Source organism: Lissotriton helveticus, chromosome 4_1 (assembly GCF_964261635.1).
Source record: "Lissotriton helveticus chromosome 4_1, aLisHel1.1, whole genome shotgun sequence".
Classification (NCBI taxonomy): domain Eukaryota; kingdom Metazoa; phylum Chordata; class Amphibia; order Caudata; family Salamandridae; genus Lissotriton; species Lissotriton helveticus.
This window is the reverse complement of record NC_136063.1, coordinates 915,783,789-915,927,967: the sequence shown is the minus strand read 5'-3', so window position 1 is coordinate 915,927,967 and position 144,179 is coordinate 915,783,789.

The following is a 144,179-nucleotide window of genomic DNA, read 5'->3' as shown; positions in this document are numbered from 1 at the left end:
TTTAGACCTTGCCCTGTCTATAACGTACACAATTAACTTGAAATTCTCTTAGCCCATGACATGCAGACAGCATCACATGGAGAGGAAATCGAAGCATTCTGTTTCTGAGCTGTGACATTTGTAGCTCATGAACTAATTTGGAGAATTTCCATGATTAGTTTAACTTAAGTTTTGGTCTTAAATCTAATTGAGATAAAACGTAAGTTAAACTAAGACAAAAGTCTATCTTTACTACTCGTAAATGCACTTTGTGAATTCCGAAAGTCGCAAAGTTAGACTTTTGTCTCAGTTTACCTCTGTGAATCGGGCCCTTCGTTTAACACTTCCGATTTTTGTTACCATTTGTTTCAGCATGTTTTAGCTTCTTTGATGGGGTCAAAACAAAAAGAAGCAAAAAGAAAGCTAAATAATTGCTCCTGTAAAGTCACTCTGCTGTTTAGAGCAAATACCAGATTTCAAAGAGGTGAGTCTTCAGACTTTCTAAATTGGAGCAGAGTTGGGGCAGTTCTGATAGACAGGGGACATAGTTCCTGTCATACATGCATAGATGGAGAAGGTTGGCTGTTTTAATTTTTTTTGCACTACTTTTACTCAGTCCGATTGTGTCCTTGCTGTAGATTAGCTGAGAACAATTGTTGATGGTAAGTTTGTCAGCCAGGGAGGCAGGAGTGGAGGTTTTAGTTTGTAAATGACGTGGCTGGGTTTGATGATGGTGCAGGCTAGCCAGCGGAGTTCCATTATGGTATTGGGTGGGGGTGATGAGGTTATATAACTTCAGGCCATAAATGTGAAATGTTACATCTTGGAAGATGCCCCTTAAAGGGAGGGAGGGGGCAATATGGATTCTGGAAAGCCATTGTCACCTTCCAGATGTAAAATTACAAGGGCTTGAATAGCAACTCTGAAGTCGCTTTCTGGGAGAGATTATTATACTTTAGTAAATGAAAGGAGGATGTAGGAATCCAAATGTCTGTGAAGTTGATGAAAGCTGGTGTTCAACTTCATACAGGTTTGTGTTGTTGAGCCACATTCTAGAGGTTGCTTGTTGTTCTTGGTGAGTAGCTGGTATTCTTTTTCGATGGGGTTAAGCTTCATGTAGGTTATGGACACCCAGATCTGGATTAGGTGGAGACACTGGTTGAAATATAAAACAAGTCCTGGGCACACGTTAGCAAGGTGTCAATCAAGTGATGTTATTTAGAAAGTTCCAAAAAATTCCAATGTTCTTCTCCAGTATGTTGAATCTTGTTTTTTTTTTTCAAACGAACAAGCAAAAACCAGCCTAAACATGTTCCGTCGCCATGGGTGTAATCCCGCGACTTCCTCAGGGATGAGGAAGATACAATTAACACTATAAGTATTGACTAATGAACTGGAGATTTATATACATGTTCAACAATTAGTGACTTATCCCTTATATGGTGGAAATCCTGGTGGAGCATGTGACAGTTTGAGACATATATAACCTAGTCATGAAGATTCACTAATTCCAAGCAAAACATTAAAATACAATATTTGAAAAAAGAGATGTATCCACTGGTGACAACCTGGTACTGAACATAGTGAAAAATGTGACTTTCTACAAGATTATAAATATATTATGTAGTGACAACGTGAAAATGCAAAATTCTGTGTTTTTAGTTAAAAACCTCACACACTAGAATTCTCCTGTGAGATACAGGGAAGGTGGACAAAAAGAAAGTATTATAAGCAGGTATGAAAAAATGGTAAAGTATATTGTAAAATACAGACAGAGTCTCGCTAAGTCTAAACGGCGCACAAATACCTGTAGGATAGCAGTAGTGAAGATTGAACAAACTATATAGAAAAGAAGACATAGTAATAAAAATAATAATTTATGAATGTTCTGTTAGAATGATACAAGAGGACAGAATCACTATAAAAATTCAAGAGTGCTTACTGCTCTGCCGGTGATAATTCCAACCCGGCTGATGAGGGTATTTCAAGTATACAATATGACCGACTCTGCATCGAGTACTCCGGGAGTCGTCACGATAACTTCATGACATCCAAGAAGCACGGATGAAGATTATTACAAGCAAACCCAAATACGTGAGAAGCCAGATTACAAATCAAAGACTTTTCCATTTGAACCCCTATGCGGGTTGGAATTATCACCGCATAAGAAAACTACCTTGCCCAACAGGAATTAGCCTTGAGAAAGTCGTGGGACGATTTTCCTTAAACGACAAAACACGTGTTGGCTGTGGAAAACTTCCTGAAAAATCACAAAGAAATAAAGTGATCGACAAAGAAGAAAAAATACTAATTTCTTGTACCTTATTGCATTTAACTCTGTGGAAACACCTTAACTACTTGTGTCAAACTACATTGTTACGTGTGCTAAGGAGTGTTTTGGGGCAATGCCCTAAAGCCTTAATGAAATGGGACCCTCCAGGTCTTATGCAGGACCAGCTGGGTGTAGCGGGCAGGAACTACAGTCCCGCTTTCAGACTGCAGCACGGCAGCAATCACAGAGAAGCAAAAACAGGTCCCCACCCAAATGAGCATTGGTAACAGATAAAGTGAAAAAGATATCCTCTTTACACTCCTCACTATTAAGCATCCTCCTAACCTCAATTTCAGTTCTCAACAGGCAATCAGACTATCTGGACCTCCAGATTGATCTCATGAAAATTATGGTTACACATATTGCCGGTACCAACAGCAAAATAGAAATATTAACTCATTTAATCACTACTGGTCAGGCAATACCCCCCCCCTCGGGCCCAACAAGAAGTCTGTAGGTGTGGCCCAATTATCGACAAGCTAAGTGCCCTACCAGCTAATTTAACTGACATTTTAAATGAAATAAAAAATTGTGAGAAGGCAACCACATTGACCAGGCACATCTTAGTGGGGAACATTGGTCTTCAAGCGCCAATAACAGACAATGAGCAAAAAATAGAAGCTAAAATAGAACCAAAAATATATCTACCATATCTTCCTTGACACCTGCCAAGACTAAGGACCAGGCTTCATCACACCCAGACTCACTTGTGTCTAAGACATCTGAACTTGGCAAACTCATGTCCCTTGCACAAACCAAAAGACAAAAGAAATGTACAAGGAAGGCAAGAAAAAATCATCAGCGCATGGGGAAGAGTGTAACACACAGTAACAATGTATACCAAATTTTTACTGTAAAGCAGAAACGCCAAGACTCCTCAGCAACCAATTCCCCAATAATTCCGCTAAAAGAGACCCAACTTGAGCTACCCAAAAAACTAGACACAAAAGTGACCTCTCCAGCCATACATAACATATCACAAACAACCCTTTGGAGTCCAGGTACTGTCCAGGAGGCCGAGTCAGCAAATGCTGATCAACCTGGCTGTAGCGAGCAAATTCATAATACCAATAAACGTTTCTATTTTCACGCGAAAACTAATGACACAGATGGGCTCATGCCTGCAAATGGTAATGTAGGGCCTACGGTAAGGATGTAAACGGACCGTGCCCCCCTCGAGAAAGTGAACTGTCGGTTACTCCTCGGTGGCTGATGGAGGAGGTGTTTATAATAAATGTCTAATTCGAATAGACCTGACTTCGGGTCGCTCCCCACGCCGCACGTCTCCCCCCAGGTGCCCGTGTCTCGTATCCCTCCCGCTTCTGCTGCCGAGGGTACGCCGCCCCTGGTGACTGCCTGGCTGCATAACTAACCTTTTTCTTTTTCTGCCTCAGTTTTTCTCCCACGAGTGTATTTTTCATTTAGTATTGTATTGTTGCCCTGTTGCCTTATTTGTTGATTCTGGTATCTCTGCCCAGGTGCTCCTTCTCGCGCCACTGCCCCTTAGCCCCCCCTCGCCCCCCGCTTCCCGCCGCTGCTCCCCTTCGGCCCCCGCCCCCATTTTTGCCTTCTGTCTCCCTGCCTTCGCCCATTGGCCGCCCCGCTCCCGCCTCCCAGCTGCTCCTCCCTCCCACTTGTCCTCTTATGGAGGGCGCCGCGCAGATGCACAGCGGATGCGTGCAGCAGGCGCGCCAATGGCAAGCCCATCTGCGCCTGGACCGCGCCCGGCACCAGGACCCCTGGGTTCTGCACACCCCGCAACGCCAGACTGCTCTACGACTCCAGCACTCTCCACGCACTCAGCACCGGACGAGACCACCCCTGCCACCGGGCCACTGTGGTAAATAAATAATTAATTACCGGATCTATTTTTCAGAATAATCAATAAACGGGTAGCTCAATAAATAAGAGTCAAGATTCGAGGTAGCTGGAGTTTACATGCTTTAATCAGGCATAAAGGACAGGAACAGGACAGCCTGCATGGGAATGGGATGGCAGCTGCCGGGGGCAGGATCTGGGAGCATAAGGGTAACTTTTAATAACAGTGCACAATATTTATAGTTAAACAAATACATTACATTCAATACAGTAGGCGTAGCAGTAGGCGTGGTTTGTAGCAGTCGCGAAAGATAAGGCATAAAGTGGGTGTAACAAGAGGCGTGTACAGGGCGTATACATAGACATGTGATGTAAACGTAACAGAATATGTCATAAACGGGGCGGAAACATGGAGGGGGCTACCTGAGCAGCTGGGACCTCTAACCTAGTGGTGCGCGCAAACTGGCAATGACGTATTACCAGGGAGAACTGGGGGCTATGACTTCTGCGCTAGAAGAGGAGACTAAAGTCTGGAGTGTCAGAGCGACATGTACCCAGGCATATCTAGTATCTGATGTTTAGAGAACATGTTGATAGAATCCAAAAGTTATCAGGGCAAAGGCTACTTGACTCTAAGACTGGTGCATGCATTATTCTACATGTATTGCGGGTGCTAGGAATATTCTATGAATATTAATACAGTATTTCTCTTACATGGAGACATAAAGGCTAGACCATGACGAAAACTATTGATGCGATTCAGTAGCTTAGGAATGCAGAGAAGGAGGGCTGGACTGATAACTAGAAACATAACATGCTCTTGGCAGACTGGGAGGCAGAGCCAGGCCGGGCCGGGCACTGCGAGGCAAGAAATAAGTGAAGGGTCAGGGATACAGGTGGGGGCTGTATCGCTCCTCGGAGAGGGTTCAGGAGACAGGAGCTGAATCGGAGTCCGGGCCCTTTTGAGGCCTAGAAACGGGGACAATTCAATGAATTTATGTGCACACTGTAAAATGTGGCAACGTAGGTTTACATAGGCCTGATACTCGTAGCTATCACGAAAACTGGAAACTAGCATACTAGAGATGGACACAACTGTAATTGCATCTTTAATCGATCAGAAGGGAATACATGCATATCGATCATGCACATATAACATAAGATGGGGAACACGTAGGCACATACAACATGGCAAAATTTACTTTTCCACATTCCCTCCTTGTGCCCTACGTTTCCATCAGGAAACATCTATATTCATGATACCATCTATCATTTCATATAGCTTCATTTGCTCGTCTCGAATTGTCTTGGAACGGGATCTAGGACTAGGAATACAAGAGGTAGCACAAATGCCGCAAATCGCAGGGCCACATTGTATACAGAGGCAGCAACTGAATATGATCATTACTGCAATACCTAGGAATGACAATACTTTCCATCCCCATGCAGATATAATACTCCAGAGCCAACCGGACCATGTCCAGGTGCCTGGATTCTGGTGTAACTGATGGGCAATTTCATGAAGTCTGGTTATAGCTGAATAAACAGACGGCGCGTTATTAGGAATGAAAATGCAACAACTAGATCCGATGACTCTACAGGCTCCTCCTCTATCGGCCAGTATGACGTCAAGAACGAGACGATTTTGGAGCACGACAAATCTCATAGCAGATTGCTCTTCAGTTAAGTTACCTAGAGCAGAAGTAGTCTCATTCACTACTGCTTCAAGGGTTCTGGTTAATCTACGTATTAACTTACTATTCTGGACAGGTCCTATAAAGAAGAAGAAACCTTTATTAAAGTCTTGATATTGTTCTAGGGTAGTTTCAGTTTGATCGACAATCGGGGACTCGATCTCCCTTCTATGTCTGACGTGTAATAGATGTGTGTTTCTGTGATAATCAGATGGGGCTAGAAAAACTGGTGGCAGTAGGAAGGCAATATAACATGTTCCATCCCAATCGAGGGGCAGACGAACATATGCGGTCTGACCACAAACAAAATAAGAATGACGTGAGGCTTTGAAAATAGATTTCCCACTGTCACTGTACTCGACAGTAGTAGTACAATCACTATGTCCTACATGTGCGGAACCATTCTTTCTGACACATAATTCGCCTTTGACTGGTAGTACTGAAATAGCAGGCAAATCTGGAGTAGTATCAGACTGAACATTCAAGACCATAAAATTCGAAGAATAATTACCTAAATTATATACTTCATTTTCTAGGTCTAACCCTGTTCTATGGGAAAGACCTTGCTTGTCTGGAAAACATGTTCTATTCAGAAGGGACATATCATTTGAGGATGACGTTAACGTGGACCATGCTCCACACGAACCATTATGGGGAAACGGATAAGGAAAGAGTGGCAGAACTACCTTCGGTGTCTGGAAAGGGGGGAGTCGACCACACACCCAACAATTAGTGGCATTGCTGGTCTGGTGTGAATAGTGTAACATTCTAATGAATGTATTATTTCTCATAGCAAGACGATAGGATAGCTCGTGAGGAGGCAGATCACTAAATGTGTGCTCTACTGTAGCATTAGAAAACTTATTTTCATGAGAAATTGGAAAACATAAATGTAATGCATAACTTGTGCAGGTAACCATTAAACTCACATATAATAGAAAACTTAGAACAATGATAAATTTGATAGAGTTTTGACTAACTCTCTCACTATGGGGGTCTATCTCATACATGTCAGGGACCTGTCTAACCGCTTCACCCGAGAGGGACTTAGACAATTAAACTGGCTGACTTATTTTACTAGACCTCAACTTCAATTTGTACTCCTGTTGCGGAGTTTTCACTAACAGAGGAACTTTCAGTTCCGAATCAAGTTCAGAGTCTGGTTTCAGGCAGTCTTTAGAAATGTCCTTAGAAAATGTTTTTTCACGAACTCCATGGAACTTCTTTACATGGGACAGATGGACCCACCCCTTGCGGCCCTCCAACTTCACGGCCGTGCGGGTGGTCAGAAGGACAAGTCGTGGCTCCTTCCAACGGGGCTCCAGTGGACTTGAACGATCAAAGTTCCTGACGAGGACAAGGTAATACTGCGGGGTCTAGGTGTACCCCACATGTTTGGGGGGCGGCCGAATACGACCTCGTACGGGGACAGACCTGATCTGGAATGTGCTACCATTCGCATATAAAATAATGCAACTGGCAGGGCAACTAGCCAGTCTACACCTTTCTCTTTACATGTCTTAGCAATACGGATTTTCAGGGTTTGATTATGTCTCTCCACGAGACCGGCTGCTTCAGGATGGCGCACACAATGGAACTTCCACTGGTACCCTAACAAAAGGGAAACATGTTTCATTAACTCGGATGAGAATGGCTGGCCGTTATCAGAATACACGACCCTAGGGAGTCCATAGCGGGGAAAGAATTCACGAACCAACTGCTTGGCAGTGGTCGCGGCTGTGTAATCTGGAACTGGATATGCTTCTGTCCACCTGGACAAAGCGCATACAACTACGAGGACATACTTGAAACCTCGACATCGCTCCATCTGAATATAATCCATCTGGAGGACTTCAAAAGGGTGGTCAGGAGGTTGGAATCCTCCTTGCTCCACCGGGACACTTTTACCTGGATTGAACTGGCAACATATCATACAAGTACGGACTTTCTGCTTGGCTGCAGCTCGTAAATGCTTGTTGAACCAAAGGTTCTGAATACTGTCTAACATAGCTTTTTCTCCTAGATGTGCTGGACTATGTGCGGTATTGATAATGACTTGAACCATAGAGTCGGGGAGAAACCATGTGGCTTTTCCCTTCGTCACCCATCCTTGATCTGTCTGGACCCCTCCTTGTTCGGACCATTTCTTGATTTCTTCGGAAGTGGCATGTAACTGTATATCTATGACATCTTGTGTAAGGTCCTTAACTGTCATACAAGTAGTCTGTTCTGGAGTGGATGTCTGTGTCGTGTTAACTGGAATGTCTGGTGTCTGAGCTGTAAGCTTGGCTGTTCGATCTGCTAGATCGTTACCTTGGGAAATGATGTCAGTAACTTTCGTATGTGCTTTGCACTTCATGATAGCGATAGCTGTCGGTAAATGTATTGCATCTAACAGAGCTTGAATGAGGAGACCATGCTGAATCTTGGTTCCATGAGAAGTCATAAAACCTCTTTCTTGCCAGAGCACTCCAAAGTCGTGTACGACTCCGAATGCATAACGTGAATCTGTGTAAATGTTAACTTTCAGGTTCTTGGCACGTATGCAGGCTTGGGTCAGAGCGACTAGCTCTGCTGCTTGAGCAGACAGAGTGTCAATACGGTGTGTCTCTATAACTTCAGTTTCAGTAGTCACTGCATACGCGGCTACTAGTTCTCCTGTACTTGTTCTCATACATGAACCATCCACATAAAGTGTCAGGTCGGGATCTGGTAATGGAATATCTGTCAGGTCTTGTCTTGGCTTTGTCATGGTGTTAACAACTTCCACACAGTCATGTGTGGCAGGATTTGAAGTAACTGACGGTAACAGTGTTGCAGGATTTAGAACGTTGCAGCGTCTGATTTCTATGTGTGGCTGGAACAGGGGTAATCCTTAGCAGCTGGAGAGGGTCAATAATAAATCCAATTTACAAAGGAAGGGGCGATCAAACCTAGTAAACTATAGATTCATTGTGCTCATTGACTATGAAGACAAGTACTACACTAAATTAATTCTGGAAGAAATAGTCGAATGGTCCAACAATCTGGTTCCCCAAAACCAAACAGGGTTCCAGAAAGGTTACTGAACCACTGTAATATGTTAGTGGTTACAACAATTGCTAACAAATGCAAGAGCCTAAAGAATTAACGACATATATGTTCCATAGATGTTAAAGCTGTGTTTCATTGGGGGGACAGAGCTCTCCTATGTGGAAAACTAAGGAGGAGGGCCCTCCACAACAAAACGTTTCAAGCCATTTGAGCAACTGTATACAAATACTTGGAAATCAAGGTGGGAGATGGGCCAAGACTGTCCAGAAGAATACCTACAGCCATAGGCTAAAACAAGGCTGTGTTCTGGCCCCTCACCTCTTTAACATTTTAATGGCTGATTTGTCCCCCAGGCTCAATCAGGTTAATTCACAGCCCCTGAAATTAGGACCACTAACCTTCACCCACCTTTCCAACACATATGATATCCTCTTACAGAGTAATACGATGGTAGACCCACAGAGATCTCTTACAGAACTATCAGAATTTGCCGCAGCTAACAAACTAGAGACAAACACAGCAAAGACAAAACAAATGTCCTTTTGCAATGGTCCTGACCCCCCTTAAAATCAAGTGAGATGATGCATGTCTAGAAGAATTCAGCAAATACAAACATCTGGATCTGTACACCGATAAGAAATTTACTTTCCTGGTCATAAACATTTCATGGCCAAGAAATGCATAACGCTGACCTACTCTTTTTGTGCTCTCACCAAGAACTGAATTGTCCCTCTTTCAAACCATTACTGGATGTTATCATCATGAAATTGCTCTCCATGGTAACTCATGCAAGTGCTTTCATCCATGGGAAAGACGCCCGAATTTGGATAAATTGCAAACAATTTATTTTAGCAATATTTTGTGTTACCACGGAGTGCCTCTCCCACACAAGTCCGACTGCAATTCATGCTCAAGTAGCAAACCATAGGGAGAAGACATCACACCATCAAAATACGTACAAATAAAGTTAGACCCTTGGTCAGCGCTCTATGGCAGTCCTTGGAAAATTATCCCCTCTAAACTTATAGTAAATACAAGAAACAAATACAACAGACAGATTGCATCAAAAATGACCCTACACAGCGTTCTGCTGTGCTAGATTTTACTTGTTTATTGATGATGAGCATACATTCACTTCTACCCTTTTAAGATTTCCCAGTTTTTTATGGCTAAACATTGTATTAGAATGTATATTATGAATCTTTGTAATGTGGTTAAAATACATTTTAGCACTGAAAAGTGTAGGAACAATTGTATTACAATCTGCAGGCACGATAAGCACTTCATCAACAGGAATAAAGGCATGTGGTCTTCGGGGGACAAAGTGCTAAGGGACCCTAACAAAGCTGGTTTCTGTAAACTTTTACTACTTAACCTGTCTAATTTGACTGCATAAGCAGATATTTTACCAGGAGCATGGCAGGTAATAGACTGCATGATGAGTTCAAGCACAGTAAGCATTTTTTCTATAGGTACAAAGACGTGTGGTCCTCGGGAGATAAAGCACAATGGGACTCCAACCAAGCCGGCTACTGTGGATTTTATATATATTTTTTATTATTATTACTGCTGAGCACCTCTCGGAATTGTACAGTTTTAAACGTTAGACAAAATTTGTCAAATTGACACAGAATTGAATTGTATATTATTCGGTACTGTTTTAATGGGATGTATGTCATTACATCGCATACCGATACCACGCGTGCCATTACAACGCAGGTATTACTACGCGATGTAATGACAAGGACATAGCGATACCAAAGGGGATGTTGGACGGAGCGTTTGAGCAAATCAAACATTCACCCCCAGTCAACTGATCTGGTTTTTAATCCATCACCATTCTTTAGCTCACTCCACCACCCCAGTTCAGACATGGCCATATGCAAATCAGTCTGGCCCTGTGCCTCATGGGAACAGTCCAGCCCGAACTGCCAAGCCATGTCTTCCCTGGACCGGAAACAAGCATCCTGGGACTGGTTTTGGATTCATAATCCTCATCAGCCAGGCTACCTTGAATCCAGTGGTAGAGTGAGAAAGGGACCCACTTCTGGGCATACCCTGCCAACTTAGGGTGAACAAGGCGATATCAAAGGGGATGATGGAAGGAGCGTTTGAGCAAATCAAACACTCACCCCCAGTCAACTGATCTGGGCTTAATCCATCACCATTCTTTAGCTCACTCCACCACCCCAGTTCAGACATGGCCATATGCAAATCAGTCTGGCCCTGTGCCTCATGGGAACAGTCCAGCCCGAACTGCCAAGCCATGTCTTCCCTGGACCGGAAACAAGCATCCTGGGACTGGTTTTGGATTCATAATCCTCATCAGCCAGGCTATCTTGAATCCAGTGGTAGAGTGAGCAAGGGAGCCGCGTCTGGGCATACGCTGCCAACTTAGGGCGAACAAAGCGATACCAAAGGGGATGATGGACGGAGCGTTTGAGCAAATCAAACACTCACCCCCAGTCAACTAATCTGGGTTTAATCCATCACCATACTTTAGCTCACTCCACCACCCCAGTTCAGACATGGCCATATGCAAATCAGTCTGACCCTGTGCCTCATGGGAACAGTCCAGCCCGAACTGCCAAGCCATGTCTTCCCTGGACCGGAAACAAGCATCCTGGCACCGATTTTGGATTCATAATCCTCATCAGCCAGGCTATCTTGAATCCAGTGGTAGAGTGAGCAAGGGACCCATGTCTGGGCATACCCTGCCAACTTAGGACGAACAAAGCGATACCAAAGGGGATGATGGACGGAAAAGGACATGCCATTTCATCGCATACTTTTACCACGACTATGCTTTTACCACGCATGCCATTACAACGCAAAGGCATGCGTGGTAAAGCTATAGTTGTGGTAAAAGTTTGCAAGGTAAGTGACTCTACTCTACCCTACCCTACACACTAATATAGTACCCCTAAACAACCCTCCCCCACCCGACCTCTCCCTACAATAACACTACACTACCCTACATGACCCCGACACTACCCTAAAACACTACACTACACACATACACTACAACACTACCCTAAACCCTAATGCACTACACTACACAAACTCTACAACAGTACCCTAAACCCTAAAATACTACAACACTACCCCAAACCCTAAAAAAACTACCCTACTCCAACACTACAACACTACCCTAAACCCCAAAACACTACACTACACAAACTCTACAACATTACCCTAAACCTTAAAACACTACCACACTACCCTAAACACTAAACTACACTACACAAACACTACTATACTTCACTAAAACCTAAAACACTACAATACCCTAAACCCTAAAACACTACACTACACAAACACTACTACACTACCCTAAACCCGAAAACACTACACAAACACTACTACACTACCCTAAACCCTAAAATACTACACTGCACAAACTCTTCAGCATAACCCACATAAATACTACAACACTACCCTAAACCCTAAAACACTACACCACACAAACACTACTACACCACCCTAAGCCCTAAAACACTACACTACCCTAAAGCCTAAAACACTACACTACACAAACACTACAACACTACCTTAAACCCTAAAACATGATGGCCTTCAGCTCACTCAAAGTTCAAAGTTTATTTATTATGTTTTGGCTCTCAATTGAGGGCCACATAAAGTTATACACACAATTGTACATCACAGATACATTAATAACGACACAATACCGGAAAAAACACTAGTTATCGACAAGATAAGCAATCAACATTTCCCTATATTTCATTAATAAATATCTAAAATGGCTTTAAAAAATTTAAAAATTCTAGAACAGAACATTTCATTAGGGGGGCAATAAAGTGCATGGAAGAACATTTTTACATTTACAATTCCCAATTGTAAACAAATTGGCTTTAACCATTTGAGGCGCAGTGGGCGCAATGCCGGACAAATAAGCAAAACATGATTAACATCCTGTACTTCATTACTACAGAAATTACATACAGGAGATACCCCGTACCATTTCGCTAAAAGTATGTTAAGAGGGAGCAAGTTATGTCTTAGCAGGTACCATAATCTACGGACAGTATGAGGAATATTCCAAATAAGATATTGTTGGGGTAATTTAGGAGTATATGTTTTTATCAGGGCTTCCCTTTCTTTATGTTTAAGATGGGCAAGTATATCTGACTTATAACAGAATTCCCAGGATGAACTTTTTAGTTTAAGCTTGAGTTCAGATGGAGAGAGTAAGAATAACGTACTTTCATCCAATTCAAGCAGAGATACCGCTTTTCTAAAGTTTTTTACTAACTGTGAGTACTCTTTAAAGTTGCCCAGGAGTTCTTTTTTAATAATTTCTCTCAGGGTACCTAATTTACCTCTAGCCAAGCAGGCTACCCATCTTACAAGGGCAACTAACCCCTGTGCCCAACAACTTCGAAGTCCGAATTCCAACCTGCATGAAGATGTAGAACATGCAGTGTTAAGAGAAGAAATTTTTCTTAGTACCTTTCCTTCTATTTTATGCATAAAACCCCATTGATTCAACTCCACTAATTCCATTCCATATAAGAGTGTTGCTGGAATTTTTGCTCTAAATACATCCAGAAAGAGGGAAAAATGCCTCTTCCCAGTAGAATTGTATAAGGCACCTAGCCCCGAACCGTGAGCCAGCGCTTTACGTGAGTTATGGTCAATATGGGGCTTATCACTAAGATTAGCAGAAATTAATTTACCTAAGAAGGTATAGGTTTTAACCACCTCAAGCTTTTGTCCATTAATAGACCAGTTATAATTGCTGGACCTGCATTTCTTTTTACCAAAGATGCACATAATTTTGCTTTTTGAACTGTTAATTTTCATAAAGTGAGCTTCAGCGAATTGATTCAGTGCATGCAGGCGATTAGATAGGCCCTTAGGTGTCAGATCTAGTACAAGTATATCGTCCGCATACATTAGAATCGATATTGTTGACCCTCCGATTAAGGGAGCTATTCCTTCACAAACTGCTATAGACGATGGTAGGTCAACCATATACAAGGAGAACAATATGGGCGCCAATATGCATCCTTGTTTTAATCCGTTCAGAGAGGGGATAGATTGAGAAAGACCCCTCTCTCCACCTTGTAATACCCTACACCATGTATTCGAGTGTAAGGACTTAACTAGTTCAAGCAAATATCCTGGCATCCCTAGTGCTGCCAACTTTTTCCAGAGTGTTGGACGGTCTACCTTGTCAAACGCCGTGGAAAAATCTAAAAATGCTAGGTATACGCCACCACCTCGAACACGAGCATATTTATCCATTATCACTTGTAAAATTGTAAGGTTATCTAATGTTCCATGCTCTTTTCAAAATCCTGTCTGTTCCATAGGTAAAATATTATTGGAATCTGCCCATTCCATTATTAACATTAAAAGAAGTTTAGCGAAAATTTTTCCTATAGAGTCCAAAAGAGCTATTAGACGATAATTAGAAGGATTATCCCGTTCACCCTTTTTGAAAATAGGGATTAATATACTTCCCCTCCAAGAGTGGGGGACTGAACGTAATTTAAAACATGCTAGAAATACTGGAAGGAGAATTCGACTCCAGGCGATATCATCCTGCTTAATTATAGACATGGGGAGTTCGTCAGGACCCATAGCTCCTGAAGAGCGCATACTCTTTATCACAGCAGCTATGGATTTCTCCGTAGGGAGTTCCATTCCGTGGTCACTGTTTGAGTCTGGGACCCAGGTATCCCCCCCTTTCCCATTCGGTGCATATAGAGAGGACACAAATAATGTCCAGACATCTTCAGAGATAGCAATAGGAGTGGAAGTTGTTATTGAACCACATCCTTTCCTTATTATGGACCAGAAATCTCGAGAATTTTTATAAATAGAAGCCTCTCTTAGCTTGATCCATAGAGAGTCTTCTTTTTCTCTTTTTATCTTGGATTTCAATCTTACCCTCCTTCTTTTTAGCACCGCTAAATAATGCTCATTTTCCCCGGTTCTATTACAATATTGTTTCCTAACAATTTTATTTAGCTCCTTATTTAGTATTAATAATTGACTAGGAACGAAATATGTCTTTTTAGGATTACCTGTAATCTTAGCCATGGCAGTGACTTTTTTGAGGAATTTTTCCAAATAAAGGAATTCTTCACCTTGCCAATGAACTAGTTCTAACAGCGTTTGGGCAAGAATGTTTTGTATATCTTCCCTCTTGGTAGAACCCCAATAACATCTACCTGAATTACACTTTATAGAAAGACCTCTATTCTTTAGAGTCCAGGCATTAGTTTCAGGGGGAAATAATGAGACAGTTATATTAATAATTTTATGGTCACTCAAGGGAGAGTGAGAGATCTCCATATCTTTAATAAAAGAGAACGTGTCATAGTCCGTTATTGCATAATCTAGAATGGATTCACCCTTAGCGGATCTATGTGTACAGTTAGCAGGAGTATCAGAAGGCATCCTGCCATTTAGGATAAGACCCTCCACGTAACTAAGTTCCTCTAGGAGAATCCTACCTCTTTTATTAGTTTTTATTTTAGTGGGCAGGAGTGCTTGAGGTATATAATATGCCTCTTCCTTGGGTTTATTTCTATACATGTCCAAAGAAAAGTTAGATACTTTGCTATTTAGGTCCCCCACCAATAAAATATATGGGGGGTGATCTGCCTCTAATTTTTGTTTGACATAAGAAAATATACGCTTTAAGACTGTGTTAAACTTATCTTCTGGTGGAATATAAGCATTTAAAATTATAAAAGAGGACCGATTTCCTGTGGAGGCTAGATTAGAGATGGTTATGGATTGGAAAAGATTACTAACGTCCGTATAGTGGGAGAATTGCCATTGTAAGGTGTTAGATAACAGACAGGCAATTCCGCCTTTTGCGTGACCTTTTTTAGAGGGAATTGCAGGGGCCTCCAGGACATAGTAATCTTTCCCTGCATATAGAAGATTTTGACACCATGTTTCCTGGATACATAACACGTCTGCATTTAAGGAAAGTAGAAACTCGAATTTCTCTGGGCAATTATACAAGCCTGCGGCGTTCCATGAGACTATTTTTAAATGGGTGTTAAAGATGTGAAAATAGTCGTGGATTATTCGTTGTGGTTTTAGATAACACTCCTGGTAACCAGTTCCACATCTGCTTGTCATCTGCTAAAGGAATCTCTATGTTAACAGGTGGTGGTAGGACCTGAGAGACCATTCGTTTACCTTTAGAGACCCATATTTTTAGGTCTTTGTTGCTTGTAAGATAGCTATCCTGCCCCAAGGGCAACTTTGCAGGTCTTTCATTAGAGGAAAAACAATGGTCATTATTAACATAGGGTAATAAATCGATTGCTCTACATTGGAACACTTCGGCTTGCTGAAGAACAAGATTGGCAATTATTTTAGAATAAAACTTTACCCTTGTTCGTTGCCCATTTATTGTTTTTATTGGTAGAACTAAATCAATGTCATTTGTTAAAATTAATTTTAAACCATCTATTTCCTTAAAGCATTTAAGCAGCCATGATCTGTTTAGCTTTAAATCTAGATCAAATAGGGGAAGAAAATCCAGTGACAGAGTATCAACATCCAAGCTGGGACTCTTTTCAGGCTGCATGCCTGAGCTCCTCGTTACTTCAGTATGTGGTCGAAAAATGGGTGCCAATGTATTAAGGCCCCTTGCACATAGCGGCGTATTACCTACATCTTCAATAACTAAAGGTAGTGGATCAGAGACCTTTAGGGCTGCGCAGGGAACCATCTCCCCCATGGAAGGTTCAACCGGGGTACCCACACATACATCATTAATAATACTCTCTTCTCCCACATTATTAGACATAACCGTAAGTGAATTATGTTCACTTTCGAGAGTGTTAGGCACCTCAAGTTTTAGATGTTTGGGAAAAATTATTTGCCTTGGTCTTTTCTTTTTATATTTGCGTAGCTGCTTCTTGTTTTTCCCTCTAGATTTAACTTTTAAGGCTCTAAGAGTCGTCAATGATCCTTCTGGTTCTTTTTTGTCCTGCATAAAGATGGGAAAAAGTTCATTACCCACTGATTGAGACACTTCTAACGTACTATTTTCCTTCTCCATCAACACTAAATCTTTTCTCTGTAAGCGAGATGATGAGGGTAAGGGCGCAGGGGGGTTATGAACATCAACTTTTATAGGTAATTCAGAGGATACATTTCCCCCTACCACATTAGTGTTATCGCTAACTTTTTGAATCACAGGAACAATAGAGTCAATAGGTGAAGTAGTCACATTCTCGCCTTTTTTAGCAAGCAATACTTGTAGTATCTCAGTTACAGAGGCCATAATACAATCAGAACTCACGGCAAATTTACCCAACAAAAGTAATATAGGGGACAATATTTGCTCCAGAACTATAAGTGACTCAGAGATAGGTTTCTCATTTTTTGGGTAGCTAGATGACGTAAAAGCACAAATCCCCGATAAATTGAGTTGTGGGGATTTCAAATCGCTCTGTATTGAGAGATTGTCATTGGAGTTAATAGAAGGGGTGCTGCTATACAGCAGCAATCCTGACGGGGTTACTCCAGCTGGTGTTTTACAGTCAGCAAAATGAGTCGTGGGTCTATTGTCCACATATCGACCACAAAGTTCCATATCAATACTAGTTGCAATGGAAACATCACCCATATTCTCTTCTTCGTTGTCTTTTCCCATAGGAGTATTATAATGCATAGATTGTGATTTTACTAACAAGGGATCTACGCCAGCTCCATTTGATATGCATAATGGGAGAATTACTTCATCTTGTTGATTGTACAAAGGTATTTTTGTTTCCCTCATAGGATCTGGTTGAGAAGCTTTCTCTGTATTAGTTTGTAGTTCCGATTGTAATATAGAAATTTTATCAGTATTTGTTGGTACTTCTAGTGATTTATTCATGCTTTTTTCCCAGATTTGGACCAGTTGCATCTGGCCTTTCAAAAGGGCACTATTTTCGTTCTTTCTCCTCAGGGGAACAGAAACTGGATTAGTACAAAGATTTTCCACTAAAACTTTCCCAGAACGTAGTTTCTTTGCATCCATGTTACCAAAGAAAAAATCTGGTCCTCCAACAGGTATGCACAGTCACAGAATAAAAACTAATAAATGAGAATAAAATAATATGAATCACAGGGAAAGAGGGTGACGCCTATACAAGTAGGTAACGTGCTTTATAACCGTCAGCCAGTCTACGAGTTTCCATACACAATAGTGCCGGTTGCTCGCTAGTACATACAACAGCTATAGTTATTCCAAAACAAAATAATAAAAATTAAAGAAAGAAAATATAAAGGTCAGGGCCCAGCCCGGCCTACCTCGGCCACTGAGGGCCACAGAGGGCCCGCCCTTTGCCCGGGCTTAGCCCGGCGTCGCCCGCGCGCGTCCCGCGATGCGCGGTGCCTCAGCGCAATTTGTTCCAGCTGAGGGGGGCGTGGCGGGGAGGTTCTCTAAGCCCAGCTGGCTTGTGGGCGCTGATGTTCCCTGGCCTCCTTGACGGCCAACAAGCCCCCAACAGCGAGTGTTTCCCGCGAAGCGGGAAACGCGAGCAGTAGATCACCAGCGCTGCCAGATAGCGCTGCAGATATCACTTGAGCACAAGCGCTGACAGAGTAGCGCTTCAGGATTCACAGGAGCCTTTCAAATTCAGGCGGCACAGCGTAGGGTTCAGCTTTTCACAGGATTAACAGCCGGCTTCAGAAGCTAACAAAAACGAACTCCGCTCTTCAGCGCTGCCTCAGCGCAATTTGTTCCAGCTGAGGGGGGCGTGGCGGGGAGGTTCTCTAAGCCCAGCTGGCTTGTGGGCGCTGATGTTCCCTGGCCTCCTTGACGGCCAACAAGCCCCCAACAGCGAGTGTTTCCCGCGAAGCGGGAAACGCGAGCAGTAGATCACCAGCGCTGCCAGATAGCGCTGCAGATATCACTTGAGCACAAGCGCTGACAGAGTAGCGCTTCAGGATTCACAGGAGCCTTTCAAATTCAGGCGGCACAGCGTAGGGTTCAGCTTTTCACAGGATTAACAGCCGGCTTCAGAAGCTAACAAAAACGAACTCCGCTCTTCAGCGCTGCCTCAGCGCAATTTGTTCCAGCTGAGGGGGGCGTGGCGGGGAGGTTCTCTAAGCCCAGCTGGCTTGTGGGCGCTGATGTTCCCTGGCCTCCTTGACGGCCAACAAGCCCCCAACAGCGAGTGTTTCCCGCGAAGCGGGAAACGCGAGCAGTAGATCACCAGCGCTGCCAGATAGCGCTGCAGATATCACTTGAGCACAAGCGCTGACAGAGTAGCGCTTCAGGATTCACAGGAGCCTTTCAAATTCAGGCGGCACAGCGTAGGGTTCAGCTTTTCACAGGATTAACAGCCGGCTTCAGAAGCTAACAAAAACGAACTCCGCTCTTCAGCGCTGCCTCAGCGCAATTTGTTCCAGCTGAGGGGGGCGTGGCGGGGAGGTTCTCTAAGCCCAGCTGGCTTGTGGGCGCTGATGTTCCCTGGCCTCCTTGACGGCCAACAAGCCCCCAACAGCGAGTGTTTCCCGCGAAGCGGGAAACGCGAGCAGTAGATCACCAGCGCTGCCAGATAGCGCTGCAGATATCACTTGAGCACAAGCGCTGACAGAGTAGCGCTTCAGGATTCACAGGAGCCTTTCAAATTCAGGCGGCACAGCGTAGGGTTCAGCTTTTCACAGGATTAACAGCCGGCTTCAGAAGCTAACAAAAACGAACTCCCCTTCAGCTCACCATCCAAGTTGGAATAGACCACTGCCCAGACTGCCCCACATCATAGGGGTCAGCACCGCCACAGCCGCTTTTTTTGCAGTGACCTTCCAAACTGGTTTAAAGCGATGAGGTGGTGCACTGCAGAAAGCCCTCACATCATTTCCTGCAGTGGATGTTGCCCTGTCTGCCGAGCATTGGCCTGCCAAATGGTTGTCTGTTAATGAGGGCTGACCTTTAAAAAAGCTGTGATACTATCATTAGATTGCAGCAATAAACAGCTTCATAGCTTCGTCACATAGGGTATACTTCACGAACTTCTGAAAAGTGAACCTTGCGTTTCTGCTTATATACAAGGACAAACACTTGTTTGGTGGGGCACCTCCAACCAAAGATACTCATCCAAATGTCACCCAGAGCTTTAATCGGGTCATGTAAAGTCACCACAAAGGATCGAGTAACACATTAAAATAATGTCAAAATATGTAGTGCAAGTGCAAGAAACACAGCGGGGCTAACACCTCCGAATCAATTTCAAAATTGCGTTGGCGCCGAAATGGTCACCCCTCGCTAATTTGTCACATATGAAGCGAGCAACGTCTCAAGCGCCCCAACCAAGCGTTTTCAGTAAAACATGATACTACACAAACACTACTACACTACCCTAAACCCTAAAACACTACACTACCCTAAACCCTCAAACATTACACTACACAAACACTACTACACCACCCTAAACCCTAATACACTACACTACTCTAAAACCTATAACACTACACTACACAAACACAAAAACACTATGTTAAACCCTAAAACACTAAACTACACAAACACTACTACACTACCCTAAACCCTAAAACACTACATTACCCTAAACCCTAAAACACTCCACTCCACAAACACTACTAAACTACCCTAAACCCTAAAACACTACACTACCCTATACCCTAAACCATTACACTACACAAACACTAATACACCACCCTAAAACCTAAATCACGACAACAGCCCTAAACCCTAATACACTACACTACACAAACACTACTAAACTACCCTAAACCCTAAAACACTACACTACCCTATACCCTAAACCATTACACTGCACAAACACTAATACAGTACCCTAAAACCTAAATCACTACAACAACCCTAAACCCTAAAACACTACACTAAACAAACACTACAAAACTACACTACATTACAAAAAAACACACTAAAACGTAAAAAAAAACACAACACAAACATTACCACACTACTTTTACACTACCCTAAACCCCACAAAAGTAACCCCCACCCCAAGCTCAAACCCCTTACCTCTCTCCTCTCCAGCGTCACCGTCTCTGCTCTCGGTTCCTGCTTCCTCCTTCCTGCTTGGTGCACGTAGTTGTGAGGAAACAGCCTTACTAAAACAAAAGTCCAAAACGATAAAACACCTTAATATAGTACTAAAAAAATAATTCTTTAAAGGTAGAAACACTTCTGTTCCAAGAAAATGTTGGGTGCAACACTTTTACACAAAGTACCTTGGAAGCGTTGATAAATGCAAGCAAAAAGGGTTACAGGTAACGTGATGCGTTTGTTCCTTACTCTCAGGAAAGGTGATGCTTCGGCTCCTTGCTCTGGGGGAGGTGATGCATCGGTTTGTTTCTGCTGTGTAGGGGAGGTGAAGCATCGGTTCCTTACCAGAGAGGAGGTGATGCATTAGTGTCTTACGTTAACAACAACAAGGGACCCCAAATCAGTCAGCAGGGACCTCGGGGAACATACTTTGTATATGCAACAATGGTCCCATGCATTCAAGAAATACGAACAGAAAATGAATATAGACAGAGTCAATCTATATTATGAGCGACATGTCCAGCCGGACAGCGGTCTTCCAAGTTTACTCAATAAACACTTAGTTAAATCACAAGGAATACCTTCCACAATTCAACCAGTGTGGTACACAAGCCTGTGCCCAGCACTAACAGATCGGGTACAAAAGGTAGATATAGAAAGCGAAGAAGGGCTTTTTAAGGCAAAATACGTTTTTCTGTTTTCAATTCAGTTGTACAGAATTTTTAAAAGAAGCACCATTACATTAAATAGTAATCACGTTTTGTATTAGGTGCTAAATGGGTCGACGGCGTTTCGGACCCCCTATTAAGTCACGGGGACCATCATCAGGACATTTCAATGAAAGCCTTAACAATAATTAGCCTCTAGTTGCCTAGAAAAGGAAGAAGGAAATATACACATTTAGGCACATAAACTACAAAAATATATATACAAGTGACTTGTAGTGGCAAGTGAAGCACTCATCTCCAAGGCGGGTGGAATTCATAACAAGTGCATTTACGTGGTGGCGCGAACGGTCATGCTGAAGTATACTACCCGGTGTTAAAATTGCATGCACATTCGGTCAGCTATGTAGATATCCGATAGACGTGATCAGATATTGCCGGCACGGTGTGTTTGAAGTAAACAGGTGTTGGCCGTGACGCATGCACGGTTGTGGAATTGCCGGTGGTTCGCGGTAGAGGCGACTAATGGGGTATGCAATTAACGTGACTCTGAAGGCGTGAGCAATTGGGCAAGTAAGGTAATCGGGTGATTATCAAGTGAGGAGCCTCCGAACTACTAAGAGCATAGCTGGTGGCGCTAGCGGGAGTTAACCAGGCTTACCAGTAATGCCCAATCGGGAATGGCCGATGGAAGGTTAAATTGTGAACGCTCTAAAAGAGGAGGAAAGCGTAATTACTTCAAACACACCGTGCCGGCAATATCTGATCACGTCTATCGGATATCTACATAGCTGACCAAATGTGCATGCAATTTTAACACCGGGTAGTATACTTCAGCATGACCGTTCGCGCCACCACGTAAATGCACTTGTTATGAATTCCACCCGCCTTGGAGATGAGTGCTTCACTTGCCACTACAAGTCACTTGTATATATATTTTTGTAGTTTATGTGCCTAAATGTATATATTTCCTTCTTCCTTTTCTAGGCAACTAGAGGCTAATTATTGTTAAGGCTTTCATTGAAATGTCCTGATGATGGTCCCCGTGATTTAATAGGGGGTCCGAAACGCCGTCGTCCCATTTAGCACCTAATACAAAACGTGATTACTATGTAATGTAATGGTGCTTCTTTTACAAATTCTGTACAACTGAATTGAAAACAGAAAAACGTCTTTTGCCTTAAAAAGCCATTCTTCGCTTTCTATAGCTACCTTTTGTACCCGATCTGTTAGTGCTGGGCACAGGCTTGTGTACCACACTGGTTGAATTGTGGAAGGTATTCCTTGTGATTTAACTAAGTGTTTATTGAGTAAACTTGAAAGACCGCTGTCCGGCTGGACATGTCGCTCATAATATAGATTGACTCTGTCTATATTAATTTTTTGTTCGTATTTCTTGAATGCATGGGACCATTGTTGCATATACAGTGTTAGTGTCTTACTGCATAGGAAGGTGATGTGTCGGTTTCTCACTGTGTCCCCCAATGATGTGACAGACTTGACGCTTCGATGCAATGCTTGACAATCCGGTACGATGCAATGCGTGAAGATCTGGGATGCCTCTGAGTATTTCAGCGACATCCCCTCGATGCGCCAGTTCTTTCACAACAGGGCCTGCATCAGAATCGGTGCAGTGATCTCAGACTTCTGAGATTGGTGTACAGGATTAGTCAAAGGGTAGACACTTTAGCCGCAAGCAGGCGCTGCGTTGATTCTTTGGCGGCGGCGATGCATAGTAAAATTCTTCTTGCACCGCTGCGATGTGTCGGAAACAGGCGATGCAACGATGTTCACAGTTCTTGCAGTTTCCAGTCCTAAAACAACCTCCAGATGTCCCAAACACTGGTAGGCACCTCTCAGCAAGTTAGAACTATCAGCAAACGAGTTCAGGGGGGACTGGGGTGAAGTCTTTGTGTCCCTGAGACTTCAGAACAGGAGGCAATCTCTATTTCAAGCCCTTGGAGTTCTTCCTCAAGCAGGGGACACAGCCCACAGCAAAGTCCTGCTCCTTTTCTTGGCAGAAAGTAGCCACTGCAGGCCAGCCCCAGACAGCAAACAACAAAAGGGCAGTACTCCTCCTCAGTTTCTCCAGCTCTTCTCCTTTAGCAAAGGTTCCTCTTGATTTCCCAGACATTATCTTTGAAGTCTTTTCTATCCCTCAGACTTCCAACAGGTGGCAAGCTCTACTTCAAGCCCTTGGAGAAACCTCTAACAGAAGGATGATGAAAGCACAATCCAGTCCTTTCCCTGCCCAAGATAGAAGCAACCACTACAGGCCAACCCCAACAGCACACAGCACAGAGGCGGAACACCTCCTCCATCTTTCCTAGTTCTTCTTCCTGGCATGTTCCTTAGTTCAGCAGTAATCTAAAGTTCTGGAGTATGGGCCCCAATATTTATACAGCAATTCACTTAGGGCCAGATGTAGGTGGCCCATTACCGGTCAGTGAACCCGAAATTCGGTAAATTTCAGGCTTACCGACCAGTATTGGGCCATTTCCTATGTAGGGGATGATTGGGTAATTACCAAATCGGTATTTACCGGTTCGGTATTTACCGAATCATTATTTACCGATTCGGTATTTACCTAATCGGTAAATGACATGTAGGAAGCACTTTAAAGAGTGCTCATGTGCTTTAAAGATTCGTTATTTACCATCAACTATTAGTTGGTGGTAAATAATGAATACCTTTGAAAATGCAAATTTGTGCATTTTCAACTGTGCCATGTGACAGACATGCATGCATGCCCTTAGTGCATGTATGTGTGCCATATGTGCGCACAATCACTATTCAGGAGTGCAACAGGGTGTCAATGTGACACCCTGCCACCCTTGAATGTTTCCCAATTTTACTGAATCGGCGTTTACCGATTCAGTAATTTACATTCATTGCTATGGGCCTCCAGGCCCATAGGAAAGAATGGGAATTACCAAATCGGTAAATACCGATTCGTAGGATTCGGTAATACTTGCCGAATATTTACCTACATTGCATTTGCCGATTCTAAAATACCGAATCGGTAAAATTCGGCATTTTAGAATCTGTAAATTTCAAATAGTTACATCTAGCCCTTAGTTCTCTGGTGTCAGGGAAGCCCTGTGCTCAGTCAAAACCAGTACTGTCCTCTCTGGTGCAGCTTCCCAGCAGGAGGTGGATACAGCAATGTGTAAGGCAGACCAGGCCTATTTAGGTGCAACAAAATCTCCTTGCTAAATGCAGCCCAGGTCTGTTCAGCCCAGCCATGACACATTCAGGAAAGGCAGGACACACATCAACCTCCCCCGGAGAATGCACATCCCCAGCACCTGTCACTCCAAAGCCAGACAGCCAATACACAAACCAGAAGAGGCCCACAGGATGGCTAAGAAAGAACATACCCACTTTCTAAAAATGGTATTTTCAACACACAATATAAAAATCATCTTTACTAAAGGATGCATTTTTTTATTCTGAGATTAGGCATACTAAAATCAAATGTTCTATCTTGTCAAAATGTGAAGTTATATTTATAAGATGTATCCTATGGGCCAGATATCCTTTCAATCGTGAAAAACCAAATTGGCACTGTTTCACTATCAGGACATGCCACACACACACACTGCACCCTGCCCACGGGGTTACTTTGGCCCTACCTTAGGTGTGGCTAACATGTTAAAAAAGGGAAGGTTAGGACTTGGCAAGTGGGTGCACTTACCAGGTTGACATGACGGTACCAAACTGCCCACAGACACTGCAGTTGCAGGTCTGAGATCCCTTTGAAAGGCTGCTTGAGTGGGTGGCACAATTAGTGCTGCAGTCCAACTAGCAGCATTTGATTTACAGGCCCTGGGAACCTACAGTGCACTGTACTAGGGATTTAGTAGTAAATCAAATAACCAATTATGGAAACACCAATCCATCATAACAATTTACAGGGGGAGCATATGCACTTTAGCACTGATCAGCAGTGGAAAAGTGCCAGAGTCATAAAAAAAACAGGTCTGAAACAGAAGGCCAAAAAGTAAAAGGTCTGGGGATAAATCCGCTGGACAAGCCAAGTTTAACAACTATTAAATAATTCTGTTATAATTTCATAATGTAATAATAAAAGCAATTTAAAATTAATCCTACATTTAACTTTCAACCATCTATAATACATTTATTGAGCTAATATGTTAGAAAATATGTTTTTTAGATATTGTTTAATAAAAAATATTTTAAACACATTTCCCATTCTATATTACATTAAAAGAGTTGTAAGATTTTTTATTTCAGGAAAAAAAACTTCCTCATATTTTCCCAAAGTAAGATCTCCACCACTGGGGCAAATATCTCCACCTGTGTGTGAAATGATACTACTAGTAACTTCACACTCATAAATTAATTTTTGGATGTCTGCGTTCCCTGATCTGAGGGATCAGAGACATGTTAGTCTACAGTTGGTGTAAATCTAAACTCTGAAATAGTGAACAACAAAATAAATGTATATTTTCCAAAGTTTCTTTGTATGGTTGATATTTTCTGATGGAGTAGTTGCTCTAGTCCCCTGGCTGTACTTAAGTTTGCACAGTTTTCATGTAACCTGGTGTGCATTCATTTTATATTCCCCTTCCAGGTCGGTAAAAAACCCAACACGTCCAACTGCTTCTCCTTGTCTCCTTCCTCTCTAACACACTGCACATTTTCTGTGCAGCAGAAGACAATGGCCCTGAAAGATTAGTCTCTCCAGATTGTGCCATGGTTTGTTTAAATGAAGCAGCAGACGCTAGGAACACTTTGACATGACTCATGTTTCTCACAAAATGCTGGATGTGCCTCTTGTTGCCATTGAAATGGCTCTTTTTCATGTGGACGAACGATAATTGGGCTGACAGACAATAAGAAACGCAGAATAAAAAAAAAAGTAAAGTAGTCGCGGCAGGAAGCCTCGCTCTATTTGTTAGGTGTGTCCACCACCTCATGAGAGATACCAGTCGTATCACAAAAAAAAGTATGGTGGGATGGTGGAGATGGACTTTTATTAATCAGCAACAGAAACACTTTACAAAAATCAGTGGGTAAAGCGTTGGGAGTTTTGGAAGAATACTTCTAATTATACTGGCATAAGGTGGGAAGACCATTGCATGGTTGTTTTTTTACTGTGGTTGTGAGGTGTGTACATTAATATATTGTTTGCATTAATGCTATTTATTTCAACAATCTGGGAGTTATGATTGTGTTGTGCTCGCACTGATCCTTTTCGTTACCTAGGGGTCCAGGTTTATCGGGCCAAGGCTGACCTCTTTGACGGAAACGTTGTCCGAGCTACCACGGGGAATCGGTCTCAGATGGGGTTCTGGGAGACCATCCCGTTGCCAATTTCTGGCAAAATCGCCTTGGTTAAGATGGTGGTCCTCCCCCGCCTCCTCTATTATTTTTCCACCCTGCCCTTCATCATCTATCTCGCCCCCCTTCTTTAAGCAATGGGAAAATGTACTGCAGGATTTTATATTGGGAACCTCACGCCATAGAGTATCCATGGGAAAACTTTACCTGCCTACTGAGTTGGGTGGACTTGCGTTGCCCAATTCTGAACACTACTACCTGGCCTCCCAGCTGCAATGGATGTCCTCTGGTTGCCTACTAGATACGGCCTCTATGCAACTACCGCTATCACTGAAAACCCTCCTCTAGATTTTTCTTCCTTGCTCCACCCTTAGGCCCCCTGATACTTTTCTCCTCACTGTAGCGCACAAACGTTTCCGTAGGTGTCTTTTCCTCACTAGGAGCACCATCCCATACGCACCTGCCATCCCGCTATTGGGAAACCCACAGTAGAACACCTGCACAACGGCATCTGAGCTACATCACTGGATCTCGGAGGGGATACAGAATGTGGGGGACCACTTTCAAGAAGGCGCACTCATTCCATTCCAGAAACTCGTAGCGGTGGAGAATATGTATCCTGGGCAGTTCTTGCTACACAGAACACTTATAGCTGTGTTAACGTCCAAATGGGGTGAGCTGGCTCAGGAACCTCTCATACATCACACCCTGCAGTATCTTCATGTAATGGGAAGGGGGAAACATCTTAGGTGCTGGTTCGCATCTTCACTTTGCCAACACACGGAAGCAGATCTCACCCGGCTTCAGCTTCTCGGGGAGGGGGCATTGGGTAGGGTGTTTACAGATCGGGAATAGCTGGCTGCTCGTGGCAGTCCAACCCGCTTCCCTCGGAATCAAAGATTTCGACAGATACAATTTTTCATACTCCATCAGGCGTACCTTACCCCAGCCAGCATCAACAGGTATTTCCTTCGCACGGATACAGCTTATCCCAGCTGCCGGCAAGCAGATGCTGACCTAGTACATATGCATTGGGGGTGCCCAGTCCTGACTGACTATTGGAATACTGTGTCCACTACTCTCATCAGCTGCACCTGCCGCACCATTTCCCTGACCTGGGAAGCCCAACTGTTACATCTCTTCAGCAGAAACAAGAAATAGAGAGCAGCAACACGGTTTTAAGACCTTGGTCTGATAACGGCCAAACGCTTGCTTCCCTGGCGGTGGAAGTCCCCCCCTGCCACTCCATCCCCTTTATTTATTTATTTGCGGGTTTATAACGCGCTTGAATACACTCCCGAAGGAGTATCTCTGCACCCAGAAAAACACCAGTAGCAATGGGGGAGAGCTGCCAATCCAATAAAGAGATCCGAATTCAAAACAGGGCTAAGCCTGGAATAAGAAGGTTTTCAACCTCTTTCTAAATGTCAGATGATCTAAACACTGCCTTAGCAGAAGAGGGAGCTTATTCCATAGTGTAGGGTCAACTGCTAACAGGGCTTTACCACCCTGCCTAACCTTTCTGATTGTGGGCACACGAAGAAGCAACTGGTTACTTGACCTAAGGGTACGGGCAGGAGCATACGGGACCAATTTATCTGCCAGATAAGAGGGTCCGAGTCCATGTAGACCCTAATGGACCACACAACAGATCTTAAACTTCACTCTTTGGCGGACAGACAGCCAATAGAGTTTTTTCAAAAGGGGTTTGGAGAGAGATATGGGCGGTGCATTGAGGACTAATCTAGCAGCGGTGTTCTGCACCACTTGAAGTTTGTCCAATACTTCTTCATTGGCTGATGCCAATAGTCCATTGCAATAGTCAAGCCGACTAAGCACCAAAGCCTGCACCAATGTTTTTCTGGTGGAGTCAGGGAGTAGTGGGAATACCTTACGGAGGAGCCCTATCACATGGAAACAGGATCCTACTATAACATTTGCATGCTGTTTTAAAGATAATTCCTGATCCAGGCGAACCCCAAGATTCTTCACCACTTGTTTTGGTTTGGGAACCAGACCTAGGTCTGACGGCCACCAGTCTGGTGCCCATAACATCTTTGCCTCACCAAAAAACATGACCTCTGTCTTACCAACATTGCATTGAAGAAAATTAGAGGATATCCACTGGGAGACCGCCTTCATACCTTCGGAGAAAGATAGTTTAACCTCCGAAGTAAGAGATTTGAACGGAAAAAGAAGCTGAGTATCGTCAACATATGACACTGGGCTGAAACCGAAAGCTCTCAAGATCCTGGCCAAGGGGGCCACATAGATGTTAAAAAGGGTAGGGCTCAGACATGAGCCCTGTGGTACCCCCTTGGTGATCTTAACCTCTGCTGATCGATACGGCCCCATGTTTACACATTGTGTGCGTTCAGAAAGAAAGCTCCTCAGCCACGCCAGTGCCATATTCTTCAGTCCAATCTCTGCTAAGTGTCCGAGCAAGATGTTATGTGATATAGTATCGAACGCTGCCGATAAATCCAACAGCACCAGGACTACAGAAACACCCTTGTCCTAGTACATGCGGAGATCATCCGTTACCGACAGCAGGGCCGGTTCAGTACTATAGTTTGGCCTAAAACCGGACTGAGAATAGTCGAGGCTCCCAGATTGTTCAATGAAATTTGAAAAATGTTTATTCACATGCTTTTCGGTGAGTTTGCTCAAAAAGGGGAGCAGGGAAATAGGTCTAGGATTAGACAGATCCGTCCATGGGACGGAGGTATTTTTCCGGATAGGTCTCACCAGAGCCTTTTTCCATTCACATGGGACACAGCCCTTTGCAAGCGAGAGGTTGACAGGGCCCTGGATCTCAGGACCGAGCACCTTGTCCACCACTGGCATGATTCTGGCTGGAATCTGGTCCGACGGACATCCACTTTTAATATGGCTAACCATGTCCTCCACCTCCTTCAGGGAAATATCAGGAAACTTAAAAAGCGTGCCAGTGTTTGCTCCTTCCATAGCCTGGGAAGATGCTATGGACACATCTATAGGCAAATTGGAAGCCATCATTTTTTCGTAGATTTTATCAATTTTCTCAGTAAAAAAACATGAGATATCGTCGCATAATTGTTGAGACGATATGTCCGTGCTCTCACAGGCAACTGGTTTAATAAAATTCTGTAGGATCTGATATAATACTTTAGGAGAATCGCCTGCAGCCGAATGTTGTAAGGCAATATGATTCTTGTGGGCTGCTCTAATAGCTTTATGATAGAAGCTCAGCGCAATCTGGTAGCGAGTTCCATCCACTTCCAGATGCGACGATCTCCAGGCCTTCTCGAGCTTCCTAGCGCCTCGTTTAAGAGACCGCATATCATCTGAAAATCAAACGTCCTGTTTTCTAGCTGGCCGAGATCTAAACGATTTAATAGGGACAATTTGTTCCACAGCTATGTGGATGGCCCGCCCATATTTGGATAAAGCCACCTCAATATTTTCGGTGGGCGAAAAATTGGGTGCTACAAAAGTTTCCTTAAAAACCTCCTGAGATATTTTGTGCCATTGTCTCCGCTTCACTGGTAACGGCACTGGATGACTAAGGAGTTTACCCAGATTAGGCATAGTAAATTTCAGGATAAAGTGATCTGTCCAATTAACCTGTTTCGGCGGGTGACACACAATCGCAGGTGAGTTGGAGAGAACTAGGTCCAGGGTAAGTCCCCCCTGGTGGGTAGGCCCGATGTTATGCTGTATTAGACCTAATGGTGAGAGATCTGTCAGTATGGACTGAGTATCTACATTGTCCTTCAACTCACTATGGATGGTAAAGTCCCCTAACAATAGAAAGTCTCTGCCCGTGTTGACATGTGGGGCCAGTGCTTCCACCAGAGAACTCGAGAATTTTGCACAAGGGACTGGAGGACGATACACTAGAGCCCCTTTCCAGCTATTCTTAGCTGAAATGCCAATTTTAAAGATCATCATTTCTAGATCCGTAGTACAGCACTGATCAATAATGGAAATAGCTATGCTACTATTGTGGACTATAGCTATACCACCTCCCACCTTAGTGGGGCGATCTAGTCTGACTATTTTGTATCCCTCCGGGATCCCAAGGATATTGGCGGGAACCGAGTGAGGTTTCAGCCAGGTCTCTGTAAGAAAACAGAGATCAGGTTGGTAGGCTGAAATGAGGTCCCAGACCTTAATATGATGTTTGGGCAGTGATCTAACGTTACACAGCAAGTTCCTCCATCCCATTTGCACCTTACAAGTTACCCCAGATAGCGTTGGTTGATGGAAGGCTACATTGTAAATATTGGAATCATATTGTGCCTGGAATCGGCAATGCCGACATGAAAACGGCCCATCTGGGGAGATCCCCCTTCCCTCACACATCCATCCAGAGAAGTACCCCGTATGTCTAAAAGAGCTCGGGAAGAGTAAATCACCCTTTCCGAACAGAAACGAGCTCTAGTTGAGGAGGTTAAAGTCATGGCCCCTGGCCCCGTCCAGTCGCGGACAGGTGCAGACGTGCTTCTCTTTGGCTTGTGTAGGCGCGTCCTTAGGCGCTCTCCTGCGGGGGATCGCTGCGCGCTCGTCATGACGAGAGGGCTAAATAGCCCTTACTGTCGTAGAGCTAGATCGCTAACCGCTCGTGTGGTGTGATGTCCCTGGCTCTTCCTGTCCCGCCCTCCGCTCAACGGTACTGGTTACCGAGTCGGACCGGGGCGGGCAGGCTGTAAGATCGAGCACAGGCTTCCCCAGGTGAGTATGAACCCGGGTTACCACAATGACACCCCAATGTTAGATGTCCAAGTTTTAAACAGGCTTTGCACACAGTTAAAATGAATGCAGCGAATATTTAAAATCAGAAACTTCGTATTTTTTAAAATATAATCAGGACTCAAATTATTCCAAGAAGCATCAATCATTAGATAGCGCTCAGACAATTGCTTGCTGGACTCAAAGCGGGTCGGGAGAGACTCTGCCACCGTCCTCCCTACGGCGCTGGGCCCGCAGCTCCTCGCCGCCTAAATATCCCTTCCTGTCGGAGAGCTAGAGCGCTAACCGCTCGTGTGGTGTGAAGTCCCTGGCTCTTCCTGTCCCGCCCTCCGCTCAACGGTACTGGTTACCGAGTCGGGCCGCGGCGGGCAGGCTGTAAGATCGAGCATAGGCTTCCCCAGGTGAGTATGAACCCCCGATTACCACAATGACACCCCAATGTTAGATGTCCAAGTTTTAAACAGGCTTTGCACACAGTTAAAATGAATGCGGCGAATATTTAAAATCAGAAACTTCGTATTTTGTAAAATATAATCAGGACTCAAATTATTCCAAGAAGCATCAATCATTAGATAGCGCTCAGACAATTGCTTGCTGGACTCAAAGCGGGTCGGGGAGACTCTGCCACCGTCCTCCCTACCGCCCTTGCTTGGCGTAGGTCTCTGCTCAACTGGGATGAGGGCGGAGGGTGCGGTACTGCGCAGTGAGGACTTGCTTGTCATTCGTATGTTTGCCCTGATGCCTCAATGGGATGTGATGGTTTCCAAACTTTTGGGGGCAGACACAGGCACAAGATCTCCAATTGTGTCACAGAGGAGCATCGCACAGAGTAATAACCCCCCCTTTTTTCCCACTCCCCCCACTGATGTTAATATGGAATAACACTGACATTCGGACAGTCACCGCCTATGGGCCATGGATCCCTGCTACTACTATGTCTTGGAGGTGTCTGAGGCCCCTAGCGAATTTAGATATGGTGGCAGGTCTTACGCAACTCTTCCCTACCCTTCCTTTGCATTTTTTTGTCCTCATTTTGTTGTACCCTATGTCTCAGGTTATGTTTGAATTGCACTGTTCCTGTGCTACTCATGTACCACCTGATGGATAGAATTAGCAGCATCACTTTATCCTTTCTCAAGAGATTGCCATAAGTTTGGTTGGATTAACACACCCAGAATTTGCATTGTCATGCCATTACTAGCCAAAGTGTACCCTACTACTGGCGAATAATTCTCTCCACCCCCCTCCTTTTCTTTTCCGTTTATTACATGAGTGCTGCTTTGACTGTAATGTTTACTGATTGATGTGCAAAACTAACACAAAAAAATAACAAAAACGATTTAAACAAAAAAAACGATTGCGTTGTGCTCTTGCCACGCACCCATTGTGCACTTCTTGTGACCCGCTGCGGTGGAGTCGCGATTCCAGCGTGGTTTTGAAAGAACTGAAACAAAAATATACACACTTTAAAGGATTTGTTTAAGGTAAGTGGAGTACTAAAAAAGTAATTAAAGTAGTATAATTTTAAAGTAAAAACATTTTATGGAGGAGTGTGGCTCACTGCTTAGAGTGGCAGTCCCTGGTACAGAGGTCTGGCCGGGACCGGGGTTCAAATCCCGCCTCGGCTGATCTCGGCAGATTTGGCTGTTTGTTGGTTTTTGAGTTTTTGTATAGATGATTGCCTGGGTATGTGAGTAACAGTATGGGTGAATTAGAGTATGTGTGATGGCTGTATAGGTGACTGGGTGGATATGTGAGCCATGTATGAGTCAGTGAGTGGGTGTGTGAGTAATTGCATGAGTGAATGAGTGGGTGTTTGAGTGGATGTATAGGTGAGTGAGTGGATCTGTCAGTGGTAGTATGGTTCTGTCAGTGTCTTTCTGAGTGTCTGTATGGGTGAGTGAATGCAAAGACGAAAAAGACGTGTTCCACCGAGTGGAGTCACGGAGAAACAAGCTCGGCTCGGTGGAACACGTCTTTTTTGTCTTTGACTGACATACTAACAAACTTCTCTGTTGACAAAGGTGATTTGAAGACCATACTACGGTGATTTGATGACCATATATCTTTATTCAGTAAAGCTTTTCAGGGAGAAACCCGCTATATATGAAATTTTCCAGTGTACCAGTTGGTTAAGGCGGGCCCACTTTCTTGTTCAAAGGGTCATCGGCTTATATTTTAAACTACTTGTCCTGATGATGGTCTTGTGAATCAGTCTGTGAAGACCGAAACGTCGACTTTCACGCCCACTTCTGCCACTATTGACATCTAGCGTCCAGTGACTCACTCTGAGTTTATAAGGAGTTACTGTAATATATGCAATGGCTTGGGCGTATTCTATTGTACTTTTGGATTAATTGACATATTCCTTGTACTTTAGAATTGTTAATTATTTTATCTCAATCACTGATGAAGATCCCTTACAATTGTTTCTAAATAATAACAATTTTTGATACTTAGCTCTCTTGTGTTGCCTTTCTTTATTTCAATTTGTTGGCTAGTGTGGTAGCCATTTTTTGTATATCACAACAATCTAGTCTAACACAGCAACTGATGTTTACAGTTAGGATCTTAATTAATCGTTCTTCAATAGAGATCCTTGATGCTGTTCAAACGAGTGTTAAATAAATCCCTTGCTGGCACCTACCATTTATATCCAAGAACTAAGCCTGTCTTCTGATCTTTACTGTTTTATTTCTTGCTATTGTAGCTATTCACGTCCAATTTAGTTTTACCTGGAAATACAAAACAACCTATTTATCGTGTGTTTATTTTAATCAAACCTTTTTCTGTATTCCTATTACTATAAACTACTTAATTCACTATTTAGACGTATTGCTATTTTTTTCTGTTTTTCCTTTTCTTAGTTGTTCTACTCTACTTTTGTGAATAACTCCTAATCCAAAAAACACAATTTAGTTGTGAAATTTCTTATCTAGTCTTATCTATGTACTATCTATTCCTACTTAACTTTACTTACTTCTTATTGAACTGTTGGAGACTTGTCTTGTATCGTCCTGCTTCTAATATCCTATTTGTAACTTTGTACCTATGTATTTACATTCATTGATTTTTCCATTTATATATCTTTTAGGTTCAAGAAGATAACAATATGCACATTAGTCTTGGCGGTAAGTGTTTGCTATATTAACATTCTAGCATGACTTGTGTCCTTCAATACTAGATTTTAAACTATTATGTCACTTAGCTTCCATTTTCATTCTCTGCTTTCTCTCTCCCTACTCAGGTCGACGAATTCTGCACGTAGGAACGTCGGCTTCAGTCACCTCGGCGGATTCTGTGGAACCGGAGCGTCAGTGTACAATGGAGGACTTCCAGGTTGCTGCTGACTCACTTCGAGGACAACTTTCCTCTTTCGACGGTGGTCTTTCTCTAAATAGACTAGAATTACCTAATTAATACTCTCAGTATCTTTATTCATGCGTTTTGACTAAAATCTAAGAGCTCTCATGTAACGCTACTTCCTCGGGCGAAATCTCTGGTGAAGTGCGCAGTTTCAATTACGCTCGCGCTTCACCTGAACTACCCGGCTGCTGCTCGATATATGGAAACTAGACCGCTGACTCAATCTCGGAATCAGCGGCCATCTTAGTATGTCGATTTCGAATCAAGCCAGACCAAGAGTTGTTTAGAGGCAGAACCTTGCCCGTTGGCTTCCTTCCAGGACCAATTACTGCCACAATTGATCTTGGGGTTCTGACAGTACCCCCCAACAAAATAGGTTCTCTCCCTCTTGGTTTTGCAGGGAATCGCTTATGAAAGGACTTAACCAACCTTGGAGCATGAATATCAATGTCCCGCTCCCAAGATCGTTCCTCCGGTCCATATTCTTTCCAATCCACCAAGTAGTACAGTTGTCCTTTAGATCTCTTTGAGTCCAAAATTTCCTTGACCTCACATTCTGTTCCAGTCTCTAAGTGAATGGGTTTCGGAGGCAATTTTATTCGCAAATCAGTAGGAGCCTTCTTCAACAATGAAACATGAAAGACAGGATGAATTTTCAATTTGGCAGGCAATGTAACTCGATAAGTGACTTGGTTGATTCTTTCCTCAATTTGATATGGCCCAATAAACCTGGGCTGAAATTTCCTGTTTCCTCTCAACCTCAGGCTCTTAGTGCTTAACCAAACATGATCTCCTATTTCTAAAGGAGGGCCCTGTCGTCTCTTTAAATCTGCATAGCCCTCATACCTTTTCTTTGCTAGTTCTAGATTCTCAAATGCACTGTGATGGACTTGTTCTAAATGGGAGACTACCTCTTTGACTGCTGGGACAGAGATTTCAGTTTGTCTGATTGTTGAATTTGGATGTCTACCATAGTTGATATAAAATGGGGAATAACCAGTAGAAACATTTTTAGGATTATTGTGGGCAAATTCAGCTGCCCACAGATAATCTGACCAATTTCCATCTTGTTTTAAAAGAAACAATCTTAAGTATTGTTCTAGCTCCTGGTTGACCCTCTCTGTCTGATCATCTGTCTCTGGAAGATAACTGGTGGATAACCTGACCTCTGTCCCTAGACCTTCCATAAAGGACTTCCAGAAATGGGATATGAATTGTGAGTCTCTGTCAGAAATTACTATCTTGGGAATTCAATGAATCTTCACAATTTGTGTTCTGAATTGAGTAGCCAATTGTTTTGCAGTGGGAACTCCTTTTAAAGCTGTGAAATGTGCCATCTTCGAAAATGTGTCCACTACCACTAAAATGGTGTTAAAACCCTGACTAAGATGCAAATATGTAATGAGATCTAGGGTGACTGTGTGCCATGGATAAGGTGGAGTTGGTAGAGGTTGGAGTAAACCTTTTCGGAGCCTGCCGTTCAGATTTTCCCTGAGCGCAAATCTCACAGGTTTTCACGTACTTCTCAATATCCTTGGTCATATTTGGCCAACAATAATGTCTTTTGATTATTTCTTCTGTTTTAGCGTCTTCCTTGTGCCCTGCTAACATGCCATCATGACATTCATGCATCACTTGCTGTTGTAGCTCCTTGGTGGGTATATTCAAGGTTTCCTAAAAATAAGGTAGTTGACGGATGATTTTCCTACCATCTTCTTCTTTGACCAAATATTGCATAGCCTCTGGACTCATGACTTCAGAAATGTGTGTTTCTAGATTGACCGAAGTTGTGACACCAATAATCTGCGTACTTGGAATAATTGACTGATTTTCCATGTGGGTTTTCTGATTTTCTGTGCCTATTCTGGATAGAGCATCAGCTTTTCCGTTTTGCGCTCCTGGCCGATAAGTGATCACAAAGTCGTAATCGGCAAAGTACAATGACCACCGCAATTGTCTTGGCGTTAGCGTTCTGGCTTTCTTTAAGATTTTTAAATTGCGATGGTCAGTGTGCACAGTTACTTGGTGTTGAGCTCCCATAAGATGGTGTCGCCACTCCTTGAATGCATCCTTTATGGCCAACAATTCTTTTCCGGGATTGTATAATTCACTTCAGCAGGCGTCAGCTTCCTTGATCTGAAAGCGACTGGATGTAACTAACAAGTTACCTTATTTCGTTGAGATAGTACCCCTCCTACCGCTTGATCCAAAGCATCCGCCTCTACATAAAATGGTTCTGAAGGATCCGCATGTTGAAGAGTGGGTGCTGAGGTGAAATCTCGCTTCAAGGATTTGAAAGCTTCCTCAGATTCACCTGACCACTCAAATCGAATTCCATTCTTGAGCAGTCGTGTGAGTGGAAGGATCTTCCCTGAGAATTCACTGATAAACCTTCGAAAAAAAATTGCGAATCCAATGAAGCTTTGGACTTCCTTGACACTTGTAGGGGATTTCCAGTCAATTACTGCTTCAATTTTCCACTTATCCATGAGTATTCCAGTTGGGGAAAGAACGAACCCCAAAAACTCCACCTGGGAAACATTGAATGCACATTTTTCCAGTTTCACAAATAGCTTATTGTCTCTTAGTTTCTGTAAAACCCCTCTAACTTGTTCTTGATGTTTTTCTCTTATCGGAGGAGTAAATAAGAATATCATCAATGTACACAATTGCACACTGATCTATGAATTCTTTCAAGATGTTGTTGATGAAATGCTGGAAGGCAGCGGGGTGTTACATAATCCGTAAGGCATGACTTGGTATTCAAATAACCCGAATCTCGTTCTGAAAGCTGTTTTCCATTCATCGCCCTCACGCATCCTAACCAAGTGATTTGTCCCTCTTAAATTTAGTTTGCTGTATATTTGTGCTCCTTTTATTTGATCCAAAAGGACCGAAATAAGGGGTAGCGGATACCGGTTCTTCTTGGTGATCTTATTAATTGCACTGCAGTCGATACAAGGCCGCAAATCTCCTTCCTTTTTTGACACAAAGAACAGAGGCGAGGATACCGGGGACTGCGAGGGCCGAATGACACCATTGGCCAAGTATATCTCCAAATACTCCTTCAAATGATGGTGCTCCTTTTCCGTTAAGGCATAAACTCGACTGCATGTTAAATTTGAGACAGGATCTATCTCAATTTTGCAATCATATACTCGATGAGGAGGGAGTTGTTCAGCTTCCACCTCGTTGAACACATCTTCAAAATCTCTGTAATCTTCGGGTATTTCTTGGGCATTGATGACGCATATTGAAACTCCAGACGAACACAAAGAATGAGCTGGGTTTAACTCTTGAGTCTTTTCCTTTTTTCCGAAGCAGTTTTCTTGACAGTAATTGGAATCCATTACTATAGTTCTGGAACTCCAATTAATCGTTGGATTGTGCTCTGTGAGCCATGGAAGACCTAGTATTAACTGAAACTGGGGAACATCAATTAAATTGAACTGAACCTTTTCTTCATGCCCATCATTAGAGATTAAATGTATTTGTTCTGTATGACTCACAATAGGGCCAGAAGATAGGTTTGTTCCATCCACGGCCCGAACTGGCTCACTCTTAAATTTCTTTATTGCTTGTATTCCCACTTTATCCGTGAATTTCAAATCGCAAAAGGTTCCTGTGGCTCCTGAGTCTATCATTACTGAAACCTCTGTCAGTGTAATGTGCCGAAACTTGACTATCATGGACAAAATTAAATGTGGAGCCAAAGACTGTAAAGTGTTGGCCACTCTATGTTCTCCTGGAGTTGTCTTTTGATTTGCACCCACCTGTTCAACTCCTTCAACAGGTGGTGCAATTAGTTTTCTTTCGGCTTGAAAGCTGTCTTCGGTTTCTTCGGACAATTCCTAACAAAATGTCCTCCTGAACCACAGTACATGCACAAATAGCTAGTTCTTCTTTTCTCTTTTTCTTCTTTCGACAAGGGGCCTTTTATCGTCCCTATCTGCATCGGCTCCGCACCTTGTTGTCCATCTTTACTTCTACTACTATCGGGTCGAACTTTATCAAATCTTGGGACTACTGGTCTAAATTATTTTCTTTTTTCACCTTTCCTTTCTCCTTGTCGAAAATCTATCTCCAGTACTAAATCCACCAACGCCGAGATCTCTGTGGGTCTATTCGGTATCTGGGCCAGCACATCCTTAAGTTCATCTCTCAATCCGCGATAAAAAACTGCAGCTCTCTTACTCTCGGGCCAGTCCGTTTCCACCACCAGTTTATTGAACTGGGGCAAGTAAGACACTAGATCTCAATTTCCTTGCCTTAAATCAAGTAATTTGTTGTTGACTGCTTGAAAGACTCTTCGCCGATCAAAAATTTGAAGAAATTCCTGTTTAAACTTCATAATTTCGCAACAGAGGATCATCCCTGGTAACCAGAGGCAGAGGCCACAACGCTGTGTCCCCACTCAAATATGACAAATCGAAGGCCACTCTAGATTGCGCGTCAGGGAAAATTGAAGGGCGGCTCATGAAATGTAAGGAACATTTTGCGGGTCTCCACTAAATCGTTCTGGGGCAGCTAACGGGATAACTGGGGACAAGGAATGGATTACCTGAGTGGTCATTCTATTTGTACCTTCCAATGTGGGGTCTAAGGTATTTTGTCCTGAACTAAATGGCTGTCTTAACCTCTGTGCTAGTTCTGCGGTTTCTTTTCTTGAATTCACTATTTCTTGTCTAAGACTCTCATTCTCCTCTCTGACTGCGACCAACTCTTTTTGTATGGTTTCAAAAACTGTTCGTAAGGTCGGTAAATGTATTTCTTCCGCCATCTCTGTTCGGGTGCAAAATGGAACTTGGGCACTTCACTCTGTCAGACTCTATTATCTTGTCTGATGAATATATAATTCCTTATCAATAACCTGCACGGGAACAGAGATGCTTGGTCCCAAATCCCACTAGGCAATACTCCAGAGCTCAACTGTCTCTATATCATTTCCATGGGGGAAGGGAGAAATTGGATAAAATAACAAAAGAGAAGAGACTGGTCCTGGCTGGTTCCTCTTGTCCTTGTCCGTCCTGCAGACCTCTATTAGTGCATGGAACCTGAGGAAAGGGTAACACAATTAAAACCATATCCTCGCTATCCTTTTCCTACTCTTTCTCTAACAATTGTCACCTACCATTTATATCCAAGAACTAAGCCTCTCTTCTGGTCTTTACTGTTTTATTTCTTGCTATTGTAGCTAGTCACGTCCAATTTAGTTTTACCTGGATATACAAAACAGCCTATTTATCGTGTATTCATTTTTATCAAACCTTTTTCTGTATTCCTATTACTATAAACTACTTACTTCACTATTTAGACGTCTTCCTATTTTTTTCTGTTTTTCCTTTTCTTAGTTGTTCTCCTCTACTTTTGTGAATAACTTCTAATCCAAAAAACACAATTTAGTTGTGAAATTTCTTATCTAGTCTTATCTATGTACTATCTATTCCTACTTAACTTTACTTACTTCTTATTCAACTGTTGGAAACTTGTCTTGTATCTTACTGCTTCTAATGTCCTATTTGTAATGTCGTACCTATGTATTTACATTCATTGATTTTTCCTTTTATATATCTTTTAGGATCACGAAGAAAACGATATGCACATTACTCTTGGCGGTAAGTATTTGCTATATTAACATTCTAGCATGACTTGTATCCTTCAATACTAGATTTTAAACCATTATGTCACTTAGCTTCCGTTTTCGTTCTCTGCTTTCTCTCTCCCTACTCAGATCAACGAATTCTGTGCGTAGGAACGCCGTCTTCAGTCACCTCAGCGGATTCTGTGGAACCGGAGCGTCAGTGTACAATGGAAGACTTCCAGGTTGCTGCTGACTCATTTCGAGGACAACTTTCCTCTTCCGATGGTGGTCTTTCTCTAAATAAACTTAAAGACCTAATTAATACTCTCAGTATCTTTCTTCATGCATTTTGACTAAAATCTAAGAACTCTCATGTAATGCTACTTCCTACTTCCTCGGGTAAAATCTCGGGTGAAGTGGGCAGTTTCAATCACGCTCGCGCTTCACCTGGACTACCCGGATGCTACTCGATATGGAAACTAGACCGCTGACTCAAACTCGGATTCGGCGGCCATCTTGGTACGTCGATTTCTAATCAAGCCAGACCAAGAGTTGTTTAGAGGCAGAACCTTGCCCATTGGCTTCCTTCCAGGACCAATTACTGCCACAATCGGTCTTGGGGTTCTGACAAAATTCTTGATCTTAAATACATAAAAATCAATATTATTTTTATAAATTGGCCACATATTTATTCTTGAGTATTTGTCTTATCTATTGCTTCTGTGAGTACCACAAATAATTAGCACTACCCTCTGATAAGCCAAACTGCTTGCCCACATGACCACAAAAAGAGCACTAGTATTTTCTACTTAAACCTCTGTTTACCAGTAAGGGATCCACTTGACTCTCTGCCCAGTGTACTTCATTTTAGTATACTATATAGAGAGTCAGCTTCCTACAGAGGGTAGGCTAACTGGCTCAATGGGTGATTGAGCGGCTGTCAACGTATATGCATGGTTGAGTGAGTAGGTGTCTGAGTGGATGTACGGGTGAGTGAGCAAGTGCTTGAGAGGTTGTATGGGTTAGTGAGAGGGTGCATGGGTGGCCGTATGGGTGACTAAATGGGCATGTGAGTGGCTGTATGGGTATATGAGAAGGGGTATGAGTGACTGTCTGGGTGAATTAGTGGCTGTATGACTAGCTATTTTAGTGAGGGAGAGGGGGCATGAGTGCCTCTATGGGTTAGTGAGTGTGTGCATGTGTGGCTACATGTGTGAGTGAAAAAATGCATGAGTGGCTGCATGGGTGAGTGTGTGATTAACACAATAGATGAGTGAGTGACTGTGTGAGTGAGTTAGTGGATATGAGTGACTATATGGATGAGTGAGGAGCTCTATGAGGGCCCATTTGGGTGAGTAAGAGGGTCCATGAGTAGCTGTATAGGTGAATGAGTAGGTTTTTGAGTAGCTCTATGGGTGTGCAAGTGGTTATATGGGTAAGTGAGTGAGTGGGAGTCTGAGTGGCAGTATGAGTGAGTGAAAGGGTACGTGAATGATTGGATGGGTGAGTGAGAGGGTGCATGAAGGACTGTATGGGTGAGTGAGTGTGTCTGTGACTGACTGTATGGGTAAGTGCATGAGTAGATGGGTGGTTGCATGAGTGAATGAGTGGTTGGTCAGTGAGTGTTAGCAGGCATGGCCATAGTTTGCGTAGTTTCACTATGCAGACCTCCGCGAAGAGACAAAAAAACTCTGCAGAGTTTCTCAAGTGACAGAGTTGTTTGCCCTGATCTTCCTGCCACTCACGTAAAAATTCTAGCCTAGAGGCAGCTTGCGCTCACCAATTTACCATTCATGAGCGGGGGAAAAACTCAGCTGCCCTACGTGAAATGGAGTTTTCTGCACTCTGTGAGCTCCGCGGAGTGCAGAAAACTTGCAAACTCCACAAATGGAGCAGAGTTCACTGCCCAGGCCTACTGTATTGGTGAATGAGTGCATGTCTTAGTGCATATGAGTAAGTGAGTGGGTGTCTGAGTATCCATATGGGTGACTGAGTGGGTGTGTGAGTGGCTGTATGGGTGAGTTAGTGAGGTGGTATGGGTCCGTGACAGGATGCATGAGTGGCTATATGGATGGCTGAGTGGGTGTGTGAGTGGCCTTTGGGTGAGAGGGTGTATGAATAGCTGTATGTGTGAGTGAGTGGCTGAATGACTTGCTTGATAAATGGCTGTATGGGTGGTTGAGTGGGTATGTGAATGGTTGCATCAATGAATTACAGGGTACATGAGTCAGTGTATAGGTATGTGAGTGGGCACATGAGTAGCTATATGGGTGAGTGAGAGGGTGTGTGAGTGGCTACATGGGAGATTGAGTATGTGAATAACTCAATGGGTGAGTGAGGAGCTGTGTGAGTTGCTGCATGTCGGAGTAGGTATGTGCATGAGTAACTGTTTGGGAGAGTAAGAGGCTGCAGGAGTGACTATATGGGTGAGTAAAAGGGTGAACAAGTGGGTTTTTTGGGTAAATGAATGTCTGTGTAGGAAGCTATATCAGTGAGTGAGTAGCTACATAATGGACTATATGGGTGAGTGAGTAGCTGTGTAAGTGACTGTATGGGTGAGTGAGGGGGTGCCTGAATGATTGTTTGAGTGAATGAATGGATGTGTGAGTAGCTGTATGAGTGAGTAAATGTTTGAGTGCTTTTATGAGTGGGCGAGAAGGTGCATGAGTGCCTGCATGGGTGATCATGTGGGTATGTGAGTGATTGGATGGGTTAGTGAATGTGGATATGAGTGGCTATATGTGTGAGTGGTAGGGTACATGAGTGACTGCATGGGTGAATGAGTGGGTAAGTAATTCAACATGTGAGTTGGTGACTGAGTGAGTAGCTGGATGAGTGAGTGAATGGGTGCATGAGTGACTATATGGGCGAGTGAGTAGCTGTCTGAATGACTGTATGACTGAGTGAGTGGGTGTGGTAATGGTTAAATGAGTGAGTGACAGAGTATGTGAGTAGCAGCATGGGAGAGTGAGTACTTAGGAGATAGCATGTATCAGTACATTAGTGTGTCTGTGAGTGACTGTGCAGGTGAGTGAGTAGCTAGGTGAGTGGTTATATGAGCAAGTGAAAGGTACATTAATAGCGGTATGGGTGAGTGAATGGGTATGTGAGTAGATGTGACAGTAGTTGTATATGTGAGTGGGTGTGTGAGGGGCTGTATGAATGAATAAAAGAGTATATGAATGGCTGTATGGATAGGGAAGTGAGTGGGTATATCAGTGGCCATATGGGTGAGTAAGTGTCTATGTAAGTGGTATATGGATGAGTGAGTAGATGCATGAGTACAGTATGGGCAAGTGAGTAAGTATGCAAGTTGCTATCTGGATAAGTGAGCAGATATGTGAGTTACTATATGGGTGAATTAGAATCAGTTGCCAGAGCTCTGTAAAGTGATCATCAATTGCATGAGAGCTTTCTAGTATCCCCTCCTGGTAAGAAAACTAGCGGGAAAGGATACAAAGTGATCTTAGCATACAAAGATCCTCTTCACGATTATGTTAAAAAAAAATTCTGAGGCACTAGATGTATCTTGATACATCTAAACATGTAACACTTCAAAACCTGTAAAAGAAAAAGAATAGCAATATAAGTTAGTTTTCGGAGATACAACATTCAAGAAACATAACAGTACACATTGCTCATGTTGTAACAGCATATCACTATATAGCAAAAACATTTCATTTTCCCTTTATACTATTCTCAACTTTGCTACTTTTACACAATAAATAAGTACTATCTGAAGCTTCATAATTGAACAGTGGTGGAAAAATAATTGTATGGATCGTAGGAAAAAAACTGTACAGTACATCACTGTAAATACTTACTAGACACTCATGTAAACAAACCTACCTTAAAATGTTTTACTTTATTATTCTACCTGGTACAGTACTACTAATAAATGTAAATCACACTCAAATTTTGGAGATCCTTTTGAAAACATCACCTTTAGAAGGATGAATGATGTTCAAATTGCAGATGATCCACGTAGACGAAATACAATTCATCACATTTTTCCAGAAACAATGCATAGAAGTTTGGTTGAAGATACAAAAGCTGGCAATTTTGTAGTTTGAAAGGTGTTTTTCTTTTCGATTGATGGTTGCTGTGATTCCATTGTGTCCATTTAGTTATAGTCTTTAATTAGAGAGTGCAGTATCCACATGCTATATTAACTCCTTTGTGAAAGACAAAAGGACTGTTGAATTTTGGAGAACTTTTTTAAGACATCACCCCTGATAAGGCTGAACGATGTCTAAAACATTGACAATCCATGTACAAGAAACACTGGGGCATATCATCAAGGGGGTTTTTCTCCGCTTTTTTGGCTTTAAAAGCCAAGAAAGCGGAGATAAAATTATCTCCCTATTACCTAGCTGTCGCTAACACCAGTTAGCGACAGCTAGTAGGAGATAGCGAACATCTTGGGCCCTGCTTTGCATGTCAGTGATATTTATCACTAATGACATGCAAAGTGGGCGTGCCAAGATGTTAGCGACTGGAAACAGTCGCTAACATCGCTATCTCCTATTACCAACTTTTGGAGATATTCGCGCTAAGCGCGAATATCTCCAAAAGCTAACACCTGCCCTGAGCAGTTCTTAGCCATGTTATCCAATGGGAGGTGGGTAACATGGCTAAGAGCATTAGCTCGGTAATGCATGAATATCGTTGACTTTTCAGCGATATTCATGCATTGCGGCCGTTTTTTATAGCATTTGCGATAAACCTTGGTAATACCAAGGTTTATCTGCGATAAAAATCGCCGCAGCACAGCGGTAAAATTTTGTCTCTAACCAAGCAATAGCGATAATTATCGCTATTGCTTGGTAATATGCCCCAGAGTGTATTACTTTTTGCCAAAATACTCCATAGAACTTTGGTTAAAGAGAGAAGAAGTAAGACTTTGGGAGTTTGAAACACAGTCTTTGTTTAAATTTGAGGTTACTGCCATTGCAATCCGTCCATCCAGGTTTACTCTTTGAATAGACAATTTACAGCCTGATTCATCAAGGGGCCGTTTTGCGTGGCCCTAATAGCGAATCATAGCGACTCGCTATTGAGGACACGCAAAACGGTATTCATGTAGGAATTGCTAAATAAATAGCGATTCCTACATGTTCTCTATTTGCGAGTAGCAATTTGCTACTCGCAAAAAAAGGAATAACTCCCCATTCATTCCTATGGGCCAAAAGGCCCATAGGAATGAATGGGGAGTATCCCTTATTTGCGAGTAGCAATTTGCTACTCGCAAATCAGATAGCGATTTTAAGGGTGCCAGGGGTGTCCAAAGGACACCCTGTAGCACCCCTAAAATGCACATTTGAACAGGTGTTGCGCACACACATGTCCAAAGGACATATGTGTGTGTAACATGCAAAAGAAAAAAATGCACTAAAGTGCTTTTTACACTATTTCCGCAATTTACCACCAAGTCAGACCTGGTGGTAAATTGAGACCAAATATAGCGATTTCGCTATTTCTATTTGGTTGATGAATTGCATTTAAGGAATCTCTATTAGAGATTCCTCAAATCCAATTCCTCGCCAATATGCGATTTCGCTTATAGTGATTTTTGCATTTGGTATGATGAATACCAAATGCAAAAATCGCACTCGCAAAGGGCCAGATTCTCAGAATCTGGCCCTTTGCGAGCGCAAATCAGCTTGATGAATCAGGCTGTTAGTGTCCAGATGTTACCTTAACTTGTTTATGAAAAATAATAGCTATATTAGTATAAGTTTCCAGAAATTGACATTTGTTCAGCTTTAAAGTTTTAATTTCAGTTTGCAGTTTAGAATACACTGCTCTGCATCGTTGTAACATTATTATAAGATATTTCCCAGTTATTTGCAGATGCAACATAGACATAACACCTGATCTAGAATTTGGGCAGGAAATGTTTAGGTTTGCATTATTAATCAATCTGTTAAAAGGCACAGTTTTGCTATCTGGAAGTGTTAAGTACAGAAATCACTCAGAATGTATTTGAGTGGTGGATGTAAATGAGCATCCTTCACAGTCATGTTTCCATTTGTAAGTCAATCCAAATAAGTAATCAATATCTATTTCTTCTTTTTCTAAAACTCCAAGCATGAACATTATAAATTATTGCACATCTTGTTGAGTTTTAAGAGTAAATAATAATGATCCACTACATATATCTAAAAGATCTCGAATGCCTGAAGCAGAATGTATTACAGATCTGACATTGAGTAAAAGTTGAAGGGAATGATACAGTGCAGAACACAATTTCTTAACTGATTTTTGTTCAATTTGATTTACAAGATGTGGTAAATGAAACAGTACATAAAGAACAACATTTGCACAGCAGTTAACACCTGACCTGTTTTCCAACAAGTATCCCACAATCTCTCCCTAATTTTCCAGTCTCTTCTTCTTGCCGCCTTCTAATTAGTGCTGTTTTTTTCTTAAACATCAGTTCACTCTTTTGTAAGCTTCATTTTTAGAAAGTTTACCCATTTCTCATAAATAGGGTGCTGACCTAAATGAGGAGTCTACAGATTTCTTAACTGAGTGTACTCTCTTACACAGCTTGCATCAGCACTAACTTTCATATCAATGAATTCAACTAAAAAACAACCAGACAATGTTCTAATACTCTTCTTCCAATATTAATAAAAGCTGTGTTCATACTTAATCCTTGACATTCATGGATAGTTACAGCATATGCTAGACACACTGGAACCTTTGCCACCACACATATGTTATTTACGAGCAAAAAATACATCTGCCAATCTGCTTCACACCATCAATCTGATCAAATTGTATAGCTAAATACTCAACTTCATCACTATTTGGAAAATTAATTAAATCAATAACTTTACCCATGGCGCCGTTTTCTAACCCTTCCTCCACATTTAAATTGTTCCGCAAAATTACTCAACACATTTTGCACACTCATAAACACTTTTCTAATCCTGCCACCCTCGACACAGACTTCTCCAAATAATTCAGTTTTGCTTGTAGTTTTACAGTTATTAATATCGCTACTCCCTGGTGTTCCACTTTATAGATAGCTGTAATTTCCCAAATATCTTCTTTTTCCAGCTTCAGAAATTTTTCGTTAAAGTTGAAGTATTCTTGAACTGTAGGCATTAAACAAACTATAGATTTATATTTTTCAATGACATTTAACATTTGTTGTTCTGCTGTGCTTTCAGAAGTAGTTTCCTTGAAAGCTAACTTTTTAAAGCACCCTCCTTTGTCAGAACTCCTACTCTAATGTCCTTCAGGATTTCTTTATATTCCGCATCGGATACTTGACACATATTCTTTGATAGTTCCTTGTACTCAACATTTAGCCAAATTTTTACATTGTCATTACTTCCCAAAGAATTTCTTGTTTCATTATGAAAAAGTGTCTTGAAAACAGGCTGTCCATTCATGTGGATGAGCTGCAGTAGGTCATTAAAAACGTGTAAATGCTTTCCTCCAAATAGCACTTCATACTCTTTTTAAAAAAATCTTCTGCATTCAAGTGTATGTAGGCAAGCATTAAGTTCGAAACCATGCTCACTTTCTTGATTATTGAAGGATGTAGTTTCTTCAAAACTCATGACACCTCATTACAAGCTTCACCAGATAACTTCTAGTATTACAGTTTATTGTCATGTCAACAGGAAGCATAAGCAGACAGTGTAAAATTATTCCTTGAATGTTGATTGCAACTAATCCATTTGGTTCTGTTACTACACATGATCAATTTGATCCTGTTGTCCTTTGTAAGTAAGCGGTGAAAACATTAATTAGAAAATGTTCTCCAGTGTCAGCTTGACCACTGATATATAGTAGAATTAGCTTTAATGAAGAGCATTCACACTCTTTCTTTTCCTGATGGAATCCATGCTCTATTTTATCTTTTACTTCAATATAAATGTATTTCTGTTTGTTGTTTAGATGTGCTACTAAGTGTACAAAATCAACCCTTTCCTCTCTTGCTAATTGCATTGCATTGCCTACCTCACTCATGGCTATGGGGGCTTCATTTTGAATAACTGATTGTCCAAGTGGAAATTGATGAGGTGGTCAGGAACTTTGGTTGCTTTGTCAACTCTTCTTAGCTACCTCAGCAGCAATTTTTTCTTCCTGTTCCAGCTCATATTTTATTTTATTTTGTGATGTTCCTAAGTGCGCCTTAAGTGGCTACGGGTATGTCCAGATGTGGGTCCCTAGCTGGCTGCACCACTGGATTCACGCTAGCGTGGCTAATGAGGAGTGATACCCAAATACCGTCCCAGGATGCTTGTTTCTGATCCAGGGAGTACCTGGTTTGGAACTTCTGGCTGGACTGGTACCATGGGGATCAGGGTCAAGACTAATTTGCAAATAATGGGGTCCACACTGGGGTGACGGAGTGAGCAAAATAACAATGCATTAAACCCAGATCATTGACTGGTGGAGAGTATTTGAAAAGTTTCAACATTCCGTCCATAATATTAATTTGTGATGTTGGTATGTGCACCCTAAATGGCTAAGAGAATGCCCAAGCATTGGTCCCTTGCTCGCTGCACCACTGGATTCAAGCTAGCCTGACTGATGAGGGGTGATACCCTGAAACCAGACCCCGGAGGCTTGTTTTCGTTCGAGAGAGGACATGGCTTGGCAGTTCGGGCCAGACTGTCACCATGGGCATCAGGGCCAAGACTGATTTGCATATGGCTGGGTACAAACTGGGGAGATGTGGCAAGCAAACTAACACTGGACTAAACCCAGATCTGTGACTGGAGTGAGTGTTTGAAAACTTTCAACACTCCACCCGTCATTTTATTTTGTAATGGTGCAATTTCATCTTTCAATATTTGCAAGTAGTTTGAACAGACTGGACACTAAATGCTATCTTTTACAGCATTGAAAGAGTCTTCATAGCATTCATAGTTTCCAACTAGTTTTCATTCAGCACGCCAAGCCTCAAACAGTTGCAGTAGAGCCAAATAGAAAAACTCTCTTTTATCTGCAGTTTGACAACTCCCTTTTCTGTGGTTAATTAAATTTCCTTTGATTTGTCCCATCAAACAACCATCAAATCCAACTACTGCATAGTTCCCTCCTTCTATTTTTCCATTACAATACTTTTTACAGCTGTAGTATTGAAGTACTTCATAAGGGCACGTGTTCTCTAGGTGTATACTCCTTCCTGGATAGTACGTATCCAACATAAGTGACTTCACAAAATCTCTGTTTACTGGATCTAACTCTGCTATAACACTCTATTTCCCATGCTTGCAATGCCTAGATTTACCCAAACAATTTCCCTTGACTTAGAGAACAAATTGGCCGAGCTCAATCGATCCGAGCACTCATAGGACCATATCTCTCTATGGGAAGGCATTTTCAAGCTGAAGCTGCACAATTTTTTAGTAAGACTCTTTCCTGCAGAAATCTCCTCCCAAAGCTCCTTCATCTCTAACTTCTTAGATTTTGTAATATATGAAGCGACATAACAAGCAACAGCAATGGAGTTTGTCCGCAACAAACTGTATAACTACGTTCACATTCCACATTTTCAGAATGACTGGATTATAGACATCAACATACTACAAGGCTTCTGTTCTTGCCAGGTTGTATGTGTTTATTGATTTTCAGTTAGTGTATTTCTTACTGTAGACTAAAATCTGTTTACTCTTCCTTGTTAAATGACACCTCAGGGGAATCCAAAACAGCATCTTGTATAAAATGTACATTTGCATCTGTATTTTTGATAACAGCAATTCCCACATCTATAACTTTGAAAGTGCAGAACTTGTTGTCTCAAGCTCTGTTTGCCACTGTCTTTTGGAATGGCATATCACATACTGTTCGATGAATGACAAGAAAGACTCATTACTGCCAGTTCCAAATTTTGGTGCATCATTTATCCATAACTGCATGTGAATAAGAGGAGCACCTCTTGCTTGGTACTCTTTATGCCAAAAGAAATCAGTTATTTGGCCTAGAGAAGGTTTTGTTTTGTTGAAGATGAAAGACAACATAGCTTGAAACCTGTGGTTAAAAATAGCTGCAAACAATAGCGGGATCCAAGAAGCAAAGTTCTTTGGATGTCTTCACTTTGATATCTTTAATGTTCACTTCTCTCCAAAATTCAAGCTTGTCATACCCGGCGTACTAAGTACAACTGAGACTCAGAGACCAAGTAGGGCATCTCTATTTCTCAACATATATTACAGTTCTCAATGAAGGCGATACCAATACTCCTTGGTGCCATGTTGGCGTGCCATCAAATTAATTAATCTGTATTCTAAGTTTTCATCCCTTCTGTGAACTTTGTCAATAAATTCCTTTGCAAAGAAAGTTTGAAGATTAACTCCTGTCTTCATTATGTGTTTAATAGCATATGAAAGTCCAGACAAGTCACTCTCAAACAGAAGAGGAAATATGTTAGGGAATGTGCTGCCAAAATCTTGGATCCTCTGAGTATAATCTGGTTGACCGGTATTCAGCTGCAGGGCGATCATCAGAGCGGCCAAATTCTCCAGTAGGAAACAGTTGTGGAAAATAGTGAGCTTCCAAACTTTTCTCTCAGACACTCATCGGAGCTTGGGCTGCTTGCTTCATGTGATAGAGATCAATGGCATGCAAAGGATGGATGCTGTAGAGTTCGTAAATCTCTTCTGATCTGGATCGATCCACATTTTCTCAATCTTACCACTTGATGGTGATGTTTCATCCACTTCAGGTGTCACATCTTGAACATAACATCAACATTTTCATAATAAACATTATTTTGTACCAGATATAATGTTGCTTTTTTACCTCACTATTATCCACTAACTCTTGTCAAATTGTTTTAATTCTTTGTTGGCAGACCATTTATTAGAATGATAACTGGTTCATGATCCCCTCTGTGTACACCAGCAGTTACAGTTTTCAGTTTTTAACGTCTTTATTTCGATTTTTCATCATAAAAGACACATATATACAAAAAATTTACATAGTCTACAATAGATACAGCATAGTCATAACAATATAAATATCCAAATACATACAATAACCAAATCAGAAAACAAATGAGGTTAAGATCTCAATTAAACATACATATAAAGACGTCAAGGGAAATGGTAAAATCATTAGAGCATATATAAAAGTAGCAGATCATCAATACTATTAAATTCATAGACCAATGAAACAGTCAGGGAACATGATATACAGGTTGTTTAGATCGTGAGTTATGAACTAATTGACTTAGACCTTATCAACCAAGCCCACCCGAGGAATTTCGCCAATCCTATAGTTAGCCATTCAGAAGTGTTCGTTTTCAAGGTGTACAATGCTTCACTACTCACTCGGGTGTTTAGTCTAGTACATACAGGTTTCAGCCACTTTTTACGAGGTTGGTGATAGGCAGTACAGACAAATAAAAAATGGCCTAGTGTTTCTTCACAAACGGCACAACAGGGACAGAAGCTCGACTCCGGCCCCTGCCAGCCGCTAGTAAAGGCCCTCAGGGGCAATGTGCCCACACGGAACTGATGATATAGTTTCCTATCCAATGTTTTAAGGATTACATCCCAATATGCTTCTTTGTTAGGAATTACTTTGTGGAGCAAAAACTGGCCTGTCAAGTTTGCTTTCTCAGAAAGTAAAACATGTTCCGTTTTTACCATGGACCAGAAAAAAACTTTAAATTCATCCTTAGTAGGAAAGGTTTGGGAGCCCGGCTCTGACCATAGCAAAGGAAGGCCCATTTCAATTAAGGTGTTCTTGACTTGCTTTAGCCACGGTATATTGCCTGCCCCTTGTTGCAGTCTCACATCTTGAAGCTCACGGGCAAACATGGCCAGTTCCGGGGTGGACCATATGCGTCTCCATAGAGCCACCATCCTGTACTGGGCCTGCTGTTTAATGGTATGCATGCCCATGTCCATCAGAAGTGGAAGGACTGGTGTTGATGGGGGGAGACTAACTAAATTACGAAGAAATTTATTCTGTATCCTTTCCAGGACAGCCAAGTCCACACAACCCCAAATGTCTGCCCCATACAATATCGCTGAGCTAATTTTAGCACTGTAGATTTTGAGCGCGGGCAGTACTCTTTTAGTCAGGGAGCGCCGCTGCTCTTTTACTAGGCAGCCAGTCAAGCGGGCAAATTTCAGACAGAGTGCCTCTACTTGCTCTTTCCATTTTAACCTGTAATCCAAGGTAACACCAAGATAAGTCATTACATCAACCTGTTCCAGTCTGGACCCATTCATTATAACATTGCCCCTCAATGGCTTTTTCTTGGTCAAGACCATAAACTTGGTTTTATTAATATTAATCTCAAGATCATTCATATTGCAAAAATCCATAAATTTGTTTATTGCAACCTGTAAACCCTTCTGCGTTTTGGCCAATATGAGGGTATCGTCTGCAAAAATTAAAAGGGGGAATTTTGTCCCACCCAGTGAAGGAGCATCAGTGGGGGTATCTGAAAGGAACTTAACCACCTGATTAATAAAAAGCACAAATAGGGTGGGGCCCAGGACACAACCCTGCCTCACACCACGGGTCACGGGGAAGGGTTCGGTAACCTGGCCCTGACGACCCCATCTGACTCTTGCGAAATTACCCTCGTGCATCCTAATAGTAAGATCTAAAAGTGCAGGAGGAACCCCCATCCTTCTCAGTGCAGCCCACATCTTCCCTCTAGGGACCAGATCAAACGCTGATTTGAGGTCCACAAATGCAGCGAAGATCTTCCCATCTCTCAGTAGCACAGTTTTCCAATAGATCATGACAAGTCTTAGAATCTGATCAACTGTGCTAATGTGTGCCCTAAACCCAGCCTGCATTGGGGACAGGATATCTACTTCTATCATCCACAAATGAATCTTCCCCAACAACATTCTGGCTATTACTTTTTGAAGGGCGTCGATGAGGCTGATGGGGCGGTAATTTCCCGCATCAGATCTATCCCCTTTTTTATGCACTGGCAAAATCTCAGCCCCTTTCCAGGAGTTAGGGATCCTAGTGCCCCTGGCTATAGCATTTGCTAAGGTTAATATATACGGGACCCAGTGTTTTTGGTCATATTTGAAGAGGTCTGCGGGGATACAATCTATGCCGGGGGCTTTGCCATTCTGCACCTGTTTAAGAGCAGAAATTGCTTCGGTTTCGGTAAAAACAACGTGATCAAATGAGGACAATTCAGGCTGCACAATGGCATCTTCCCTAATGGTAGTGAGGGAGATCCGTTCCGTGTGGCTGAACTGCACCTCATAATGTTTGACCCATTGCTCTGCTGGAACGTAGTTTACCGGACTATGTAGTTCCCCAGATTCTCCCCATTTCACAACCTCCCAAAATCTTTGTTGGTTGGATGAGGTACTTGCCTGGTATAAATCCAACCAACGCTGGTCGTCCCATTTAGTTTTTGCCTCTTTTAATGCCTTCTTGTAATTCACCCTCGCTATCCTTATGTCCACACATGATTTAGATTTAATGGCACTTAGCAGAGAGCTATGGGCAATACTACAGGTCTTATCGTACCATTTCAGCCTAGGATGTGCTTGGGCTTTATTGCTTCCTCCCTTAACAGGTTTGATAAAAAAAGACTTAATTTTATTAAAAAGAGTCTCATGTATAGTTCCAATTTGGTCGAGTGGAGTACCAACCTCAAGTATGGGAACCATCTGCTTTGTGGCCGCTAAGACCTCCATGGCAATCCTGCTAATAATAGCAGTGTTGTCTTGAAGCCCAGCCCATTTTACTCTTCTGCAGTCATTTGTAAGGCCAGCATCTGCAGTTTCAATGTTTGTAGCAGGGTTCATACAGAGACCCCCAGATACTAATAATGATATCACCAGGGGATTATGGTCACTCTCAGTTCTACTGACTACTTCCATATCCACCAACATTTTCCAAAACTCTATCTTAAGTAAAAAGTAATCAATACGACTTGAGTTTATGGAGTTATCAAATGTAACTTTTCCCATCGGGTCTGATTTAGTCCTACCATTCACTGCGCGTAAGTCCCATTCAAGACAAAAACCTAACCATTGCATAACTGCCTCCGTGACTTTTTTGATAGGGGCAACAGACAAAGGGGGAATATTCCAAATCTGATCAATTTCCCCATATCCCCCACTATCAAGGTTGGGAAATGGTTCGAAGCAACAGTTGAAATCGCCTGCCACCATGACACAGCTATCCCTGCTAATGTTATTCAATAGAAAGTCGAGTTCAGCTACCACTCCCGCAGTCTTCCCACCCGGTATCCCTCTAGCATAAATGTTAAACAGAAAAAGGACCTGATTATTGTTGTCTGTTAATTTCAGTGCTAGAATATCATTACCCAAGGTAGGGAGTTCAGTGATGGTAATGGCTAAGGATTGTCTGATCCAAATGACTAAACCCCCTGACGGGCGGCCCTTCGGTCCTTTGCTGGCTGGTTTATAGTAATTAAGAAAGCCAACCCGATAGATAGCTTCTGTTGACCAACTTTCCTGCAGGATAATTACATCATGTAGATCCACAAAAGAACCCCAAGCGGCCTCTGACATTTTCCCTTTCAATCCCGCTATATTCCAAGACAAGACTGCAAGGGTGTATGTTGATTTCTCTGCCATATTGGCAGATGGGTTAACAGTGGCCTTATTGTTTTTCTGTCTGGGATTACCTGACAAGAATGTTTCCCTTTTTTTCACCCTCTTAGGGTTTGTACCAGATATGGAGACAGTTTCTACCCCTGAAACATACACATTTTTTGGAGAGCAAGTTAGTACAGCGCTAATACTCCCAGTATTCAGGTGTTCTACATCAAGTCAATCCACTCCTTCTAGACCGGTGAGGGGGGCAAACCGGTTCGCAAGGTGAGGATAGAACATTGGATAGTGCGGGGTATCGAAATGAAATCTCCCTCTGGGCCTGTCCCTTCTTGAGTGTTGGAAAGGAGTGTGGGATCTATTAGCATGTAAAGCTGGATAAAAGTAATGCAATAGTAAGGTTTGTACGTCCCCAACTCTACCAAATCTTGGTTCTCTGCCGATGTATTCGGCAACCCAGGGCTCTCTGAAACTAACCACCACACAATCCCCCTCAAGATCTTTCTTACCATAACCTATCCAGTCCACCCTCCTAACGTTAAGTATTTCAGGATTTAAATTGGGTGGAAGTGGCCGGTTTTTATTAAGCCAAAATGTGACCTTATTATAAAGATCCTTGTGTGTTTCCCTCTTGCCGTGTACAAGTGGAGCCACGCCAGTTAAGACGATTGTGTAGGGCACTGACTCCGGTGGAAGGTTCACACACTGTTTCTTTGGGATGGGTTTGGCAATGGGCTGATGAGTGGTGTTTTGGCCCCTGGATGGTGTTGGATTATTCTGTACCTGCTGGTTTTTGGTGGGCTTAGGCCTTGCAGGATTCTCTGTAGGGGCAATTTTTATTTGAGCGGGTCCTGTTTTTGGCGGGGCCTTTGATTTAGAAGCTCCTACTTGTGTGTTGTTACCCCCTACTTTATTATTTGTCACAATCAAGGACTTCGGATTGGACGGGACAGGAGGGGACAAACCAGCTTTTGCTAGGCTGGAAAGAATTCTATCAGAAGTCGCTATACTATCCTTCACCAACAGATCTAAGGTGTCCATTTTTGTGTTTAACAACCTTGTCCTTTCAAAAAGAGGTAAAAGAAGGGATTTAAGTAGCAACTCAATTTTAGCCAAGAATATTTCTTCTGTGATGCTAATCATTGTCATAGTCTCACCCCCCCCTTGTTGAGTAGAAGCGTTAGTGTTAGGTGGCTGTGAGGGCGAAGCTGAAACATTTACCACCCCCTCTGTTTGTTCCACCGAATCTGGTGAGGCAACCCTCTTACGTTTCCCAGGATTCTGGGTCGGTGTCTGCTCTGATAGAGAGGGAAAGTCCATTAGATCATTACTAATGTTAAGTTTTGGTGAGTCTGAGAGACCAGAATTATCCCCGGACTGATCTAAACAAATAGTCCCACTATCGGGTAGATTCTCATGTGCAGTATTAAAAGCATTTTCCTGGTTGGTGTTCGTAATCTCCCCGATGTGAATCTCAGGAACAGGTGCCAACATTACATCTACATTGATATCCGCATTCAACGTAGAAAGTAGGACAGGAGAGACAGCCTCACTTATTTTACCAAGTGAGGAGCGCTTGCCAGTTATGATATCAAGCGATAGGCGTTTTTCAACTAAGGCGATCTCCTTCTCTAATATAGCAGTTGAGCGTTTAAAAAATTGATCAATTGTACCAGTAAAGGTACCATTAGAGGTGGAGACCTGAACCTGCCTCTCCTTGCCAGATCTTAGGGTCATTTTTGTTAATCTTTTTTGAAGTATAGCAAGCAAAAATATGACCAACCTAAATAGGTGGCAGAGCTACTCAAGACACAAAGTTAATCTGACCAGCTAAGGGGACTTTAACAACACTGCTTACACAAGATATGACCATATAAAAATAACCAAGGTGCAATTAAGAATATTTAAAAGGTCAGGAAGGAAAATATTAGTAATGGGGCCCAGCCCAGCCTCCTCCGGCCCCGGACGGCCACAGACGGTCCCGCCCTTGTCCCGGGCTTCTCCCGGCGCCCTCCCGCGCGCTCCCGCGCCGCGGGAGTGTTAGTTCCTATATATAGGTGTCCAAATAGCTATCAAGAGTGAGGGCGGGGCCGGCAGGGAGAGCAGCCCAGCTGGAGAAGGGCTCGCGGGGACTCCTGGTCCTCGGAGTCCACCGCTGTGCTCGCAGCCCTGCCGGTTGCTGGAAAGTAAGCCCCTTCACAAGGGCAGAGAGAAGAAGAAAACGGCTGCTACCGCGATGCGGGACCCGCGCAGCGGGTCCGGCGAGGGGTGGCGGCGTGCAGCAGAGCACTGGCTTCCTCGGTTCCTCCCTCGGGTGTGGTGTCCGTCGGCAACGAAATCCGCCGAGTCCAGGTGAGGCAGCAATTTAAAGTGGTCAAGAGTGAGGGCGGGGCCGGCAGGGAGAGCAGCCCAGCTGGAGAAGGGCTCGCGGGGACTCCTGGTCCTCGGAGTCCACCGCTGTGCTCGCAGCCCTGCCGGTTGCTGGAAAGTAAGCCCCTTCACAAGGGCAGAGAGAAGAAGAAAACGGCTGCTACCGCGATGCGGGACCCGCGCAGCGGGTCCGGCGAGGGGTGGCGGCGTGCAGCAGAGCACTGGCTTCCTCGGTTCCTCCCTCGGGTGTGGTGTCCGTCGGCAACGAAATCCGCCGAGTCCAGGTGAGGCAGCAATTTAAAGTGGTCAAGAGTGAGGGCGGGGCCGGCAGGGAGAGCAGCCCAGCTGGAGAAGGGCTCGCGGGGACTCCTGGTCCTCGGAGTCCACCGCTGTGCTCGCAGCCCTGCCGGTTGCTGGAAAGTAAGCCCCTTCACAAGGGCAGAAAGAAGAAGAAAACGGCTGCTACCGCGATGCGGGACCCGCGCAGCGGGTCCGGCGAGGGGTGGCGGCGTGCAGCAGAGCACTGGCTTCCTCGGTTCCTCCCTCGGGTGTGGTGTCCGTCGGCAACGAAATCACCAGCAGTTACAATATCCTTTTTAAAATCTATAGGCAATCAGAAAATTGGAAGGCTGGGAACTCCATTCAAAACAATGGAGTGCTCCAGGCTTCTAATGGACAGTAGAAGCCTGGAGCATCATCATTCCAATATATAACAAAGGCTTCACGTAGCCTGAGGGGATTTCAACCCCGACGGCTTCATGAGGCCTTTTATTTAAAAATTAGAACATTCTGCCCTCTAGGGGCAGAATGTTCTAATATCCTTACAGCCCTATGTAGTGGGCTCTACTGACCATTAAAGGCCAGCTCCCTTGCTAAAGGCCCTTGCCTTCTGTTCAGCCCTTTAATGCTGAAGCAGGCCTTTAATGGTTGGTGGAGCATGCTACTATGGGCTCTAAGGCTATAGTAAGCAACTCATCCTTTAAGACCATTCTTAAGTTCAGTTAGTGGCAGCTTCCCTCTCTTTGGCTCCATGAGAGCTATAGCCTGAAATGGCTGTACACAATGCATTAGAATGGATTCATAAACATTTAAATCTAAAAGTTCTTGTGGAATTGAAATTAATTCTTGTTATGTTTTTCTGCAGCTGGCATTTTAATATCCTCTATCTTATCATAGTAGTACTTTACATATAATTTGTAGTGTTAACACACCAAAGCGCTCTTCTAGAAGTAACTAAAAAGCAAATTGTTGACACGCGTTCGTTTAAATCTTTTTTTGACTATCAGAAGAGGTAGCCATAAATGTACAATTATAATGCATTTAAAAAAGACACGTTAAAGAGGCAGATACAATCACATTTACTAAAAACATTTAATTTCTTCTATTATATCAAGACATATTTTCACATTAAATAGGCATCAAAATAGACATGACGTTATTATTGCTTAGAGAAAAATCAACAACGGAATCAATAAAATCAATTCAGGTCTTTTCTACTATATTCTGATATTTTTCCTCAAGTTAATTGATTTCAGTATGAACAGGGCAATGCTGTAACATATCAGAGGGTCACCTAGTGTCTCCCGGAATTTCATTGCTAGTTTGTGTGACCTAATAACATGGGTGTCAAACAATGGTTTGAGATAAAACATCTAATATTCTGATAAAAGTTGCAAAACAGCATAATGTGCATAATGCCCTGGTTACTTTTATTATCGCACAGACAAGGTACCTCATTAGGTGGATCGATCCTCATTTTAGGGAATGCTACAAGGTGATGAATGATGCCACATCTCAATCTTAAAAGCACAAAGCGGCGCTGGGCATAGGTCACATATGTCAAATAATTATTGGCACCCGCCTCTAAATTGTATGATATGTACAAAGCAACGGTAGATTTATTCCTCTCAGCCTTAGATCTCAGATCTGACCTATATTGGAAATATTTTGGATGTATCTGATCATACTGACTTTTTGTAAAACATTTCTAGAGAGGAATTGATTTATAGTAACCACGGAATATTTAATACATTGTTCAATTTTAGACAATCTAATATAATCAATTTAGTAAAAGAAGTTTCTTCCCTTTTCCATCACTCATCATAGTTCAGTTTTTGAGTACAAAGCAACATTATGACTTTGTTAAGTGTGTCAACAACAAATACAAACACATTCTGATTTCCCTGAAGAAACGGCAACATTTTGTAGTCTCTTCTATAAAGTTATCAGTACTAATTCCTGTCTCCTGTTCCTTTACACCTCCAAGAACCAACTCCTCATTTTGCCTAGACTCCTGTTCAGGACCAAAGAAACAAACTACACAACTGCACAAACCTTTTCTACATCTGCTACCTTACCATGCAAAGGAGCTTCATTCATTTCTCTTAAACAATGGGCAGGAGTGTTGACATAATAAAGCCTCTTAACTAAGTTTCCTATTTCAAAATCATGAACAGCTAACATTCTTAAGTGATGAAAAGTGCTTGTACACACTTTCTTTGAAAGACATGCTAGTGGATGCCCTCATAAATTACTATAATTCCTTACATTGCATGGATCTAATCTCCATATTATATATAATAGCATTCCTATGAGATCACAACATGGACTCCATCTATAAAAACAACTTGCGCTTTGTCATGGACCATATATATAGAAATGATGGAGTACATTTCTCTGACAAAATCAGCACGAATGTTCCTTAACAACTTGAATGACCACATCCCATTGTATATGTAGTTATTATCTACACACAATAAACCCAAAGGTTCTTCTAAGAGACACCCTTATACCAATCATTAAATAACTTTTGTTTTAAATCCTTTAAAAGAAATATCGGAGTTCAAATCAAATGTCTTTATTCGGCACTTAAAAAGATACCAAAAAAGTACATGCATAAAAGGTACAATTAAAAAAACACATTAAAATGATTAAAAAGGAGAAGAAAGGCTTTGAATTCATGTCAAAAGATTTTCTACTGTCAGTCTCTAATTACAGGGTATTGCAATCATTTACTTCTCTTGTGTTCCTTAACCTCATAGCCACCTTAATACAACTTATTATACAAAGCAATGTGTGGGTATCTGAGGCTTCCTGTAAAAACAGTAAAGCTGCTTTTGCCTGTTTAAATTTAGCTTTTTTAGGAATCCCCACTAAAAACTTACGTCTGGGGGCTGAGTAGAATGAGCATAAAAGTACAAAGTGAAGGGTATCCTGCGGAGACCTACTGTCACAGCCGCAGGTACCCTTCAACTCCAGTGATAGTGTAAATCCAGAGGGGACAGAGAGTAGGTGATGTAGCATATTGAGTCTAAAACGAGTCCTATAAAATCTGTCCTGTGCGTTGAACATCACAGCTAGATATGGTTCCATACCATGTTCCTTTTTCAATAAGCTGTAGGACAGAACTGTAGGTTTACGTTTTTCCGTGACAGCCCTTCTCGTAGATGTCCATTCACCGAACAGTTTTTTGACCAGCGTCTTGTGCATCTAGGGTTTCGGGTGCGGTAAAAAAGTTTTTGCAACTGATTGCCTCCAAGGAATCTTTTACATACTTTATCCAGGGGATATGGCCCCCTCTGTCACGATTCAGACAGTCTTTAATGATTTGCCTGATGAGGCCAGCCACTGGATTAGTCCAGATTTTGATCCAAGCCAGGAGCGGTCTGATCTTTATTCGGTCTTCAATGTAGGGCTCTCCCAGTTCTTCATGTAAAATATAAAATGGAGTACTCTGTGGCACTTTCAGAATCCTTTTAAAAAACGTATTTTCCTCCACCTGAATCTGGTGCAAATACTGATTTGTGAAACCCTACACTTCTGACCCATAGGCTGCTTTAGCGCAGCATATTGACCTGTACAAGTTAAGTACTTGCTCAGGCGACCATCTGCCCAGTCTTCTCCCGTAACCCATTATGGCCCCTGATGACGCCACCAGTTTTGCCGCGTGTTTTTCAAACAGGGATTTAAAATGTAATTGCTCATCAAATAAAACGCCTAAGTAGGAAAAAGACTGGACCTGGACTATTTTGTGAGAGCCTATCCTATATACAAATACAAATTTCCTTTTTGGTCTTGCCCCAACTGACATAACGTAGGATTTTTCCAAATTGGCTGACAGATCAAGTGTAGCCATGAAGTTGACAAATCCATCGATCAGCTTCTGGAGCCCCAGCGGTGTTCGAGCTAACAACACCGCATCGTCCGCATAGAGCAGGACGGGCACTGGGCGATGGCCTATTTGAGGGGAATCCACGCTCAGTTTGGATAGTTCCTTGTCCAGGTTATTGATGTATAAGGAAAATAAGAATGGCGCTAAGATGCAGCCCTGCCACACTCCGCTCGTACATAGGAATGGTTCTGTCTTACTTCCATCTTGGTTTTTAGCGGACCGTTGCTGATGTATTCCAATGTAGGGCCTTCAGGGTGTCAACTAGCTCTTGTTCCACCCCCAGGCTTATCATCAATACCCATAATTTTTCTCTGTTTACGTGGTCAAAAGCCGCAGAAAGGTCCATAAACCCCAGGTAGATAGTCCCCTTACTGGCAATAGCGTACTTGGCCGTCAAGAGGTATAAGTTCAGACACTGATCGGTAGTTGTTCTTCCCTCCCTGAACCCATATTGTATATCTGTAAGTATTTGGTTATCCTCTGCCCATTCTTGTAGACGGTTTAAAATGGCACGGCCCAACACCTTCGCCGTCACGTCAATTAATGATATGGGGCGATAACATTGGGGGTCATCCCGATTCCCTTTTTTGTAGATTGGTACAATTGTCGCCGAGTACCATGAGCGAGGCAGCCCTGCCACAACTGCCTCGTTCAAGACCCTCATGAGAATGGGAGCCCACAGCTCAATATTACTCAGATAAAAGTCAGGGGGTATACCGTCAGGTCCGGGTGCTTTATTTTTGGTTAACCCTAAGATAGCCAATTCCACTTCTGCCATAGAGAAATCTAGCCGTGCAGTTAATTTTGGCCTCTGCCCTTCATCATAAGTTGTTTCCCCTGTATGGTTATACAAACTCTGGAAGTGGGTATGCCATTGTTCTGGTAAGATGGTATTCAGTATTTGTGGTGTGCTTGGGTCCTGGAAGCACGGTTTGTTTATGACTTTCCAGAACCCAGCCATATCTCCTCTTTCTGCCGTCTCCCTTAGGTCCTCCCAGGTTTGTATTTGAAGGCTTTCTTTACGGGATTTCAGGGCCTTTTTATATTTCGATCTACAATGGGCTATTCTGGAATTATCCCTAGGGCACTGTTTTAGACTATATTTAAGATCTTTATGTGCCTTGATGCAGTCTTGGTCAACCCAACGAGATGTGGTGACTCTATTACTTCTTTTAGAGGTCTTTAATAGACCGTCGACACGACGTGCTATTTCTTCAAATGCGCTGACCACCATCACTCCCTCGTTGTTTTGATCCAGGCATACATTTATAGCATTTAGCTCTGCTGTTACAAGACTCTTGTAGAATTTATCTCCGTCTGTCTTTGCCCACCTAAGCCTCCTCCCCTGATCTACCACCTTTTCTGTTGCATCTACTCTGCTCAATGATTTCTTGCAGTTTAGACATTTTAGTTCCACCACCAAGGGGTTGTGATCACTGAAAATGCTAATTTCAATTACCATACTGCTGATCCACTTTCTAAGTATGGGAGAAACCATAATAAAATCTATGTATGAGTGGCAGCCTCTGCCCTTAAAAGTTGGGTTAGGTTCCCCACCACTGTCTAATTCGATTAAGTCCATTGTGTGCACCAAATTGTGCCTTTTAGTCACTCTATCTATTTCCCCCCCTCTACGGAGTGTGCAAAGTGTGGTCCTTTTGCCACTGAACACCACGACCAATCCTTATTTATTGGTCTCAAATTCTCACAGAGGTGACAATTAAAATCCCCTGTGAGAATGATACGCGGGGCCTGCTACCTTAGTTGATGATAACTGAGCATCTAGGCGGGAATCCAATTCTTTTATTACGTTTCCTCTACTATTTCTGCCTACCGCATTATACCAATTTACCAATAAAATATTGGTCCCTTTGGAGTGGGAGCCTATTGCCTGCATGTTTTTTTAATTCCAGTTGTGGTTAAACCATACCCTTTGTATGCGGAGGTCTACATATATTAGTAGTCCTCCAATCGCTCTCCCTGATGAGGACCTTACAGCATGAACTGGAAAGCATTTAAATCCCTCTATGATGTACTGACTGGGGTCAATCACCCAAGTCTCCTGCAGACATATAATGTGGAAGCTGGTAATGTACTGTCTCCATTCCTGGCAATCATATTTGGCCGCCAAACCTGCTATGTTCCAGGATATAACTCTGAGACCATCCTGACTGACCGACATATTTGCTCCGTCCCCTAGTGAGCGAGTTTTCCTATCCACCCCAGCCAATATTGGGGCAACTATATTTTCTGCATTTGGCCTTTCTAGTAACTCTGTGAGTGATGTAACCCTCTTAGCTTTTTTGCATGCCTTAAGCTCTGTGCAATGTGTCCCCCCCTTGTTGCTCTGGGACATCCTTCTTACTGACTCCCCTTCTGCTGCCTCCTTCTAAGGTGGTAGATGTTATATTTCCCAACCCTGTAGACCCTTCACCAACTAATCCCCTAACAGATTGTGGTGTACGAGTTACGTCCCAGGCGAGTCAGTCCACCTCGTCCAATACACAGAACCTATTCCAATGGGCGTTCAGTGGAAAAGTAGGATCGTATGCCGGTATCCCCTGCCAAGGTGCTTGCCACTGTTGCACTCTATTCTGGGGGTCATGATGATAAACCCTACTGGCATGAACTCCATTTGTATACACTGGTCTCTGAGGTGTCGTGGAATAGAAATAGGATAGATGCAGCGGGAATATTTGAGTGTTTGTACTGTTAGAAGGGACATTGCATATGTAATTCACTGCAGAGGTGTCCCTAAAGTTTATTGTTATAATATCACCTGCTATCATTTTTACTCCTTTCCTAATCCACTCCCCTCTTCTGACCGCAAGTATTTCCCTAGAAATATTTGGAGGTAGCGGCCTATTCGCCCTTAGCCATTGCACACACATATTTTTTTGTGTGTGTTAATTGGTGTAACCCTTTCCTGCTCAGCCGAAACTGGAGTTCCCGCTGGAACCGCCGGCTTTGACATTCCTACCCCCCTATTGTTTATTATGGAGGTTAGTCTGTCCATCTTTGACATCAAGTGTTTGATGTGAGTAATGAGAATTTCTTCCAATCCCGCCTTTAAGTCGGCTACCATATTTGCTACCCAACAGGGTATACCTGGTGTGGTGTTAGGTATTGGTGTCACCAGGTTATGATTTACAATATGATGTTTCCCCTTTTTTTTGTTATTTACTGAGGTTTCTTTAAGCCTACTCGGGCCTCTATTGTTTGATCTCGGCTTTTCCATAGCGGGCGGGGGATTGAAATCTACCAGAATGTCCTCAGCCACTCTAGGAGACCCTGTGGGTGCCTGTGCGCAGGGGAGATCCGCGTAAGAAGAGGTAAAGCAGAAACTTATGTCCGGGACATCTGTTACAGCGGCTGAAAGATCCTCTCCTACATCTTGGATAATTATAGTTGGTGGTAGTGAAAACCTTCTTTCTGTGTTGACAATTGCCGTGGCAACTACCCCTATGGTTTGTTGCAACATCTTATCTATTGCTGTGAGTGTGGGCAGGGGCTGTGGTATGGCGGTCTTCTGTCTGGTATTAGAACGAAGCGTAGGCATCTTAGCAATTTTGGGCACCTTTCTCATTATTTAATGATCAGTGCTTGTCTGATTTAAAGGATTTCCTTGCCAACTAGAGAGAGTATCTTTCTGTCTTAAAAAGCCAACAATATCTCCGAAAAACGTTTAGGGGCGCGGAATACTTATACAAATATCAGTAATTACTTGCCATAAGGTGTGTTGTCCTCCCAGAAGTCCGTAGGCAAAAAGTTAAGTGGGTGGCCCAGCCCAGCCTCCTCTGGCCTCGGAGTGCCGTAGAGGGCCTGCCCTTTGCCGGGGCTTCGCCCGGCGCTCCCGCATCGCGGGTGTGGAGCCTGGATTAAATGCACCGCCTGGCGCGCTGCTTCGCGATGTCACTTCCAGTCCATGGGCAAGGGCAGCTGGGAAGGGTAGTTCTTTTGAGCCCTCTCGCTCTCCCCTGCTCAGCGGCTGCTGTTGGCCTGCAGCGGCGAGGGGAGAGCGGAACACCAGCACTGGTCCTGATTCAGGTAATCTGTAACGCTGGGTCAGCAACGCGGTATCAGCAAGCAAAAGCCGATTTGGTGTGTCCCCCGCTCCACCGATGTGGAGCCTGGATTAAATGCGCCGCCTGGCGCGCTGCTTAGTGATGTCACTTCCAGTCCTGGGGCAAGGGCAGCTGGGAAGGGTAGTTCTTTTGAGCCCTCTCGCTCTCCCCTGCTCAGCGGCTGCTGTTGGACTGCAGCGGCGAGGGGAGAGTGGAACACCAGCACTGGTCCTGATTCAGGTAATCTGTAACGCTGGGTCAGCTACGCGGTATAAGCAAGCAAAAGCCGATTTGGTGTGTCGGAGTTACGATTCCATTTCAGATTCGCAAAGCAAAAGCAAAAATTCAATGTACAACAGCACATTTAAGATTTATAACTCTCATTTTGACTTTATGCACATCTCAATGGCTTTGTGAGTGTTTAAGTGTGTGTGTAAGTGGGTGTATATGTCTCCTAGTTGGTCTGGGAGTACATACATCACTTTCAGAGTGGGAGTAGGCGCATGAGTGTCTCTGTGGGTCTGTGAGTGGGTGCATCAGTGTCTGAGTGGATGTGTTAGTGTGTGCATGAGTGGGTTTGTGAGTGGGTGCTAAGTGTCTTAGTGGGTCTCAGAGTGGGGGTGTGAGTGTCTACGTAGGCCTCTGAGTAGGTGCATGAGTGTCTGAGTGAGTCTGTGAGTGGGTGCATGAGTCTCTCAGTTCATCTCTGAGTGGGTGAGTGAGTGTCTGAGTGGGTTAGTAAGTGGGTGTATGAGTCTCAGACTAGACAAGTGGATGCATACATCTATTAGTAGGTCTGTGAATGGGAGTATGAGTGTCTGATTGGGTCACTGAGTGGGTACATGAGTGTCTGAGTGTCTGAGTGACTTTGTGAGTGGCTGTATGAGTCTGTGAGTGGGTCTGTGAGTGGGTACATGAGTGAGCAAGTAGGTGTATGAGAGGGGGCATGTGTGTGTGCTGGATCTATGAGTGGGTGCATAAGTGTCTGAATAGGTCTGTGATTGGGTGCATTAGTGCCTGAGTGGATCTGTGAGTGGGTGCATGAGTCTGTGAGTGGGTCTGTGAGTGGGTATACGACTGTCTGAGTGGGTCTGTGAATGGGTGTGTGAGCCTCTGTGTGGGTCTTTGAGTGGGTGCAACAGTCCAGAAGTAGGCCTGTAAGTGGGTGTGTGAGTCTCTGTGTGGGCCTGTTTGTGGGTACGTGAGTGTCTTGATATGGCTCTGTGAGTGGGTGCATACATCTCTGTGTGGATCTTTGAGTGAGTGCATGAGTGGGCCTGTAAGTGCCTGTCTGAGTGCCTGAATGGGTCTATGAGAGGGTGCATCAGTGTCTGAGGGGGGTTGGGAATGGGTGTGCGACGCTCTGTGTGGGTCTGTGAATGGATGAGTGAGTGTCTGAGTGGGTCTGTGAGGAGGTTTGTGAATGTTTGAGTGGGTCTGTGAATGCATGCATCAGTGTTTGAGTAGGTTTGCGATTGGGTGTGTGAGTCTCTAAGTGGGTCTGTGAGTGAGTGTGTGACTGCATGAGTGGCTCTGTGAGTGGGTGCATGAGTATCTAAGTGGGTTTGGGAGTGGTTGCATGAGTGTCTGAGTGTGTTTGTAAGGGAGTGCATGAGTGTCTGAGTGGGCTAGTGAATGGGTATGTGAGTGTCAGAGTGAGTCTGTGAGTGGGTGTATGAGTCTCTGAGTAGGGCTGTGAGTGGGTGTGTGAGTCTCTGAGTAAGATTGTGAGAATTTGAATGGGTCTGCGAGTGAGTGCATTTGTGTCTGAGTAGGTCTGTGAGTGGGTACATGAATCTCTGAATGGGTCTGTGAGTGGATGTGTGAGTCTATGACTAAGTCTGTGAGTGCATGCATTAATGTGTAAGTTAGTGTGTGAATACATTAATTTTAATATTTTTCAGCAAGGTTCGCAACTCCAATGCAACACTACATGGGTGGTCTTGCTGAGCATCGAAATGGTTAAATGACTCCAACCACATGAAAATAAAAACAGTTGCTGGCATTTTAAAAGTCAGAATGGGTCCCTTAAACACCACTACAATACACTTATGGTGTCAGGGTATCACTACTCTGACCCCTTCTACACTTTTTAAGCTTTATTTCCATCCCCCAGGACCATGTCCCACTTTATAAAATGGTGGCTGTAACTTTTTATACAGGTTGTGGCCTGCCAATAACAGCACAGCTGCTGGTGTGTGGACTCATGAAGCACCACATAGGGTTTATGCCTCTAAATGTACAAATTTACATTTCCTTTAATATTTCCAAAACTGCTGAATGGATTTACACCAAATAACAGCATGCATTGGCATAGTCAATAGGTCTCGCCTTTGGGGTTAATAAGTGCTTAGCCATGCAGTACATTATCCATCAGATTAGTCATTAAAGACATCAAAGTATCAGGCATTAATTAAAGTCCTTTGATTTAAGCTGGGTTGGGAGTTATGAGATGTGTGGCAATGAATTCTCACCTATAATTTGCTCTAATATATAAGAAACGTTGGTCGCTTAAATTTAAAACTGAAGAAATGAGGCAGACTATATTAGATAAAAATGTAAACAGAAATGGCTACACCACGTAAACTGCAACACAAGTCATGAAAGAAATTCAAAATAGGCTCTAAAAACGTTGGCCAACCAAAAGAAACCATTGTTGAAATTGCCTTAGGGTGAGAGCACACACTCAATGGACGGAGCAACATGGACATACGCCATTAAAAGGCCAGCATTTCTGAACAGATAACAACCAGTGGCGATTGGTGGGTGTTATAAAAGCCACCAGAAGAGATTACAACAAGTCTTGCAAAGGCTCGACCTAGAAATGAGTACATTGACTGTCAGACTCGGCTTTTCAAGTACCGCCCCTCATGACTTCATCCCTTTACTCTGCCACACCTGGACCCTCAATGCATGCCTTCCTGGAATATTTTTTTCCAGTCCAACACTGCCCACTTGCTAGACTGGCTAGCAGGTTTTGGTATACAGGTGGGAGGATTTTTACACCTGATTAGCAACAAGTCCGTGAGTTTATTTACCCTTGACAGCGTGCGAGTAGTCGTTTGGGGAAAACAGCCTTAAGATTTGCCTCAAGGTGCCTGCTTTTGGCAATGCCATAAAAGAGAACTCTAAAAAGGAATACCTTGATATATCTGCACTAAAACTCACTACCAAATTAAACAGGTAGGCATCACACACTATAAATTGAGACATAGGTAAAATGAACTGCACCTGATTTTTACATAAATACATTTAAGCATCTCGTTTAAAATTGTAACTATTATTAGCGCCTGCTTGAAAAATCATGCACATTAATGAATAGATGAAACTCACCTTTAATAATTAATAGTTGTTTCTGTTTGAAAACATTTTGTTCTTTCCGTACCGAGGAAGAGTTGCATGGTAGACAAAATAAATATATATAATTTAATTTGTAAGAAACAACGTTTTTCATTGCCAGTCTGCCTTGTGATATATTCATGGCCTTTACAATAATTTCTGTAGAAACAGGTGCTGTTCACATTTCAGTGAATTTTGAAAGCCTGCAACACACCCCAACAGCTCAACCCACTCTCACACTCAGATGGCGCATTCTCACTGTATTTCTTTCTAAATGTAAAACTTCTCCTATGTCTAATATCGTGGCGAAGAGGTTGGGGTTCCTTGTATATAAGTCTACTCTCAAATCAAAGCAAAGCGAGGCCTCTCCTGGAAATACAACCGTGGCATTTTATTGGGAACCTTTGTTGCACAAGAAAAAAAAAACACCAACAGAACGATTAACATGTTCATCAAGAATAGTATTTTCAAGCTAAACGCGGCCAGCATGTTGCTTATCACATCACTTTTGGTAACATGTGGCCAAACCACCCACACACTAATATGAGGCAGAGCTGCTGTTAGTTGGACAGAGAGACAGCAAAGGCCCCGGAGCAGCGCAGGAGCAAGGTAAGCAACACCACCCTGCATTTCACGCCTGTGACACATCATGATGTGGGGTGCTGTACTAAAATGTGAACACCGACGGAGCAAGCGGTAACTACTGCGCAAGCGCCGACCTTCACCTGCTTCCACCATCAGGTATAGTATACACATCACTCTGCATACCTCTCATTTTCGTTCACGCAATAACCACTCCACGCATGACTTAGTGTAAAAGGCCATTTATTAGGACAGGTATGACAACCAAATTTCAACATCACCTCAATAACAGTTAACAATCCCCCCTACACCCTGACCTCCAAACATCATCCATTCACATATTCCACTACTCACTCCAATTCACACCACAACCTCTTCATGCATACCATTCACTTTCCCCTTTCACCTTCATACTCCTCCAGCATCTCCCGCCATCTCACCTCCGTCTACCACACCCCCCATCCTGCCCCTGTAACCCCCTCCCCGGAAGGGTGATTCTGCCCGTCATGGACTCCTCACCCCTCCCAAGTCCTGCATGCACCCTCCCTGTGTCAACCCGTCCTAAACTGGCACGCCAAACAGCTTTTTAGCAGACCAACAAGTAGCCCATACCCCACTCCCGAAACTCTGTAGCGTGGGAGGGCGGACAAACTAACTTCACCCTGCGGCACCGGGGACAGGAAAAGGAAGGACTGCCTCCCCTGTCCCGTTAAGTACCCTCCCTAGCTCCCCACACCTAAGCCCACCCCCTAGCCTATCCTAGCCTACCTAGCCTGCCTGTCCCTAACCTCGTGCGAACACCCCAGGGGAAGACTGGTCTGTCGACCTCACTTCCCCTGGGGGCCGCATCGCGCAATAACCACTCCACGCATGACTTAGCGTAAAAGGCCATTTATTAGGACAGGTATGACAACCAAATTTCAAAATAACCTCAATAACAGTTAACAATCCCCCCAACATCCTGACCTCCAAACATCATCCATTCACATACTCCACTACTGACTCCAATTCACACCACAACCTCTTCATGCATACCATTCACTTTCCCCTTTCACCTTCATACTCCTCCAGCATCTCCCGCCATCTCACCTCCGTCTACCACACCCCCCATCCTGCCCCTGTAACCCCCTCCCCGGAAGGGTGATTCTGCCCGTCATGGACTCCCCACCCCTCCCAAGTCCTGCCACCCAGGGAACCCCTGGACGGCGGTTACCTGCCCCACCAATCATGCACCTTTTGCACTCAATCTCGCCTACACCAGATAGACTCGTTCCACGACAAGCTGATGATATCCCGCATTTCCATTAGATAGTAAGCATTTCCCATGTGCGAAAGGTGCACACCGTCGTCGCGGAAGAGAAGGGGCTCCTCAAGCCGGAGCACCACATGCGCCAGTACTTTGATTCTGTGGGCATCACAAAAAAGTCTCATTGCCCTATTCAATTTCCACCTCGCCCTTTCAATGGCTGCAGGCTTAAGTGTCCCCCTCCAGATTCTTCGTGGTACAAACTCTCTCCAAACAATACAGGCGCCAGCCAGATTGCTCCTCATTGCCTCCAGATCCCTCTGCATCAAATGTAACAAGGACACTCCTGATAGTTTAACCAAGTCATATTCTCCCAGGTGGATAACCAGCATGTCCGGGTAACCCAGCTGAGACACCTTCTTCGTCAGCCAAGGCAATAATTCGCCCCATCGTATCCCGCTCTTACTCCGCAGGCCCAGGCTACGACCGTACACCTGCCTGTCCACATATTTTGAGGCCCAGTGTATAAAGGAGTGTCCAACAATCCAGGTAACCGTCTTGGTCCCTGGCCCCCGAACGCAACCTACAAAGAGAAAGAGATTAACACCACAGCAAAGTACAGATCTGCAGCACAACCGCAGCAGCCCCCCCTTCTACCCTTACTCTGACCCCCTTCATTTACGCACATAGCGTTCGCAGCAGCGGGACCTCCAGCTTCCAATTCTTCGAATCTCCTCCCATGACCAACCCAAACCGGCCACCACCGTAGCCGCACCAATCCGAAACGAGTGAGTGCCAAAACACGCTGGATCCCTGCCAATCCTCCGCAAAGCCATTCGCAACACAGCCGATAACTGAAAGGATGTCAAGCGCCTCAAAGAAGCATGTACAAAAATCTCTCCATCCAACTTCTGCACTCGTCCCAAAAAAGCCGTCCACTCACGCACCGGGCACACGCCCGGACACCCACTCTCCTTCAACCACACCCATTTGCCTCGACCAGTCTGGTCCGTCTTTGAACGACCCAACCATGTACCCAGCCGGGCCCCATCCACCCTCACATCCTCAAACAACCGTCCCGGAGCCCCACGCACTCCCAACAATTCCGACACCCGAAATGCTCCGAAGAACATCCAGACCATGCACAATCGGAACAACGCCACCTCCCCATCGTCATAACAGCAGTGGGGCAACTCCCCCAGCACTCTTGTCAACAACTCAAACGTGATCGCCTCACGTGGCAACTCCCCCCTCCCCCCTCTGACCTCATGCGACCCCAGCCTTTCAACATTCGACTCAACAAATCCGCCCTGTCCGGATCAAAACCCAAGTAAACCATGCTGTAAAACGAGATGCCAGCCAGCTTGCCAGCTATCGTAGTCTGCGACAATCCTCTGTCCATGCAATCAGGAACAAAACGCACCACCCCCCGTTCACAGTCACTCTGGGGCATCCCCCACGCAGCCCTGCTCCAACCCAAAAAGGCACCAAACTCAGACCATGCCAACCTGTACGATCGCCTTGTGGATTCAGCTATAGATTTCTCGACCAAACCCACCACTCTCACTCCCCCCAGGCCCAGATACCCTCCGGCACCTTGGTCTTGCAAGCCTCTGCTCCCGGCGCCAGCCTCCTGAAACGCTGCCACTGCGAACGAGATATCGCATCTGCAATTTCATTACTCGCCCCAGGCACATGTTGCACGCGGAAAAGCACATTAAAACGCAAGCAGAGCAGCATGAAACTTCGCAGCAGGCGCAGCACTCGTAGGTCCTTCGCTTTTTGATTGTTCACCAGGTCCACCACCGTCATGTTGTCAACAATGAACAAAACCGACCGGTTCCGGAACTCCGGCCCCCACACCAACAACGCCACCAACAAGGGGAAGAACTCAAGAAAAGCAATGCTCCTGCCCTGTCGCAGCCAATGAGACGGCCACTGCTCTGCACACCAACGCCCTTCCCAGAAAACTCCGAAACCTGCTGCACCCGCCGCATCAGAGTAAAGCTGCACCTGCCAGACCATCTTGTCATGCGCTAAATCCAGGGACACTCCATTGAATTCCTCCAGGAACACCAGCCACACACTCAAATCCAACCGGACTGCCATCGTGACCCTGACCCTGTGGTGAGGAAGCACCGCCCCCGACATGGCCATGCCGAGGCGCCTACAGAACATTCCCCCTGCCCTCACCACCAGGCACGCAAAATTCAGCAAACCAAGAAGGCGCTGCACAGACCTCAAATCAATCTTGCGGACACCTGTCACCTGCGTCAGAACAGCCTGCATCTCTGCCACCTTCTGCGCCGGCAGCCACGCCTGCCAAGCCACCGAATCCAACTCAATGCCCAAAAACGTCAAACAACAACTAGGTCCCGCCGTCTTCTCCGGTGCCAATTGAACCCCAAACTCCTGCGCCAATAACTGGAACTGTCCCAGAGCCACACCACACTCTCCCGTCAGCCCCCTCCCGACGAACAAGAAATCATCCAGGTAGTGCGACACCAGCCGGTGCCCACTCCTCTCCACGAAGGCCCACTGCAAAAAGGAACTGAAGGTCTCAAAAAGCGCACAAGAAATCGCACAACCCATCGGCAACACCATATCCACAAAGATGGCCCCTTCGAACTACATGCCCAACAAGGAAAAATCCACCAGGTGAATGGGGAGGAGGCGAAAGTCCGACTTGATATCACATTTGGCCAACTCTGCCCCCCTCCCGCAAGCCCTCACCAAACCAACGGCATCATCCACCGACGCATACAACACCCTGGAATCCTCCTCCGCGATGAAGTCATTCACCGAACTCCCTTCCGTCCACGACAAATGGTGAATCAGTCTGAACTCCCCCTGCTCCTTGTTGGGAACCACCCCCAGTGGTGAGATGATAAGGTCTGACATCGGCCACGTGTCAAACGGGCCAGCAATCCTACCCTCCAACACCTCCTTCCGCAACTTGCTCGCCACCACCTCTAGCAACTCATTCACCGAATGCAGATTCTCCGCCCAACGCCTCTCCCAGGGACCCTGATAGCCAATCCGAAATCCTTCCACGAACCCCCAGTGAATTTTCAAAGCAGCCTCTCTATCAGGGTACCTAGAGAGCCATGGACCCATGGCCTCCACCTTAACCGGAGTAGGGGCCCTTTGGCCCAGATTGTCCCCTACCTTTAGTAATTTTCCACTGTTGTGAAGGTGTGGCAAGCATAAGGCATTGTGTGACCGGGTGACGTCCCCCGCACTTGGAACACTCGTGTTTAAACTTACATGGGTGTCTCGTGCAGAAACCTTTATTAAAGTTCCAGCAGGCCCCAGTGTTTCCAGGTTTGTATTGCTGACCAGCTGCACCCGTCCACGTTCCCTGACTCCCTGACCCCCCGCCCCAGACTGGGCTCGACGAGGCTGAAAATGCAGGTAAGCAATCGGGAGACCACTCGCCGTATGAGTAGATGCTTCCGCCTGCGTAGAAGACATCCAATGCACCCAAAGCTCCGGATCGATGTTACCCCATGGCTTATCCGGGTTCACACTAATCCTGGCCCTAAACTCCTCATCATAGCTCAACCAGGCGAAACCCCAAAAATGCAATTGGGCCTTCCGTATCACATCCATATACTTAAACAATGCTATCGCCCTGTCCGCATGCTTTTCGCAATAGATACTCACGTAGATCAAGAACGCCGATGTCCAATTCTCCATCGTCACGGGCACCCTCGGCCGCCTGGTCAACACCCACTCTTCCTCCTTAGACCCCTTCTTCGCCTGAATCTCTCTATGTAAAAGTTTGAAAACATCCACATACTCATGCTTCCAAATCCTGGCCTTTGTCTTTTCCGACAAATGCGACCCGAGTGGCATCGCCAAGCCCATGTAAGGCAACTTTTTCCTCAACTTGTCCGATACATCCTCCTTTCCACCCTGATCCTCCGTCGCTTCTGTCTGCGCGCTGGCCGTCACGACCTGCTTCTTACCATCCTGTGGAGCGGGCCCGTCTCCCCAAGGGCCCCCCGTCCTGCACAGAGCCATCCCCCCACACCCATCGACTGGCAGGCCTTCTTGCGCCCCCCTCTAGGACCTTCATCCCAAGCATCCCACCATGCGCCCTCACCTGCAAAAGTCGTTGGAGCTCCGCGCTCCGTCCTCCGGGCATCCACCGGTTTCTGACTCCCTTTGGTCGTCCGACCAGTTCCATCCTGTGCCACCTGGAAAACACCAAATCTTCCTGATGTCGCTCCACCCTTCCCCCAACTCTCATCATCACGCACCTCACCTTCTTCCAACTCCTCATCCTCGTCCTCGTAGTCCAAACGTTCCTCATCCACTTCCACTGGTGCCACTCTCCGCACCTCACTCACCACTCTTTTCGCACCTTTCCCTCTCACTCCAGGCACAAACTCGCACTCCAACGTTGCAGTTGCGCGCTCGCTCGGAGGAGGGCAGGCCGCCGCGGACCCCCCTGCTGCTTTGTCCTGCCGTTTGGAGACCGTTTTGCGCCCCGCCGGCCCACCCTTGCCTCTATAAACAAAGTTCAGTATTGCACTCACTTGTTCAAAATTGTCTATTCAAGTTGATCAAGTTTTCTATATGTCGTCGGTGCATAGGTAGGTACCCTACTGAGCGTTTAGGGTATATGATATAACACTGGACATGCGTGTTCTGTGACTACAGGACACCCTCCTACTTTGCACTCCTTTTTACTTTTTAGGCATGATTACTCCAATCGTGTGAATATCAAATCATAAAGTTTATTTAAACATTCTTTTGTAGCGAGTTTTCTTTTTTATCAGGATTGTATTTCATTCATACAAATTTACATGTTCATCTTGTCATCCCAATGCATTTCAAGCATAATGCTCTTCTTCAGGGGATTTATTTAATCTGAAATTATAATACATGAAGTAAGTACCTGAATTTGTTTTACCCATCAGTTTTAAGCAGTTCCCAAATTATACAATCTTCACATTATATGCATGTTCTATGATTCTAAACAATGTGCGTTCCTCTGTACCTTATAGCCCCTACTCAGCTGATCGTTTGTATCGTCACTCATATAACCTCGTGCTCTTAGCCCTTATATATCTGTGCCACAACTTATTTTAGTGATCGGAACTCCACCCGGTTACCCTTGTTTATACCTAGATTACTCACAAGCCTTCATTTCCAAGGTCATTCGCACTCTGTAAATTAATAAATGAATAATCCGGTATAAGGTTCAATTCTCCGTGTCCTAATACAGATGCATAGCGCACTTGTAGGTATCATTTTTCGAAGCGCTGCTCTTACCCGATGCGTCTTGTTGCCTCTCTCCCCTCGCTACTCTGGCGTGCGTCGCTCTAGCCCTGTCTCCCTGTGCACCTCTATGACCTGGTTCCGATCACGTGACCGCATCAGCGTTCATGTTTACCTTCCCGTCCCTAATATTTCGGGCAAGTGTTATATTGGTGTATCAACAGCGAATAGTGTATATATCAGTAAAAAAGGCTTTTACATATCTAATGAAAACGACATTATCGGAATTTCACAGTACAAATACATTATGCAATATTCATCATTTTGAGGATACCTATACATATCAAAAAATCATTGTGTCCAAAAACGTTTATAATTGTCTATAAAAAGCAATTCAGATCTAATCTTTCATTGAGCCCCTTTGGCTGTGTGGTACACAAGAAATTAATCCAAAACGCTTCTCTCCTCAGTAACTGATTATCAATGTCCCTTCCTGGAATGATTTTCACAGTCTCCAATATACAAAATTTGAGTTGACTCACATTGTGGTTTGCTTGGTTAAAATGAGTAGCCACAGAGGATTTAATGTTTTTCAAGCGTATATTGCTTTTGTGCTCTATTATGCGGGTTTTTATTTTCCTTTGAGTTTTTCCCACATAGGATAATCCACAAGGGCATCGCAATAGATATATCACGTTCTCTGTGTTACATGTTCCAGATACTTTCAACTGTATAGGAGTGCCTTTGGTTGGATGGTTGATAACGTTCCCTTTAATAATCGCTGAACAGTTTCCGCAATTATGGCAAGGAAGTGTTCCATTGTATTTCACGGCTTCTTGTTTCGGTTGATTTAATAGTTCTTTGAGATTCCCTTGCCTCTGCCAGTGCTTACAGCTGGCCTGCTCCTGCCCCCCCGAGCCGTCTGCGCCCGGGGAGGCCCCGGTGCCACCAGGTCTCTGTGCCGCCAAAGCAGTCCCTGACCCCTCTACCCAAACCCACTCGCCACGTGACCCGGGGGTCCCCCCGCAACGACCCCTGCCAGATCCCGCCCCGCGCGCAGGTGCCGGGGCCCCATTGCCCCTGTGCACCCCACTCGCCTGCGCCCCCTGGCAGCGCACTTCCGCTACCATGTCTGCTCCGTCTCCTCAATGATGCAACGCTGGTCGCGAATCCTCTCCTCCTCGGTCATGTGTGCCCACCTGGCAAACCATGCATCCTGCCCAGGTGGCTCCCCTACAAGCGCCTTCCCCCGAGGTGGGGCCGGGGGGCCCCCATTGGGTGATCCCCCCCCCTTGCTGGCAGTACTGTGCTTTATCCGGGCCCTTCCCCTTGGGACAAGGCGCCCTCACTACCCCCTTTCTCCCACTGGACAAATCCACTGGCTGCTCCCCCGACGGGCCACACCCATCTTCAAGCCCAGACTCCCCCTCAGACAGCACCAGGGTGAAATCTTCCCCTGCTGACACCTCGGAGCCCACCTCCCCTTCCTCCCCGCTGGCCTCACTGACCTCTCTCAAGCCTTCTCCACTGGCCCCTTGCTCCTGCTCATCTCCCTCCGGCTCTGAATGCGCTGGGCTGCCCACGTGCATGACTGGTGACAAGTGGCCTGTGGCCCCGCCCCCTGGCGCAATCTCTAGGCCCCCCCTGGCCCCACAGACACCTCCACAAACTGCGCGGGGAGGCTCTGACGCCATCCTCTGCTGCCTCTTGCCCCTGCCCCTCCCAGATACAACTGAACGGGCCGGTAGCTGCTCGTCCATGCAAGCCGCCACTACCGCAGCCACACCCGTCGACGCGGACCTCGGCGTCCGGGTCATGCCGACCCACGCCTGGTCGAGGACACCTGGATGCAGGAGGTCCGCCCTCCCAGCCCTCCCCAACACTATCAGAGCCTCACGTACCGCCTTTGAGTCCGGTGTCGCCATGGCCCCCCTTCCTGGAGCACCTCTCACAGTGTAAGCACCTCGGGAGCCTAACTCACCCTCAAGATGCGTGCAATTCGGCAGCCCGGTCGCGCCTGCGAGATGCGTGAGGTTTGGCAGCCTAAGCACGCCGGCGAGATGCGTGTATTTCGGGCGCCTGTACGCGCTCCGCTGCACCTGCTAACGCACACCGCTCAGGACCACACTGGGGCACCAGAGCGTCCTGGTACAATCCCTGCCCTAAAACCCTCTCTCCTACCCCTACCACTAAGGCCCTGACCCGCTAACCTCCTGCAAACTAACTTCACCCTGCAGCACCGGGGACAGGAAGAGGAAGGACTTCCTCCCCTTTATTTTTTTATTTATTTATTTATTGCAGGTTTGTATAGCGCTATGAATCGACTCCCGTAGGAGTATCTCCGTGCTTATAACATCCAATCTGATGGAGCTGTAGCAGTAGCAGTGAAACGTAAAAATTTGATTCTACAGGACACAATAAAAGAAGGGACAATTAGCTAGATTAGACTAAACAGGAACGTTTTCAAGTTCTTTCTAAAGCACAGATGGTTAGAACATTGTCTCAATGACAGAGGGAGCATGTTCCAATATGTGGGACCCACTACCGACAAGGCCCTGCCGCCAAGTCTGGTCCTGTTGATTTTAGGTACATTTAACAACAGCTGTTGACTGGATCTAAGGGTACGAATAGGGTTGTACGGAACAAATTTAGTAGACAAGTATTCAGGTCCTAAATCATGGAGACTTTTATGAATGATACAGCAGGTCTTAAATTTAACTCGTAAACGTATGGGCAGCCAATGAAGTTTACGTAATAGAGGTTTAGATGGGGATCTGGGGGGTGCATTAAGCACCAACCTGGCCGCAGTATTCTGTATTACCTGCAGACGATCTAGAACCTCTTCATTAGCTCCTGCTAAAAGACCGTTGCAGTAATCTAGACGGCTGATCACCAAAGCCTGAACTAGGGTTCTTCTGTAAGAGTCAGGAAGAAAAGGAAATATCCTGCGGAGGAGACCTATCACGTGGAAACAAGATCCCACTGTGACATTAACATGCTGTTTCATGGTCAGCTCCGGTTCCAGCCGTACCCCCAGATTCTTAATTATTGATTTGGGTTCAGGGACTGGGCCTAAGTCTAGAGGCCACCAATCAGGAGACCATTGGATCCTGGCTTTACCAAAGAGCATCACCTCTGTCTTCTCAACATTACATTGGAGAAAATTGCAGGACATCCATTGCGCTACTGCCTTCATCCCATCAGAGAAAGATTGTATAATCTCAGGGGTAAGATGTTTAAAAGGGAAGAGTAGCTGCGTATCATCAGCGTAGGACACTGGGCAGAAACCAAAGGCTCTAGTTATTTCTGCCAAGGGGGCCACGTAGGTATTAAATAGGGTCGGACTTAAACACGATCCTTGCGGGACCCCCTTGGTGATTTCAACCTCTTCAGATCTAAAGTCACCCATGGTGACACGTTGGGTGCGATTAGAGAGGAAGCTTTTGATCCAGTCCAGTGCCCTACCACCGATTCCACTCACAGACAGGCGTTCGATCAGGATGTTATGAGAAATGGTATCGAACGCTGCCGATAAGTCAAGTAGCACCAGGACAACTGAAAAACCATTGTCCTGGTACATACGTAGATCGTCCGTTATCGACAGCAAGGCCGTTTCAGTACTATCTTTTGGCCTAAAACCTGACTGTGATGGATCAAGGCTGTTAGAATGCTCCAGGTAGTTTGAGAGATGTTTGTTGGTATGTTTCTCAATAATTTTCCCTAAAAAAGGTAGCAAGGAAATTGGTCTCAGGTTGGACATATTGGTCCAAGGAAGCGATGTATTTTTCCGAATAGGTCTAACTAAGCCATTTTCCATTCCTGAGGGACCTTAGCTGTGTTAAGTGAGAGATTCACAAGTTTCTGGATATCAGGACCGAGAGTTGTCCCCAGAAGACCCATGAGCCTGGCTGGGAGTAGATCTACCGGACTCCCACTTTTGATATCCATAGACAGCTTCTGAACCTCTTGTAAGGTAATTTCAGGGAAATCATTAAATGAATGCAAATTGGTAAGCGCAATAGGCACCGAAGTTATATTTTCTGGGCCAGTCATGACAGGAATGAGTGCCTCTATTTTATCATAAATGGCATCAATTTTTTCAGTAAAAAAGTGTGATATACTATCACAAAGATGTTGTGACGCCATATCTATACTTTCACATGCTGAAGGTTTTAAGAAAGTATTAACGATCTGATATAGAACTTTAGAGTCGTTACCAGCTGCCTCCAACTGAGTGGTAACATGGTTCTTACGTGCAGATCGTATAGCTTTATGATATACACTCAAGGCCTTATGATAGTTGGTTTTATCATCGTCCAAATGAGATTTCCTCCATGTTTTTTCTGTCTTTCGAGCCCTCTGTTTGAGGCTACGTAGTTCTTCCGAGAACCAGACCTCTTGTTTTCTCGCTAAACACTTTTTAAAAGTTTTTAACGGGGAAATTAGTTGTACCGCAGTATTAATGGCTGAATTCCATTTTATAAGAGCAGAGTTTATATCATCTGTGGGCTGAATAAGAGGGGGGAGGTATTCCCGTTCAAAATTGGTATTAGAGATTTTATGCCATTGCCTCCGTTTGGATGGAATTTGCACCGGGGGAATGGAACAGACATCCCTCTCAGGCATAGAGAATTCTAGCACAAAGTGATCTGTCCAAAGGCACTGCATGGGAGCCTGACATTCGATCCCAGGAAAATTAGATATAATCATATCTAAAGTATGTCCTGCTTGGTGAGTCGGGCCAGAATTACACTGTTTTAGTCCCATTAGGGATAGATCGGCCAAAAAGGATTGTACCTCACTATTATTAGTTTCTTCACTATGGATGTTAAAGTCTCCAACCAGCAAAAAATCTTTGTCTGGACATACATGAGGAGCCAGTGCTTCCAATAACTGTTTAGATATGTTTTTCATAGGGCCTGGGGGGCGATAGACCAGAGCACCTTTCCCCTGTCCCCTTAAGTACCCTCCCTAGCTCCCCAGTCCTAAGCCCAACCCCCAGCCTATCCTAGCCTACCTAGCATGCCTGTCCCTAGCCTCGTGCAAACACCCCAGGGGAAGACTGGTCTGTCGACCTCACTTCCCCTGGGGGCCACACTCTCAACACCGGTGCAAAGCGCTGATTCCGGAGCGTCTTAAAGGGCCAGGGAGCCGAAAACAAATACCACATTCAGAAACTCGACCAGAGTCCAATATAAGATTTATTTGCTTTTTATCTTGATTTTATCCAAACACTCACTGTCAACATGAAGGTATTTCAAACATTGTATGCCATTATTCTTTGTTATGGCTTGCAGTTTCAGAATATTTCATCTTTGTTTGCAGCTAGGTTATTTTGCATCAAAGTTTTAATGATCTCTTCTTGCTTTCTAACTTTTAATAGTGAAAGGAGACTTTTAGGGCCAGAAGTACGACCCTTGTAAATTGAACCTCACAATTTGCGCTCGATTGTGAGTCGCAAATTGCGAGCCACAATTTACAATTTACTACAGTGTCAGAGACACTGATTGTGATTCCCAATGGGGTCACAAAATGCGAAGCTCATGAATAATAATGAGACACTCGCAATTTGTGACCCCATTGGGAATGGCTGGCCCTTCCAGGGATGGTGGCCTGCTGGGCACAGCAAGCAGACCACCATGTCTAGGAGTGCTTTTCAATAAAGCAGGTTTCCTTTTTTTAAATGCAGCCTGTTTTCCTTAAAGGAAAACGGGATGCATTTAAAAAAAAAATTAACGTTTAATTATTAAGGGACCACTGCCTGCCCCGAAAAAATAATTTCCCCTGCTTTTCCAAAGGGAAAGGGGTCCCCTGGGGACCCCTTCCCTTTTGCAAGTACATTACCACCCTCTTGAAGAGGGTGGTAATTTGTGAGTGTTTTGAGACCGCAATTGCGGGTCGCAAAACGTTCATACATGGCCTTGGGGTTGCTATTAGGAAGAGAAAACACCTTCCTAATAGCGACTCTCAATTCCTAAATAGCAAGTCACAAATAAAGTGAAAGTGGTTATTTAGGAATTGAACATGGCCCTGTGACATTTTGCATGCGCAAACAGGTTGCAAACCTGTTTGTGCATGCAAAATAGGGTCGTACATCTGGCCCTTAGTTTAGTCACTTACCGCTATATGTATCAAGCTATTTAGCATTCGCAAAGGCCGAAATTCTGCGAATTTCGGCCTTTGCGAATGCTAAATAGACAAATGGTATGTATCACACAAGTTTGATGCAAAATAAGGAATAGCAAAATTTGCTAATCCTTATTTTGCGATTGCACTTAAGGAATTGCAAATTTTGCGATTCCTTAAATGCAATGTATCAAACAAATAATATGCAAAAAATGGCATTAAGGATTAGCAAATTACCACCAACTTCTAGTTGGTGGTAATTTGCGAATTCTTATCAAAAAGCTTTTTTGAAAAAAACCAAAGGTGCCATATGACGCCCATACATGCCCTTAGGGCATGTATGTGCGCCATATGCCCCCAAATGTCTTTTTCAGGGGTGCAGCAGGGTGTTCTTGAGACACCCCTGCACCCTTGGAAAAATCCCTAATTTGCGATCAGCAAATTGCTAATTGCAAATTGCACTTTCATTCCTATGGGCCTCCTGGCCCATGGAAATGAAGGGGTAATTTGCGATTAACAATTTGCTAATCTCAAATTAGGAATGCTAAGGAATCGCTATTGGAAAGCGATTTTGTACATACATACCGTTTTGCATTTCCTAAATAGCGATTCCTTAAAATTCGCTATTTAGGAAATGCATAATGGTTTGTTGATACATATAGCGGATAGAAACACGCAGCATAGTGGTTGTTTTACTACACCTGCCTTTGTGCAAACCTCCTGCTTTGCTTATTAATATTGAAGTTTTTTACTCATTTGGATTGTGCAGTCCATCTTTTTGGAGGAGCAAAAATTGCCAAGTACAACATGTTTTTCCGAGTTGAAAATGACGCAGATTGCATTTTATGTTAGTCATTTGGACGAATGCCGTGACCATAACAACATCAGGGCGTCACATGACCAGAAAGGAATGCAAACAATGCCGTGACTGTTTCAGCTCCGTTCTGTAGTGTGGAGCTGATGGGCTTTTATACTAGCTATTGGCTGTGCAAACATTTTACTACAACGGTTTTTGATGGGACCATGTTAGCACCTTTCAGCATTTCTGCCATTAATGTTGGAAAATGAACCAGTGCCATCAATCCTTTGCAGATATTGCATATAGATCATCTTTGTAGCACTTGGAATGACTAAAAAATAAACTGGTATTACAATTGTTTACAAGTTATCTATAAACGATTTAAATATGAGAGCAGTATATGTATTGTTAACAGCACAATTCTTCACAACTGATGTGTCTGCTAAGAAGTAGCAACATACAGAAACTGTGAACCTGGCCACAATCTCCTTTCTTCTTTCACTCCCCATTAACTCTAGAGAACCCAAACTAGTACTATCAAACAGTTAAACTTGCAAAGCGCAGTGAATAGTATCCAGTACAACAAACAGAGATCATGAACATAACTTTCAAATTAAGACACTACTGTTAGTTTAAGTACAAATAACATTTTCACATGCGTTTGTATTTCTAACTCTTAGCTTCATGTCAAATTCCCAGCAGGTGAAGGGAGGGAGATGACCCCCAGCAGCATGTAGTTGCTCGCCACTCATGATTCGTGACAGTGCACAGTTGGGGAAAAATAATATTTCACCCATTTTCCTACCATCACTTACATGGTTAAGCCCCATTCCTCGCTGGTTTTGAATATTTTCTTTTCAGGTGATGGACCTTTTGCCATCGTGTTTTGAGTTAGGAGCTATTGCATCAAAACAAGTTAAATCATAATTACAATTTTAAATCCAGTCAATGATTAGAGTTTAACTTTATTTTGCATTAAGAAACTAGTAAAATGTGTTCTATTCTTTTTATTCAAGTTAATTGATCAGTTCAAGTAAGTTTACAGAACTCTCATAAAGGTATGGTTAGACCAACTTTTCAAATATTGCATCAAGTGCATTCCATAAAGAAAGAATTAGCTGTAGGCGGTGAACTCTACTCCGCCAGCGGAGTGTGCAGAATTTTTCCAACTCCGCGCTCCACTGGGAGCATGGAGTTTATTCTTAGATTCCGCAACATGGCAGAGTTTGCCCCCGCCACCAAAACCTACTTCTCACATATGACTGGGCAAGAGTAGTTTACTTTGCCCATAATAGACCGGTTAAGTTAAAAAGGCATCTTATTCTTTCGAAGTGCTGTATCACGTGATTTTGTGTGAGGCGTGTCTACCCCTGACATCATCATCAAGTAGGGTCCTGGGAAATGTAGTTGGAGTGCTCGGTTTATATTCTGTTCATCTTCACTGCATTAAGCATGTTCCTGATGTTGGAGCGAGTCGGGCTTCTGGAAATTTTAGTTGCAGCCCCACTCATATGATGATTCCCAGCAGCCCCACTCGCTCCAACATCAGGAACATGCTTAATGGAGGGCTCCAACTATTATATTGTCTTCAGCCGGCATTACCCCGTCACTGTCACAGTCTCTAGGGAGACACTGGCACTGGCCTGAGTGCCCTTGAGGAATGAGTGTGCATTCATGCATGCTGCAGAGCAGAGTGCAGATGATTGTAATGCAAAGCTCCTAGTTTGCGGCCTGACTCAGGCGACCCCTAATTCACCCTCTAGGCACTTTTTCTAGGGGGTAAGTGAGCGAAATCCTGCTTCTGCCATGGGCACGGAGGATGTCTCTGATGGTCCGGTGTGTATGTATGTTAAATCACAGTACCTACCAGTGACTCTTGAGGTCCCTGCGGATAGCTCTAATGATAACTTCTGTTGTGTTGTGGAGTCACTGCAGACTCCCTCATTGAACCTGTATCTCGTCAGCAGTTTGATTAGAGCTAAAATATAGTGGATGTCTAATGAAAACTGTTTTTCTTAAATGGTCTACAGGGAGTCTCGGATCTTGCCAATGGGATTCTCGATTAAGAGCAAAATGGCCCACACTTACCTGCAAACCTACCTGAGTTGAGGGGCCAATCACAGAAGCATTTTTTATCCGGGCCGAGCAGAACTCCGTGGAATTCCTCAGAGGTTTTATGCAACTCATCGGAATTGTGCATAGTGCCCCTCCGTGATCCCCACCCACCCCTAGAAAGAATACCCTTTTCTAAAGAACAGTACCAGAATTGGTGTTAGCAAAACTCATGAAGAATTTCAAGTTCAAAGGAAAAGAGTGAGATAAAGAGAGCAGAAAGCTCAATATTCAATCAGAGCAGCAGAACTTCCCATAAAGAGTAGTTCATGAAACTCAATAAAGTCCCAGCAATTAGACAAATATGCATATTTGCAGTACCAAGATGTATTTCAAAATCAAGCATTGATAGCAAAATAACAAGATGAACAGCAGTGGTGGTAGCCTCAGCCATCAGTCGAGGACAAGGGAATGGCTGTCTGGGAATAGCTAAGAATGCGTTGCATAAAATAATATAAAAAGGCAAGAAGAATGTTACAAAATGTGCAGCAGGCTTCTGTTCCCTGGATAAAATCATTCAGCAGCCTTGTCTGAGAGTGAGGTCAACTTTTTGTTTTCCACGAAATAACATTAAGCTTGCAAAGTTTGATCATAAAGGTTGTTACAAAAACTCTACACCTGAGACCTTTGTTTTATAAACTTATTTTCCCACAACCAACAATCACATTCAAACCTTCTAATGTATTTAAACTTTCATTGCATTGACAATGTACTATGAAAAGAAGAAACATCAGCTTGCACTATATAGTTTTGCACAAAGAGATACAGGTGGTAGTGTTCCCAAAAGGGAAACGTCCGCACAACACTCTATACAGCAAAAATAATGTCTCCAAATTCAGTACAAATCCAACAATGTATGTTATATAGAAACAGTAATCACAAAAGGGTGCTAAGGAATCTCAAGGCACCTACCACCTCGAGGTGCCGTTAGTGAACACAAAAGTGATACACATACAATCAAGCAAAGTTTTGAGAAACTATTGACAGCACTCCTGTAAACAAGTAATCATAACCGTTAGGGCATAAATAATGGGCCCTGATTTCCAATGTTACAAGCTCTGTTGGTTATAGAGTTATACAAAAGTTATTTAAATTAATGACACAATAAAAATAAATCTTAGTCAACACAGGGGGTTCAAAAATATAGTCCACTTATTTCTCTTTCTTCAATCTTTATTCTTTCATTTTTCATAAAACAGGTATTCCCAGCAATAAGTAAAGATCACCAACACGTGTTTCGTCCTACACAAGGACTTTTTCAAGGCATAAGTAGGATAACCTGAGATGAATTAGTGGCATCAGAGTGTAGCAGAACCAATCATCGTAAGTTAATGAAGCTTAGTATCTAAAATTGAAATAAGTGTGGCACGGTGAAAAATGCAGCACGTAGTGGGCATGGGGGGGTTCTCCCGGTATGTGGCACCCTTCCCTGAGGTGAAAGGACGTCTCAGAAAAATACGCTAGTTGCAAAATATGTAGTTCAAATAAGAAGGGTAATAGCTACAAACGAGTTCCAAATACGAACACTCGATAAGTCGCGACTTTGAGACGTTTTGGATAAAGAAATGTGACGTTAGTTCTCACGCTTCTAAACTTACCATGGTTGTTACTTGACTTTGTGGACCACTTTATCGAGTGTTCGTATTTGGAACTCGTTTGTAGCTATTACCCTTCTTATTTGAACTACATATTTTGCAACTAGCGTATTTTTCTGAGACGTCCTTTCACCTCAGGGAAGGGTGCCACATACCGGGAGAACCCCCCCATGCCCACTACGTGCTGCATTTTTCACCGTGCCACACTTATTTCAATTTTAGATACTAAGCTTCATTAACTTACGATGATTGGTTCTGCTACACTCTGATGCCACTAATTCATCTCAGGTTATCCTACTTATGCCTTGAAAAAGTCCTTGTGTAGGACGAAACACGTGTTGGTGATCTTTACTTATTGCTGGGAATACCTGTTTTATGAAAAATGAAAGAATAAAGATTGAAGAAAGAGAAATAAGTGGACTATATTTTTGAACCCCCTGTGTTGACTAAGATTTATTTTTATTGTGTCATTAATTTAAATAACTTTTGTATAACTCTATAACCAACAGAGCTTGTAACATTGGAAATCAGGGCCCATTATTTATGCCCTAACGGTTATGATTACTTGTTTACAGGAGTGCTGTCAATAGTTTCTCAAAACTTTGCTTGATTGCACTATATAGTTTAGTAATGCATTTCATTAATACGAACAAGAAATAATGTTTTATTATAAAAAACTTTGATTCAGAGCATTAAATATGGTGCATGAGAAATAGGAAGTCTTGTTATGATAATAAATGCCTCTTTAGCAAAGCATTCAACATTTGCTTAATGGGAACATTCTGTGATTTGGCAAACATTTCTAAACATGTAAGAAGAATAAGGTCAAGCTTTGAAATCTATTGTGCACATGCCAGCATCCCAAGTCTGTTTCTAATGAAATGAACTCATGCATTTAAGCATTTCTGTGGCCTGTATTAATAGGTATGTTGGCTTAATGTTTTGCACATTTAAACAGCGCATTATATCATTTTCAATTGCAGGTTAATCATTGCGCATATAGCTGTTATTTATTAAATTCAATTTTAATGAAATATCTCCTTCAATTTCCCCTCTGTGATTATCTTAACCATCACACTGTCATCGTTTCACATGTGAGTTTTGCTCAAAGGGTACATTCATCATTAGTTGAACCCTGTTGTTTGCATTTCAGACTTTTGAATTTTAATGACTTTCTGTACTCATAATTCATGTAATTATTTAATTCTAATTCTTTTTCACATCTTTTACATCCTTCTCTGCCCTCTCTTTTGTGTAAGTAATTACTTCAGCCATTGAATAATGCAAATAAAAGTAGCAAACAAAGTCTTATGATTAGTATTGGCATATATATAGCTTTCAAAATATGACCTCCTGCTGTTGTAATCCAATTTGCAATTGTTTGAATCCTTTTCCAAACTTTTCTTTTTTTCTGAAGGGCTTATTGTCGTGCATCACTTTTGCACGACATAAAGTGGTACATGTATTATGCAGGGGTCTCATAAAGATTTATGAAGCCATGCAAAGCCCCTCTGCATGGCTTTGAGAAGCAAAATAAATCTTAAATTAGGCAACGCAGTGCAAATCACCGTGTTGCCTTACTCTGCACCCGGTAGGCGTGCCATTGGGTTTTCCCACACAACACTTACGGAATTTGATGCTGCCCCAGATTTATAAAATAATGTAATCCTGGGAAAGAAAGTTTACTTTCCTGTTTTTTTCTTCATCTTTTTGTTTGTGCTGCATTCTGCAGCACAAATAGAAAACAAAAAATGGCTCTTAGTTTATTTTTATGCAGGAAGTTTGCCCATTCCTTCACAAAAACTATCCTGTATACAACGGAGACTCACTTGCACCATGCAAGCTTGCCAACGTTGATGCTAGGCTGTCGCAATGGCACCAGTGCAGGAAGAAAGGACAGGAATGCACCGTATTGCATAAATATGGTTTATTCCTTTACACTTTGGCAAAGGGCAGAACAGAAAAGTGCCTTGCTACTCTGCCCTATGCCAAAATCCCATAAATGAGGCCCTAACTGTTTCCAACTCTTCTAATTCAGGTTTTAAGCCTGAAATTTTCTTTGAAAAATCTTTTATTTTCTTACTTTCTTCAAGAATATATGAATAGCAATGGGTTAATTTGAGTATCTTGCAGGCTCCACCTTTCTCTGCAAGTAAAATGTCTAATGCTAGTCAGTCTTGCAAAACCATGGATCTAATTGCTGTTAATTCACTGTTTACTGCTAGAAAAGCACCAGAAGTGCTAGTTGCCAGCTTCTCGACCACAGCTGACAGTTTTCTAATCTTTTCATAATTTATTATGATGCCTATAGGTGAAATTATTGCAACAAATAAGTGTGTTCTTCTTTTGCAAACAAAGATTTTCCTTTTTTACTGACTATCTAATTTCAACTTTGGGTGAAGCATTTTCTCTTTAAATTAATCGTCTTTCTTCCAAACATTTTTCAAAACATCACTAAGTCTATCTTTGCTATGTGATATGTTAGGGCCTGATTATGGCTTTGGGGGTGCAGCGCCGGGTCCGCCCTGCCGCCACAATGCCAAAGCCATTGTCAGGCTGCCTGCCATATTGTGACCTCCTGACCGCCGCAACACCACCATGGAATGGCGGTTCCCTGGCAGCTGCGGGGGGGGCGATGGCCGTCCGACCATCCTAATTGTAATAGGGTGTTCCGCAGACCGCCACACCCCCATGAGTCTGGCAGGCCATGGACCACCAAACTTGTACTAGAGCCGTTAGTGTTTCTTTCCTCTAGAGACACCCCCATGAGTCTGGCAGGTCATGGACCACCAAACTTGTACTAGAGCCGTTAGTGTTTCTTTCCTCTAGAGCCATAATAAAAACGTTCTCTAGTGGTCTCATTAAGCAGGTTAAATTGTTTTGATAAGCCTTAACACTATCTATAGTTCTGGATGGCAGAAATGAATACCAAACTGTGCCCATTTCTTTTGCTTGGGGGTATAAATTCATGATTTCTATTAAAGGCTCTCTAGAAAGTATTAGATCATAGTAAGAGTAGAAATATTCATAATGTTCTCGGCTATATATATAAGTTAAAAGAATTATACTACATGAAATTGCATATGATAATGGTATGTGATAATATGTGGCTTCTTCAGTTGCTTTTGATGTCAAAGGTGCACAAACATAACAATCCTTTGCTCAAAATACCATGCACAATCCTATACTAATCTAGAATAAACATTTGTTGAATGATCTTCTCACCTGTACTCAGTAAATGAATCTTTCAATTGCTCTATGTGTGTTAGTTGTAATTCTCAGGTGTCAAATGAAATCCTACTGTCTACATAGTGATCATTATAACTTATATTTCAAAAATTGAACACACACTTTTTTCAGAGGCAACTCTGAGGTTCCGTGAAAATCGTCACGGTGTTTTGGGCATTACTGAATATGGACGAATATGGTATCTATAAACCGTAAATGGCGAGTTCGGTAAGTATACACGTTTTCACTACACTACCTGGCTTGGTTCGCCTTATTCACGTGTTTCTACATCTGAACCCGTGGGTTCCATTTTAGATACGGCATCCATTTTGTTCCTTGCCCTCACGTAGTCAGTGAACAGGCAAGTGTCCGCGCCATGAACTTTTAGTTCCCAAGACATACGGAAGACGCATTTTCCTTTCATGCTCCTTTATGACCGGAGGAATGACACTGCAGAGGCAAATGGCTCAGCTTGAGGGTAATCGTGCCGTAGCGGCCTATTGTTTCAGCCGTGCATGCGTTGGGATCAAGCTCTTTGACCCTATGATCATGTTTTCAATATTACCCCCACGCTCTTTCCTTTAGGTGTGCCTGACTTCCTAGCAGCTGTTCTTGTCCCTTTACTCTTGCTCATTTACAACTCAAGTGGAATGTGCCTAACGATGGGAAGATGAGCTTTTACAGTTGGGGACTGGTTATGTTACCGTGATTACGTTCCGGAGTTCTGAAAGCATGAAAGCGACCCTTTTGAAGTTTATTGTGGGAACTGGGTTGTAACCTTTTTTTTCACATGTTGTGCAATGGCAAAATCCTGTATAAAAGAGAGCGACTCACATATGCAAGTTGAAGCAGACTCGTAGAACCTACACGCTGTTGTACTTCTAATGACTTTTGCCTCCCTGCAGTAATAAACTCTGATCTTTGACGCCGAAGGAAGCCTCCCGTGTCTCTGTCACTTGTGCGCCGAAACAGGTATCCCACGAAGGTTATAGGTGTTGTTCCCTGGCACCGCTGGGTCTTAAATAGCTCAGTCCTTCAGTTGGCGCCCAACGTGGGGCGACATCAGCGGTACCGGTCCAAAGCCTGACGATCGTGAGGAACTTCGTGTGAAATCTCCGAGGGAAGGTGCACCCCGCTTCATCGATCTTGTTGTCGAAATAGGTGGCCCGAAGATTTTCCCTGCGAAGATTCCCGCCTCCTGACGGCTGCGACGGACCGATGCCCTGACTGTCGACCTGTCTTCGACGCCCGGCGTAGACCTTACGTACAAGCGACACAATAGACGGGCCTTCCTGGTGACGCCATTGAAGTTCTGAGTTAAGTATTTGTGGGTCGCTCCCAGTCCTTAGTGGTTGTTCTAGCTTTTTGAAGCTTTGTTGTAGCTTATTAAAGCTTTGTTGTTGTAGCTCATTGAAGCTTTGTTGTAGCCTTTTAAGGTTTTGTTGTATTGCATGGTTCCATTGCATTGGTGGTTCTTAGTTGTGGTTCTTAGTATTTATTTGACAGTTGCAATTGCCAAAACCGAGGGTTTTGTCCTACACGAAGCTTTAGCACTTCGGTAACCCTTGAAGTTTGATACTAGGTTAGTGTGCAAGATGCCTAGCCATAGTGGTTTGTTTGGTATCTTCAAATGTTGCGCAATGGATTCCCGGTTGGAGGACTCGTGTCCGATACCTCCAGTTGGAACTCCGATATATGAGCTCTACAGTCGACATGGTGTGGGCCCTATTATATATAATGAATATTGGGTCCGTTACACGAAAAAAGACGGTGTCCTTAGTTGGCCACCACATGGAAGTTTTGAACTTACGATTTTAGATAATCTTGAAGCTAAATTATTTCAAAAGAAAGCCAGACCAGCTATGTTTGATTCTTTTCGGCTATGGCGTAAAGAGGCCAAGCAGAAAGAAATCAAACAACTTAAAAAGGATCGAAGAGAAGGGTTTGTTCCGATAATGCAAGTTGTACAACAAAGTAGACGAGAAAAAGAAGAAAAAGAAATGGAAGTTTCCACTAGACTACATCATATGAGTTTAGATAAATGTTATCCGGTTATACCGACTGGTCTAGATAAGAAAGAAGAAGATTCGAAGGAGGATTCCTTGTTAGCGTATTTGATGAAATCGCCACCTCCTTATGCACAGGGTGCTACGGCTCCTGTAGCTCCTCTTGTAGCTCCTCCAGTAGTTCCTCCTGTTGTTACGGCGGCTGCTGGTCAGCCCGTTGTTAATCCTACGTTTGTCCCACCACCTGTCCTTGTTCCTACTGCTCCTGTACCTGTACCTCCTCAATCTGTTATTCCTGGTACCCCGACTATCCCGTCTGTTTCTACTATGCCTTCCTTCGCTTCTAATATTGTTGCTCCTGCTCTTTTTCCTTCTTCTCCTTCTGTTCGTAATCGTATCCCTAACACTGTTGCTACTCTTTATTCACCGCTTTCTGGTCAGTTATTCCCGTCTGATCTTTCCGAAACTCCTCAAAGACGGAGTCAGATCCCTAGTGGAAGGGAGAAAGAGACGTTAGTGACTATGGCACATAGATGGATAAGACACCCTGCTAACTACACTCCACGTGTGGTCTTCGACACGTTTTCTCAGTTTAATGAGCCTACGCAGAGATTCGTGTTCGAAGAAATGTGTAACTTCTTGAGGGAAGAATGGTATAATGATGATCTAGATAACGTACCGCCCGATATAACTGAACTCCAGAGTCACTTTTCGAACGGTATGGTTGTAGGGGGTGATGTACGACGTGCCTTGGAACGTTTGTTAGCGTTCAGATCCGCAGTACACTCTCGAGTGTCATTTGATGATGCCACTGAGAATTGGAAAGCGGCTCCTGGTCAGTATCCTATGAGAGAGGTTCCACCACTTTGGGTGCCTGGTGATCCGCAAGCTAACCCTGCGGTTTTACCGCATTTTCGAAGAGTGTGGATACACCTCCCATGGAAACGATCGGAAGTTTTGCAAGTGAAGCACTCCTTGCCTGATCCGCGTAAGAATCCGGCTGGTTATTATAAGGAGCTATCCCAATTGGTGGAAGCCTCTGTTATGAACCTTGTCGACATCGATATGTTGTTTGGTAATGTTGTACCACAACCAGTTTGGGCGAAAATTCGCCAAGCAAACCACGCAAATGAGTTAGGAGGTGATTGGGCTGCACTGATAGCGGCTGATGCATTACAAGTTGGTGGGGCTAAGCCTGAGCAGTTGATCTTGGATTTACCTCAGAGAATAATTACGCTCATGAAAACGCTTATGCCGGCGATGAGAGTAAACTGGAATAAATTATCAGCTTGTAAGCAAAAGAAAGACGAGAGTGTCTCCGATTTCTTCACTAGGTTCGAAGAGGCATTTGTCGATCATAGCGGTCAGGATATGGGCACTGAGGGAGGCCAACGATTATTTGTCGATAAATTCGTATTAAATTTGTTGCCAGAACTATGCAACAAATTGAAAAATTCAGAAAGTGCATGGGCTGTCTCAACCACTGCACAAATATTAGCAACGGCTCAATATTATGAGAATAGGGAGAAAGAAGAAAGTGATCGCATGGACAAGAAAACGAAAGAGCTCAAAACGAAGGTTTTGTTGCAACAAGCGTATCCTCCACGTTCGAATCAAAATGAGTCGCAACAACAATATAGACCACAATCACAGTCCTCCAGAACACAGCCTCGTTCTGACTCCTTTGACTATAGATCTACACTTGGGTATAATCAGTGTGCGTATTGTAGAAGGGAAGGTCACATAAAATACGACTGTCCCACTTTGCGTGACCGTCTTAATGGTGTATCGCCACGAGGAAGCCGTGGTGGTCCTCAGCAGGCATCTCGAGGTAGAGGCCGCGGTACTATTCACAACCAGAATGGTCACCCCCTGAATTCACCAGATACGAATAATTGTTTTGACCAGCGAAATGCGGGGCCAGTTAGATCTACACAATATCATGTGGACGATTACTACGTTGAACATGAGACTGTTGCAAACGATCATTACTAGGACAGCCACCGACAAAGAGAGGGAGTAGTATCAGTTCCGGTTGATCAGAGTGGGCCTTACGTCGCAGTAGCTACTTCTGGCGTAGTTGAGCCTTTTCTGTTAGACACTGGTGCGACGAAAAGTTCCATCATGCATTCGAAACTCCCTGGCGCACCTTTGTCTGGCTTAACAAATGTTTCCGTTGGATTCTCTGGCGCCCCTGTTAGCAATCCTGTTTCCAGCCCTTTGCCACTTACGATTGGCCCTCGTGAGCTAGAGGCTCCATTGATTCTATCCACTGGTTGTGGTGAGAATCTTTTGGGCTTGGATTTGTTAAAACGGTTATATGCGACTTTGTATTGCTCCCCTGAAGGAGTGGAGCTTACATTAGGTCGGAGAGTAATCTCTCCTATGTACTTATCGATCGATAAACTTCCACCGGAATTGAGCTCCCTTCCTGCGTCTCTATGGGCCACGGGTCCCAATGATGTGGGCCTATTGGACATCCCTCCTTATGTAATCCAATTAAAGCCGAATGTACGATTGCCACGTATACCTCAATATCGTATCTCTCTTGATGGTGAGCGAGCGCTATTGGCGATTGTTCACAACTTGATCCAAAAGGATGTCATTGAAGAGACTCGGGGAAATGTGTGTAACAGTCCTGTGCTACCCATTTTAAAATGAACTGATCCATCTAAACCTCCTGTGTATCGCTTCATAATCGATCTAAGAGAAGTGAATAAAATTGTGATTCCACAGTTTCCCGTGGTCCCTGATATCACTGTTTTGTTGACCCTGATTCCAGCTTCTGCCTCCTGGTTCACGGTAATCGACCTAAAGAATGCTTTCTTTAGTATCCCGATCGCTGAGGAAAGCAGAGACCTATTCGGATTTTCATTAGGTGGTCGCAGTTTCAGACTAAAACGCGCACCACAAGGCTATTGTGAAAGTCCGTCGATCTATAGCCAGGCACTCAAAAGCCAACTGGATGCATTTGTGTTACCGATGGGTGCGGCTTTGATTCAATACGTTGACGACCTATTAGTGGCAGCTGATACGGAGGCTATTTGCAAAACGGCTGCAGTATCACTATTGCGCTACCTACATGACTTACATCACAAGGTGTCACCTTCCAAGCTGCAATATTGTTGCCAAGAAGTAACCTACTTGGGTCACTTATTATCAAAAGAAGGGAGAAGGTTGACCCCAGAGAGAATTGCAGCGATTAACCGAATGACTGTGCCTAAAACTCAGAGAGATGTACGTGCCTTTCTAGGTATTACGTCATACTGCAGACAATGGATCCCACATTTTTCACTATTGGCGAAACCATTGTTAGCTCTCACATGCAAGGATGTTCCGACTCCTTTGCCCTGGACTGAAGAGTGTCAAAAAGGTTTTTCAGAATTACGTGATGCGTTGTGTTCGGCTCCTGTGTTAGGTACTCCTGACTACAGTAAGCCGTTTACACTATACGTTCACGAAAGGGATGGTTGCGCGTTGAGTGTTTTGACGCAACACTTTGGCAATAGGCAACGACCATGTGCATATTTTTCCTCGACCTTAGATCCAGTGGCTAGAGCATTGCCGAGTTGTTTAAGAGCAACAGCGGCAGCCGCGGCGTCCATTCGACAGTCCGCAGGTCTGGTCATGGATAATATGCTTACGGTGATGGTTCCGCATGCAGTTGACACTCTCTTGAACCAAACGAAAACTCAACATTTGACGAGCGCAAGGTTGTCCGGATATGAGTTGACGTTATTGGCAAGTCATATACGGATAAAACGATGTAATGTGTTGAACCCGGCAACATTGCTGCCGATCGACACGGAGTCATGTGGTGAAGCACCACATAACTGTTATCTGAGAACCGAAGAGGAAACTAAGGGTCGTATTGACCTGAAAGACACTCCATTGGTAGATCCCGATGGTACTTTGTATGTGGATGGTTCCTGTTTTAAGTTGCCGAATGGTGATGTGACAACTGCGTATGCTGTTGTGACATTGAGTACGGTTGTAGAAACTGCAAGATTGAGTCAGAATTCGGCTCAGGCTGCTGAGCTGATCGCCTTGACAAGAGCGTGTGTGTTGTCCAGAGGAAAACGGGTGAATGTGTTTACTGACAGCCAGTATGCTTTTGGTGTGGCGCACAGTTTTGGGCGATTGTGGAGAGAAAGAGGATTCTTAACGTCGCATGGTACGAAGATTCAGCATGGTCAGCTTGTGAACGACCTTCTAGATACGCTTACATTGCCTAAACAGGTGGCAATAATCAAATGTAGTGCGCATCGGAAAGTGACGGATGATGTTGGTCATGGTAATGCATTTGCAGACGAGATTGCTAAGGAGACAGCTAAAGATCTGACAAATCGAATGTATGTTACGAGTTCAGTGAGATGGCCAACGGAGACTAGTATGTGTGAAGACACAGTTGAAAGTGTGAAGGGAATACAGAATGAGGCCACTGAGACGGAAAAGACTAAATGGAAAGAGAGCACTGGGAAGTTGGATGAAAATGGATGTTGGGTTGATTTGTCAGAAAAACAGAGATGGATGTTACCGGATGCATATGTGCTCGCTGTTGTTACAATGGCCCATGGTCCAGCACACATAAGCGCAAAAGGCATATGCAAGTTGTTGTCTCCTGTATGGAAGAATGATGGTATCACTAAATGTGCAGAGAGAGTGGTTAAGAATTGTATGGTGTGTTTGATGTATAATCCCGGTAAGGGCACTCCCACTCCACCTGGTCATTTTGCCCCTCCTACATGCCCTTTCGAAGTTATCCAGTTGGACTTCATCCATATGGAGAGATGCAACAATTTGAAATATGTTTTGGTTGTAGTATGTGCTTTCTCCAGATGGATTGAGGCTTACCCCCTTAAGGATAATACTGCCCTATCCACAGCAAAAATTCTGCTCAAAGAGTATTTCCCCAGATACGGCATGCCTCGGATTGTATGGTCGGACAACGGAAGTGAGTTTGTGGGAAGTGTGATGAAGAGTGTGTGTCGGGGTTTAGGTATAGTGCAGAAATTTCATAGTGCTAATCATCCTCAGTCAGCGGGTTTGGTGGAAGGATACAATGGCACCCTGAAACTGAAACTTGCACAAATTCAGGCAACAACTGGTTTATCATGGCCAGATGCTTTGCCTCTAGCTCTCTTATCGACCAGGGCAACTGTGCACTCTCGAGTAGGGCTTAGCCCATATGAGATTGTGTTCGGCCGTCCTGCTAATATTTGGGGAGTCCCGAGACCTAAAGAATTTGATAGAATTGAATATCCCATGCTGATTGATTATCTCCATGATCTGACTGCTAAATTGAGTTTGATTCATCAACAGGTCTTTGAGGCTCTGCCGTCACAGACAGAGGGTCCTGGTCATCGGCTGCAACCAGGGGACTGGGTCCTCACCCGCAACTTCGGACGAAAACGAAACCTTGACCCGAGGTTTGTGGGACCGTTCCAGGTGCTACTGGCAACGAGGACGGCGGTTCGGCTGGAGGGACGGAAGCATTGGGTGCATGCCACCCACACCAAGAAAGTCCTGCTTCCTTTGCCGGCGGATACTTGGATAATAAAGGGTTTTTCCTCGTCCGAGACCGACGCCCCACAACGCTTTGTCCCGTTCAGCGAAGCTCAGCCCATATCTGACACCCTTGTTGATTCCCCTCAAACAATTTCCTTTCCCTCTACCTTGAAAACTTCGAGTGCTGAACAATTGCCTGAACAATCGAACGCTCTTTCGCCATCCAATCCACTGTTTGAAGAGCAGACTCAACCCGGGAGAAGTCGATATTTTCTTCGACCACGCGTTAAGGACAAATAAAAGAGTTTCCCTTTTTGAATTTACAGTCCCCCTTACTGTTGTCATGAACATTGTGGACATTATATATATTGTGTTTACCTTTTCTTTTCACGCAGCTAAGAGACTATTATTGAATTGATTCTAATTCATTTAACCTATCATCTGGGTTGGCCGTAGGGCCGTGCGGGTACTTCCTTCTGTTTAGCAGCTATCGACACAAGGTCGGTTTCTTTTGTCGATTTCTGGGAACTCCTGGGAATTGGCAATCGCTACTCAGAACGAAGTGCGTCAAGAACGTCACGGACGGTCTTTAGAGGATGGACTTCTCGAAGCTGTCGGAAAGAGAGAAAATGTCGGCGCAAAGATCAAAAGTGTTGTACACAAAATGTTTTCTATTTCAGATCTATATGTTGTTCCTAACTGTTTCAATGCTTCTGGTGGGTGGAGTATATTTTGGGATTCAATTATTATTGCCTTCCATTTCACCTACCCCTCCTTCCTATAATCTGAATTTTGCTTCCACTGTTTCTCCACATTCCTTTCACCTTCTGCCCCAACATGAACAAGTCAGACGTGCTGAGTTTAGGAACAATTCCTTCGTTCAACTTCTGCACCAGCATCAGATGGTGGTAAATACTACAAATTGTTGGGTGTGTGGACTAATGCCACATACCATGGACAGGGGTATCGCGTATTTTGTGCTTCCGTACAGTCCCCAAGGGTCAGCTCGGGCATTCCAAATCATGTTCCATATTGCACTAGATTCCTACCCCCACCGAGAGCCACGCTCAGCAAGCTTTGGTCCAGGTCCATACCATAAGTCTCTGGCGACAGCGATTGCTGATCTAGATAGAGACATTTTCGATACCTCACTTATCGCAGAGGAGGAAGTGCAGGCCTATAAGTACCTTAGTGAGGCTGAGTATAGTACATCAGTGGGTGATAGGCAGCTTAAAAGCTCATCTCCAATCTGGATTGTACCTCACCTAGGCCACTTTTGTCTGCAAGGTCGTGGCCGAAATGCAATAGCCCAGCTTGGGAAGAGCGCTTGTGTGGATACTTACGTTCTACCGATGCTCTCTTCCCCTGTCTTTTTAACTGCCAAGGGTACCTATTTTGTATGTTATGATCGAGCATATACGTGGTTACCTCATGATTTCTCGGGTATCTGCTATATCGCAAATCTCTTGCCTCCGACCTTCACTGTTGCCTCAGATTATCACAGAGCCAGAGTTGAGAGAGGTGTTATTAGCAAAGAAGATACTGCCGATCAAGAAGCAGGAGACTTCTTCAAGGATTTCCTACCGTTCTAGGGCCCTATGGTTAATAGCAGAAATCTGAGACAGTTAACCCGTGTAGTAGAGTCAACTGCTAACATAACCGCAAGTGCCCTTGGTAATTTGACAGCAGAGCTTCAAGCGGATAGGCTTATGACGTTACAGAACCGTATGGTTCTCGACATTGTTCTAGCAGATAGAGGAGGTGTGTGTAAGGTCATCCATTCGAGCTGCTGCATATTCATACCTGATAACGCTCCCACGGTTTATCAAGCCATCTCCAAGTTGCACAAAATCTCGGAGTCCATACACGAGGACGAATGAGATTGGACGCTTCTAGGATGGTTTTGGGGTCTAATGTCGACTTGGGGTTGGAAGATTCTGATGATTATAGGGGTGACATTTCTGTTCACGTGTTGTCTTTGCGTACAGTGTGGTCCTGCCTTATGTGGCCTTTGTGCTACAACGTGTATAAGAAGGCCGACTGTTTCCAGAGAGGCATTGATGGATAGAATAATGTTCCAGCAACACCTGAACGATCTGATGAATATCGAGATCGATTCTGATTTCGACTAGTACTTGCCTACATGAGGGCAAAAGGAGCGTCTGAGGTTCCGTGAAAATCGTCACGGTGTTTTGGGCATTACTGAATATGGACGAATATGGTATCTATAAACCGTAAATGGCGAGTTCGGTAAGTGTACACGTTTTCACTACACTACCTGGCTTGGTTCGCCTTATTCACGTGTTTCTACATCTGAACCCGTGGGTTCCATTTTAGATACGACATCCATTTTGTTCCTTGCCCTCACGTAGTCAGTGAACAGGCAAGTGTCCGCGCCATGAACTTTTAGTTCCCAAGACATACGGAAGACGCATTTTCCTTTCATGCTCCTTTATGACCGGAGGAATGACACTGCAGAGGCAAATGGCTCAGCTTGAGGGTAATCGTGCCATAGCGGCCTATTGTTTCAGCCGTGCATGCGTTGGGATCAAGCTCTTTGACCCTATGATCATGTTTTCAATATTACCCCCACGCTCTTTCCTTTAGGTGTGCCTGACTTCCTAGCAGCTGTTCTTGTCCCTTTACTCTTGCTCATTTACAACTCAAGTGGAATGTGCCTAACGATGGGAAGATGTGCTTTTACAGTTGGGGACTGGTAATGTTACCGTGATTACGTTCCGGAGTTCTGAAAGCATGAAAGCGACCCTTTTGAAGTTTATTGTGGGAACTGGGTTGTAACCCTTTTTTTCACATGTTGTGCAATGGCAAAATCCTGTATAAAAGAGAGTGACTCACATATGCAAGTTGAAGCAGACTCGTAGAACCTACACGCTGTTGTACTTCTAATGACTTTTGCCTCCCTGCAGTAATAAACTCTGATCTTTGACGCCGAAGGAAGCCTCCCGTGTCTCTGTCACTTGTGCGCCGAAACAGGTATCCCACGAAGGTTATAGGTGTTGTTCCCTGGCACCGCTGGGTCTTAAATAGCTCAGTCCTTCAACACATGTTTGTTTAGATTCAGATTGTACACAGATTGTACACAGCAAGTTCAAATAGTCAGCACTGATTTCTGCAAGCAGTTTCTTATTGCGGTTAGTGTTTATGAATATTTTTTCAGCAAAGTAATCTTCTTATAGACAGCCTTTAACCCTATCCCGTGTTCTTCTAAAATGTTATCCCTACTCTTCTACTGCTCCTATGGACATTTGCAAATCTTCTTAAAATAAAAAAAATACTTTGTTTCAGTTTCCTTATTCCTTTAAAAAAATTAGGGCCTGATTAGGATGGCGGTGAGACTGCCACCGACAACCCGTCGATGGTGGTCTCATCGCCATCCTAAGCTAGTTTCCCGCCTACCACATTAGGAAGGCGAGTGGTTTGTTGGCAGTCGGAAAGACGACCGCCATGCATCCAACGGGCTCATTGAGCCTGTAGGTGTGTCAGAGGGAAATCATATTCCTACAACAGTGGCGGTGCCTGCCAGGCACTGCCTTAGGGATTATTATGTACCTTTTCGCCAGCCTTTTCATGGCGGTTAACCCACTATGAAAAGGCAGATGGAAATGGACATTGGGGGCTGTAGAGGCTCCCCTCTCCCCTGCCCCTTAGACATGGGCACTGTGGGGCACCTATGGTGCCCCCTACACATCCATGCACCATTTGGCAGGCACCCCATGTGCCTGCCACGTAATTCAGGGAAATGTGCAGTGACCCCTTTTTGTCTTGCAGTGTGTGCATGCTGCAATACAAAATATATGTATTGTGACTGCCGTGGTGGTGGTTGCATTATAATGCCTATGTCAGGACCGCCGTTTCTGATAGTGTGGGGGACAGACAAAAGTCCAGCCGCCACCACCCGCCAGCCTAATCAGTCCCATATTGTGGCTTTTTGATGTGTCTCACTATTTTCAAAGTTAATTTTTATCAAGTAGCTTTATCAATGAGGTTCACAGTGGTGATGTGATCGAGGTTCAAATAGTTCAGATTTCACATCACAGAGTTTATCCAATGTGACATTCAGTACTTTGTCCACGTAGTATGACGACTCAGGAACTGAATACCTTCGATTAGGAACTCTTGCTCTTTTTGATATTCTCAGTTTTTGTTGGCCTCCCTCTGTATCACTTTCATCACTTAACTCTGTCTCCTCAGGAATAGTCAATGGAATCCCGTCAACTGATATACTTTTTCTCAGTCTTCCTTGATTATTGTTCTGTGGCCATTCAACTGTTGTGTGAATCTTCTTTTAGTAATTGTTTCTTCACCTGTATCATTTGGCTGTACTGATGTTATCTCAGTAGCATTTACAAGTTTAGGGTCAGTCTCTGCTTCTACTTCGTTAGAGACTTCAATGCCACTTGACAGGCACTTGAATTGGTGTTGTAGGCTGCAGATATTCCCCCCTTTCTTCTCATTGCTGCTGTTGTTATCTTGGTATCACTGCTCTCTGCTGAGTCTTAGCTTGTGGTGCAGTCACAATTGTTCTTCAATCAGGTTCAAAGTGCGGAATTTCTTCATCAGTATTTCTCATTTCTTGGTGTGTTAAGGGTACACCCAAAATGGAATCTAGGCACAATTAACAGCTGTGCTGGTCATCTAAATGACTTGGAAGGGTCCATTCCATCTTGGTTCCAAGCAAGTCTTCCAAATGTGCTTCTTGATCAAACCCAATCACCAGGACTGATGTTGTGGCACTGTTCTTGGTGCAGGTCTTGTGTGGAAGTTGCAATCTGATAAGTAACAGAATGCACAACATTAGCCAATCCTTTGCAGTAATCGAGTATCATAATATCTGTGATGTTCACAAGAGCATTTGCAGGTACAGAAGGTAATCTCAAGGCACGTCCCATGAGAAATTCATGTGGTGTAGACCAGTTCTTCCGTCAAAAAAGGTTCACTGACAAATTATCAAGCCTCAAAATATCCCCATACAAAAATATTGTGACATAAATATCGATATCAAAAATATTGTAATTATATACTTATATAAATGACAAAATGTCCAGCAAAAAATATGTCACTAATATCATTGTATAAAATATCGCTTTTTCAAATAGATATATATACATAAAATATTAAATACTAATATAATACAAATAAAATATATGTCATTTGTTTGAAATATACCAATTATTATTATTTACAAAGTGGTACACACATATATCATTTTATATATATTTGTGTATTTATATATTTATTTACATGCATGTTGGCCGACATGATGTTGCTGTGTCTAAAGAACAACATATTCATGTTTAATGGGGTACTATACAGACAGGTGCGGGCACGGCAAAGGGAACATGCTTCACACCTGGCTTTGCGAACCTCTTCCTAGGCAGATGGGAGGAGGAGATCAGAAACGAAGCAGCATTCGCCAAATACTTTGATTCAGTGGTATTTTGGCTCAGGTATATTGACGATTTATTTATTATATGGACAGGGACTGCAGAAGAGGCAGCAACCTTTATTGAAAAACTGAACACTAACTGATATAACATCGAACTTACACACACTATCAGTAGTAATAGAGTAGAGTTCCTGGACGTCTGCATTGAGGTACTAGATGGTAAACTTGTTACTAGCCTTTATAGGAAAGAAACAGTAGGCAACAGTTTGCTCCATGCCCTCAGCGGCTACCAAGATACCCTAAAGTGGAGTATTCCATATGGGAAGCTGCTGAGGGCATGAAGGACCTGTAGCACTGAGGAGAAATTCTCAAAGGAACTGGAAACAATGCTACAAAGGTTCCGCCAGAGTGGATACCCCAAATGTGTTCTTAACAAGGCAGTGGAAAAAGTCAAGAATGTGTGTGTGACTGTCCTGAGGCGGAAGCCGGGACTTGTATGCTCCGAGTGTATTCTATGTTTGCACATTTTAAAAACTGCACTTTGACTTCGTTTTGCACCTAAATTCGCTTTTATTACTTGTGGCACTCGTTAGACCGTCAGTCATTCTAGCGTTTACCCAGTCTTTGCTCCTAGCCCCACTGCAGCTGTTTAAACGCTGCCTGGGGTCTGATTATTTTTGCGCCCGCCATCTTGGGAGTGAATCTGGCGGGGAGTCTAGTGCTCGGCCCCTCCTGCCCCGGTAACTACAAAAGCCCTCTTCTCACACTAACACTGATTAATAGTGTGTGTGTGACTATCCTGAGGCGGAAGCCGGGACTTGTATTCTCCGACTGTATTCTATGCTTGCACATTTTAAAAACTGCACTGTGACTTCGTTTTGCACCTAACTTCGCTATTAATACTTGTGGCACTCGTTAGACTGTCAGTCATTCTAGCGCTTACCCAGTCTTTGCTCCTAGCCCCACTGCAGCCGATTAAACGCTGCCTGGGGTCTGATTTCTTTTGCGCCCGCCATCTTGGGAGTGAATCGGGAGAGCAGTCTAGTGCTCGGCCCCTCCCGCCCCAGTAACTACAAAGCCCTCTTCTCACACTAACACTGATTAATAGTGTGTGTGTGACTGTCCTGAGGCGGAAGCCGGAACTTGTATGCTCCGAGTGTATTCTATGCTTGCACATTTTAAAAACTGCACTTTGACTTCGTTTTGCACCTAAATTCGCTTTTAATACTTGTGGCACTCGTTAGACTGTCAGTCATTCTAGCGCTTACCCAGTCTTTGCTTCTAGCCCCACTGCAGCCGATTAAACGCAGCTTGGTGTCTGATTTCTTTCGCGCCTGCCATCTTGGGAATGAAACGGGCGAGCAGTCTAGTGCTCGGCCCCTCCCGCCCGAGTAACTACAAAAGCCCTCTTCTCACACTAACAATGATTAATAGTGTGTGTGTGACTGTCCTGAGGCGGAAGCCGGGACTTGTATGCTCCGAGTGTATTCTATGCTTGCACATTTTAAAAACTGCACTTTGACTTCGTTTTGCACCTAAATTCGCTTTTAATACTTGTGGCACTCGTTAGACTGTCAGTCATTCTAGCGCTTACCCAGTCTTTGCTCCTAGCCCCACTGCAGCCGATTAAACGCTGCCTGGGGTTTGATTTCTTTTGCGCCCGCCATCTTGGGAGTGAATCGGGCGAGCAGTCTAGTGCTCGGCCCCTCCCGCCCCAGTAACTACAAAGCTCTCTTCTCACACTAACACTGATTAATAGTGTGTGTGTGACTGTCCTGAGGCGGAAGCCGGGACTTGTATGCTCCGAGTGTATTCTATGCTTGCACATTTTAAAAACTGCACTTTGACTTCGTTTTGCACCTAAATTTGCTTTTCATACTTTTGGCACTCGTAAGACTGTCAGTCATTCTAGCGCTTACCAAGTCTTTGCTCCTAGCCCCACTGCAGCCGATTAAACGCTGCCTGGGGTCTGATTTCTTTTGCGCCCGCCATCTTGGGAGTGAATCGGGCGAGCAGTCTAGTGCTCGGCCCCTCCCGCCCCAGTAACTACAAAAGCCCTCTTCTCACACTAACACTGATTAATAGTGTGTGTGTGACTGTCCTGAGGCGGAAGCAGGGACTTGTATGCTCCGAGTGTATTCTATGCTTGCACATTTTATAAACTGCACTTTGACTTCGTTTTGCACCTAAATTCACTTTTAATACTTGTGGCACTCGTTAGACTGTCAGTTATTCTAGCACTTACCCAGTCTTTGCTCCTAGCCCCACTGCAGCCGATTAAACGCTGCCTGGGGTCTGATTTCTTTTGCGCCCGCCATCTTGGGAGTGAATCGGGCGAGCAGTCTAGTGTTCGGCCCCTCCCGCCCCAGTAACTACAAAAGCCCTCTTCTCACACTAACACTGATTAATAGTGTGTGTGTGACTGTCCTGAGATGGAAGCCGGGACTTGTATGCTCCGAGTGTATTCTATGCTTGCACATTTTAAAAACTGCACTTTGACTTCGTTTTGCACCTAAATTCGCTTTTAATACTTGTGGCACTCGTTAGACTGTCAGTTATTCTAGCACTTACCCAGTCTTTGCTCCTAGCCCCACTGCAGCCGATTAAAAGCTGCCTGGGGTCTGATTTCTTTTGCGCCCGCCATCTTGGGAGTGAATCGGGCGAGCAGTCTAGTGCTCGGCCCCTCCCGCCCCAGTAACTACAAAAGCCCTCTTCTCACACTAACACTGATTAATAGTGTGTGTGTGACTGTCCTGAGGCGGAAGCAGGGACTTGTATGCTCCGAGTGTATTCTATGCTTGCACATTTTGAAAACTGCACTTTGACTTCGTTTTGCACCTAAATTCGCTTTCAATACTTGTGGCACTCGTTAGACTGTCAGTCATTCTAGCGCTTACCCAGTCTTTGCTCCTAGCCCCACTGTAGCCGAATAAACGCTGCCTGGTGTCTGATTTCTTTTGCCCCCGCCATCTTGGGAGTGAATCGGGCGAGCAGTCTAGTGCTCGGCCCCTCCCGCCCCAGTAACTACAAAAGCCCTCTTCTCACACTAACACTTATTAATAGTGTGTGTGTGACTGTCCTGAGATGGAAGCCGGGACGTGTATGCTCCGAGTGTATTCTATGCTTGCACATTTTAAAAACTGCACTTTGACTTCGTTTTGCACCTAAATTCGCTTTTAATACTTCTGGCACTCGTTAGACTGTCAGTTATTCTAGCACTTACCCAGTCTTTGCTCCTAGCCCCACTGCAGCCGATTAAACGCTGCCTGGGGTCTGATTTCTTTTGCGCCCGCCATCTTGGGAGTGAATCGGGCGAGCAGTCTAGTGCTCGGCCCCGCCCGCCCCAGTAACTACAAAAGCCCTCTTCTCACACTAACACTGATTAATAGTGTGTGTGTGACTGTCCTGAGATGGAAGCCGGGACTTGTATGCTCCGAGTGTATTCTATGCTTGCACATTTTAAAAACTGCACTTTGACTTCGTTTTGCACCTAAATTCGCTTTTAATACTTGTGGCACTCGTTAGACTGTCAGTCATTCTAGCGCTTACCCAGTCTTTGGTCCTAGCCCCACTGTAGCCGATTAAACGCTGCCTGGGGTCCGATTTCTTTCATGCCCGCCATCTTGGGAGTGAATCGGGCAAGCAGTCTAGTGCTCGGCCCCTCCCGCCCCAGTAACTACAAAAGCCCTCTTCTCACACTAACACTGATTAACAGTGTGTGTGTGACTGTCCTGAGGCGGAAGCCGGGACTTGTATGCTCCGAGTGTATTCTATGCTTGCACATTTTATAAACTGCACTTTGACTTCGTTTTGCACCTAAATTTGCTTTTAATACTTGTGGCACTCGTTAGACTGTCAGTTATTCTAGCACTTACCCAGGCTTTGCTCCTAGCCCCACTGCAGCCGATTAAACGCTGCCTGGGGTCTGATTTCTTTTGCGCCCGCCATCTTGGGAGTGAATCGGGCGAGCAGTCTAGTGCTTGGCCCCTCCCGCCCCAGTAACTACAAAAGCCCTCTTCTCACACTAACACTGATTAATAGTGTGTGTGTGACTGTCCTGAGGCGGAAGCAGGGACTTGTATGCTCCGAGTGTATTCTATGCTTGCACATTTTGAAAACTGCACTTTGACTTCGTTTTGCACCTAAATTCGCTTTCAATACTTGTGGCACTCGTTAGACTGTCAGTCATTCTAGCGCTTACCCAGTCTTTGCTCCTAGCCCCACTGTAGCCGAATAAACGCTGCCTGGGGTCTGATTTCTTTTGCCCCCGCCATCTTGGGAGTGAATCGGGCGAGCAGTCTAGTGCTCGGCCCCTCCCGCCCCAGTAACTACAAAAGCCCTCTTCTCACACTAACACTTATTAATAGTGTGTGTGTGACTGTCCTGAGATGGAAGCCGGGACGTGTATGCTCCGAGTGTATTCTATGCTTGCACATTTTAAAAACTGCACTTTGACTTCGTTTTGCACCTAAATTCGCTTTTAATACTTGTGGCACTCGTTAGACTGTCAGTTATTCTAGCACTTACCCAGTCTTTGCTCCTAGCCCCACTGCAGCCGATTAAACGCTGCCTGGGGTCTGATTTCTTTTGCGCCCGCCATCTTGGGAGTGAATCGGGCGAGCAGTCTAGTGCTCGGCCCCTCCCGCCCCAGTAACTACAAAAGCCCTCTTCTCACACTAACACTGATAAATAGTGTGTGTGTGACTGTCCTGAGGCGGAAGCCGGGACTTGTATGCTCCGAGTGTATTCTATGCTTGCACATTTTAAAAACTGCACTTTGACTTTGTTTTGCACCTAAATTCGCTTTTAATACTTGTGGCACTCGTTAGACTGTCAGTTATTCTAGCACTTACCCAGTCTTTGCTCCTAGCCCCACTGAAGCCGATTAAACGCTGCCTGGGGTCTGATTTCTTTTGAGCCCGCCATCTTGGGAGTGAATCGGGCGAGCAGTCTAGTGCTCGGCCCCTCCCGCCCCAGTAACTACAAAAGCCCTCTTCTCACACTAACACTGATTAATAGTGTGTGTGTGACTGTCCTGAGGCGGAAGCCGGGACTTGTATGCTCCGAGTGTATTCTATGCTTGCACATTTTGAAAACTGCACTTTGACTTCGTTTTGCACCTAAATTCGCTTTCAATACTTGTGGCACTCGTTAGACTGTCAGTCATTCTAGCGCTTACCCAGTCTTTGGTCCTAGCCCCACTGTAGCCGATTAAACGCTGCCTGGGTTCTGATTTCTTTCACGCCCGCCATCTTGAGAGTGAATCGGGCGAGCAGTCTAGTGCTCGGCCCCTCCCGCCCAGTAACTACAAAAGCCCTCTTTTCACACTAACACTGATTAATAGTGTGTGTGTGACTGTCCTGAGGCGGAAGCCGGGACTTGTATGCTCCGAGTGTATTCTATGCTTACACATTTTAAAAACTGCACTTTGACTTCGTTTTGCCCCTAAATTCGCTTTTAATACTTGTGGTACTCGTTAGACTGTCAGTCATTCTAGCGCTTACCCAGTCTTTGCTCCTAGCCCCACTGCAGCCGATTAAACGCTGCCTGGGGTCTGATTTCTTTTGCGCCCGCCATCTTGGGAGTGAATCGGGCGAGCAGTCTAGTGCTTGGCCCCTCCCGCCCCAGTAACTATAAAATGGTCCCCTCCTACCGGGAGCGCAGCGGACGGGCGCAGTGGGCGTGCCGGTGGCGTGCCTAAGGCGCGCCAAAGGCAAGCCCGTCTGCACCGGTCCGCGCCACGACGGGCCCAGGGGCCGGGGACGCTGGCTGACTCATCTCTTACCCTGTTAACACCCTCCGTGTTGGATTCCGTCCACTTAGCCCGCACACTGCAGGAACGTAGTATGACCCAATCCCCTTCCCCTGCCCATATGCCACTCACAAGGTTATAACTATGAGTGCGCAGATGAACCAGTAAAGAGGGTGGAATATATAGAATGAGACACCAAGTCAACTTCCACCCTTGTTAGGACGATGAAATCACTGCTCCCTCCTCCACACCTCTGCACCTAAACAAACAAAAATACACTTCATGTACTTTTCCAATAAATCCAGAACCAATGACCATGTCCTGCCACAACATTCACGTTTGTCTTGCCAGTCAGGGATGCAGGCTTTGCTTCATGGAGGCTTTGGGCAGCAGAGAATGCCAAAACCGATCCAAGATACCTCCTCTCGGATTTGGGACAATAATAAGCACTAATCAATGTTTCCACAGTGTGTCTCTGGCCATCAGGGGAAAAAATGCCTTGTTACCGGCATAAAAAAACCTCTACTCGTTCTCGTTATAACAAGGGAAGGGACAGGACGTAAGGAACAAGGAAAGCCGACTGTACAAGCACTCGGATCAGAAGCGAACTCGCGGAATGGCCCAAAACGTCATTTCCGCACACAACGTTATGGAGCGGTAATGATGGCGCAGACGGAAATGAACAAAACGTTTGTTTAACAGCGCGTCTCCAAAATGCTCCAAAGAACACCGAGGCAATTGCAAATGAAAACAAAAGGGCTTTCCAAAGGGGGAGCTGGAGCCCCAACAAACCCCCAATTGAATCAAATGACGGGAACTGGCAAAAATGGGAGGGGAGGGGGCGGAAGGGAACTAACTACCTAACTAAACCAGGAAGCAGGGAATAGGGAAAAGAGGGAACGGAAAGGGCTAAATACAAATCAGAAGGGGGTCCAGAATCACCCACGAGCCCGTGAGGAAACGGAATCGAAAACCAACAATCTCAGGAACCAGGAACCCACACACTAGCAATATCAAGCAAGGAAAGAAAGGTAGGACTGACTTATATCCCTGTCCTGGTAGATCATGTGATGACAGACCATGGTCACTGAAAGGGGACTTGACCCAAATCCTAACAGTACCCCCCCCCCCCAACGATCCTCCCTACCGGGCGGGGTTTCAAGGGATGCTGTCTATAGAACAACCTGACCAAACGAGGTGCATGCACCCCACCAGCCGGCTCCCATGTCCTATCCTCAGGGGCGTATCCCTTCCAATCCACCAGATAATAAAGATGACCCCTCCTGCGCCTGGAATCAAGAATAGCCTGGACCTCAAACCCATCCTGTCCATCGACTAACAAAGGAGGGGGGGGGGGCAGCACCTGAGCAGAGGGTACATAGGGTTTCAACAATGACGTGTGAAACACGGGATGGACCCTATATTCCTCTGGCAGCTGGAGCTTCATAGCCACTGGATTAATCACCTGAACAACAGGAAAAGGGCCCACAAACCTAGGTTGCAATTTACGGGACCCCTGCATTCTCAGATTACGAGAAGCCAACCAAACCTGATCGCCCACCTGATAAGAGGGAGCAGGGGCCCGATGCCTATCTGCCTATATTTTCATAGCAGCCTTAGCTTCCTGCAACTGCTCCCTTGCCACACCCCAAATGTCACTCAACCTCTTACACACATCATCTATGGCTGGCACATGCCCAGTGGGTTGGATAGCTAACGCTCTAGGATGATACCCCAATGAACAATAAAAAGGAGTCATGCCCAAGGTGGAGTGCAGACTATTATTATAGGCATATTCCGCTATAGGAAGAGCAGTCACCCAATCACACGACAAAGACAACACAAGGCACCTCAGGTACTGCTCCATAGTCTGGTTGGTGCGCTCAGTCTGACCATCAGACTGTGGATGATACGCTGATGACAACCGTATTTCCATCTTAAGCACCAAGCAAAGCTCCGCCCAGAAATGGGACATAAACTGAGCCTCCCACCAGATATTATCGCCGATGGTAATCCATGTATCCTCACAACTGAGGTCATAAGCACCAAGGCCATCTCCTTAGCCGTAGGGATCTTGGATAGCGGGATGAAATGCGCCATTTTTGTAAATAAATCCACCACCACAAGGATGGCGCTAAATCCAGACACAGATGGAAGGTCAGTCACAAAATCCATACTGATGGCATGCCAACGAGTAGGAGGGACCTCTAAGGGCTGCAGAAGACCAGAGGGTTTACAGTGAGAGGCCTTACTAATGGCACAAACAGAGCAAGCTGCCACATAACCCTGGATATCTCTTGCCAAAGTCTCCCACCAAAACCATCTCAAACACAACTCCTTCGTCTTCAGCATCCCAGGATGTGCCACCAATGCAGAAGAATGACACCACCGCAGAACCATCTCTTTCAAGACAGGGGGAACGAACAATCGACTCTCACGGTACAACAACCCATCCTGAATCAAAACCTGGGGCAGTGCTAACCAAGGAGCCAAATCCATCTGACGTAACCGCTCTTTCACCAGAGACGGGAAATCATCAGCTGTTGTAACTCCTATGATCCTCTCACCATCGATCATAGGTCTATCTTCCTTCAGGGGACTCACTTCCATGAGCTCTACATGAATCCGTGAAAGGGCATCAGATTTGATCTGCTGTGCTGCGGGTCTATAAGTTATAACGAAGTCATATTCATTAAAGAATAGGACCCACCACATTTGACTTGGAGTCAAAGCACGAGCAGACCGAAAGAACTCCAGGTTTTTATGATCGGTATTGATCGTGATGGTATGCCGAGCGCCCCATAAATAATGTCGCTATTCCTCGAAGGACAACTTCCCTGCCAATAATTCCCTCTCCGCCACGGTGTAGTTGTGTTCTGCCGGCAACAAGGTCTTGGAGAAAAAGGCGATGGGGTGCACATGGCCGGTCTCCTCATCCCGTTGGGATAACACCCCACCCACCGCACACAACGAGGCATCCGTTTCCACGAAGAACGGCAGGGCAGGATCGAGATGCACCAATACAGGTGCTGATGTAAATTTCCCGAGTAACTGTTGGAAAGTGTCCTGAGCCTCAATAGACCAAACAAAGGGAACCCCCTTCCTCAACAGTCGGGTCATGGGTGCCACTATATCGGAAAAATGAGAAATGAAACGCCGATAAAAATTGGCAAACCCCAAAAGCACCTGAATGTGCTTAACTATGGATGGTATGGGCCAGGTAACGATAGCCTGTATCTTTTTAGGGTCCATCTGAATACCCTCCGCAGAGATAATGAATCCCAAGAACTCCACCTTAGAGATGCTGAACTGACCCTTTTCTAATTTGGCATACAGATGAAGTTCTTGTAATTTCTGTAGCACTTGTATCACATGTTCTTGATGTTCAGCACCGGTCTCCGAAAAGATGAGAATGTCATCTAGATAGACGATGACGGTTCTATTCAGATACTCACGGAGGACCTCATTGATGAAGAACTGAAATGCCGCTGGCGCATTACATAAGCCAAACGGCATAACACAGTACTCAAACAAGCCATGTTTGGTCTTAAATGCCGTCTTCCATTCATCCCCGGGGCGAACGCGTATAAAATGGTATGCGCTCCGCAAATCCAATTTGGTAAACACCGTGGCTTTGCGGAGCTGGTCCAACAACACGGGGATGAGTGGAAGAGGGTACTTGTTCTTCACCGTGGCCTTATTCAAGGCCCTGTAGTCCACACAGGCCCTCAACAACCCCCCCTTCTTCGGTATGAAGAAGATCGCTGATGACACAGGCGAGGAGGAGGGACGGATGAAACCCATCTTTAACATCTCATCTAGGTATTCCTTAAGGTGCAGCTCCTCGGGTTCTGAAAGTGCATATATGCGGCTACATGGTAAAGGAATACCCGGCACCAAGTCGATCTTACAGTCAAAAGACCGGTGCGGAGGAAGACCCTGAGCTTGACCTTCATCAAAAACATCTTTGAAAGCAGAATACTGCAGAGGAACAGAGCCCACCTCAGCCACCGCACAAGACAAAGGGGAGATCCGTTCGCTAGCCACATTATAACAATGTTTAAGACAATAAGTGGAGTCCAATGTCACCAAACGCTGCACCCAATCGATCTTAGGATTGTGTTCCTGCAGCCAAGGAACCCCCAACACCAAGCCAAAGGAAGGGGCATCAATTAGATCAAAGATCACTGTTTCGGTATGTCCATTCTCGCACAGTAATCTTAAAGGAACAGTCTGACGGGTAATAAAACCCGATGTCAGTTCTGTCCCATCTATGGCTCTCACTGGCTCCGGCTGTTCTTTATAGCGACAGGGAATCAGTAGTTTATCTGCCAGCGAAATGTCAATAAAATTTCCGGTAGCACCGGAATCCAGCAGAACTGACACAGGTACTCGATTGTTCACAGAAAGCAAAAGATGGGCGGTAATAATAAAATGCCTAGGCACCTGGTCTATTACGCCCAAAACATCATACTTTCCCCTCAATTCCTCCTTCTTAGCTGAGCGTCCATCCACCTGGACATACGCTACCTTCTTACCATACCCAACACCTGAGGGCTTCACAGGACATTCCCTGGCGAAATGGCCTCCCTGACCACAATACAAACATAAATTCAACTCCCTCCTCCGTTTCTTCTCTTCCATAGTCAATGGCCCTCTTACCCCACCTTTTTCCATGGGTTCAGGCGCTATCCTGTGCTCCCCAAGGGGCTTTACTTCAGGTTTAACATAACTTCCCCGGGACACCTGGAAACGGTGGCGTTCCCCACGCCTCTCTGACAGTCGATGGTTCAACTTTACTACGAGGTCAATAAAAGCGGCGCAATCATCTGGTGGATCCACCACCTGAGATACCACATCCTTGAGGTCCTCACAAAGACCCTGGTAGAACAAGGAAGTCCTCTTGGCCTTCGGCCAATGAGTCTCGGACACCAACCGGTTAAACGAGGCAATGCCTGCCCTGCCGTAGCATCAAAAGCTCTGCATCGCTAGCTTGCATGAAAGCATGCTTAGCGAACAACCCCCGCATCAATTCCTTAAAGGACGGATAGTTATACAGCACACGGTCATCGCTGTCTACTAAGGGAATAGACCACTGAGCAGCCGTGCCAGCCAAATATGAAATGGTGAAAGCTACTTTGGCTGAGTCATCAGGGAAGGCACCAGGCTTGCACATAAAGTGTAATTGGCACTGGTTCATAAACGTACCAAACTTATCACTATCCCCAGTGAACCTCTCAGGGGGAGCCAACGGTACAGCGACAGGAGATGTAACGGTTACAGCTACAGGGACCCCGCCTCCGCTGGTGCTCTGTCCCTGCCCACTGCCGTAATTGAATGTCGCAGGCTGTAAAACAGGACCTTGTCCCCTATGTTGCAACTGTTTCCTGGCCCTCACAGCCCCTAGTTCTTGTTTTAGACCTGCGTTCTTCTGTCGCAGGTCCTGCATCTGAGCTTGAAAAGCCGCTAGGGCTCCCATTACATCTTGCATGGTAGGAATGCTAGTGGCCCCACCAGAGGGATCCCCTAACTCCTCCATACTCGTCCGGGCAGTGTGATAAATTGTGGGCTTGATATTCTGTTGGATTCCGTCCACTTAGCCCGCACAATGCAGGAACGTAGTATGAGCCAATCCCCTTCCCCTGCCCATATGCCCCTCACAAGGTTATAACTATGAGTGCGCAGATGAACCAGGAAAGAGGGTGGAATAAATAGAAGGAGACACCAAGTCAACTTCCACCCTTGTTAGGACGATGAAATCACTGCTCCCTCCTCCACGCCTCTACACCTAAACAAACAAAAATACACTTCATGTACTTTTCCAATAAATCCAGAACGAATGACCATGTCCTGCCACAACATTCACGTTTCTCTTACCAGTCAGGGATGCAGGCTTTGCTTCATGGAGGCTTCGGGCAGCAGAGAATGCCAAAACCGATCCAAGATACCTCCTCTCGGATTCGGGACAATAATAAGCACTAATCAATGTTTCCACAGTGTCTCTCTGGCCATTAGGGGAAAAAATGCCTCGTTACCGGCATAAAAAAAACCCTACTCGTTCTCGTTACAACAAGGGAAAGGACAGGACGTAAGGAACAAGGAAATCTGACTGTACCAGCACTCGGATCAGAAGCGAACTCGCAGAATGACCCAAAACGTAATTTCCGCACACAACGTTATGGAGCGGTAATGATGGCGCAGAAGGAAACGAACAAAACGTTCGTTTAACAGCACGTCTCCAAAATGCTCCAAAGAACACTGAGGCAATTGCAAATGAAAACAAAAAGGCTTTCCAAAGGGGGAGCTGGAGCCCCAACAAACCCCCAATTGAATCAAATGACGGGAACTGGCAAAAACGGGAGGGGAGGGAGCGGAAGGGAACTAACTACCTAACTAAACCAGGAAGCAGGGAATAGGGAAAAGAGGGAACGGAAAGGGATAAATACAAATCAGAAGGAGGTCCAGAATCACCCACGAGCCCGTGAGGAAACGGAATCGAAAACCAACAATCTCAGGAACCAGGAACCAGGAACCCACACACTAGCAATATCAAGCAAGGAAAGAAAGGTAGGACTGTCTTATATCCCTGTCCTGGTAGATCATGTGATGACAATCCATGGTCACTGAAAGGGGACTTGACCCAAATCCTAACACTCCGACAGCTACAGCTCTCTTATCCGCCGCCTTCCCCTGGTACAGTGAGGCGGATTAATGCCGCTGGCCTCGCTCGCAGGGCATCCAATTCTCCCAGCTGCCGCAAGTATATTGCAGTGCCGTCAAGGTGTGAGACATCCGTCCGTGTGATGTATCTGAACACCCGCTCCCTGGTTAATCACCAATCTGACATCTTCATCCTCCTCTCCAGTGAAAAACCGGATATATTGCTACTTACAGAGACCTGGCTCACTGCTGATTCCCACCCAGATATCTTGGTGGCCCTCCCCCCAGAATACTACATTCTCCACGCTGACCACCCTTCAGGTCGCTCTGGGGCAGGGTGGCAGCCATCATATCAAAGCAGTTCAAATTTATCACCACGGCATCTCTTGTTCTGCCAGAGGTGGATAATCTGGTCATCAGCCTGGAAACGGAGGCTGGCGCCCTCACACTCATACTCTTATACCGGCCCCCTCACTCCATGCCCTCATTCCCTACCGCCATGAGTGAACAGTTGTTAAACCTGCTGACACACCACGCAAGAATTGCTCTCCTTGGCGATTTCAATTATTGGTTTATTGATAACAAAGCTGGCCCCCATGCCACGGAGTTGTTTGAAGCTCTTACCTGTCTTACCCTGACTCAGCAAATCTCCGCACCCACCCATATCAAGGGTCATACCCTTGATCACATCTGGATTCATAACTTAGTCCTATCTCAGCCACTAATCTCCCCATGTGTCTGGTCGGATCACCATTTAATCAACACCACCATTACTGTCAGCGGCAGGGTTACGGCCCATATTATGGCAGGTGGATTATCGCCTAAATGGAGTTCCTATGACTCCCAAGGCTTCCTCGCGGCCCTGGCCAATACTCGACCCGCCACCAACACCTATGCCAGTATTGACGCAATGGAAGGCAACATCTGTAACTGGCTAAAGACGGCCAGTGACCGATTCGCCCCCTTAACCAAATTCCCACGCACCAGACACAGCAACTCACATAGATGGTTCTCCAGCGATCTCAATGAACACAAACTGAAGGTACGTCAGCTGGAACGGATCTGGAGACGCAACTATGCTGACTCAGACAGACTGCTCTTCGTGGCAGCTCGCAAAGAATATAAAAGTGCGATTTCCTCGGCCAAATCTTCACATGTCTCTGACAGAATCCTGTCCGCCCATAACAAATCGAAGGAAGTCTTCAAGATTATGAATGAACTTACCACGGATGACAGAATTCTACCTGCTCAGACCCCAACACAAGAGTCTTGCGACGCCCTCAATTCCTTCTTTATCAAGAAAATTGTCAAAATTAAGGACTCTATCCCCCCCCTCACCCATGGGCGGCCCTCAGGCACCTCTCTCATTAACCCACTATCTTTCACCCAGCTTCCTGCCCTTGACCCCAACGCTTTAGCTGAGCTTGTGGCCCGGGTCAAATCAGGTTCTCCCAACAATTGCTGTCCTCCCTCGGTCCTGCGGGTTGTCTGCCTCAAACTACCGGATTATATACTACCCTTGTTGAACGCTTCCCTTAATACTGGCACGGTCCCCAGATCCTTCAAGGAGGCCATTTTAGTGCCTCTGTTGAAGAAACCTGGCGCGGACACTGCCGACCCCTCCAACTATCGTCCTGTATCCCTTCTGCCCTACTTGTCCAAGCTCCTCGAGGCCCACGTCACTCGGTGCCTTTCAAACTTTGTCGAGAACTCCTGCTATCTTGAGCCTAATCAGGCCGGCTTCAGGCTGGCCGATTCCACCGAGGCCGTCATCTTGGCAGTATTGGACCCCCTGAGGGGGAACGCTGACGAAGGGACTCCCCAGGCCCTCGTGCTTCTGGATTTGTCGGCTGCGTTCGACACGGTGGACCATGACATCCTTCTCCACCGTGTCGGACAGGCCGGCATCCAGGGCCCTGCCCTCGAGTGGATTGAGTCTTTCCTCATCGGCAGAACACAAGCCGTGCATCTGGGCCCTTATACGGCTGCCATGACCCCCACGACCTGCGGTGTCCCTCAGGGCTCGTCCCTCTCTCCCCTCCTGTTCAACCTATACCTCTAGCCATTGATTCATTCGCTCAAGAGGTCGGATATCACAGTGTTTAATTACGCTGATGATTTGCAGATCATCTTCCCTCTTGACTCTCCTGATGCTGTCAATAGCTTTAATACAGTCATGATCCACATCCAGCAGTGGATGAACCACAATCAACTGAAATTAAATCCCGGAAAAACTGAGCTTCTTCTCCCAGGAAACAGTCTTGTACATTGGGGTCCCCAGTTCTGGCCCAACGAGTTGGGCCCCCCCCCGCCCCTGTCAGCTCGGTGAAGAGCCTAGGGGTGGGGATTGACGCTGAGCTCTCTCTCAAGGCTCAAGTAGGTGCTGTGATCTCCGCATGCATGTTCCAGCTTCTCAAAATTCGTAAAATAGTCCATCTACTGCCGCATGCGGCACTGGTCCAGGTTGTCATCTCCCTGGTACTTTCCCGCCTCGACTTCTCGAACTCTTTATATCATGGACTCCCACAATCACTGCTCCGCCGTCTCCAAACCATGCAGAATCAGGCAGCTAGACTCATCCATAAAACGCCAAAGTGGCAGTCTACGAAACCCCTGCTGCACAAAGTGCATTGGCTACCAGTTGAACAAAGGGCGGCCTTTAAGATCGGCTGCCTGACTTTTAAAGCTTTTCACTGTACCAGCCCTGCTTTCCTTAAAACACTGATTACGCAGCACCGACCGGTGTGCAATCTCCGGTCGGCTCACCTCCACCTGCTGGTCGCCCCCAAAATCAAAACAAACAAGTTTGGTGGTCGCAGATTTGGCCTCCTGGCCCCCAAACTATGGAATCCTCTTCCCCTGTCCATCAAGTCTAGTTGTTCTCTACTTAATTTTAGGAAGCTTCTCAAAACCCGTCTTTTCACTCAAACCAGTTAGCCTGCCTCCTCACATTCCATGCACTCTGTATTCCAGCACCAGGAAACTTATGGTGTCAGCGCGCTTGATAAATGTCATTTAGGATAAGATAAGAGTTACATCTTTAGAACAAAAGAATGAAGAGAGTAAGGAGTCAAAGTGTGACATCAGACTGATAACAACATATAACAACAGATCGTACAAGGTGCGTAAGGTTCTGTCAGACAATTGGAAGATCCTCCAGACTGACACCATTATAGGGAAAGACATAGGAGAAAGGCCCCTCCTCACAAATAGGAAAGGTAGAAGCCTACGAGATATACTAGTGAGAGGAGATATAAGTGAAAAAAGGGCAAAAGTTTCATGAATTAAAAGGATTCTTTCCCCGGGGGCATTGTAAGGCCTGTAAATTCAGTCACTCTGTAAAGGAATTTAACATCCCAGGGAGAACAAAGGAATGGAGAATTAATCAATTTCCAACTTGCAGCAGTAATTTCACTGTATACGTACTTAAATGTCCCTGCCAACTCAGGTATGTGGGGAGTACAACGTGTATGGTGAAAGATAGAGTTATGGAGCACTAGAGAGCCATAACGAATGTAAACATACAGTACCCCATCACCAGACATTTTCTGGAATTCCATCAATCCAAGAATTCCCTACTTTGATTCTTTGCAATTGAACAGGTAACCTTGGGCTTAAGAGGTGGGAATCGAGAGGTGTTCCTGAGGCAAAAATAATTGAAATCGATACTCGAGCTAGAAACGAGATTCACTGGGGGACACAGTCTCGATGAGGAGCTAGCGTCACTCCTTCATATGGAGTAATAATCTCTTGCATATAGGCATGTAACGTGCAAAAAGAAAAAACATGTATTTTTGTTGAGCAACAGTGTATTGAAAATTGATTCAAGAAAGGCTTTATATTTAAAAATTGAAATCATCTATTTTCTGTGTTTCTCATTCACAGGAGGAAAGGAAGGGGCCCACCTGGTGTACGGTCACTTCACGGATCGCCTACCCTTTTCTCCCCAAGCACGGGTCAACACAGAGTACAGATAAGAGACTTTTCAAGTGTTTCATATGACATGTATAACACGAACTATGGATTAATTTGTGTTATCTAGTTTTCCTTCTTTCTCTTTTCTTCACTTTATTTTCACGTATTATGATTTACCACGGAACGTGTATTCTGGAACTTATATAGGAAGATACAAGAAAGCGCAACCAAACATGGATAGATATAATGTAATATCTCTAAAGAGAATAAAAATGTCGGGGGCAGCAAACTCTATACATGGCAATATATGGAGAAATATCGAATATGGGCTTGCAGCAAGATGTGTTATGGGTATTAGACCAGGAGTTTAGGAACCACATTTTCAAAGGTACCGATATTATCAGACTGAAATCTCATTCTTTATAGTTGCAGCTTATATCCTCAAATGGCACTATGTCTTTAAGATGTTGAGGAGTAGTTACACTACTCTATATAAAAACACAAGCCACTGGTGCGACTGCACTACTACAGGCACTAAATGCTTGGATTCTTTCAGAGCAATGAATTGTATAAGACATTAGTGCGATTGTACTTGCAAGTCCTCAGAGTGCAACATTACTTTTAAGTAAAGAATAGGGTACACTGAAGTATTACTAAATAGTGAGAAACTAGCATTAGGGTACCGTAAATAACAATTCTCCATCCTGAAGAGATGCAGGTTAAATCCCATAAACGGCACTATGTCGCCAGGAAGGGTTGAAAAGTAGCCCAACTACCTATGCTGCAATCGGGTTTTATATAAAAAAAGCTAAAAAAGCTTTAAAAACTGTTGCAATAATAAGAATGATATTCAGAATGAATAAATGGAAATGAAATGTTGTATTACGAAATAATGAAACTCTACTGCATTGCCTGCTAAACAAATGCTCTGTATTGCATGTTGCAATATGTCTGCTGTGCTATCGTGGGTAGAGTCCTCTGTTAATTTCCATGAATATCAATGAACTTTATTTAACTACACATGAATGTTGGAACTGTTCGTGTGAACAAGTCTACGGACGAAACGCGTAACAAGCATTTAATAAAATACAGCTACTGGGCATACCTGCGACTTTGAGAGTGCATTACTTCAAGGATTTGGAATTTATATTTATTTACATGTAGCTAATGAAAACATTATTAAACTAATAATTGCAATTTATATTATAATGTAATAATTTGCTTATATGTTATAATATAAATAAATATACATATGTCCATTTACATAAAACATTTAAAATATTTAAATATAAAACTATTTGAGCTACTAATATAACATTAATCAAAAGAATACAATTTACTAAATATATATTACATATTCAAAGCATTGTTAATTATAAATATTATAATTTTAAATAAACAAAAACATATTAATATAAATCTAGACAATATAAACTAGACTATAAAATGTTACAATGTATACAATAGTAGGCAAAGTGTTATTCTCAGAAGGGGTAGAATTTACTATTTCCTCTTCAGTCACTGCAACAGTAGGGAAAGTGTTGGATTGCGGACGTGTTACATTTCCTATTTACACTCCAGTTAGTGCAACATTAAAAACAGACTAGTTAACTTAAACAAAATTAAATACTATCAAAAACATACTAAAAAAAAAAATATGGAAATATACAACTAAATCAATATTATTATAATGTTTAATATGTATAATAAATAACTACAAATAGTGGTATAATTATAATACTAAAGTATAGTCTCAAATTGATATTAGCCAGTATATACTATGTTATTTACATTGACAAAACACAGCACAATAACACATATAATAATAAAAAAACATATTAAGAAAATATTAACTATTTTTAAATTTATCATTTCTTGAATAACTTTCTTCCCTATATTTCTACAAAGTACACAACACAGATCGCAAAATAAATCTTTAAATAGTATTATTTACACATGATACATAATTAAATACTTATATCAATAATAATCAACTATTACTAAATGTAATTACCTCCTCACCCTTCAGCCACACAAAACAAACAACCCACACCTAATATATAAAATAAAAAAGTAGTATGCGCCTCATTTATATAATTTTTTTTATTAATAATTAACAATATAAAATTAATTATATTTAATTACCTTCACTTCCTTTAATCCTACAATTGCCAAAAATAACACCTAATATAAAACATGGAGAATATCGTAATTACATATTTTACATAATTATTTATCATTTCAATGATTATTATAAATTAACATTGAGAATTAATTATTATGATCAATTTCTTGTGCACTCTTTACCCATACATAAACAACAACACATTAATATATGAATATAAATATATATATATAATATAAAAAACATTCCAATTAAAAAAACTAATTAGCAATTAAATAATAAATATTAAAACCTATTTATTAATTATAACTAATTTACTCCCAACCCTATACCCCTACAAAACACACACCCGCACCTCAAAGTTTATTAAAAATAAAATTAATTTTAAAATTAGCAAATACCTATCAATCAAATAAAACAAATATTTGCAAATTAATTATTAATTATTAGAATTAATTTGTCTTCCACCCTATACTCCTATAAACCCCATAACCCGCTATGGTACTAAAAATGGATATAATAAATAAAATGTTATTTCAAAACTAATAACAATTTGAAAACTATATTAAAAGGCATTAACAACAATTAAAAAAACATTTTATAGCATTCATTATTAAAATACTTACTAAAATACATACAAATAATTTTAAACCAATATTTTTGTAAACTATATTCAATATTTCGATATTGTTAAAATCGATATTAGTTACCTTAAAATCGATATTCTTGACAACAATATGCAAGATATTTCTGCGTTACAATATTTCAGACTCATTATTTTTGGCTGATGATATTTTTTTCGATATTTTGTCTGAACACAGTCAGGAATACTTTGAATACTCATCAGCACCAAAGTTAAGTCATCTGCTCATTGTACACCATTAGCTAAACAAGACCTAATGGTTCCATTAATTTTCCCTACTATAATTGAAGCCTCAGGTCGATAGCTATAGTGCAGTATTTGCTCAATCCGTATTGCTGTGCATATCATCTTCAGAATCCAATTGTTAAAGTGGGTACCCCCATCTGATTCCAGAGAAAACGACATTCCATACCTGGGGATCAATTCTTGCAAAAACAGTTCTGCTACAGTGAGGCTATCATTTCTTCTGGTTAGGCAGGTTTCCACCCTTCTTGAGAAGGTTCACAATAAGACCAGGCTATCTCTCAGCCCGTTACTAACAGAGATCTCAATAAATACATTTCCATTCTGTTGAAAGAACCACCTGATCTCCGCAAGTGACTCAGTGTAATATGTTCTTTTTCCTTTATTCATTTGTTGACATGTCACACATCAATGGCACATTTTTTCTGCAAATAAAGTTTAAAGGGTTTGTGGGGAGCACTCCGTTTTAAACTGACTATTCACCCTATTCAATCGGTGGTGCAACTAATCAGGTGTGTCAGACATTTTTTCTGCAAGCATCCTGTACCTAGGATTAAACCAATTCTGCCTAAACAGATATGTCATGGCATCACTCCCTAAATGTGATCGTCCATCAAACTTTGGTGTCATTGGAAACAACAAATTATCAGGTTACACTGGTCTCCTATCAGCTGACATTCACATGCCATTTGAGTTTTTCTCACAACCTGCTCTGATCCAACTCTTCTGTTCAGCCTCTGAAACATTTTCTTGTCCCCTTTTCAACTCATCTCTTGTGTCTGTTACTGTCATCAACATAGAAAATAAAGTGTCGTTTTCAGACTCACATTCTAAAGTTCCATCAAGTGTGCAGGCCAGCAAGGCCCTGTAGAGGTCATGAAACCACTTTGTGGCCGCAATTGCCAAAACTCCTGACAACGCCAAAGCCATACTGACTGTAGGTCATGGGTACTCACAAACTTTCTCTCGGGGGCCAAATTTACATTGTGGTTTGGGTCCGAGGGCCGCACAGGTGGGGGCGGGGTCAGTGGGGGAGGGGGCGGGGCTAGAGCAACAACAAAAAACTGTGACCACGAGGTTGAACACAGGTCCCTGCAGCGGACGCCTTCGTCCACTGAGCCACCAGACCCGGCATACACACATCTCTCTTTATCACTCTCTCTCTCTCTCTCTATCTCCCTCCTCCATCCCTCTCTCTCCATTTCTCCTTGTCACCCTCTGTCTCACCCACTCTGACTCTCTCTCCCTCACTCTGACTGTCTCACTCCCTCTCTCTGTCTCCCTCTGTATCCTTCCCTCACTCCCCTTCCTCCTCTCCCTCCCTCACTCCCCTTCCCTCTCTCCCTCTCTCCCCTTCCCTCTCTCCCCTTCCCTCTCCCTCTCTCCCCTTCCCTCTCTCCCTCCCTCCCCTTCCCTCACTCCCTCCGTCACTCCCCTTCCCCGCTCCCCCTTCCCTCACTCCCCTTCCCTCACTCCCCTTCCCTCACTCCCCTTCCCTCACTCCCCTACCCCGCTCCCCTTCCCCCTGTCCCTCCCCACTCCCCTTCCCTCTCTCCCCCACTCCCCTTCCCTCTCTCCCTCCCCTTCCCCACTCCCCTTCCCTCTTTCCCTCCCCTCACTCCCCTTCCCTCTTTCCCTCCACTCACTCCCCTTTCCTCACTCCCCTTCCCTCACTCCCCTTACCTAACTCCCCTGCTCCCCTTCCCTATGTCCCTCCCCACTCCCTTTCCCTCTCGCCCCCACTCCCCTTCCCTCTCTCTCTCCCCTTTCCCACTCCCCTTCCCTTCCCCACTCACCTTCCATCTCTCCCTCCCCTCACTCCCCTCCCCTTACTCCCCTCCTCTTACTCCCCTCACTCCCCTCCCCTCACTCCCCTCCCCTCACTCCCCTCCCCTCACTCTCTCACTTCCGCCTCCCTCCCTCACTCCCCTCACTCCCTCACTTCTGCTTCCCTCCTCCGCCTCCCTCCCTCTGTCTCCATTTCTCTGTCTCCATTTCTTGGTCTCCCTCCCTCCTTTTCCCTCCCTCTTCCTCTGTTTCCCTCCCTCCCTCTCCCTCCCTCCCTCTCCCTCTCCCTCTGTCTCCCTCTACCTCCCTCGACGTAAAGAGTTTCACTACCTTCAGCGAGCTCTTGCCCCATGAACTCCTATTCAATAGGACTAATTCTTAGCAGTGGCTAATCTTGATTCACTTTACTTTCTGGAAGTAGCATCTCTTACGTGCCCTCACTCCAGACAGAGTGCCACCAACCTTGTGAACCCTGAGGTGTTCCGAGACCCTTGCCACACTATGATGCATTATATTCTAATGCTTCTCCAAAAGCAGCATAGATAAATGCTCTTCTTCGGCACTCCCAAGCAGGATGAAGAAGCGCATGACCCCCACCACCATATCGGAAACTTATTTATTTATTTTATTTATTTATTCAAATTCAAACTCAAATATTCAAATTTAAACTGCCTTTGACTCGATACTGAAGGAACTAGTGCCCAGATGCATCAAAGTACTTTTTTGCGATTCCTAATTAGCGAAAATTACCGAATCGCAAATTAGGAATCTCAAAATGGTATGCATCATTTTTTTCGCTTTTTTTTGTGATTCGGTAAAAATCGCAATTTTTACTGAATCGCATAAAAAAAGCGATTTTCAAATTGCGAATTCGCAATTCCCATTCATTCCTATGGGCTGAAATGCCCATAGGAATGAATGGGAATTGCGAATTCGCAATTTGAAATCGGAATTCAACAAAGCATTTCAAGCGTTGAGAGGGGGGTCCAAATGACCCCCCCTGCACCCATGAAATGCACTTTTACCTGTAAGTTACATACACACATGTCCTAAGGACATGTGTGTCTGTAACTTAACAGTTTAAAAAATGCATTTTTGTGCATTTTTAAACAATTTTGCAAATTACCACGAGGTTCAACTTCGTGGTAATTTGCACTTGCAATTTGTAAAATCGCAAATGTTTTAAGAATGATGCATTGCATTTAAGGAATCACAAATTTGCGATTCCTTAAAAGCAATTGCATTTTTGGAATTCGCTAAAAATAGCAATTTTCCAAAAATGCTTGATGCATCCCAGAAACCAATTTAGGAAGTGCAAACGGCCGATTTTTGCGATTCGCACCGTTTGCACTTCCTAAAAAGGTTGATGCATCTAGGCATAGATGTATTACATTTAGAGCAGTGCATCTCTGTGGTAAAATGTCACCTTGAGTAGACTGCTAACATGACTGTGTCTGCCAGGGCTGAGACCGCTTCCCGCTTCCAGCCGCACCCGAGCACTTCACAGGTATTTAGAAAGACCATTTGCATGTTAGTGGAGCTTTGTTGATTTCACCTCTTCTTAGGCCCCTGCAGCTCCGCTCTGTGGGGGCCGGGTGATTAATTCCAGTGATAGGCAGAGCGGAGCTGCAGGGGCCTAAGAAGAGGTGAAATCAACAAAGCTCCACTAACATGCAAATGGTCTTTTTTAAAGACCTGTCAAAGTGCTCGGGTGCGGCTGTGTGTGTGAGAGAGACTCTGCTGCTCTGCCTATCACTGGAATGAATCACCCGGCCCCCACAGAGCAGCAGAGTCTCTCCGAGTGTCGCTGCTGTTTGCAGACATTCTTTAAAAAAATGTGTTCTTTAAAACACAGGTATGATGTCTGCGAGGTCCGCGGGCCGCCAGGGCAGGCTTGCCGGGCCGCCACTGGCCCGCGGGCCGTACTATGAGTACCCCTGCTGTAGGTAATCATGTTCAAAGAGTCTCATTCACAGGCAATAATGTAGACAGGTGTAAAATCTGACCAAATTTGAAAACAAGATTGTCTGCTGCCAAGTTCTTCTGCTCATACCTTGTAAGTCTTTTATGTGTCACATACTGGTTCTTGGGGCTTGTCAGTAAAGGTTCAACATAGTGTAGAACCATTACAGTTAAAGGGTATTTCATCACTATGCTCTCACTTATTTCCAGACTAGCGCTCACTGCAGCGACCACTTTAAGGCAATTGGGCAGTCATGGGTGGTTGAGAAGTGGGCTTTTGAGAATCACCGTACATCTGAGTAAGCACTGAGAGAGTGCAGCCCTCCCTCTCGCTGAAAAATAAAGTAAACTTTTATTGTAATTAGGCAATCCTAGTGCTAGGATACAACAAATATTTTGTTTTAGCTCTAGGAAGGCTTTCAAACAATCGTTGTCCCAAGGTAGCGGATCAGACATATCCTTGTGTATCAGCCTCAGTAAAGGCATTGCCACTTGGGAACAGTTTGTTAGATACTGATTACAGAAGCCAGCCATTACTCTCTCTGGTGAACCTTTCCTAGCTCCCTTTTCAACAATATATCTCAGATATTGAACTTCCTTTTGACAGTACTCAAGTGTGCTTGGAGGCTCTTTGGACCTGATTAGGAGTTTTGTAGTGTGGCACTGAGTCCACCCGGTTGCTGCACCGCCAAAGCCGTGGTCAGGCCAACCCACCAGATTAGGAGTTTCCTCCTGTCTGGTGGCCTTTTTCTGGCATTCCCTCAAAATGGTGCCTCTATAAATGGGAACGCTTACAGCAGTTCCTGAATGGCATGGACTGTTAAGTCCATACTGTACAGGAACTAGTGTGCATGCACACAGTGGGGCGCATGTTGTGCCCGCCCTGTGTGCATCCACATGGTGTGAAGCACCAGGTGGCCCAACAGGGCTCCCTTTTTTAACTCTCAGCCATGTTTTCATGGCGGAGGAATCACTATAAAACCCTGGTGGAGAGGGAACATGCAATATGCTTGGCAGGACGAAGGTGGTTCTGCCAAGCATATTACTGCCTTTACACCGCTGCACCAGGGCCAGGGAATGGCAGTTCCCTGGTGGCTGTGGCGGGACAATGTCAGTCCAACTGCCCTAACTGTAATAGGACAGTCTGGAGACCACCACCGCCGCACCCCGCGAGTCTGGCCAGAGTCTTAATCAAGCCCTTTACGTCTAATCTCACCCAGGTGGTTCAAGAACGCAAAGGTATCTTGTTTGCAGGTTTCTCATGTCTCGAATGTCACAAGTAAGTCATCACTATACTGCACATGTACCGATCTGTAGGGTTTATGAAATGACTACAGGTTATTTTTCAAAATTTGGTTAAAAATGGACGGACTCTTTGCATACCGTTGTGGGACTCTGCACACAAAGGAAAAAAGATACCGGCTATCCTCATGCGTTTTTACAGAGACAAAGGAACCCAATGAGTAAGCAAGGACCCTGGGTATTGACTATTTTTAAGAACAATGGTCCTTGAGTCACTAATATACGAAAAAGAATAACATATAGACCTCAATGGGTGCTATAGAAGTTCAATGTCCAGCCGGACAAGGAATTTAATAAATTATTAATTGAAAAAAGTATATGCAAAATGCAAAACAGCACGGAAATGACAAAAAGACACAATCCTGCATCCAATGTGGGGGAGGAAAAAGTTTACATGGAGGAAAAAACAAATACATAACATACAAGATTTAAACAGGCAACAAGAGAGCAGTGGTTGCTTGGTGTGGTCATTAAATCAAGCAAGCTAACCAACAACAGTTACCACCACTTAATTCAATGTAAGCAGGAGTGGCACTGATTAAAGTCGACGGCGTTTCGATCCCACGCTCTTAGGATGAGGGGATCATCATCAGGACTAAGAAAAATGCAATGCCTGATATATTAAAGTGATGCCTACGGGGGAGGAAAAGGAGACAAAGGGGAAAAATACACAGATTGTGGTGTCATAAAAACGGCACTTGATCAAACATTTAACAAAGCATGTAACAAAGTACTGCGGACTTCGGATTGAGCAATTTATAGATTAATGGATTGAACCAAAGAGCCATTTAAGTGAGGTGTGAATACCTCAGTGTGGCGTGCCTTAGTGCGCAGTGGCCATCCGAGAGCGCAAATGACAGGCCTAGTGTGGTAAAATACAAAAGCATCTAGTTGGCAAACAGGGATGTGCCGCGATTACGAGAAACAAGGCTGGCCAATTGAGGCACGTGTCTAAGGAGGCGGTTTGTCGAGACATGCACAGTAATGGATCGCATGTGAGCGAAAACACGACTAGTCAAGTGGGGCAATTCCGGGTGCCCGTGACAGAGAGATGGCCAGCTGTGTGTCGTCAGCGTAAGATACAAGTTGGATATCATATCTTTCCACAATAGTGGCAACAGGGGATGCGTAAAGGTTAAACAGGGTGGGACTTAGGGCAGAGCCCTGGGGAACCCCTTGATCGAGATTGAACATCCTGGAGTAGTGTTCACCCTGTCTAACCTGAAAGCCTCTCTCCGTCAAAAAGGACTGTATCCATCTGAGTGCCATCCCATTGATTCCACCCTTGTTGAGACACTGTAGCAATATGGAATGTGCTACAGTGTCAAAGGCGGCACTTAGGTCGAGCAAGATGAGTGCCATAGTTTGTCCCTCATCTACTCCTTGCCTGATGGTCTCCGTGGAGTGGCGTGAGCGAAATCCAAACTGAGTGGGATGAAGAAGATTGGATTCATCCACAAAGGTCATAAGTTGAAGATTGACCACCTTTTCTGCCACTTTGGCCATGTAAGGGAGAAGGGAAATGGGTCTCAAGTTGTCCATCCTGTCCCAGCTGAGATACGATTTTTTTTTAAGCGGAAGCACAAATGCTTGCTTGCCTGTCCTTCGCTCTCTCGGCATGCCACTGCGCACTAAGGCACACCACACTGAGGTATTCACACCTCACTTAAATGGCTCTTTGGTTCAACCCATTAATCTATAAATTGCTCAATCCGAAGTCCGCGGTACTTTTTTACATGCTTTGTTAAATGTTTGATCAAGTGTCGTTTTTATGACACCACAATCTGTGTATTTTTCCCCTTTGTCTCCTTTTCCTCCCCCGTAGGCATCGCTTTATTATATCAGGCCTTGCATTTTTCTTAGTCCTGATGATGATCCCCTCATCCTAAGAGCGTGGGATCAAAACGCCGTCGACTTTAATCAGTACCACTCCTGCTTACATTGAATTAAGTGGTGGTAACTGTTGTTGGTTAGCTTGCTTGACTTAATGACCATACCAAACAACCACAGCTCTCTTGTTGCCTGTTTAAACCTTGTATGTTATATATTTGTTTTTTTCTCCATGTAAACTTTTTCCTCCCCCACATTGGATGCAGGGTTGTGTCCTTTTGTCATTTCCGTGCTGTGTTGTATTTTGCATATACATTTTTAAATTAATACTTTATTAAATTCCTTGTCCGGCGGGACATTGAACTTCAATAGCACCCATTGAGGTTTAGATGTTATTCTTTTTCGTATATTAGTGACTCAAGGACCATTGTTCTTAAAAATAGGCTATCCTCATGCAACAGTAAATATCAATGTCATCAAACCACTCTGTAGTACACAGAATTAAAAAAAAGTATTGTGTATGGATTTGGTACCATGGAACAGCATAGAACAATTGTCTCGTTGATTTTCCTAAGGTCCTGCACTATTCTGTGCTTCCCATTGGTTTTCTGTAAACCCATGATCAGAGACTTATATGGACTCCCAACAATTTCTTTCAAAATTTCTTTCTGTAACATATGTTCTACTATAGGTATGGTTCCTGCAATTGTCTCTGGGGTAAGATGGTATGGTGGTATTCTGGAAAGCAAAGCATTTGGCTTTTGAGTGACTCGGACTGGTTATACATCCTGAATTGGTCTGACATCCTTTCCTGTAAAGTCCCATACTTCTGGATTCCCTGTCTCTTAAGTCTGGAGGTAACTCTTCAACTGTGATTGCTGGGGATTATAATAAAATGGAATTCTTTTGGCCATCTTGAATTTCACATCCTCATCATGTTTTTAGAACTCAATGCCATTTGGTGTACAGTAAATTAAACAATTTAACTTGTGCAAAAGATCTATCCCAAATAGGTATGCATGGCTTGCATCACATACACCAAATTGATGACTTTCCTCAAATTGACCTATTTTCATGGGAACCTTTTCTGAAACTGGATTTGTGGTTTGTTTATTTGAAACTCCTTCAACTTGGATTTTCTTCCCCAAGAGTAGTAGGTCTGGAACTTCCACAGTTCTAACCATGGATCTGGTAGTGCCAGTTTCAATAAGAAATTATACAGTGTGGCCATTCACCTCACCTCCTATGAATGGGCTACTCTAAGACTGCAACAAGCATGCAATATTCTTCCCCCTCAGACATCATCTTTGTGTAATGTCTAAACCTGAACTGTCATTGCCAAGAACAGGATATTGTTGGAATGCATTTTGGATTCTGGTTCTGGAAAGGATTTAAGTTTCCCTTTGGCATCTGATTCAAACTAGATATTGGATTTCCCATATTTTGTGGGACCATTTCGGCTTGTGGGGCTTGCATTGTGGGAACTTTTTTTGTATTGACATCTGCATTTGTTGTACTGGCACATTTTGTATTTGCATTCCTCTCTCCATTTGTACATTTTTATTTACTGCATCAGGATTAAGTCTACACTCCCATTTCCAATGCCCGATCCAGTTCAAAAAATGGCAAGGGGTCATTTTCTTCAATGTTGCAACATCCAACTAGGGGTAGGCAGAATTCTCTGAGTTGTATTTCATGGAATTCTGTGGAGTCACATAAAAACTCCTCTTGATTCCGTGAAGTTCCACCCACCTTGTGAAGTTCCTTTATTGACTCACTGACACTGCCATCTCCCTGTACCACTCCACCTGATCTCTGCTCATCAATCATCAGTGTGAGAAGAACGCTCTGAACAGACCCCAGTGTGGGCTCCCACATTGCCTCCTCAGACAGCTGCTTCTGTCTTCTCTATCATCCTCCCTCCCATGTCCTCCTCCCTCCTCTCTGCATCTCACTGGCACCAGTCTCTGGCTGCATTACCTGCAAACCTTGTACACCTCCGTCCATCTCTGAAGTGTCCATCACCTCAGCCCAGCATTCACCTGAAACCACCTCCGGCCCTCTGCATTTCACATAACTGCAGCCTATGCCTCATGTGATCATTAAAGTTGCTGACACAGGCATATTAATTAAACCTCGATTTAGGACCTGTGCCTATTGTCCCCAGAAAGTGGACTAGATGTCCGAATAAACTTTCTCCCTGGTTTACCCCAGACCTAAAAACTATCAAACTCGCCGTCAGGACTGCTGAACGTAAATGGCGACATACAAAAAATGTAATAGACAGACAGCACTACAGAAAATGGCATCAGTTCTATATGAACAATATATCCACAGCCAAAAAAGTTTATCTGGGGTACATCCTTTTTCATAAACAAGATAAACGACATCCACAAACCGTTTCCCCAACCTACTGAGGACAGTTCGTAAGATTGACGATCGCGCTATTTTGGGTGCTGAATGAAAAGATCTTGAACAGTTGGATGTCGATAGAGAACCCGCCCAAAAGCCGCATCGGCTAATATTAGATCTTCCTGCAGCCATTTTGACTAAAAAGATTGATTGGACAATGTTAGCGTCCTGTAAGCACAAGACAGATGAATTGGTTTCTGATTTTTTCACACGTTTTGAAGAAACTTTTCACGATTTTAGTGGCCAATCTTTAACAGATGATACTGGCAGACATCTGTTTGTTGATAAATATGTTACGAATTTGTTACCAGGGATAGCTAGCTGCTTAAAAGCGAGTGAGAGTTCTTGGACTACCTCCTCTCCGGCCCCTGTTTTAACGATGGCTCAGTATTATGAGCGCCAAGAAGCGGAAGCAAAGGGGAATGAGGACAAGAACTCTAAAGAGTTAAAAACGAAAGTTATGATGGCCCAGGTATATGGCCCGCCTTCTAGAGGTTATGATAGGGGCCCCGATAGAAACTATGATAGAGGTGGATGAACATCTCTCAATACTCCTTACACTCGTACGAATTTAAATATCAATCAATGTGCATATTGTAAGCAGCCCGGCCATTGGATGCGTAATTGTCCATTATTGCGTCCCCAACAAGATGCTCGTGGGCGGGACCAAGGGAGAAATGGTTCAGGATCCTCAGATGCTCGGGGAAATGTGAATGATCGTGTTCGATCCGATACGAATGCACGCCCACAGTATAGGCAGAACACCTTTGATAGGCATAATCAATATCAAATGTCCGATTATGTTCAGCCTGATCTGTACGATTCAGCTCATGCATAGGATTGCCTAGGATGGGGTAAGGAATCAGTTGAAGTTCCAGGAGATCAGACGGGTCCCTATGTTACAGCACATGTTTTGGGTTCTACTGATCAGTTTCTGGTTGATACAGGAGCTACTCGTAGCGCTTTATCTAAACAATTGGTTCTGAGGGCTCCCCTGTCTGGCACGACTATTACTTCAATAGGTTTCGATGGAACACCTTCCCTTAGCCCATTGTCACAACCACTTCCACTTAATGTTGATAAATTCAGTACTTCATGTCCGTTTTTGCTTTCCCCTAATACACCTGACAATATTGTAGGACTTGACATGCTGAAGTTCTTTAGAGCCACGATACGATGTTCTCCTGAAGGGGTACGAGTCATTTTAAACGATAATCATTCTGAATTTTACAGAATTTGTCTTGTTAAAGAAGACATTGAATTAGCCACTCTTCCTGAGTCCCTCTGGGCTACATCAGACACCGATGTGGGTCAGATGGTAATTCCTCCAATTCAGATCAGTGTTAAGGAGGGAGCTGTGTTACCCCGATTGCCTCAATACTGGATTTCACAGGACGGAGAAGAAGCACTCATACAAATTGTACATGATCATATCCGGGTTGGGGTTGTTGAAGAAGTTTCATTTAATGTTTGCAATAGCCCGATTCTTCCAATTCTGAAGAGAGATACTGACAAGCGTGTTTACAGATTCATTATTGATTTAAGGGAAGTGAATAAGATTGTCATACCACAGTATCCTGTGGTCTCCGATATCACAACACTCCTTACTTTGGTTCCCCCAACGGCTACTACATTTTCTGTGATAGACTTGAAGAACGCTTTCTTTTCGATCCCTATTCATCCTGACAGCCGATATTTGTTCGGTTTCACTTTGAATAATCGATCGTACCGATTTTGTAGAGTTCCTCAAGGCTATACTGAGAGTCCGAGTATTTACAGTCAAGCATTAAAGAGGGAACTTGATTTGTTTGTGTTGCCCGAAGGTGTGGCTCTCATTCAATATGTCGATGACATCTTGTTGGCAGCCGACACCCCAGAACAGTGTGAAAAATGTACACTCTCTTTGCTTTCTTTCCTTGCTTTACACCATCATAAGGTATCTCGGAAGAAATTGCAATATTGTAGACCAAAGGTAACCTACTTAGGTCACCTTTTGTCTAAGGAGGGACGTGCATTGACATCAGACCGCATACAAGCAATTTTAGATACACCAGTTCCTACCACACAGAAAGGAGTACGTTCATTTTTGGGTCTCACTTCCTTTTGTAGACAGTGGATCCTGGGATTTTCGCACATTGTTAAACCCTTGTTAGCACTGTTGACGAAAGATACCCCAGTACCTCTCCCATGGACAGAGGAATGTGAAAGTGCTTTTCGACAGCTACGACAAGCCCTTTTCTCAGCACCAGTGTTAGGTACACCAGATTACACGAAACTTTTCACACTTTATGTACATGAGAAAGACGGATGTGCATTGTCAGTGTTGGTTCAGTTACACGGCGACAAGCAACGCCCGTGTGCTTACTTTTCAGCAGTTCTGGATCCTGGTTCTAGAGCATTACCTGGATATTTTTGTTCAGTTGCAGCAACAGCAGTGTCAATTCGACAGAGTGAGGGAATAGTTTTGTCACACAAATTGCTAGTGTTAGTACCACATGCTGTTGATGCCCTTTTGAAAGAGCTCATTGACTATTTTTGTTTTTTCTATTTTTTAGTTTGAAGATGACTCTTGTGACCATGAATACTACTAAGAAGAACATTTTAGGAGTATTAAGTGTTTTTGTTGTTTTGACGATTATAGCAGTGATCACTTGGTCCGTTGAAATAGTGACTCCTGCTCGTGGGTTTGTGGTGGTTCCTACTACTCCTATTCCGGAAGAGCACCAGCATTTCACTCTTCCTTATCATGAGTATAAACATCGAGAGTCTTACTTGAATAATACTTTTGTTCAGATGCTCCACCACACTCACAATGCTACGAATACTACAAATTGCTGGATATGTGGTATGCTTCCAGCTCATCAAAAGAAAGGTGGAACACCGTTTATTCCACTTCCTTTTTCGCATAAATGTTCTAGTCGAGCCTGGTACACCTTTCTCTTCTCAAACAGAAAACCTGCAGTAGGTGGACTTCTCTTTCGCTTGAATAAAGAGTGTTATCAAGATGAACATGGGTATCCCCAAGCGAACGGAACTATATGGGAATGGGAAGAATACCGACCGGACAATGCTTCTACGCCTTATGTTTTCACCCACACAAGAGACTCTACTACGAGCAATGAATCTGTAATTACTGTAACACGGACTAAAGCAAATTTATATGTACAAAGTACTGGACGAATTCCAGTCGGGTCCAGTGATTGTGTTGTTGTATTGAATATGGATGGAATAAATGACAGTACTTTTCAGGCTTCACATAACACCTATTTAGTATGTGGAAGTCATGGATACCACAGATTACCTATAGGGTGGTCTGGCACATGTTATGTTTCTTTCCTATTACCCCCTGTTTTTTTTGGCACCTGCTTCGTATCATCGAGATTTTAAATTGTTTAGAAACATTTCTATGAATCGCTATAAACGGACAATACGAATTGATGATGTGGACCAAACCGACACTAGCTTACAACAATATGTTGATTTTAATTTAGGATTATTTCCCTTTGTTGGTGCTGCATTAAATAGTAGAAAAATACGCCGATTGACTTGAGTTGTAGAAGCTGTCACTAACGAAACTGCTGTAGCTCTAGGAAATATTACAGAAGAGTTGCAAATTGCCAGAATTGTTACCCTCCAAAATCGGATGGTCCTAGATGTCATGTTAGCAGATAGAGGAGGAGCATGTAAAGTCATCCGAAGTAGCTGTTGTGTGTTCATCCCTGATAACTCACCTTCTGTGTATGAGGCAATTCTTAAACTGCATAAAATCGCTTCTGATATTCATGAGAAAAATGGCACTTGGACTTTTGCGGTATGGTTTTGGGCTTTGATCTCCGCTTGGGGTTGGAAATTACTGACTATTCTATGTATCGCAATTGCAGAGATTTTTACCTGTTGTATGTGTATCCATTGTGGCCCAATGTGATGTTCCATGTGTATAACTGCCTGTATACCATCTAGAAGAAATGCCGCAAAAGCACAAGAGACCTTGGAATAAGAAGTGACCAATATACTGTGCATAGATATACGAGATGAATGCACAAATTACCCCAAAAGAGCGTATGTCTTTAGCTAACGCTAAAAGGGTCGTCTGTTGTAAATAAACGGCGATTAAGTTGAGCGTTAGCAAAAGACATCTAGGTTTTTCCGTTATCTTGACATTTGTTATGGCATCCATTTTGAATCCATGGCAGACATTTTGACTGCCGCATGCTACCTCGTGTCGACCATATGCGTTGTCCTACCTTTCTGCTCATGGCCTCTAAACTGCCCGGCAACAAGCTATTAATAGCATCTTTGTGTTTTCTGCTGACCGTTAGGGTCCGCATCTGTTAATGGTTAGCCTTAGATTGGAATGTGTTAGCCGATACCCCTAAGACTGATAGCTCCACCCATGATCGATTGTGCCTCTCGATATTACCATGTATGGACATAAAATGTGCTTTGTACCGCCTTCTTTTGGGCCCCTGTGTGGGTATATATAAACCATGTGTTCAGTAGCCCTTTGTGCTACTTCTCGCAGTGCCGAAGGGTACTGGTTGAATTTTAGCACCACCTCATGAGGTGTAATAAACGTTATGTTTTGCATTTCCAGTTTCCGTGCCAACTTTTTCCTTTGGAGTCTGCGGACTTTTGTGCTCAGAAGGGCGAACCCCTTGCACTAGCGGGCCTGGCTGAGGTCTGCTACGACAAATAGTGCTGGTATTAGCTGTATGAGACTTGGAATAGTGTAGATATTGTAAAGGGGTGGTGATGGGTTTTGGAAAAGAATGTATGTGGTATGTGAGGGATGAACAAGAGTTAAGAGTGTTTGTGTTTGATTTGATCACTAAAAGAGGTAAGTGTTGTGTGGTTGGGTTGCTCCAAAAAGAATAGGAGGGTGTTGGTGGATGAAAAGATGTAAGGTTGAGCATATGTTTGTTTGAGACAGAAAGGGGTCTGTTAGGAGTAATTAGAGCAGGGAGTGTGTCTGGATTGGAAACAGTTCGGTGTGGTGTGGATTTGGGTTGTTTTTTTGATGAGTGAATTTGTTAGTGGTATAGGATAGCGTGGTGTTTTGTGTGAAAGGTAAAAGTAAAATGTGTGGTAGTTAGGGTAGAAGGGTGTGAAGTAGTGGTTTGTGGGGTTTTGTAGTGGGTGCTGAGAGATTAAAAGAAGCTGTGGCCCATGCAGGTAAGAGCGGTGGGGCCAGGTTGGGGGGATTCGACAGACAATCACGAGGGACATGAAAAAAAAATACTTTCCCCCCACCATCGTCTGTAGAAATTCCCCCCCACCCAGCACCACCACTTTTACCTGCAAGGGCCAAGGATGATTGATAGGTCAATCAATCAGGGAATTGTAAAGCACGCTACTCACCCGTGAGGGTCTCAAGGCGCTGGGGGCGTAGAGTTTGTTTGTAGTAAATGAGTAGAGTACATTTGCTGTGAGTCTGTTAATCTGGTTTTGGATGAGAGTTGGTGCTGGTGAATCTTGCCCTAGGCCTGACCAGTCGTGACCAGGCCAAAACAGGCAGCTGCTCTTGTCCTCTCCGCCCTTAGTCTCAATGTCCGGGCTCTGACCTTAAATAGCCCTAATGGTCATTGGGCCCCTTCAGCTAATTGGGACCCTAACCAATCAGAACACTATCCCTAAGCTCTAGAACCAAATGGAGACCAAACCCTTACATCCAATCACAGCCCTAGTACTACCAGCCAATCAGAAACCAAAGCCTAAGCCCTATGTCCAATAGAAACCCTAGCCCCAGGAACTAATCACAAACCCTGAACCTCAATATGGATGGGTTCAAGTATTTGGGAATTTTCATCTCTCTGGACCCAGCGGTCAGATATGCCCAAAACCTTCTTCCCCCCGTGCAGAGGCTCAGGAGTGATATTGCCAACTGGAGGAGACTTCCGCTCTCTTTGCTGGGGCGTGCGGCCCTCTTCAAGATGATGGCTCTGCCTCGCTTTCTTTATGCCCTACAGAATACTCTTGATCTAGTGCCAGCCAGCTATTTTCGTGAGGTGGAGGGGCTACAGCGGAGTCTCTTATGGGAGGGCAGACGCCATATCGCTTTAGCTAAGCTGACACTTCCCTGGTATGATGGAGGCATTGCCCTCCCAGACATTAAAAGGTACTATTGAGCTTCCCAGCAGGCTGTGATCAACCATGAAACGTTCGGTCCCATTGCCGATCCGGGCTATGCCATGGATAAATGGCTTCTCGCCCGGCGGTAGATACAATAGGGCACTGTATTCGAAGCCGACTCAACTGAACTTGACGGGCCGACCAAGCATGCTGTCCGGATTTGGCATGACACCACAAGCTCTCTGGGGTTGAAGGATAAACTGACGTTGGCTACCCCGCTTTTTGACTAAGAGAGGTTAGGTAAGATTTGGAGGACAAAGGGGTTTGATTAGTGGGATCTGATAGGGATCTCTACCATTAGGGATATTTGGGGCAAAGGGAGGATTAAGTCATTCAAAGAAATGCAGGCGGAATTTGAGTTAACAAGCTCTGAGTATTTGCGGTACGCACAAATCTGGCACTCGCTCCAGGCGGCACTACCCGGTGACGTGGATCTCCCGGAGGCTTTGCCTCTCGAGGATAGAATTCTGGATTGCCACCTCCCCGAGAAAACGATCTCCCTGATCTATAAGAAGGTAATCATCCATGGGGCGAGCCCTCTTGAGGAGTTGAGGGCTAAGTGGGTTCAATATGGAATAGAATTAGATGATGAGGACTGGCAGTCGGCCGTGTCCTCTCCAAAAGTGGTTGCCATTCCTGCTAGGCTGTGGCTTGTTCAGCTAAAAGTACTACATAGGGTCTATGTCGCGGGTCCCCGCCTTGTATATATGGGTCTTTCTGATGCCGATATATGTAGACAAAAGTGTGGTCTCATGGGTACCTTCCTTCATATCATCTGGGATTGTCAGTATATCACAGAGTACTGGCAGCAAAATTCACGACACTATGCACGAGGTCCTGGGGGTCTCCTTACTACCTGAAGCGAGGAGATGCCTCCTGAACGTATTGAAACCCACGGACCTAAACTCTGCACAGACACAGTGGACTACATTGGGCTTCATGATAGCGAAAAGGAATATTGCCGAGCTGTTGGGAGCCGAACAACCCCCCATCTTGGAGGTTTGGGAAAACAACTTAGACTGGAGTATGTTAAGGGAAAATACTGTTTTCGTGGTGAGAGGACGCCCTTGAAAGAGGGCATTAATATGGGGATCTTGGAATAGTTATAGAGGAGAGATCTGTGTGCCACCCAGAGATGCTGTTCTTGATGTACCCCATCTCCGTGAAGTTCCTGATATTGTGTGCGCTCTAACGTCCTGTACCCCCGATTGTGTAATCTTTGGTATGACAATTGTCCTCTGTACTGTGAATTTTACTGATGCTATGTTCAAATAAAAAGAATTGTTAAAAAAAAAACTGAACCAATCCACCAAACAGAACACTAACCCTAGGCCATGCGTCCAATAGAAACACTAACCCTGGAACCATTCAGAGGCCTAGATCTATCAGCCAATCAAAACACTAACCCTAAGCCCAATACTAGATACAGCATCCAATCAAAGCACAGATGTAACGCCCAATAGCAGCTTATATAAGGGGCATATGACCTAAAGCTCAGGCTGCTGGGCAGGGGGCCGGGAGCTGCTCCCCAATTCAGAATCTCCTTGGAGACAGACAGGCTCAATCCACACTATGGAGTTCTGCAGCTAAGGGCCTACACTAGGCCTCTATCATTACTGGTTTTCCAATACTTAAACAACTCATCTCCTAGCCAAAGAAACGAGTGCGGCAAAAGCTTTCCAAATACAGTTTAAAACACTAAGAACAGATTACTTCAGTCTCAGAGCACACTCTGCTTAGGGTTGGACTTGGCCCTTCTGGCAGGTTCACCCCTGAACTTTTTGCCTTTTGATATTACATAATTATAGTGATTTCTGGTCTTTGCGCACTTTGACACTGTGTCCCAGTGTAAAGTTCCTGCGCAGTCTGAGTGCGTGTGGTGAGACTGGCCTGCCCTCCCATAGGGTATGCTCAGACGTGAGTCCCTTGCTCACTTTGCCACTGGATTCAAGCAAGCCGGGCTGAAGACGACTGTAATGCCAGAAACCGGTCCTCGGAAGCTTGTTTCCGGTCCAGGGAAGGCATGGCTTGGCAGTTCGGCTGGACTGTTCCCATGAGGCACAGGGTCAGACTGATTTGCATATAGCCATGTCTGAACGGGGGTGGCAGAGTGGGCTACAGAACGGTGATGGATTAAACCCAGATCTTTTGACTGGGTGTGAGTGTTTGATTGGTTCAGATGCTCCGTCCATCACCACCCCCTTTTGTACCGCTTTTGGCCGCCATAAGTGTGGCAAGGTATGCTCAGACGTGAGTACCTTGCTCACTTTGCCACTGGATTCAAGCAAGCCGGGCTGAAGACGGCTGTAATGCCAGAAACCGGTCCTCTGGAGCTTGTTTCCGGTCCAGGGAAGGCATGGCTTGGCAGTTCGGGCTGGACTGTTCCCATGAGGCACAGGGTCAGACTGATTTGCATATAGCCATGTCTGAACTGGGGTGGCAGAGTGGGCTAAAGAACGGTGATGGATTAAACCCAGATCTTTTGACTGGGTGTGAGTGTTTGATTGGTTCAGATGCTCCATCCATCACCACCCCCTTTTGTACCGCTTTTGGCCGCCATAAGTGTGGCAGGGTATGCTCAGACGTGAGTCCCTTGCTCACTTTGCCACTGGATTCAAGCAAGCCGGGCTGAAGACGGCTGTAATGCCAGAAACCGGTCCTCGGAAGCTTGTTTCCGGTCCAGGGAAGGCATGGCTTGGCAGTTCGGCTGGACTGTTCCCATGAGGCACAGGGTCAGACTGATTTGCATATAGCCATGTCTGAACGGGGGTGGCAGAGTGGGCTACAGAACGGTGATGGATTAAACCCAGATCTTTTGACTGGGTGTGAGTGTTTGATTGGTTCAGATGCTCCGTCCATCACCACCCCCTTTTGTACTGCTTTTGGCCGCCATAAGTGTGGCAAGGTATGCTCAGACGTGAGTACCTTGCTCACTTTGCCACTGGATTCAAGCAAGCCGGGCTGAAGACGGCTGTAATGCCAGAAACCGGTCCTCTGGAGCTTGTTTCCGGTCCAGGGAAGGCATGGCTTGGCAGTTCGGGCTGGACTGTTCCCATGAGGCACAGGGTCAGACTGATTTGCATATAGCCATGTCTGAACTGGGGTGGCAGAGTGGGCTAAAGAACGGTGATGGATTAAACCCAGATCTTTTGACTGGGTGTGAGTGTTTGATTGGTTCAGATGCTCCATCCATCACCACCCCCTTTTGTACCGCTTTTGGCCGCCATAAGTGTGGCAGGGTATGCTCAGACGTGAGTCCCTTGCTCACTTTGCCACTGGATTCAAGCAAGGAAGGCTGAAGACGGTTGTAATGCCAGAAACCGGTCCTCGGAAGCTTGTTTCCGGTAAAGGGAAGGCATGGCTTGGCAGTTCGGGCTGGAATGTTCCCATGAGGCACAGGGTCAGACTGATTTGCATATAGCCATGACTGAACTGGGGTGGCAGAGTGGGCTAAAGAACGGTGATGGATTAAACCCAGATCTTTTGACTGGGTGTGAGTGTTTGATTGGTTCAGATGCTCCGTCCATCACCACCCCCTTTTGTACCGCTTTTGGCCGCCATAAGTGTGGCAGGGTATGCTCAGACGTGAGTCCCTTGCTCACTTTGCCACTGGATTCAAGCAAGCCGGGCTGAAGACGGCTGTAATGCCAGAAACTGGTCCTCGGAAGCTTGTTTCCGGTCCAGGGAAGGCATGGATTGGCAGTTCGGGCTGGACTGTTCCCATGAGGCACGGGTTCAGACTGATTTGCATATAGCCATGTCTGAACTGGGGTGGCAGAGTGGGCTAAAGAACGGTGATGGATTAAACCCAGAACTTTTGACTGGGTGTGAGTGTTTGATTGGTTCAGATGCTCCGTCCATCACCACCCCCTTTTGTACCGCTCCCATAGGAATGCATGGGGGATATGTGTGTCCATGGTAGTTCCTGATGTGTGGGGAGTGCAGGGGCGAGTTTGGTATGTACGAACTCGTGTGATTAAATGCTGCACGATGATGTTCGCGGATTTATTGTGTCTAGCGTGGAAGTGCACTTCTAGAAGTTGGCATGTCTGTGCAGTTAATGTGGTTTGACTGTCTGGGTTGTGATTGGCTGGAGCTGGCTGGTGTGCCTGGATCCAGGAGTCAGGATGGGTCTGCCCCGGTGGTGAATGGAGAGATCTGCATGTTGATGGGAGGGAGAAGTGCACCTGGGACTTGAATAGGGCTGGGCCTTCCCTCCACAATGCTGGCTCCACCCCCTGTTGTGTGTCTGATGTCCCTGACCCATCCTGTGAATAGACAGAGGGGCTGAGCAAAACAAAGTGCTCAAGAACCAGTTGCATCTGGTTCGCCCCTTGCCTGCACCTTGGACAACAAAGGATTGCTGTGTTTAAAAAGAGACTGTGACCTCATGTAAAATGTTCTTGCTTCCTGATTTTAATCTACCAGGGGCACGCTGCTGCTGGGGCCCAGGGGAAGCCTTTCCTCCCTGAGACCTGCCCAGCCCCTGGATGCCCTAGATGCCTGGATACCTGGAGTTCTTTCTTGGATCCTAACAAAAAGGGGCTTGCTGCTAGTGAGCCCAAGAGGGACCTCCATGGGGGCTGTCTCCTTGCTGGGGTGCCCTGTGTGCTGCCCCCTGGGCCCTGCATTGCCCCTCCTGCTGCCCAGGCCTCTGGGACCTATTTCCTCCTGTGTGGATCGTGCCCAGGCTTGGAGCAGCCTCCCTGCGCCTTATTTTGGGCTGGGTGCATTTAATTTGATTTCCCTAAAGAAGGGAGAGCCTAGGGGCTGAGCAGCACAGCGCTGCAGCCCCTGCCGAGGGAATCCCCCTGCCTGGGGATTCCCCCCTCCTTGTGTGTCTTTGCGGGTGGCCATCCCGCTCTTTGATTCATTATGGTGAGCAGGTGCCCACCCTGCGTGATGCCATTGTTTCTAAATCTATGCGGGTGCCCACCCCGCTTCCTATATTTATATTTCACCCCGAGGGAGCCTCCCCCTCGTTTTGCCCCCAGGGAAGCAATCACTGCCGCAGCCACGGGTCAAAAAGGAAGTCAGGCACCGTAGTGCCTGGCTGCGGGTGGGACTTCCGGTTTGAGAAGGGAAGTTCCGCGCCCACCGCCGCCACGCTGGGATTTGTCGAAACCCCGCACATGTGCAGGACCAAAGAGGAAGGCAGAGTGCCCTGGGGCTGCCAGCAAAAAGTGGCGCGAGTGCTGCGGGACTCCCATGTGCAGGAGGGAGCCCGTGGAAGAGGAATAGACCGGAGCCGCGAGTGCTCCCTGCCTGGAGTCCCGGTCCCGAGATGGGGGATCGGATGAAGAAGGGCGCCAGCCAGCAGCAGTGAGCAGTGGAGGGGGCGCCAGGCACATTGCCGGGTCCTGCCCCACCGTAAGTGCCAGAGTCATCCCACTGCCGCCGGAGGAGCCCCAGCCAGAGAACAGCCCGGTGAGTGTGAAAGGTCTGGGGGGTGGGCTCCGGGCGAATGTCCTGGTACCTGATTTAGGCACAGTGTTCTGCTGTGCCCTGTGTGGCCCCACCATGCAGCGGGCCACTCCCAAAGGGGACAGCTTTGATTCAAGAGCCCGGAGTGGCTCCACCCATGGGCATGCTTCACTTTCCAGGGCCCGTGTTCCCCTAGAGCAAGATGGCTCCACCGTGGGGCTTATTTTGATTTCAGAGCCTAGTTGACTCTCACAGTTGGCGCACAGGTGTCTCAGAAAGCCTGTGAGGCCCATGCTGATCCCCCCGGGATGCCTTAGTGTTTGGGGTAAATATGCTGCCAAAGTTGGCAGAGCACGCTCCGCACTGTGCTGAAGTAGTCCGTGTGGACTCTATATTTAATTATTCAACATTCATCCAATAAACAATATTTATACATAAATCAATCCAATGATATTACACACTGTGATGAATGCACTTATAGGAATTCTTTTATGTATATCTTCATGAATTAAACCAACTCAACTATCAGTAACCATATGTCTCTGGTTATGTCAAAAAAATGTACATTCAAAATGATACATATAACATTGTAATTAACTGATTATACAATTTTCACGTGTTCACAAAACTTCACAAAGCATTTTGACATGCCCGATGCATTTCGGGACCAAAATGTCCCTTCCTCAGGGGCAATCTGTGAAAGCAAAATACAACATTTCACTAATAGCATATTTAATAATGGACATATACTAATTGCATAGAAACTCTCATATCGCCATGTGCGGGTCAAAGCCTGCTAAAAAATCAGTGAGAATAAAATGCTGTAAAGGTCGTCAAGTGATTGACTCTTCAAGACAGGTGTAGTGGTGATGTTAATGAAGTGTAAATGTAGATCTTGTGAATTAAGTGAAGGATTGGAAACTACAAGAATGCTAAGCATACACCTCGTCTTGTGAAGTCTATTATGTCTGAAGGCAAATGAAACTGATAGAACCGCATATTCATCAATTAATCCCCAACACATTTATAAAAAGTGCTAACCCCAGAAAAGTGAAAACGATGTGATGAACAAAACGGGAGAGATAGAATTAGGCAAAGCATACCTGGCTGAGTTCTGCTGATCGCCAGCTGCGACCAATGA